General features: G+C 33.9%; 10 protein-coding genes, 1 long non-coding RNA gene, 1 other non-coding gene and 2 pseudogenes across 18 annotated transcripts; 11 read left to right on the forward strand and 3 right to left on the reverse strand.

Moving 5' to 3' along the window:
- Window positions 1-722: 722 nt before the first annotated feature.
- LOC105771360 (protein CHLOROPLAST IMPORT APPARATUS 2) lies at window positions 723-2,491 on the forward strand. Its single transcript, XM_012592798.2, has 3 exons — window positions 723-1,229; window positions 1,498-1,650; window positions 1,749-2,491. Exons 1-3 carry the CDS (start codon window positions 768-770, stop codon window positions 1,773-1,775), a joined length of 642 nt encoding a protein of 213 aa, XP_012448252.1. The 5' UTR covers window positions 723-767; the 3' UTR covers window positions 1,776-2,491.
- Window positions 2,492-7,299: 4,808 nt separating this feature from the next.
- On the forward strand, window positions 7,300-9,631 carry LOC105769012 (UDP-glycosyltransferase 87A1). Its single transcript, XM_012589354.2, has 2 exons — window positions 7,300-7,960; window positions 8,615-9,631. The coding sequence occupies exons 1-2, from the start codon at window positions 7,447-7,449 to the stop codon at window positions 9,508-9,510; spliced, it is 1,410 nt and encodes a 469-aa protein (XP_012444808.1). The 5' UTR covers window positions 7,300-7,446; the 3' UTR covers window positions 9,511-9,631.
- A 127-nt stretch (window positions 9,632-9,758) lies between these two features.
- Window positions 9,759-12,523, forward strand: LOC105769013 (uncharacterized). The gene is made up of 2 exons (XM_012589355.2): window positions 9,759-11,285; window positions 11,945-12,523. The coding sequence occupies exons 1-2, from the start codon at window positions 10,506-10,508 to the stop codon at window positions 12,158-12,160; spliced, it is 996 nt and encodes a 331-aa protein (XP_012444809.1). The 5' UTR covers window positions 9,759-10,505; the 3' UTR covers window positions 12,161-12,523.
- Window positions 12,524-12,747: 224 nt separating this feature from the next.
- On the reverse strand, window positions 12,748-15,226 carry LOC105769014 (probable protein phosphatase 2C 26). Of its 6 annotated transcripts, none has more exons than XM_012589358.2 (11): window positions 15,031-15,226; window positions 14,888-14,939; window positions 14,718-14,797; window positions 14,366-14,447; window positions 14,128-14,198; window positions 13,954-14,033; window positions 13,792-13,889; window positions 13,528-13,651; window positions 13,354-13,432; window positions 13,161-13,209; window positions 12,748-13,067 (listed from the first exon to the last, which is right to left on the reverse strand). In XM_012589358.2, exons 1-10 carry the CDS (start codon window positions 15,168-15,170, stop codon window positions 13,203-13,205), a joined length of 813 nt encoding a protein of 270 aa, XP_012444812.1. In that variant the 5' UTR covers window positions 15,171-15,226; the 3' UTR covers window positions 12,748-13,067; window positions 13,161-13,202. The 6 variants fall into 6 exon arrangements, 5 of the variants coding, with proteins under 5 accessions (XP_012444812.1, XP_012444814.1, XP_012444810.1 ...); XM_012589360.2 differs by having other exon boundaries at window positions 13,354-13,399; window positions 15,031-15,225; XM_012589356.2 differs by having other exon boundaries at window positions 13,317-13,432; window positions 15,031-15,225.
- An 87-nt stretch (window positions 15,227-15,313) lies between these two features.
- TRNAG-GCC (transfer RNA glycine (anticodon GCC)) lies at window positions 15,314-15,384 on the forward strand. The gene has a single exon. It is a non-coding gene; the product is annotated as a tRNA-Gly (tRNA).
- Window positions 15,385-17,169: 1,785 nt separating this feature from the next.
- Window positions 17,170-22,467, forward strand: LOC105768360 (cation/H(+) antiporter 24-like; annotated as a pseudogene).
- On the forward strand, window positions 21,304-22,158 carry LOC128041348 (40S ribosomal protein S6-like). Its single transcript, XM_052631583.1, has 3 exons — window positions 21,304-21,321; window positions 21,729-21,858; window positions 21,920-22,158. Exons 1-3 carry the CDS (start codon window positions 21,304-21,306, stop codon window positions 22,156-22,158), a joined length of 387 nt encoding a protein of 128 aa, XP_052487543.1.
- A 1,085-nt stretch (window positions 22,468-23,552) lies between the features above and the next one.
- LOC105768359 (N-terminal acetyltransferase B complex auxiliary subunit NAA25) lies at window positions 23,553-33,054 on the reverse strand. 2 transcript variants are annotated; one of them, XM_012588250.2, is made up of 20 exons: window positions 32,779-33,054; window positions 32,456-32,667; window positions 32,203-32,359; window positions 31,962-32,080; window positions 31,759-31,833; window positions 30,613-30,706; window positions 30,399-30,517; window positions 30,139-30,209; window positions 29,851-29,992; window positions 29,565-29,740; window positions 28,956-29,158; window positions 28,688-28,818; window positions 27,016-27,092; window positions 26,715-26,789; window positions 26,377-26,569; window positions 25,732-25,851; window positions 25,504-25,642; window positions 25,321-25,361; window positions 24,956-25,210; window positions 23,553-24,507 (listed from the first exon to the last, which is right to left on the reverse strand). In XM_012588250.2, the coding sequence occupies exons 2-20, from the start codon at window positions 32,600-32,602 to the stop codon at window positions 23,815-23,817; spliced, it is 3,027 nt and encodes a 1,008-aa protein (XP_012443704.1). In that variant the 5' UTR covers window positions 32,603-32,667; window positions 32,779-33,054; the 3' UTR covers window positions 23,553-23,814. The 2 variants fall into 2 exon arrangements, with proteins under 2 accessions (XP_012443704.1, XP_012443707.1); XM_012588253.2 differs by lacking the exons at window positions 32,203-32,359; window positions 32,456-32,667; window positions 32,779-33,054 and having other exon boundaries at window positions 31,759-31,829.
- LOC105768361 (sorting nexin 2A-like) lies at window positions 33,054-35,216 on the forward strand (annotated as a pseudogene).
- Window positions 35,217-42,561: 7,345 nt separating this feature from the next.
- LOC105767596 (uncharacterized) lies at window positions 42,562-43,323 on the forward strand. Its single transcript, XM_012587169.2, has one exon. The coding sequence runs from the start codon at window positions 42,635-42,637 to the stop codon at window positions 43,079-43,081; it is 447 nt and encodes a 148-aa protein (XP_012442623.1). The 5' UTR covers window positions 42,562-42,634; the 3' UTR covers window positions 43,082-43,323.
- Window positions 43,324-47,626: 4,303 nt separating this feature from the next.
- On the forward strand, window positions 47,627-49,149 carry LOC105770952 (short-chain dehydrogenase reductase 2a). The gene is made up of 2 exons (XM_012592330.2): window positions 47,627-48,045; window positions 48,212-49,149. The coding sequence occupies exons 1-2, from the start codon at window positions 47,957-47,959 to the stop codon at window positions 49,020-49,022; spliced, it is 900 nt and encodes a 299-aa protein (XP_012447784.1). The 5' UTR covers window positions 47,627-47,956; the 3' UTR covers window positions 49,023-49,149.
- Window positions 49,150-53,993: 4,844 nt separating this feature from the next.
- LOC105770951 (protein NUCLEAR FUSION DEFECTIVE 4) lies at window positions 53,994-55,994 on the forward strand. Its single transcript, XM_012592329.2, has 2 exons — window positions 53,994-55,335; window positions 55,499-55,994. The coding sequence occupies exons 1-2, from the start codon at window positions 54,101-54,103 to the stop codon at window positions 55,941-55,943; spliced, it is 1,680 nt and encodes a 559-aa protein (XP_012447783.1). The 5' UTR covers window positions 53,994-54,100; the 3' UTR covers window positions 55,944-55,994.
- Window positions 55,995-67,193: 11,199 nt separating this feature from the next.
- On the reverse strand, window positions 67,194-68,169 carry LOC128040978 (uncharacterized). The gene is made up of 2 exons (XR_008195772.1): window positions 67,885-68,169; window positions 67,194-67,568 (listed from the first exon to the last, which is right to left on the reverse strand). It is a non-coding gene; the product is annotated as an uncharacterized LOC128040978 (long non-coding RNA).
- Window positions 68,170-100,199: 32,030 nt separating this feature from the next.
- Window positions 100,200-102,845, forward strand: LOC105770855 (phenylalanine N-monooxygenase CYP79D16). The gene is made up of 2 exons (XM_012592209.2): window positions 100,200-101,226; window positions 101,822-102,845. Exons 1-2 carry the CDS (start codon window positions 100,219-100,221, stop codon window positions 102,464-102,466), a joined length of 1,653 nt encoding a protein of 550 aa, XP_012447663.1. The 5' UTR covers window positions 100,200-100,218; the 3' UTR covers window positions 102,467-102,845.
- The last annotated feature ends 6,213 nt before the right edge of the window (window positions 102,846-109,058 follow it).

Below are 109,058 nucleotides of genomic sequence, written 5' to 3' on the forward strand. Positions count from 1 at the left end.
TAAACTATATTTTAAATATTTAAATATAACCATTATATATTTAAAAATAGTATTTTAAAAAATATTTTTTATTTTTAATTAATGATTTTAACACATTTGTAATTAAGCACCATGAAAAAAAAAGAAAGTACTATGTTATTGGAGGGTTGAAAAAGTAATTAAGCACCAAAAATATTTTTAGGAGAGAAAAAAACTAAAATTTTTAGCTTCTCTTTTGCTTTTGAAAAACATTCTGAAAAGCTAAAAATTTCAGCCAAAAGTAGCTTGTTCTGCACAGTTTTTTTTTAGAATACTTTTGGAGTCAGAAATACTTTTTTTAAGTAATGAAGAACTGACTTTAATCTAACTCAATATAATTATTGTATATAAAATATTTCAGAACAAAAATAAGTAGCATGGAATGGAAATAAACTTTCTTTTAATCACGTGCTTCTTGATATGATGAACATAAATATTTTCCTTCTTTTTCCATTGGAGAGAGAGAGACAAGTTGATTAGTTGATATTTCAATTTTCAATTTCCAACAATTAAAAGAAAAGTGGTCCCGATATGAAGCAAAAAGGTTCAAAAGGCCCCATTGTCTTATTCCAAGCTGGAACCCAACAGCCAATGGGGAAAATGTATAGGGGGAATGGACCAATAGAAAGAGGATAAGGTGGCACGTCGGATAAAAAGAGAAAGGAATAGTAGATGTTAAGTTGAAACAGGGGTGCACAATAAATAAAAAGGGCGTAAAAGTAGAGTAGAGGGACAAGAGCAAAACTAAGATGGGGTACAATTCAATGTTAAAGACCCCCAAGAAGGAAGAACAACAAGTTCCAGATGCGAGTACCGCTTCTGAATTCGACGATACCAAAGGAAGCTATGCACATGGAGAGATTGATATTATTGAAGAACTGGAAGGTATTTTGGGGGTTGAAAATGAAGATTTGTCAGGGGATAAGGTACATGCTCATCTCACTTGGGACTTCATGGACTGGGAAACAGGGTTCCAGAATGCGGAAGAAGAAGAAGGTGAAGAAGAGGAGGGAGACCGGAAATACTTTGAAGAGTATAACCAGGCTGTAAAGACGGAGCATCTTGGTTTCTGGGAAGTAGATGATGAGAAAAGGGTTTCTTTGAACTTGAACTTGAATTATCAAGATGTCTTGGATGCATGGTCCGATCGTGGTCCTCTATGGGCAGATGATTATTCCATTTCAACCGCCACCAATGGCAATGCCTACTATGTTAGTATACCCCTTTTCTCTGCTAATTCTTGTACGTTTCTGTTGAATATGTCTCTCTCTCTTTTCTTTTCTTTTTTTCCTTCTCAATGTTGAATATGTATTTAGGAAGGGAAAAACAGAGGATTCTGCATTCTAGGCTTAGATTTCTGTCAGAGGGCTTCCTTTAATTTTGGATTTTGATGGATAAGAAATGGTAGAATAATTATGAGTAATCTAAGTGTTGATAATGATATATATAATTGAGTTTAACAATTACAAGTGTGTGTAGATGGGAGAAGTGCCAATGATGGAATTCGAAGAAAGAACAAGAAGGGAAGCTAGTGTTCTAAGATACAAAGAGAAGCGTCAGTCTAGACTGTTCTGCAAGAAGATAAGGTATCAAGTCCGCAAACTCAATGCAGATAAAAGACCCAGGCTCAAGGTTTGTCCTCTTTCTCTATTATAAATTATAATTACAAAATACATGCAATGCATTCGAATTTGGATATTAAGAATGCCGCTACTTTTTGGTTGCTACAGGGCCGGTTCGTGAAGAGAGTTTCCTAAAGAGAAGATGACCCAAACGTTGTTTCAAATATCTGATAAAATATCTTTTACTCTGTGGACTTTTTCATGCATAATCTGCCTTTTTTTTGTTTGTCTCAATGAAAAAAGAAAATATCTTTTCCGAGTCTCGCCCAAAAAATATAAATGTGATTCACCAAATATCTTTTCATCCCAAGCTTTGTGGGCACTTCCTAATGGGGTGGCTTTCTGTAGTGGACCAAACCTCCATTATGCACATAAATTGACCCTGCCATTCAGTATCATAAATCATAATCACGCCCAAAGAAGAAGGATGGTGTATTTGTGGCATTTTGTGATGGGCTGCATCTGCGACTGCATGGCATCATCAACAACAATGCACAAAGCCTAGGAAAAAGGTTTTCATTGTATATTAGAAAACAAAAGGTCAAATGTCAGTGAATTACTATAAATCAAGTTCCTGTGGATACTAGGCCAGTGGTCCTTTTGTATGCTCATGGTTGATGGGTTTTATCTCGGGTCTTCCCTCTTTATGGATCCCCCCCCCCCCTTTTTTTTATGTCTGTCTACTGTCGTTTTCTGATAAGAGAGAGGCCTGGAAGGAGACTGCCAATGCCATTGATTATTGATATAATTGGAGTAAAATCCACAAATATTGTGCTGTTTTAACTTTGTCAAAAACTAGCGAGTGTGCTTGTTTGTTAAACTGCAGACTATCATTTGCCGATTCAAGATTACGTATCTTAGCAAGCATTTATCCTTGTAATTAACCACAGAAGATTCATATAAATATTATATTCTTCCCATCTTCTTTCCTACTTTCAATTCCAGAAAAGGAAAAAAAAAAAAAAAACGAAATCTGAAACTCATTATCTAGTTAGTGTAATTTTGATTCGTTAAAGAACATTGATCTCTGATGGCAATTTGCAAAATAATTAAAATTAGACGGTTTCAACCACCAATTATGAGATCCGTTGGAGGCAAAATAATTAAAACAATTTGCACAATGTCCTTTCCTTTTTTTTTTGGAGGACATTGGATTAGATATTTCCTAGCATGATATCCGTCGTCATTTATCAGCTTCATAAAAATATTATTTTAGTATTTAGATTTTAAATTTGTGTTATTTGTTAAATCATCTCAAAATTTAATTTTGCTAAATTAACAATTAATTAATTTTTTAAAATTTAAAAAAAAAATTAATTTTTTTAATTTTACAAAATTAATTAATTACTTATGCGGCATCTACGTGGTGATCTCTGTGTATATCACGTTAGCAAAGTTAAGAGAAATTAATTTTTCCACCCATAGTTGTACTTGGTAGAAATGATGAAAAATAGAAAAAAAAATTCTTTCTATCAGTTACTTGATAGAATTGAAAAATTAAATAAATAAAAATAAAACATTTAAAATATATATAATTTTAAACCAATATTCATTTCTCTTATTTTCTCTCCTCTCATCTTTTATGAAGTATTTATTTTTATAGAATTGGAGTACAAAATAATGCCTTATGGTTTCCCTAATTTGGAGTGGTCCTCGCTCAAGGATAAAGAATGAGGCGACTGTCAGCCCATTTTCTTCTCTTTTAGTCCCCATTCTTGTCCACGATGCATCTCACTAGTACTCAAAATTATATAGGTCTAATAGCTAATTTAGATTGTAAATTATAGTTAACATATTAATTCGATAGTTTTGTAATTTATTTAAGGGTAAAGTAATTATTTAACTATTAAAAATTTCTTTTTTGGTGATTAAATAATGAAAATTTATAAAAGGATTATCCAATTATTTGATTTTTTAGTCACTAAATTATAAATGGGAAGATGATATTTAACCTTTAATATTTACACATTGTGTCAATTTAATTTTAATTTTAAAATTTAACTTTTAATACTACACATTACTTAATTTTATCCTATATTTTACATGGAAACATAGTACGTAAGTTAAAATAAAAACAAAATTATATATTTTTAAAAATTCGTTATTATTAAACTAGACAATTCTCAAATATATCGCTTTCTAAGAACTTGATATCTTTTAATGATAATTAATTATTTTTTATTAGCTTGAACTAATCACCATTGATGAAGCAAATCAAAGCTTACTCTTTTTTTTAACCTGTTAAACTTACAATAGGTTGAATTAATGAGGTGAGTATTTTTTAAGCAATTGAATTGACCATTTCTTAAATTTAGGTTATTTTGCTTCTTGTTGTTATTCATTTTCCATCGTATCAAACGTATAAATGTCGAAAGGGTCTTAAAAAAGAAACAAAACTACAAAAGAATCAAATTATATGATTTGTAAATATTGATGATTCAATTTTTAAATTAATACTAAATTAGTACAATGTATAAATGATGAGGGTTAAAGTTATTAGTATGTCGGTTCTAAAAGTTATCACATAAAGTTTCTATTAATCATTTAACCGTATAAAAGAAAAAAAAAAAAAGGATAATCATTTATAATTATTTTATATTCTTAAAATTCCAAAAGAAGAAGTGAAATTTTCATAGATTTCTAAAATAATTCTTAAATTTTATGAAAAAGGGAGTAAGGTGAAATGATGATAGTCTAAAACCCAAATCAACAGATTTTTCCCTAGAAAAGATGGATAACAATTAGATACATGTTTAAATGAAATGCAATTGTGTTATTTTAAAAGATAATTTTATAATAAATTACATATAGAAACTATTTCTTTACAACACAACTTATTCTATTTTTCACTATGCTAAAGAAGATGTCGAAATCAGAAAATCATTCTTTCTGGGGTAATTTTGAGTGACGATCTGAACTAAGAGAAAGATGATGAGATGTGGTGGGGGGTTAATTTCCTTATGATCTTTAATTATCGAGAAAGGATTAGACATTTCCAAGTATGATATAGATAGTCATTAATATTTGCCGACAAACTAATGTAAGGACGGCAAGCTGAGGATGTAACTGAGTTAAAATTGCCACTCAACCACCACATTATTCCTAACAGTGACAGATTAACAGAACATTTTTAGGCATCATTATTCACAAAGTTATCCCTAGGTGAATTGGATTGGATGATCGCATCTCACTACAATTCAGGCGGATAAGATTACCATGATTCTATTGAACAAAACCTATGACATGTCCGAAATTTTGGTGAAACGATGCTTATATTTTGTGAAGGGATTAGATGAGTAATCCTCCTAAATTGAAGTGGTCCTCGCTTAAGGACAAGAAATGGTGTATCTGACGGTGAACCCATTTCCTTCTCTTTCAGCCCATCATTCTTCATTATTGCCCACTAGTAGTGTTAACTTCCAATGGTCTTTCTTCTTCTTTTTTTAAATGCAATTTTTTATTAGAAAAGACAACAAAGGATAAGAGTATCAATTACACCGCAGGCTTTTATGGCCACAAAAGTTATGACTACATAATTATATGCATTACCAATAAATTACATCATGCAATTTTATGCTTTTAAATCTTTTTAAATGATACAACATCATTTGACTTATTAATCTTATATATTCCCTCAAAAAAATATACATTAATTCATCACAGGGAAAATCTATAATATATTCATAACAGCTTAATTAGGTTAAAAAAAACACAACTCAAAACTTTATTAAATCCATATTTGAATGAGTCAATCATCAAAAAGAGTATTCAAACTTTTAAGGTTTGATTACGAAATTCACTTAATCTTTAGAGTTTGAAAAACACACAATTATCTGATGAGATTTGATAAAAAGTAAAAAGTATGTTTTAGGCCGAAGATGGGAGTTAGTAAGTTTTACCCAAAAGAAAAAAACCAAGTTATCAATCAATGAAGTCGACCCCATGAATAAATGGAAGGCAGTAGTAAGTTAGCCGTCGTTTATGGCATTCGTCCTTGGATACTGCCAGGTTGTATGGCCGGTGCGAAACACACCATATAACAGTGTCGAATTTCAGTTTCCGTTATAATTAAAGTCTACTCCTGGTTCCAATCCATGTAATATTATAATTTACCCTAGATTGTTGAAGTCATATCATAGGAGATGAATCACGCTTCTCGTGATGAACCTCTGCAAGTCAATCCTCTTCGAAAACAGGGTACAGCATCCTAGTAATCTTTGTTGTGACCGAGGAGTGGTTTAGCTTCATAGAATCGGAGCCATCATATATATTGGCATGGGCACCTCATCTCCCAGCAAACTATACTTCCCTGACTTCTTCGAACAAGTTTTGAGGAAGATGGGGGCTCCACTGGAGCAGCTTATAGATGGGCTTGAAATCCACATGCTTGTATGGGTTTCAGTATAGGAGCTAGAATCTCGAAGCAAATTAATATTCCCACTCCCATTCCCTACTTCAAAGGAAGACAAGTTCTGGGTAAATCCAAGCAATGATTGTTACTTCCAATGGCTAGCTCCAACTTCAGCCTTGTATGTTTCGCATGCAAGTTTGGATTCTGCTACGAGTGCCCAATTGGATGGGAGAGCTTGCGCATTAGCGGTGTTAGGTACTTTTGGTTTGCACGCAAGAACACACTCCTCGTTTCAAAGATGAACGTGGTGAGATGGGTCTAAAATGCCTTGATGTGACCAATTGAGAGTGTTGGTGTTGGTGGGTGGAATTCCACCATTTTTGCTGTTTTCCCATTTATCCAAATAGCACAAGATTGGAAGATTGGGGGAGGGTGAAGAATAAGTTGGAAGGAGATAGTTTGGTGGCAAGATTATGGATTTGGAAAGCGAGCAAGGGAAAGAGATGAGGCGAAGAGCAAAGAAACTGAGCGAAATCTGTTGACAAACAGTTGGAAAAGGAGGATCATCCGATACTCATCTTCAAGCCTTTGTTCATCACATTTCAAAGTGCTACTAACATAATTCACTTAATGGAAATGGAATGGAAACCTTTCCAAATATTTTGTACCATTTCATCATTACATCCCTTATAATCAACACGAGTAGTGCTAGTCAATGAACTGTTTAAAAAAAGTAGTGGCATTCCATGCGCATGTGTTGTTTTGCGTCTCAAATACGGCATAATTTGAACTAAGTGGCATATACTTTCTTTTTTTTCTTTTGGATTTATATTTTCAAGTATCCTATCCTTTTTAATTGATAGCACGAATATGGAGAAGCAATGCCGTATACGACTGTTATCAAGTCCAGTAATTAACAAAGAGATGCATGTTTAATTTTCATATCATGAGATTGGCATGTATTGTTTGTTATTTCAATTTCTTCTCTTTCCGTCACTCTTTCTCGTAGTGGGAACATCACATTATGATAAGCCTTTTTTGGGGATGTGGTAAAAAAAAAGTTAAAAATATCAGAGATATTGGGTTTGGTATTTGGCAATGATAATAAAAGTAATCAATAATATGAATATTAATTTTCGGTTAATTATAAAAATGAAATTCTATCTTGAAACCAATCTATCATGCGACGCTTAACAAACACTTTATTTTTATAAGTAATTAATTTTTATAAAAAAAGAGTAAAATACTCAATAAACAAAAAAAAAATTGTTTTTCCAACATTCACCTCTCCTTTCACAGTTACCGAAGCAAAAGTACAGTTGCTAACTAGATTCAAAATTGAATTTGTGGCTAATTTCGTAATTAAACATTGTTTCTACTGACATAAATGAAGCGGAAAGTCTCCGGGGATGGCACCAGCTACGGTTGTCGAGAAGTTTTCAATCTCCTTAATAGATGTCACTCAACCAACCAGAAAAATTGCAGGCAATGGAATCACCGAGAAGCATATGTCACGTTGTGGCCGTACCTTATCCTGGTAGGGGCCATGTCAATCCGATGATGAACCTCTGCAAGCTACTTTGCTCTAAAACCCCCAACATTGTCATATCATTTGTAGTCACCGAAGAGTGGTTGGGTTTCATCTCTTCCGACGACAAGCCCGTCAACGTCCGATTTAGGACGATCCCCAACGTAATCCCATCTGAACTTGATAGAGCTAACAACTTCCCTGCTTTCATAGCAGCTGTGCTCACCAAGATGGAAGCTCCATTTGAGGATCTCCTTGATCGGCTTGAACTCCCAGTCGCCGCCATTGTAGCTGACACGTATGTGGCTTGGACGGTACGAGTGGGGCAACGAAGGAATATTCCGGTGGCTTCCCTTTGGACCATGTCCGCATCCGTGTTCTCCATTTTTCACCATTTCAACCTCCTCGTGCAAAACCACCATTTCCCAGCTGATTTATCAGGTTTGTCTTGTCTTTTTTTACTTACTATTGTTTACGCCAGTTTTCTGTTCATTAACTTTTAAGTAAAACTCGTTCTTTAACAACTTTTAGTATCTGTAATTGGGAAATATTAACCAATTTAGTTGTTAAAGTGATATGTAAAAGTAAAATTTATATACTATTAAATGTAAAAAGCTTTTTTAAATAAATAATATTTAATCAGTGCTTAAGATAACCCATTTTTTAATTTACGCCAGATTCCAGGCTTTATGTTGGCTCATGTTCCTAATAGATTTGTCTTGAGATTCGCACACTGTCAAGCAATTTAAAATTGAATTATGTCTTAAAGAACAAAAAGAAAAAAAAAAACTGGTTGAAGTTTGAAGCCTTGGAAAAACTTTAGTCTGTGAGAAGATAAGGGAAAACTAGCACTGCATCGTATCCTTTGAAATTTGAATCACCTGACATTTTCCTTTATCTGATTATGTTCTCATGGGCATCTCCGCAGGATGACATTTTGGATGATGTTTAGATGAGAATGATAATTTAAATTAATATAAAATCATAAGGTAGATAACTAGATTCATGTTTGCCTGAGGTTCTGCGTCTTTCAGTTTAAAGTTTAAACTCTGGATATGGTAATGGGTGTAGTTTGATGTTTCTTGTGCATAGCAGAGCAAGGAAATGACCGTGTGGATTACATCCCTGGACTTACTCCCATATGTTTAGCTGATTTGCCAACAATTTTATATGGGAGTGACCGCCAAGTCTTGCACATTGCTCTGGATTGTGTTTCATCAGTGCCTAAAGCACAGTATCTTCTCTTCACCACTGTCTACGAACTTGAATTCCAAGTCATTGATGTTCTTAAAGCAAACTTACCTTTTCCTGTCTACGCAATCGGCCCCAGCATACCTTACCTTGACCTCAAACAACCTTGTTCAACGACTACTCTTAATGGTCCTGACTACCTCCAATGGCTGGATTTGCAGCCTAGAGGTTCAGTATTGTATGTATCATTGGGAAGTTTTCTATCAGTTTCAGCTGCCCAAATGGATGAAATCGTTGCTGGGGTGCAGGATAGTGGTGTTCGCTACTTGTGGGTGTCCCGCGGGGACTCTTCAAGATTCAAAGACTGCTGTGGCAGTCAGGGAGTCGTGGTTCCTTGGTGTGATCAGCTGAGGGTGCTATGCCATTCTTCTGTTGGAGGGTTTTGGACGCATTGTGGGTTTAATTCCACTCTGGAGGCCGTGTATGCTGGTGTTCCGATGCTGACTTTTCCTATATTTATGGATCAAAATCCAAACAGTAAGCAAATAGTTGAAGATTGGAAGGTTGGATGGAGAGTGAAGAAGAACAAGGTAGGTGAAGGTGAACATTTGGTGAGCAGAGAAGAAATTGCAGAGCTAGTGCGCAGGTTTTTGGATTTTGAGAGCATGGAGCAGATGGAAATGAGACAAAGGGCTTGGAAAGTTGGAGAAACATGTCAAACAGCAATTGCAAAAGGCGGATCCACAGATATTAACCTAGATGCTTTCATCAAGGACATCTCCGAAAGACACCATCATTAGCTTGTCTTAGTTGTTTACTTATTTGTAGTTCCAATTATGTCAACTGCATCCGGATTCAATTTGTTGCCAATAAAACATTGAATTGAGCAAGCATGGAATTGCTCTATTTTTTCTGGCGTGACGAACTGATCTTAATTTTGGGTCCGCAAAAAGTGAAGTGAATGCAGTGAAACCAATGCAATAACTAAATGATGGTTTAACATTCAATGAAAATCTGGATCCATTTGTAATATTTATCGGAGAGATCGGCTTGAGATAAAATTAGTAGGGTAGGCACCTCTATAAGGATATTTTTTTGCGCATCCTCTAAGTGGATTAATCTTCCCTTGAAAGTGCATTGATACATCTTTGAAGATGTCCGTAAACAAAAGCCGACGCCATTCTTTGAAGATGATTATGACCCAACCCACGAAAAGATGTAAAATTGCAAGGCCCGAGAAGAGAAGTAAAGAACAAACGGAACATTGTTAAACAAAACCCATTTATGAGACAATGGGTTCCGACTTCCAATCCAAAGCTTCCGACATTGGTCCATAGCAAGTTGTCCGTCCGGTCGAACTTATTACACGACATTGAAGATCTGATTGATTGCAACGGCTTCCAACTTCCAAATTTACAATCCTCCCCCAAAACAAATCAAAGAGGAAGAACGATTCTTTGTTGAAAAGAAAAAGTAGTCCCTGATTCTTGGAACCCTAATCTTGATGTAATCTATGCAACTTCATCTCTGACTTTTCAAAATCTATTACCAGCAAAGCAAGCAAAAGTGGCAGCAGAGAAAAGCACGAATAGGAATAACAATAAACTGACGAAAACCATTCCTTTTCGATTCTCTTCTATCTTCAAATATGCAATTCGGTCTTAATCTTCCTGTTTTCAAGAATATAACTTCGTTTGTATGGCAGTAACTCCACCGCGAATACCTTTACCAAGCCCTCATTGTACGAATTCCTTGTTCCAACAAAAAAACCCATCTCCCCAATTCTTTATTCTTCATGGCAACAGAAGCTACCACGACCAAGTTCCACAATTCAGACTTCCGAGCGGTTCCGCCGCCACCGGATTACCTCCCGGAAATAACGGTGGCTCCCCACGACGGGCTTCACTTTTGGCAGTTCATGATTGCTGGCTCAGTCGCCGGCTGCGTTGAGCATATGGCAATGTTCCCTGTTGATACTGTCAAGACCCATATGCAAGCCCTAGGCTCTTGCCCCATCAAATCGGTGGGTGTACGCCACGCGCTCCGTTCCGTCCTCAAATCCGAAGGACTCCCGGGCTTATACCGGGGAATCGGGGCCATGGGACTGGGGGCTGGTCCGGCCCATGCCGTCTACTTCTCTGTTTACGAAGTTTGCAAGAAGTACTTTTCGGGTGGGGATCCGAATAACTCGGCGGTCCATGCGGTTTCCGGTGTTTTCGCGACGGTAGCAAGCGACGCCGTTTTTACGCCTATGGATATGGTGAAGCAGAGGTTACAGTTGGGCAATGGTACTGCTTATAGAGGGGTATTGGATTGTGTTAAGAAAGTTCTCAAAGAGGAAGGTTTTGGGGCGTTTTATGCTTCCTACAGGACGACGGTGCTCATGAATGCACCGTTTACGGCTGTTCATTTTGCAACTTATGAGGCAGCGAAAAGGGGTTTGATTGAGATTTCACCTGAGAGTGCCAGTGATGAGCGGGTGATGGTCCATGCTACGGCTGGTGCTCTTGCTGGAGCATCTGCTGCTGTCGTCACTACACCGCTTGATGTAGTTAAAACTCAGTTGCAGTGCCAGGTAAAAGCATTCATTGCCTCTTTTCTTGTTTGTTGGATGAATTTTGCTATATTAGGAAATTTTGTCAGTGGCATGTCGTGATTGAAAACTTCCATGCACTCATAGTAAATTAAGGGACCCTCATATCCTATTCTTTTCCATGTTGAAACCAACATCTTGAATATACTGTTTTGAGTCAGTAGATACAGCATCCAACCTTTAATTCCAATGCCTTGAGATCAACAACATGTTGATAATAAATCTGTTTCATCCGTATTTGCTTTCTTGCCTTTATAATCTAGTTTCTGTCTGTTGCAAGTGTTTTTTTGTTATTTTCTCTTGTTACAGCTACTCCATAACACTACCCCGGATAGTTGAAATCGTCCTTTTCTCTTCAACTGAGTGTTTGCCTTTTTTACTAAGCAAGTTTTAATAATCAACGGCACGGCATACTTCCCTTTATATGATCATAATCTTTTTGTATTCAAGTGATTAAGTCCTTGCTCATACTCTATTTCTTGGTTCAATGTACTTTGGTTTTTTATTTCACATTGTTGGTTTTGACAATAACTGGTATGACGTATAGTCGTGTCCATAAAGACTTACTTTTGTATAATTGGGTTAATTATGTATCTAGCTTCTCTGATTAATTATTTTTGCTGTTAAAAATTGCATCACAGGGTGTGTGTGGATGTGATAGATTTAAGAGTACTGCTATTAGGGATGTGGCTAAAACAATAGTGCAAAAAGATGGGTACAAGGGCCTCATGAGGGGATGGATTCCTCGGATACTCTTCCATGCTCCTGCTGCTGCAATCTGCTGGTCCACCTATGAAGCTGCAAAATCTTTCTTCCAAGAACTCAATGCCTGCACTGAAAGTGGCACTATCACCTGAAGTACCATAAGGAATTGTGCCAATGTATACAGCCGCTGCAAAACTGACACCTCAAGTGATGGTGGAAAGCTTTGCTTCACACAATGGAATGGTAAGCAAGACATGTACTTGCAGGCAACAGCATATCTATGGTCTATTTTAACTGATATCCATAGAGTGTATATGGTGCTATTTAATATTATCAAATAAATATGAAGTCATTTCTTGCCAGGAACCGATACGGTTTTTGTATTTGGTTTCATGAAGAAGTAAGGGAAAGTCGCATAAAAAAGTTGGGAGTTTTTACCCCAAAAGATTGAAGTGCTGAAAATGTTATTTCCTTGACGCATTGTTGATATGTGCAACTATTTGACTATCTTTTTCCTTAATTGTTAGTTATTGTTTGGATTGATGGGTAACAAGTTTAGAGTAGTTTCCTGGCTATATCTCATGCAATGACTTTTAGTTGTAGTCATTACGTGCACGGTTCTGTTGTGATTTTTCTTCTCTTAGCTGTGTTTGACGATGTGGTGAGCTTGACGGACAAGGTTTTAGTGTTTTCTGTGGGTCTGTTTTGAAAACCATTAGGGATATTTTAGATTAATGCATCCTTCAATGTAGTTCTTTCTTATATTAAGTGCAATATGTTCAACGTATAAGATTTTTGTACAAAAACAATCATGGGCAGGAAAAGAGGAAGCAGAGTGATTTCCCAATAATATATAACCATAATCCAATAATGGGAGGCAGGAAGGTAAGGTTTGTGGAAGTAAATTGTGTCCTCTAGTCTCTACTCGGAAGTAAACCCCCTGTGGAGTTACCTGACCCGGCCTCCTCCTCCATCTGAACCTCGTTCAAGTTGGCTGTGGACTGGCAGCTGAGCTTACAACCTGACCCACAATCACGGTGATATCATCAAGCTTTCCACCTGCTCCCAAAAAAATAAATAAAGGTCAAAAGACAATTGTGGACGAACGCAAATGGAATCATTGTCACAGGAAAAAACAAAAGAAACCCACACCTGTTAGCTTCATCCCCAGAATTTTCTTCCAAAAAGGAACATCTAAACCCTGTGTGTAAGCGAATACCAATAAGACTAGTTAAATAAATTCATTACGGGTTTTAACATCAAAATATTCTGACAAATAGGTGGGGTTTTTTTTTTTTCTTTTTAAACCTTGGATCTGGCCTCTATTGTGTAGGGAGAGTCGAACCTTGAATCCAGGGAGTGATTGCTTGCCAGCTTAGCCAATGCCTTCGCTACCATTACATATTGATCATGCAATTTAGCCACTGCTACTCTTTACTCTCGAGTCCGAGGGGTGATACTATACTATAATACACTAGTCCTTTAACAGACACAAGGGTAAGTAGAAAGAAACACATACCAGCCTCCACAACATCACTATGAGCCGCCAACGTAGAAACGATCTCTCCATCAAAAACATTGTCAAACAACCCATCCGAGCCCATTACTATGGTGTCTCCTTCCACTAATTCCACACTGCTAACCTGTTTTTACAGGCAATATAAATAACAAGCAAGGCGTTCAAGTTCCTAGCAAATTGGAATTGTTTTGACATGGTTAGTCGATTTTGGTTGGTTCTAAACAGCAGTGACTGATAGGATAACTGATAAACATATGGCATTACCACAGCATCAAGATACGTTTGGCCAACTAACTCCGAGCTCAATTGATATGGGCAGTCGAAGTAATGTTCTTGTGGGGTCGTTGAAAATATTATCTGCCCTGTTGTAAACTTGATAACATCAATCAACAAACAAACAAACAAACACAAAATTTGACATTTTACCTTTGCGGATAACTCGTAATCCACAATCACCTACACTGGCAACCTTCATGGTTCCATTCCTCTCTAGCATGGCAACGATACTACAGTATCGATTGAAAAATGAAGGTTAATGACAGTGTAGAAATGGAAAATGTTGGCAGAGAAGACTTCTTCTTCAGAATATTATGGACTTACGCAGTAGCCGAACCTTTAGAGCAAGTGGCGGCATGTGCTTTTCTTATCAGGATCTGGGGATCGTAATTAACCTGGTAAAAGATGAATTCAGATATAGCCCCAAAAAGAAAAAACAAAACAAAAACCACCCTAATAGACGCGTAAAAACAACCTTTGTTAATTTGGAAGATTAACGAACACTCAAATTTTATATTTTAAGCAATCATTCAAAAAAAAAGAAAAGAAAAGAAATTACTACCTCCAAATTCCCTACAAGAGATGAAGCATTAGCCATTATCTCCTTAGAAAATAATGAAGGATCCACATTTTGTTCAGCCCAACTGGCAAACAATAGGCAAATAAAATTGTCAAAAACGTCAGGGGAGAAAACCTAGTTCCACAGCATGCATAATGATTTTTCTGTTCACACAATGGCACAGTTTACCTACTTGTTTAAGAAACCAAAGGCATGCTTTAATTTTATTTAAACTAGTCCACTTCATTTATAGGCAAATAAAAATATCAAGGACTGTCAAATAGATTAATAGAGAAAGTGTTGAAACTTGTTAATTTAGAAAAACAGATGGCGGATTCATTAGACAGTAGTATACCCAGAAACACCGTCAGCAACAGCAATAACTCCCCCCTTGAAGTTGCTAACAAAGAAAGCATCTTCTCCTCCTCTCTCCACCTAGTAGAATCAGAAAATCAAACTTGTATTAGTATCGGATAAAAATTGAAATCAAACATGTGAGGTACAAAATTTTAAAGCTTGGAATACCTTGTTTGGATGAGGAATGAGGTGAGTTCCAATACAAAAACTCACTTCTGACCTAAAACCAAACCAAAAGTACATCACCACACTGGTGCTCAAGAATAAAAATAAATGAAGAGAAGATGAAAAGGTGATGTTAATGTGCTAACCGAGCAGGGTTGAGTTGTGATGAAGCAAAACAGAGCAAGTTAGTCTTCTTGGGAACACAATGTTTATTCGATAAACAAGGTTGAAAAAGCAGCTGAGAATAAGATTGAAGAATCGAAGCTCTGTAGATAGAATTCGCCATTTCCCGCTTCAATCCTCTCCCTCCTGCAGTCACACTCCCACATTACTAAGCTGCTAAGATCCTTCTTGAATGTGTGGTTCAAGTCTCCCGACCAATGATATGATACATACTATTAAAACAATTTTAGTTTCTAAAAAGAATTAGCACCAGTGGTCTAGTGGTAGAATAGTACCCTGCCACGGTACAGACCCGGGTTCGATTCCCGGCTGGTGCAATTGTTATTTCAGTTTTACGATATTTTGTCAATGAAACTCTCTTACAGTTTCTGACATGGATTTTGTTTTATCAAATGCTGGCTCTTGTTTTCCTGATCCGATTCCGTAGATTTTATACCATACTGCATTTTCGCTAGCATTTATTTTATCCCCCTTCACCTTTGGGTTTTTCACGTTATTGAGTTTGACATTAGAGTTGATATTGGGCCGGGCTGGGTTGGGTCGGGTCTAAGTAAAAGTTTAGGTCAATTTGTTAAGTTTAGTCTAAAAAATGAGCTTAAAAATTTGTTCAAGTCCGACTCAGATAAAAATGCTAAAATTTCGGCTTGACTCGACCCGCTCATATTAATTTTTTCAAATTAGAAAATGTCTCTAAACTAATAATAAAATTAACAATAAAACCAATGTTATACAATATCCAAAAAATAACAACAAAATAGTAGCAACATAATAGTGAAATTGTAGCAAAATCAAGATAAAACAACAAGAAAATATCATTAAAATAACAAAAAAAAATAACAGATTTTTTTTATCATTTAGTGAATTCGGGCCGAGCTCAAGCTAAAAATGTCTTACCAAAGGCTTGGCCCGTTTTTAAAACGGGCCTTATTTTTTTTGTCCAAACCCATTTTCGAGCCTATCTTTTTATTCAAACTCTTTCACTTTTCGGGTGGGCCTTTGGGCTAGGTGGCCCGGCGCAAGACTATTTGACATGTACTTTTAATATTTTGCATTTCATAGTTTTTTAATCCTTTCTTGGTGAATTTCTTTCACTTATGATAACTTTCTTATGTTTTTTCTCGGTTACTTTAACCATTATATCTTGGGGTAAGAATTTATGCAATACATTTGCCAAGTACAGGTAGTTGATATATATTGTTAATATATTATAAGTTTTTGTGAAAGATAAAACTAGGATTAATCAATTGCAACTATATAGTAGCGAAGTAATTAATGAATAATGATGGGAAGATGATTTGTTTATATTAATTTGGCATGCATTAGACAAAAGAGATTCAGGACTTTCCTTACATTTTGCAGCTCATATTCATCTCCAGGAAAAAGTCCAGTGTAGGTAGCTATAGTCACAGGAAAAAGACCCGACCCATCCCCTGCTGCCGCACACCGCACATCCATTAATATTTATTCCATTGCATTATTAACGCAAGGTAAAGATGGAGGTATGCCATTTTCTTCTTCTTAATTCGGGCATTGCGCTCTCTCTCTCTCTCTCTCTCTCTCTCTCTCTCTCTATATATATATATATATATATATATATACACGTTGAAGACTATGGTGGATAATAATTAATCCTGTTAATTGACAAAACAGCATAACAGACGCCTTATTACTAGCTGCTCTGCTTTACTGCCTTTAATTTCTCAATTCCAAGTGAGAGGCAAGGCCCAACTGTCTCAGTTCTCATTGCTTCCTCTTGTCTTGTGGTATCCACAGCATAGCACCCCCACCCCATCCTCCACAAAGTTGCCAAAAATATCACTTCTCTCTCAGAATTTATAATTAGTATAATATATTTGTACTATTTTACGTACATTTTCTTTTGTAACATTAATTATGCCAAAGAAAACAAATTTTGCTTTATTCATAGCAAACAGAAGAAGCTCATGTCATGCATGCAGGAATTAATATATAGGAAAATCCTGTATGTAGTACAAATTCTGTGAAACTAAATAAAACAAAGACACAGAAAAGTTAAGACTTGCTTGTTTTATTTTGGACAGAAGATACAAAATAGAATAGAAAATAGAAGAAGAAGAAAGTAGTAAAAGAACATTTGCATGGTTAGGTACCTGCAGTGCAGAAAAAGGGGAGCATATACCACCGGCAGTCATGGGATTTAAAGGAGGGACAAAGTTCCGCACCTCCCACCGTGGAACTGCAGCATATCAACTGGGATTTAAAGGAGGCACAAAGTTCCGCACCTCCCACCGTGGAACTGCAGCATATCAACTGGTGTGTTTTAGATCACAAATATCTAATCCCGTAGGCCTTGTCTATAGAGAAAACCCAATCATGTTATCTTTCAATGTCATCCTTTTTGCTTTAATCTTGAACATTTTGCTCTCTCGGACCATTCAATTACTTCTCAAGCCTCTCAGACAGCCTAGGTTGGTGTGTCAGTTAATTGTGAGTATCTTTATTTATTTATTTATTTATTTATATCCGAGTGTGATTGGTGATGATTAAAATGGTTTCTTCAAGGGCGGCGTCATGATGGGACCCTCTCTCCTGGCGCGGCACAAGAGCTTTACCAGTCTGGTGTTTCCCTTTACTTCTGATTTCGTTCTGGAAAACCTGGGAAGAATGGGGCTCACGTTATTTCTTTTTGTAATAGGAGTGAAAATGGATTTAGGGTTGCTAAAGCGATCAGGAAAAAAACACTTGTATATTGCCTTGGCCAGCGTCTTCGGACCTCTCTTAATAGTGAGCATTGTAGCAGTTCTAACCAGAGAATCAATGGACGAAGAGCTTGCCAGAGTTTCTTCAATCGGAGAAATTGCCTTGTCATTGTCGGTCACAACATTTCCGGTTCACTATACCATACTCGAAGAATTAAACCTGCTTTGCTCCGAGGTTGGGAATATGGCATTGTCCATAGCTTTAATTAGTGATGCAATTGGGATAAATTTCATGGTGGTTTTTGAGGCAATGAAACAAGGGGACGGTTCGGCTCAAAGTATAATTTGGTATTCAATTTCCTGTGTGGTGATGGCAGCATTCACGCCTGTCATCCGACGAGCAATGGTGTGGATTATCGAACAAACCCAAGAGGGAGAAGCAGTAGATCAGTTCTACGTGATTGCCATCTTGTTGGGATCGTTTGTGGCAGCGTTTGTGACGGACATGTTCGGTTTAGGCATCGCTAACGGCTCATTCTGGCTAGGACTGATGATGCCAGACGGCCGGCCGCTAGGGTCAACCTTGGTGCAGAAAAGCGAGACAATTATAACGGAAGTATTTATGCCTTGTTCATTTGTCTTTATGGGACTCTACACCGACTTTTATGCGATGAAGGAAGCTGGGTGGTCTGCTTTGCGCCCGCTATTTAGCTTGGTTATTTCTGGTTACTTGTCGAAATTCTTCTGCACTATGCTGGCTGCCAAGGTGGTAGGTGTGTCATGGAGAGATAGCCTTGCTATCAGCCTTATTTTGAGCTTGAGGGGTTACGTGGAGCTTGTTCTATACGTCCATTGGGTGGACAGAAATGTGCGTTGCTTGCTTGCTGCTTTGCTTTCATTTATTTATTACTAATGTAATTAGTTTCTTTCATTCGATCTTCTCCCTTTAGTTAGTTTACTTTTCTTGTTGTTTACAAGCACAGGTAATAGGTTTACCAGGTTACTCTTTGATGATATTGGGAACGATAGTTGTAGTGGGGATTCTGACACCTTTGATCAGCATTTTGTACGACCCCTCAAAGCCTTACATGCTAAAGCAGAGGAGGACCATTCAACATACCGCTCAGGGTGACCGCCTTAGGATACTAGTGTGCATCAGGGGCAAAACCAATTTGCCATCCCTTGTTAACCTGCTTCAACTCTTTCATCCTACTGTTCAGAACCCTTTCTCCCTTCACGCTTTTTACCTTGTGGAGCTCATCGGCCCTGCCAACCCTGTGTTCGTAGAGCACCAAAACCAGGAGCTTGAAGACCTCTCCGGTAGGTTCCCTGACTTGGAAATCATCCACCATGCTCTAAAGCAGTATCAAGAAGGGAGAGAAGAATGCGTAGAGCTCCATCTTTTCTCTGCCGCTACCGTTAAACCAACCATGTATCAGGATGTGTGCAAGCTTGCTTTGATAAGCAAGGCTGTTTTCATCATTTTGCCTTTGGAGAAGAAACTGGACGGCTAGATGGAGACAACGGAACAGTGGGGTGGTGAGTCTGGCTCGATTGTCACCCAAATCTTGGACAATGCACCTTGCTCCGTTGGACTTCTGGTTGAAAAGGCGGAGCGATGGCAGCTCCCCCAGATTGCTTCCTACAACTTTATTGTGCTATTCCTAGGAGGACCAGATTCTCGAGAGGCTTTGGCCTTTTCAGATAGGCTGAGTGGGAACCCCTGTGTGTCCCTAACAGTAGTAAGGTTTCTTGCTTCAAATGCAGAAGGAGATGATGAAATGCAACGGAAGCTGGACGATGGGGTGGTGACTTCCTTCTGGGTCAAGAACGAAGCAAACGAGAGGGTGAATTACAGAGAGGTGGTGATAAGAAATGGAGCAGATACAGCTTCAGCAATAGTGGGAATGGCGGCGGAGAAATATTATCATATGTGGATCGTGGGAAGGAAACAAGGGATAAATCCCAGTCTGTTGGAGGGGTTGTCAACCTGGTCTGACCACAAAGAAGATATGGGGATTCTTGGGGATTATCTCTCCTTTTCTGAAAGTGTTAACTCCGATTCGGTGTTGGTGGTGCAGAAGCAAGTTTTGACAGGCAAAGGCCCCAACTTTTTTACTCCTCCTGGTTCTATAGTGAGTTTTATGCGGCGGGGGCGCTTGTTTTGGTGACCACACCTACATACATTTATTTCTTTGCCTTTTAGTTGCTTATTGTTAACCTCCCAACACGAGCCTTCCTCCTTGTGGAAACAAGCCTTGAAACTTCACATTCAAGTTTCATCGCCTGTGATTTTTTATTTATGTTGGAATAAAATTTATTTTGATATACTCATGCTTTTTTAGTAGTAGTAGTTGACTCATCGTTCACTCTCCCACAACAAAGTCATAGCATGCATCAGTAATCTAATCTTGTAACACAAGAAAGGAACATGGATCGGAGGAGGTGCAGCGTTTGTTCATTTACTTCCTAAATATCTAGGTAACAAGTCAGGAGACCAACCTAGTGGCTAGATGTTGACGAGTATACGGCCATGCTCATGATTATCACATGAATTCTATTTCAAATAACAGGTAGCTAGTGGGTTTTGTTTTTATTGCAATTTTGTGGTGTTTTGGCTCCGTATTTTAGTATTATCTGAAAATCAATTGAAGAGGAAGTATTCTTTTTCTCGGATAATATGTGGTAGAATCACACATCTTACATTTTTCTTCTCTGATGGAAAATTAAGTCTTCATTAGCTTAGTCTCTTGAATTCCCTCACCAAGATTTCTAGCCTGATAAATTGCTTAACCTTTATTGCATCTTTGTTCTTTATTATTATTAGTGTTCTTTTTTTTGGCAGCATCATTATGAGATGTCTCTTGAGAAACTGATGCCATCTAGTTTATGTTCTGGATTGGAGTATAGATTTAAACTGTTATTGTTTGCGCTTCTAGGCTCTCTTCCCCCCCCTTCCCATTCAAAGTTTGCATTATGGAGAAGGCATATGATTCTCTAGTTGTAATGGTAAAGGATGATTGTTTCTTTAAATAATGATATAACGAATCATGGTTCCTTCCTGATAACTTTCTGTTGCTGAACTTGTGTTGTAATTCTTTCAGAATTAGTGTTCCTTTTTTCTGTTATGCCTCTTTTGCTTTACTGATTTGCTCTGCTTTGTGCCTCTGCTGCTTTGCTCTGCTTTGCTTTAGCGATTGCTAGAGTTTGAAGCTGTTGATTTAAGCTGGTATTTCTTGAGACAAATGATTTCAACTATGGCTTCTTTTCTTGTTTCAATCTTCCTTTCTTGCTTTCTTGTTTCAATCTTCCTTTCTCTCCTTGTCTTATTTTGCTCTCATTCTATTTGTTGATGAGATCCGAAGTGATCATTTCTTCTTGTATTTGGACTGGGCTTGAAAATGTTTGTTTTGTTCTTGAATTTGTTAGTATGGGATGGATTAGTTCATTCATGTAGTAGATATTTGATACAATGGTTAACACAATTGAATCAATGCACTTCACAAGATATTGATTAAAATTTTAAACCCCATTTTAATGGTAAAATATCATGGTGTCATGGAGTTGCAAATGCTGGTCCTCATCCATTGTTCAAAGTTCATAAGTTAGAAACGTCTAATGTAAATTTCTTGACCAATCAGTTCCATTGGCTAGATGGTTAGACCCATATTATTAGATCTGTTTGTTTTTAGCCTATTGTTTGTAATGTCTGTTAATGAGTTTCTTCTTATAAACTTCTTTTGATTCTTAGGCTTAGATGTGAACGACTAAAACATTTGCTTCTCCCATTTTCTTTTTCGTTTTATATGATTATTTTTAACACTTAACTTAGGTTGGAAACTTCTCTTATCACGTTACTTGTTAAGGCTAGAGGCCAAAGTTTACTTCTTGCTAATATCAACAATCTTTTACAATAAGATTTTGATGTGCTGCAACAATCTGTTAACCAATATTTTCATGATTGGCTTTTGCAAACACTGCAGCTTGTACACTGCAACAATCTGTTTACTTCTATTCCTGGAAACATGTTTTGCTTTACCATTTACTCATGCGTGGTGTATGCTGGAAGTAGGATATTGGATTTTGGGTTTCAGCTAGAATCATACAGGCTTGGTGAAAATGATGATTTCTTGATTGTAACTATTACTTGCTGATAACTTTTCTGGTTTTGCAGGCAAGAAGGTCAGTAAAGCTCCAAAAATCCAGAGGTTGGCAACTCCATTGACACTCCAGAGGAAGCTAACTAGAATTGCAGAGAAGAAGAAAAGAATTACAAAGGCCAAGGCTGAGGCAGCTGAGTACCAGAAATTGCTTGCCATGAGGTTGAAGGAGCAGAGGGAGCGCGGTTGTGAGAGTTTAGCAAAGAGGAGGTCTAAGCTCTCTGCTGCTTCTAAGCCTTCTGTTGTGGCTTAGACTGCTTTTTAAGTTTTGGTAAACAGGTTTTGCCTAGTATTAGATATTTTGAATAGTGAAGACCCAGAGTTAGCTTAGGCTTTTTTGTGAATGCTGAGTTTGGTATCCTATCTATTATGTTATTTTATGTGGTCTACACTTACTGCCTTGTGGATGTGCTCCTTTGGCATGGCAGACCTGTTTATTGTGTTTAAATTGTAGCCTTATAGTATAAATATATGTTATTATGCGTCGCACGCATGTCGTCCCCAATATTGAGTTTTCCCTCATCAAAACTCTACTCCTGATACTTGAGTGATTCTTTTTGTCCATTATTTGAGTACTTTCACTTCTGACCTCTTTTTGAGTAGGGCGAGAAAAGATAAATGATTTTTTAATCTCCTGATTGCTTCAGAGTACACAGGTTCCAGGTGGCAAAAAGCTCCTAATGTCCAGCCTTGTTAGAGTTGAATGCAACCAAAACTACTTATGTGAGGAGTGATGTGAGGAAAAACTGAATTGGAAGCTGTGAACATATCATTTAACAAGTATCCTAGCTAAGACCAATCCTGCAGTCATTGCAGCTCCAAATAAAGCATGCAACCTCACACAATAATATTTTGCCATGAAGATCATCCTTTTGTCAAGTAAGAAAGAATTTCAATCAGAATTTTCGGTTGGTTAATGTTTTATATTTGGTATATAAATATTATCCTTTTTTAAAACTTTAATTCAAATATATGTAATATTTTAATTTGTTAGGTTTATATTTTCTATGTTATGTTAATATATAATATGAGTTATATATTCAAATACATTTTAAAATAAAATAATACAAATGTTTTAAAAGCATTAATTAAAAATAAAAATAATTTTATAATAATACAATTGTGCCAATATCTAATTACAAATATTTAATTTTATATATTCTAATTAAATTTAATAAATAATTAATATTAATTACTCAAAATATTTAAAATTAATATTATATAGTAAAATATTAACAATAAGTTATAATAAATTATTTTTTATATTTTACTAAAATATCATAATATTAACTAATTTAAACGTTATTTAAATACATATTTGTTACTTTATCATATCATGTCTAAAATGAACATTTTATTTTTCAAAAGTATTTTTTGACAGAAATACCAAACACCCAAATTTTTCAAAAACACTTTTCCATAGCACTTCTTAAAAGCAATGAAGAACTTGCCTTAAATTATACACATCACATTCATGTCTAAGTAGAAAATCAAAGCCAAATAATATCTGTTGTGAATTTTGTCAAATATCACGGGAGATGAGATCATCCAGCTCGTTGTTTGCCTGAATTAGACGTAGACACGATACCAGCTATCATGTGCGTGTGCGTTAATACAAAACACTACCTTACACTCTCTAACACCGAATTGCAAAACTGTGGAAAAGGCAACTTATATTTAATATTATACGTCAATCACAAACTAAGATTCATAGGACCATCAAAACCTGCTGATGAAAAGAAAATAAAAAATAATAACAATTCAAGAACAACAGACAGGCAAACAGGAATCAAATGTCGAAACCTCGATTCCTTCAACCTCTACTCCTCCAGTAGGATCTCTCCTAACAATCCCAAGGATTTTAAAAAGAAAAAATTTAAAGAAAAAAGTTGGCTTTATCCCTCCCTCTTCACACCTGAGCTATCTGCTGCTTCAATGTTTTCAGTGACTTTATTTTTGATTCACAAATACGCCGAAATTCAGACAGTACCCTACACTGTCCGGTTACTATTTTTCTTCCCACATCAACTGGACTCCAAGACCTTAAAGCCTGGGATATTCGATCCCCAAGCTCTGTCTCATTTGGGGAAGATGCCAAAGTTTCCAAAATATTGAAAACCTTTCCAGCTCCTCCATTTCTCTTAAGAGACGACACCAAAAGGTCTATCTTATTGTCCTCTGGGATCTTAATTTGATCTTGTGACCATTTTGCAACCTCTTCTAATACGCTGCATAAACCCTGTATAGCATCCCTAACTGCATTAGATAACAATGAGATCGACTGATCTGTAGATCCACTCTTCTTCTTCTTCTTTCCCGATGGCAGGAACGTCCGGACACAAGCCTGAATTACAAGGCCATGCCACGCCAATGGTTCTGTAACCAGTTTGACCAATATAGGTAAATCACCCTGTGGAGACTGAATCAGAGGACCTATGGATCTCAACTTCCCCAAAATGTAGTTTTCCAGCAGAGAATTCACAACATGCCAACTACCAGGAGTACGTTCACCTCCTTGCTGTCCAGAATCATGAGAATTCAAGCTCCATGCATTAAAGAATACGGCAAAATTCAACCAGTCAATCACATCTGAACCAAAAACCTGTATAACTCCAAATTAATTTTGCTCAAGGTAATTAACATTATATGATACTTAAGCAGCATAGGCATCAATATATACTAGCAAATCTAGGAAAGCTGCAAACAACAACCTTTTGGTAACATCAATAAAGGCAGATAAGCATCTGCTGTACGGGTAAGAGAAAATGTTGACCATAATGTGCCCCAGATTGTGATACTTCAAGCAACATGCAAACTAGAGACAATGTAAATAAAAATTTTAAATTACCTAACATTACCTACTTCCTAAAATGTATAGACTTCAGTGGAAGAATATCTACATCTTTACATCTGTAAGACTGAAGCATTGCTTGACAAGCACAAGAATATTCACTACATGATCTCATCAATAATTAAACATATGACCCTATCAATAATTAGAATGCATGAGCATATATTAACTGAGGATACGCATACGGTCAAACAGATACCTCATAAGGCTTTAGCCCACGGGAAACTCCCACAACTACATCTATCGCATCATTTAAGGAAAATCCCATCATTTTTGCATAGCGTTCAAGCAAAGCCTTCAGTTCTGTTGAGATTTTGGGATCAGCTAGAGAACCGTTTATTTCACTGTTATCCTTGTATAAGACTGATGCACTTTGAATGGACAAATATATCATCCGAGGAAGAAGAGACTTCCTCTCAATGAATCCCCGTACATTTTCTTCCCTTTCCTTTGTCTAAATGTGATCAACAAAAAGGACACTAAAGATTAGATAACCAATCAGAAAGGCAGAAGAAGCAAGGCATAAAGCTAGGAGTTGAGGGAATTGCAGGCAGAGTTCAGTACCAAATTTTCTTTAGGACAGTAGGAAATTCCTTCAAATGGACCTGCAGCAAAAGTTTCAAAATGATTCAAGGAATATAACTGGAGGAATAGTTCCGGGGTTAAAAGGGAAGACCCAAAAAATATCAACAAGATAATGGACAATAAACCAATCAGGTATTACCATGCGGCATTGCATATACAGACCTAAAAGATAGTTTTTCTCTGTAGTTGGTGTCCACCAAGGTCGTGACTGGAAATCTTCATTGAAGGTCAGCGATTTCGACCCAATCTCATTAGAAAGCTCTATGAAGTCAGCCCCGCATTTCAAGCTCTCAAGAATGCTCTAGAAGAAGAAATCTTAATGTCATATGCATACTCCAATACAGCAAAACCTCTTACATGTTTACCACTCAAGAATTTCAGATACACTACCTCTTCTTGTTCAATGTTGTCAGCACTCTGCTTTAGTTGCAGAATTGGTGCTTCAACCCTCGCCACCAAATATTGATTGGAATGTTGCAACCGCTCTTTGAACTGAACAAATTCTATTACCTGGAGTAAAAGGATAAATATTCCCTCAGCTATATTTCCTACAAAATGTAGTAAAAGAGAAATTTTTGTCTATACTCATTGTGTAAAAGTTCATTAACTAGTTTGCAGGCATGAAGGTAGCTACAGAAGGACTTGATCAGCAGATTAAAAAGCTGAGCAGAAAGTTAGATTTACACAGAATATGTACAGAACCTGATGTTTTCTTTTAGAGAACGGAAGTAAATTGAATTTTCTACATCCTGCAGGCATAAAGTTTTTCTTTATTTTACCATGTTACTTGGCAACAGACATGTTAAATTTTTTTGTATGTCCTTTTTCCTCTGTTTATCATTTTAAATATAAAATCAATTATTAATATTTAGTATTTGCACAAGAAAAACACAAGCAAACAATTAGCATCAACTTGAACTATTCTCAGTGAGATTATTGAAAACCGAAACATTTCTATTTCCGTTTTTTGGTGGATAAAAGTCAAGGGGAAAAATGTAGATTTGAAAGCAGTACCAAAGAAGGCAAAATACATACTTTAGAGTAATTTCTATGGCGATAAGCAAGAAATGTAAGATCTGCAGATTCTCTGAAGTGATCATCCATAAACTTGAGATAATCTTTCAGCAGATTGCTTAAGTCTGCCCACAGAGGTGATGCCAACATCTGGGGCAAAATGTGATGTGAAGCAGTTTCCATCAAGATATTCTTCACATCCAATGATTTATACCTAAAAAGGAGAGAAAGGAGTAAATTTAATTACCTAGAGAAGAGGATGAGGTGCATATAGAGCATCTAGAAACATGTTAATAAATTGAATAGGTTGTTAATTACCAAGACAAAGTAATGTTTTCAGAAATAATCACACAATTTACCTTTCATATGCCAAGGGAAGAGCACCAAAGTATGAATACAAGTGCAACAATAAGATTTTGTACTGAAATGTGTATCTGCCAAAAAGAGCAGACTGAGGTTATCTCCAAGAGTCAGAACCTCTGTAGTGAAAAATTCTAGCCAAAAGTTATTTTAATATTATTAACACCCACCACAGAACATCGTCATCTCACTAACCAAGAACCAATCGGTCAAATTAAACAAACAACCAGTGATATACAATTCAAAGTAATTATTCAATAGATTCTGCAATGCCAAGGAAGAATATAAACATTTCCTGACCTTCTGATGGTTAACCCAAACTCCAAAACCATAATCGCCTCAATGAAGTAGCCAAGGTCTCTCGTGCGCCAAAATAACTAAATCCAAAATTAAATGTCTTATGTGAATATCGACCTTAGAGATATAATAACAGGAAACATTCACCCACAAAATAACGTACTTCCTTGTATCAATTCAGATGATAGCAAGAAGATGAAACATAAAAGGGAAGATATACATCTTGCTTTCTGATTAGCTTTGATACTGAGGTAATTCTAAATCTGAGAGAATATACCTCTTCAGCCTTTGAGAAATGATGTAACCATGATAATATTCTGGTACTGGGGATATAAATTAACATAGCTGAGCAGAACTGAGCTGAGCTTAGTTTTGTCTTGCTCAAGTTCAGTCGGTTAAATTTTAACAAACTCGAGTAATTATCAAGCTTTTGTTGTCAAAACTTGTACCGAAACTCAACTAGGCCAAGTTAACCGAGTTCCAAGCTGAACACGAACTTTGTTTAAGCTTCAAACACGAGTGTTGAAAATGGACCAAAAAGCAACCTTTAAAAGCCAAAAACCTCTTACATGCCAATGGAAAAGAGGCCACACCATAGCTCAAATCCCACATTGGCATAGGTTCTGCAAGGGTAAGCCAGACAAAGCTATTTATACGGAAATTTTCCTCCTAGCCTTTAGTGTCCAAATTTCTTTAACTTGTTTACCGTCAGTTTCTTCAATTCGTTTACCATCAGTTTTTTAAGCACAAAAGAAGTACAGCTAAAACAATAGTTTCTCAAACATTATGAAAGAACCCCGAGTTGTGGCCTATTGGCCAGGCGTTGACCTTCCCCGGGAATAGTTTGGGTTTGAATCACAGTTGTACCAAACAAAATTATGAAAAATCTTCAGTTGTTAAATCTACTTTCAATGATTTTAAATTTAATTGTGATTAAAATCTTGTTAATAGTCATCTTCAAAGGAATAAACAAACACTAAATGAGCTTGTTAGTGAATAAAGACAACTTAAAACACATCTGTCCACATTCATCTAGTTTAACAAATGAGCCTCACACTCATTTCTTTAACTTACTAAACAAACATACAGAGGAAACCCAGCCTATTCATGAACAGCTCTCTAAAAGGCCCAAACTAAAATTGAGCTCCACCTCAAAGACCCATGAATTTCAAGAACAGACACTTATACCTCTCTCTTTGAAGAATGAAACCATTACCACGAGATGAGACATTATTCTCCACACCTTACATCTTACATAATATGTAAGTTTTAAATTCAGAACCCTATTTATTTTAACTTTCACGGTAAACATATCAAAACATATTTCAATTATTTGTTTAACTCCACATTGTAATGTAGATCAAATGAGTTAAAACTGCACACTGGAACAAATCTGATAACAAGCAACCAAATAGTCTTTTCCTGCTCCATTAAAACATGTCCTAACATAACCTACACAATGCACTTCTAATCACTCAGATTTTTCTTTGGTGGAAAATATGGATGCACCACAAGAAGAACCAAAAGAAGAACAATTGACTGCCTACATAAGGAAAAACACAAATAGTACAAACAAAAATGGAATGAATACAAACTGTAATCTAGCAAAACAGTTTGAAAAAGAAAAGCAACAGATTGAATGGTGAGAAAAAGAGGGGGGGGGGAATCAGTGCACCTGAACCAACACATTGCAGACAATAGATAACAACTCTTCACCATGCATACTTTCTTGTGGATCCAAATCCTTGGACAGTGGAAGGTTTTTACAGTACAACTCAGCCATTTGTACAGCAGAGCCTTCAAGTTCTGCGAATGAAGAGCTGAGTTATATAATAGATCTATAATTGAATACAATCCAATAGTAGAACAAACTACAGATAAAGCAATGTAATACACCATTGCAAAATCCTCATAGAAGCTAGTAAATTAGTGATTGAACTCACCAGCCACCGGAAGGTTGAACATGCTTCCAATCAGTTCTTGTGTTTTCAAGAGTGTTATTGACTGCCCCAGGGCTCTAGTTGGCACTACTGAAAGGGAATTAGAGTTTTTCATTAACTTATCCAGAAACTCCATCTTCTTTTCAGGTGGTAACACTTGAAGAAAGGCCTCAACATCAGAAGTGAAGCAAGCAAGGTGACCAAACCTGTATCCAGTAAACAAAGGCTCTGTATAATATTAATAAAAAGTTATCATGTGTATTTACGTTACTAAGAACTGAAGGTGCAAATAACATGGAATTCACAGCATCATTATTGCAGATAATTTTTGCAACATCTAAATTCACCAAATAAACATCAGGAATAGAAAGGCACCAAAAGAGGAGCATTATCAGGTGAGCAAATCTGCAACTCTATCAAAATTGATAAACATTAAAAACCAATTAATAGAAAACCATCAGCTGGAAAAATGTCACATTAACAGACCACAATAGGATAAAGCCAAAGTTCAGGTAAAGAATTCACCAGGTACGTAAAAGACATAAAAGACCAGCAAGTACACAATAATTAGGGAAGAAGTTCAGTGAGTAATAATTGAAGGCCAAGGCATACCTTGAATAATATTGCAAAAGAGCTTCTACAAGATTATCATCATTGTTCTTTCTAAACAGGCATTTCCTCCTCTCAATTTCAAGATGTGACAAGTATGGATTTCTTAAAGAATCATTACTAGCTTCTGCTTGTAACTTTTGTACAAATGCTGATGCATTTTCCACACAAGAATCGAACTGCAGATTGACCAGATTGAATTTTAAATAAATTACTGTTGTGTAAAATTACATGAGATCTACCAAGGTATAAAATCTAGCAAGTAATATTCAAAAGTTTATTAATATACCACTTCATCTGTCAAGTGTGTAAGCTTGCATTCCACATATTTCGGGGGATTAATTGGCGTATTGATGGTTTCACTGGCCCAACTGCTCTCGTCCTCAAATAAACAGCCTAGATAATGTAGGAAAGCCTCCCAATCATCCCCACTGTCAGTTCACAACAAAAAGAAAGAAAAACCAGACCGTTAAAGATGGTATGTTCAGGATTAAAATTCAATTTGGAACCCAACTGCATGCTAGTAAACTGCCATAGTTACACATGCAAAGTTTTTCTGTAACATCCATAAGCATACCATAGTTCTAAGATTTTCTGATATACATTGGCAGCAGCAGCATAGTCACCTGCCCGAGCAAGAAGCTTCCCCTGTCAACTTAAAGTCAAAGAACATAATTTGATAAGAAAAGAAAAGCAGAAAGACAACTCATGAAAATAATGTTCAATATTACACATCAGAATGAATTTTGTATAGACGACATCCATGTGCAAAAGATATTTCCAATATCAACATTTATATACTCTTAACAAGTGAGGAATATAAGCTTCAGAAAATACCTGTATCCGTAGCTTATCAACTTCAATCATCAGGAGGGATCCTAGTTTCCCCCCAAGAATATCCAAAGCATCACCATATTTAGCTTGTTGCTCCAATATTGAAAAGTAGACTATAAGAGCTGCATAGATGTAGGATAGGATATATGTAAATGAGAATCAATGAGTGAATCTGTGGGTTGCCTACAAAGGCAAAGAGATAGAATCAAAATTGTACCTTCAGGCTCGTGCAAACCATGGGAAGCAACATGCTTCTTGAGCAAACCCTCAGCTAAGAGTAACAACTTCTCTCCACCATTGCCACAAAGGACCTGACAGAAGTTCAGACCCCAAAAAGTAAGCAGGTAAAGTAGACATATTCTACATTATAATTAGCACTGAAGCATCTATATCACTCTTGTAGAGAGCATCCCAGCATAAGGTTCCATGGAACAATCAAGTGTACTATAAATTCCATCTAAAACGAGGATAAACCAAGCAAGTCTTATTGCAGTTTGACACCTATTAGCCATGCACATGTCTGGCTTTCTTTTTATGAATGATAAAAGAAAATTAATATCTTACAATCTTCATATTTCTTTGGAATAAATGTTAATCAATAGTCTTCCATTGTTCTACAAACAAGTGGAACAAAAACATAGATCTTTTTTGATGCACCAAAACAACCTTATCAAACTGATTTGGAATTTGAATTGAAACTGAAGAAATAGAATTTCGTAAAGCTTTTGAAAACATATAAATAAAATCAGTAGCACCTTGATGCTCAACACCAACTTAGAACTTTCAGCACATATTTATATTTCCCAAAAGCCCGGACAAAGCTATGTATTTTGTAGCAATTGGCAACTCGAGAGGTAAATTCATTGCCATAAACTGACATCATTCTTAAAACCTCTTTACAGAAAGGCTGCAGCATTTTCAAACCTGAAACCAGATCGGACTGTTGAGCCAGTGCAACCATCAACAGGTTCGATCCGATCTTGGGTATGGTGACAGCAAGTTTTTGGAGTAACCCAACTGCATATAAAATATTCTTTCAAGATGGTTTTTGAATTGAATAGATTATTTTTCAGTATTTTAATTTTTCACACTGTTCAGTCATGGCCACCTCTAGCAAAAACACAGAAAATCTTCAGTCAAGACCAACCGAGAAGAGATGGCAGTTTGTATTCAATTCTAAACATGGAAAATGTTCATATTCCGTGGTAGATTGTTAGTTCCGAAGCGCCTGCTTGTTACAACCTTTTTGTTCTATTTATGAAAATTGCACTTTTTTTTTTTTTTTTGCTATAACCAATACCAATTGGTAACATGTTTGACAAATTAGAGGGGAAAAATAAGCAGCTAAGGGAACGAGCATAACCTGCAACTGGATGCTACAAACAGCCCAGAGCAAAAACCTTTCTTCACCAACGAGCTTGTACATTTTGATGGCTGTCTGGCAGAAAATAAAACCGGAATAAGTAACACCAGTAATAGTTCATCGTTCATAACGAGAAATGTCCGTCAAAAATCCCTACAGTTATTTTCTTTTATAGAAAAGAAGGGGGGAGGGGGGGCACGAACCTGTTGCTGCTTTACAAACGAATATTCCCGAACATAACAGTTGAAAAGCCCCATCATCAGCTCTAAATTGTTTGGGAATTTCCCGCAAGCATGCTCGTAACAGCTAGTAGCCAACTCCACTGATAATTATAAGAAATATCATAAGACAAGATACCTATCGACAATTAAAAAACTACGGAGAAAAGGGAAAATAATGAATCAATCAGCTTAGTAAAAAAAAAGAAAGAAAAGAGAAACTAACGGTGGTCGAGTCGTTGAAAAACAATTTGCAGAGTACTAAGAGTAAGATCATCCATTAACAAGGACTCATTCTTATATAAAAGCTCTTTCGCATTTAAACAAACAGATAATGCTTCGTCGGGTTTTCCCATCCTTTCCAAAATCAAAGCCTTGAGAGCCTGCAAATAACCAAATCCGAAAAACAAGAATGGTCATATAAGCATAAAAAATATCGTACTTGGAAAGAAAATGCTTAAGTCGAAAAAAGGACATACAAGAGCGTACGGAGAATGGGGATGTTTGGAAAGGAGAGTGGTGGTGAGTTTGAGAGCATTTTTGAACTGTCGAGAATCTATGGCGTCCCAAATGGGTCGAACCCGACGCTCCGGAATTCCACCAGCTAAACCTAACTTGGAAGCCATTTTCTGCTTAATTTCTGGTTTGGAGTCTCAGGATTGCAACCAAATATTGGATACCTGGCTTTGTACTGTTGCCAGCAAGCAAGCAACCATATAACGAAGGATATTGAAGTGAGAATGTAAGATATGGAAACCTAATCAGCGTGTTTGGATGCAAGTTTAACAGGTTTGGTTTTTACCTTTTACCAGATCTGATCGACTCAAGTCTCTTAGTCTTTGCCTTTTTGGAGTTTGGACTCCGCATTTTACGTTTCTTTTAGCCGTCTAGGCTCAGAGTTAAACCCAGTAGCCCCACTCATACCTAACCCAACCCGACCCAAAACAGTTTTACCTTTTTTGGGCCACATGTACCCGTTCTCTCTATCTTCTCCCCGCGCCGAGAAGGAGCCTCCCACCACCGCAAGAATAACTTCCACCCCAGCTATCAGAGGGCCACCTCATCAATCTCCGGTAAGCCGCACCACCCGTTGTCCCTGTCGACTCGGATCCTTTACTCTTCCGTCCACTCAATTGTAACCCTAACGCATCTGATAACAACTACATCGATTGCGTTGATGTCATCTTCACTCCCTTCAATGGGAACTCTGTCAACGACATCAATGGCCTTGATACGCCTTCTCAGAATCCAGAATCTTCATTGACATTCTGGACATCTCCATCGTCCGGCTCAGATTACATCAAAATCACGGTTTCCCACCCCACAAGTGAGCAAGAGACCGCGCATACACTCGTGCCTGGAGGTAAAACTTATTACACTTATTTAATTACGGCGAGAACGGATATATCCAGAATTCGGTTCCTCTGAATTTAGTGTCAGAAGAAGGTTTAGGGATGTAGTTTCGTTATCCGATTGGTTAGTGTGGATATTTTATTCCTCCAAGGCCGGATAATAATGTGGTGGAATCTCGGGTGATGCAGAAGCAACAATTCGTGGAGCAAAGAAGGGTTGCATTGGGAAAATATTTTAGGTTTCTGGCGGAGCATCCGGTGATTAGATTAAGCAATTGTTGGTGGAAGGGAAGCTTCCAATTCCAACGATCACTGATGTGGCTTCACGTTTGCTTGATGGTGCTGTCAAATTATTGAAGCAGTTAATTGGCGAAAGTATCTCACTGGTGACGCCACACTAGGTGGTGCAGGCTGCAAAAGGCGGGAGGGATTTGATGAGTTTGTTTAAGGAATTGAGACAGTGTGTTGAAAATGATTGAGGTGGTTCCGAAACGCATGAAGTGGAGCAGGACAAGCTGTTTATGGAGAAGAAAGAGTGGATTCATGATCTTGAGCTGCAACTCAACAGGTAATCTTATTGGTGCTCAGGAGTTTTGACATGTACATCTGAATCTTGTATGATAAGTTTTTGATGATTGTGATGTTAATTTTCCTATAGGCCGAGGCACAGGAAGACAATGGGAGAATTAGGATCTGCAGGGGAGGAGGCTACATTCAATTCTCAACAAGTACGAGCTGCTGACTTGAAGCCAAAACCAGCCGATTTTATAGAGAATTAAATGCACAGACCGTTGAGCAATTGGTAATGTCACCTCATTTTACTCTTTAAACTTAAGGCATGGGATATTCATTTGTTGGCAGTTTATTTTAAACGAAAATATCTCTGATTAACTTGTTTTGGGGTACTGCTGCAGTGCCTATCCATTTGTGAACTTGTTTGATTGAAATGCCAAATATCCTATCCCTGAAAACTTATTTGGTAAAACTTTCTGTGTGAAACCTTCATCACTTGCTGGACTTAACTAATCAGCCCTGTTTTGTCTTCGCATTAAAAACCAACGTAGATGTATTTGTTTTCAGTTTCATGGCCGTACTTACTTTTGGTTAACATACGCCATAAGTCACTGTACTCTTAGAAAATTAGGAATTTAGTCCCTATACTTTTATTTCTATTTCTATGAATTTTCAAATTTCAAAATAAAAAAATTAAGGTTAAGATTATTTTGTTGGTTAAATTTTGAGGATGGTCCTTGTACTTATTGATTTGTGCGGATTTAGTCCCTTTACTTTTATGTGCTCAAAATTGGTCCCTCTACTTTTCAATTTGCTCATTTTTAGTCCCTCCATTTACTTCCTCCAATAACTCTGTTAAAAAATTAGGTACAGTCTCAAATTTAGCCCCTCAACCTTTACAACTTTTGTCAATTTGACCCCTACTTTAATTATTTTTGTTTTAATTATTAAAATTTTAAAAATTTATAGAAAATTAAAAGAAAACGCTGAAACTTAATATTAATCATCACTAGATTAGAGATCATTATTTAATTAATTATGAGTTTATTCTTATGCAATTGAAAAACTAATTTTCTTAATAATAAATTTTGAAAAAAAAATTCTCTTTCAACTTTTCCTACTTTCTTTTTTCATATTCCCTCAACTCTCATGGCTTTCCCTAGTAATTGAAACTATCAAACAAAACATTCACTCTCTTTTTCTTTTTCTTTTTTTAAATCGAGACCCCGGAAGAAGAAAGGAAAGAAAGTCTTCATGTCTCTTTTTTGCATGGTTTTCGTTGATTTTCCAGATACCTACAACCTTCTTTGGTGCGAGGGTCTTGAAACCTGACAAAGCACCACTTTCATTGAAGATTGTTCTCCAATTTTTGTGAAAAATGGTTTTTTTTAATTATTGTTTCTGATTTTTGAAAAAAAATTCAAGAAATTTGCTACAAATATTTTTTTATGCTCAATGAAATATCGACATACAAACCAAAAGGGGGGAATGTATTAATTGTTTGTCTCGCTCCTCTTTCATAAACCAGTTTCAAAATCTGTTTTAAAATCAAAATTCTCATCCAAATCTAAATCATACTTCAATTTTGACTTCTGATTTTTTTTTTCATTTTTGTTTATTTTTTCTTATTTTTTGTGATTTATCTTGCTATTTTATTTTAAAATATGTAAAATAATCACCTAAGTGATATCCTATTAATTTTAAAATAAACCCTAATTTAATATTAATCTAACATTAATTTCTAATGTTAATCTAATATTTATCCTAATATTGTTGTCGACACTAAGAAAAAAACAAGATAAAAAAACAAAAATCTATCTTGTCGCCTAATCAAACTTTAAAAATAAACCTAAAATATATATTTCAAATTTCAATTAGGTATTAATTTGTTTTCATGTTAAAAACACGCTAAGTAAGAATGTGGATTCAGATATTTCACTAAAATAATTTAATAGTGTTATTGTAAGTGACTCAAGTTGTTAATAATTACTGTTCAATGATGTTATTTTATTAAATTAAATGTTTATGATCTATATGAAAGTTGAGATTAAGTTCAATGATTTATAATGTAAATTATCTAATGTGCCACCTTATATCCAACCTAATTAGAGGATTTGAATGTCACATTTAAATGTTGAAACAACCTTTCGGTAGCATTTTTGCTTATTTTACATAAAACGCATTGCAAAATTTATATTTCACAATATATCGATATTCAAATCATCTGTTAAATCAATTCCCAACACTTTGATATTCAAACATACCGCAAACTAAACATATTACATTAAAACCATTTAATTAACTAATAATATTATAATTACAGCAGCCAAAAGTTATTTTATTTTATGTCACAAATATATATCTATAGTCAAATGAATTTACTAAAACCAAGTACATGCCAACTTGAAACAAAACAAAATATACGAATTTTGTTGAGTCTAGGATTTGTTAGTTGGATACTAACAACTCTAAGTACAAAATCTCAAAATACACCTAGCCTGCATATAAAAACAAGATCATTCAATGAGTATTAATTTCAGATGGTATTTCTATAACTTATTCAATATAGCATGAAATTTAAATAATTGGACATTTGGACTCGGTTGATTTGTTTTTTCCTTAGACCAATTTAAGTATATTTTATAGCAAAGTTTACCCAATACATTAATATACACATGTATCCCAAACAAACCAAATGTGATGTTTTAACTAACCAATCTATTTTAACGAACTTATTAACCCTTTATGCTAACGGTGTATGCAACCTTATTCGATTTTGTCTCATTTTGTCATATTGCTTTACATTACCAATTTGAATCAAACCATTCTTCCTATTCAATATTGATCTCAACAACAACTCTTCTGTTGGATGCGATTTTATATAAGACATGGCATGATTCATCTCATGTTCGAGCCAAATGCTCAATTTTACTAAATTATACTATTTCAAATTTTTATACAAGTTAACTCTCTATCACTTTAACCTATTTTGTTAGATGGATACCAAGTGAGTTTTTTTTTTATAATTTCAAAATGTCACACCAACGAATTTAATAAAAAAAATTAACAATGTTAACGGTTTGACCTGAATTTTGATATCTGAAAAGTGAATAGATTAAATTACTAGAAATAAAATTACAAGGACTAAATTACAAAGTTTCTATGAGTATAGGGACTTATGACATATTTTAATCATTACATTTCAATAAAAGATGGTTTCGTATCTCTGTATGATCACTTAATTTATGACGGGGCTATCTTCCTTCCCATCTTGCAAGAAGTCGTATTGGAGTGTTAACTCTTTATTCTTTTCTCAACAAAATGTAATGTAAACTGTTTTAATTTTCAACTCAGAATTTCACAGCTTATTTACCAACCGTTCGTATTTAGCCCCTGCATTAGTGAGATCGAAAGACATTATCTTGAAACATAACAACTCATCTTCAGTTATGGAAGTCATCTGCTCTTTATCCCCCTCTACCAAAGATATATGGTTATAGCCTAAAAAGGCGTCCATGAAGCTCATATATTGGTGCCTTACGGAGGCGTCTACCAATCAATCTATAGATGGGAGCAAGAAGTTATCTTTTGGGCATGCTTTATTCAGGTTGGTATTGGCCACATATTGCCGGACTTGGGTACCAGGACTACATCATAGACCCAATCCGGATATGTGACCTCCCGAATGAAACCTGCAGCTAGGAGCTTTTTCACCTCTTTTTGAGTAGTTACGACCATCTCATCAAAAAAAATAATCTCTTCTTCTGCTTCACTAATCTAGTACTATGATCCACGTCTAAAGAGTGTTGAATGACTCATGGATGAATTCTTGGCATATTTGTCGTCATCCAAGCAAAAATTTCCCTACATTCTATCAACTGGGACTTTAAGCTTTCCTTTTCCTCAATGGGAAGGATCGAGACTATTTGGGTGACCTTTTCAGGCTCCTCCTGGTACAACTGGACCAAATTCGATACTTCTGTTGGTTGGGCTTTGGGGAGTTAGGTCTCTAGTATGGTTTCAAGACTAGAGGGGGAGACAAAGGGTTTGATTTTTCCCAGAAAGCTGTAGGGAGACTATATGGCATTCTCGACCTGTCTTCTGGTTGGCTTTCATGTATAACCTCACTTGTAAGAGTGAGAAATTTCGCTATTATACAGATGGTGGCAACCACCATCTTCATCATCCTCATGATTAGCCTCTCGAAAATGGTGTTGTAGACCGTCAAATGGTCAACCACTAGGAAATCCACCATTTTTATGGTGGTGCGCTCACTATTTCACAATACCAACGAGAGGACAATAGACCCCTTGACCACAATGGGTTGGTTGGCAAAGCCATGCATTGGCTTGCAAGTTTGAGCTATGCATCCTTGAGCCATGTCTGGTAGAAAGCCTTGGTCGTTAGTATACCCACAAAGTTGCTTGTATCTACAAAGATCCTTCTAACATGGACGGAAGATATATTAACCGAGACCACCAGAAGATCTTCACCTTCCGCGTCCAAGACATCTTTTTCATCTCGCTCTGAAAACCGAAAGTTCCACGGAGAAGGCTTAGGTTTTTTTACTATGGCTGAAAATGACAGAACACTTCCTATATGAGCCTTCCACTTAAATTTGACGAAACCCACTCCGCACGCTTGCCTCCTACAAGAACATCAATAATTCCCCTAAACGGTTGCTTCCCCCTGTTGTTGCCTGCGATCTTAACTTGATGGCCATGCTTCTTTGTCTTGGGCCCTATTTGATTGGTGGTGCGCCTTCCAATTTGTTGTTTCAATAACATTTTTCAGATGTGCGCATTGTTCAGTTCGGTGGCCCCGAATGTCATGATGCTTGCAGTGATTATTGGAGTTGTTGCGGAGCTCACTGGGAGAGAGGTATGGGGCACTTCCAAGATTCCTTGGTTTTCTACTTGATCGAACACTTGGGTTGGGGAGCAATTAAGTTCATGGTAGGTTCTGAAATGGTTGTATGGGGCTCTGGGTCGTTGGTCTTGGCCTCCCCTATAATTGCGGATGGGTCCTTGTTGATCCTGGCATAAACATTGTTCACTTGCCAGTTACTTCTCTGGTTTGACAGATCATAATGTCCATGTCCACGTCCATCTACCCCTGAATCGGTCCTTGGCTGCTGATAGCCTTGAAATCTTCTAGGAGGCAATCTTTGCGGATGGTTGCTTTGGCAGGATGCTGGTGCAGTGGAATTAGCACGAACCTTTCCCACCTCATCTCTTTTTGAAAACTTGTGCACCATTTCGCAGAGGTGGGACAACTTGGTTGGAGTATTCTTGATGATGCTGTATTTGAGATGTTGGTGTGAGGTCCTGGTGATGAAGGCTTGGATTGTCTACTCATCAGTGACTCCCTTTGTGACCATGGTGACAGCACTAAATCTTTTAAAATAATCGTGCGTACTTTGAACTGATAGCTCTCTCTTACTCAGCTTGAACCATCTATTTCAAATGTAGTTATTATTATTTGTTGTTAATTTTGGTTCTAAATTTGAGAAAGGTTGGATGTGACATGATTGCCAAACTTGCTTTAGATTTCAATTACAAGTTGTTAAATATCCTGCAAACTTGCATAATAATGATAATCAAGCATGTCCGAGTAAGAGGCATCAGCTAAAGTAGGCTGGAGGTAGAGCAACAACAATGTCACAAATGTATTTAATAAATTGAAATGATTCCTGGCCCAGATACGAGGTGGCCCTTTAGCACAACATGGAGTTGGGGGAAGCACTCCTAAATATAATCCAACCTAACAAACAAACATTTTATTTGTTTAAGGGTTTTAATTTTAAAGCCCAGAAAGTGGAAAGTAACTTAAAAAAAGGAGTGAGTCGGGAGCTTATGATTAGGTAATTACAATACAACTCCCTCAAAACCCAAAGAACCAACACATCAACTACTCAGATTTGGTGGGTTTCAATGTTTTGTTTTAGTTTTTAAACATGCTTTTGAGTTTGTAAGTACGTGCAACATGCAGAAGCATTACATATATGTAGAATATCTCAACCACTTGGTGATTCTGATCTCTCCACTGAAGATTTCACAAAAGATAAGCAGAATCTTAACAAGCTCAGCGTCTATTGTTGTTATTCGGAATCGGAGCTGGGGTTAATTGAACTTGGACACCCAAACTGTGGGATTTGCGCTTGCCATCCTATGATATCTTATGTTTTACCTACCATCACTTGACTTTCTTAATATCTATCTCTCATTCTGTCTTTTTAAAAAAACTCCCCTCCTTCAATCCTATTCATGGTAAGAAAGAAACTCTTTTGTACAGCATTTAATTTCTATTCACGTAAAACAATAACTATTGGAAATTGAAACCATGCATGAAATATTTTTATATATTCTTTAGAAGATGAAGCTGTACATATAGATTATTAAACCCAATTTTAAATTTTGATTAAGTAAACGACATATTATTGCCAGCTAGCAGCACAAAATCATGGTTGGAGATGATGAAGCTTTGGATATATCTGAACCTAGCCACAGACAACAGCACAAATTAATTAAACTATGGCTTCCATGGAAAGGGAAAAAAAAAAAAAAGTACGTCCTATGTGATCATTAATCAAATGATCTATGATTATATCCCTCGAACTTACAATAAATTATTGGGGTTTGTGTGAAGACAAACTTGACTCACGTTCTTCAATAATGATATATTTTAGTTTTTAGTTTTTGTCCTCTTCCATTCAGGGATTAATGTTTTGACAGTCCGCGTACTTAGCTTTTAAGTTAATTTGAGTTAACCATTAATTAATGCTGTGAGTTAGATACGTTGATTCATAAATCATAGTTAATTAAGCTATGAATTGATGGCCGGTGCGGTGCCCCAAACCATGCACCGCTGATGAAGCTTCCTTCGGTTCTATTGCATGTACTCAATATTTAATGTCAAAACGAATCATTCCCATTAATTCCTAATAATTTTGGGGGTGACAATGAAATAGTTAATATCCTTGCAGATTAAAATATTTCTAAACAGAAAGAAAATTCCTAATTACCAAAAAACTTCTAATAACATATATTAATGCTAAATTAAGCTTTGTTGAGAATGATATTACTATTTGCAATGGAATAATATACATATAACAAAAAAGATAATAATAAATAGCTTAGCAATGTTAGCCCTTCCACCCATCGCTTCTCTTATCTATAAGTACAACCGTGGTCCTTAAGTACAAGCAGCAATAACAAATTTTAAAACAATTTTGTACAACTTTCATATTCGATCCTTTTATGGCATGGCGTTAGTATGCATGTGCCGTACCTTGAGTTATAGATTAATACCATATAGTTTTTACCGATATATGATTCCAACTTTAATTTTCTTTTTCTTGTGTGCATAAATGTAGTTTTGAAATTTCATTTCATTCCTAATAATCATTTTAATTACTCGCTTCAGCTTTAATTCATTCTCTAAAGCCAAATACATTAATTATTTTATGAAAAATAGACTATTGATTCTGTGTTTTTTCCCCAAACCAATGCCTATTTTCTCTATAGATCGCAATGAAATAGCTCATATTGTTATAGGAGTTTGAACCGAAATTTCTCATTAATATTATTATAATCAAAGTATTCCCCAAGGTTTAATATTGTTTGATTATTTAAAACATAATCAACACTCCCACAATCTACTTATGTAGGTTTTATCTCGATCCTTTTAAATTGATCCGATTTTATTTGATTCTTCATACGTTGTATTAATTAAATTATACATATATTTATCTATAACTATAAAGTATTTATAATAGTGAAATTTTCTTTAAACTTTTATAATATAGCATAACCTTTTTGTAAAAAGTTAAATTTGAAGGGGTTTGTTTTTTGAAGTTAGCTTTTAATCATTTTTTTTAATTATAAGAAGAGAGTTAAGTCCTAACAGCAACATGACACTTGAAGCGATGGACACCCTAATCATCAGGCCAACACATGAGATTTTTAACCAGTTTTTTAATTTATAAAGATTTAGGCAATCAAATAAAATCAATTTAGGCACGTTTATAGAGATTAGGAAATATTCATAATTAATGTATTCCTCTATTCATTGTTTTTACTATGGGGCTGGCGTCTCATATATAAACAATAAAACATTAATGTAGTATATAGATGCTATTATTTGTTTATAAACTAAAACACTAGTTTCAATGACATAAGAGTTAGATCTGTTTGAGTAAAAAATCCACATATATAATATTAAAATATCCGCTAATCAAATCACATATTTCTTTAACTTATTTCAGCTACCATCAACTCATTTGTCTTTTAAAATAAATAAAACTTTTACTTTTAATGGAAAATTAAGCCCAACTGATCATTTTAGTAACTTGGATTTGAGAAAAGCCGTCTAAGCTAAGCAACATATCTGAAAGTACTGGTGGATCTCTTTGCCCTAATTTCTTAATTAGTGATTTACATTTACATGTGCAAGGCCACGAGTTTAATGGGCGCGCAGCCCTAGTATGGTCAATTTAGCCTCAAACATTATCTTAATTATTAATTATTAAAACCTAGTCATATCTACTTTGGAGTCTCTGTAAGAGTAAGGGTAGGAGGAGGACAGTTTTGTAATTTTCAATACACAATATACATATTTCAAACTTTAGTCTATAAATATAAATGATGGTAGGGTGGTTGCTGTATAACATTATCCTCTGTTTGTCACAATCCATTCCAAGAGAGAAGGAAAAAAAAAAAAGGAAGGGAGGAGTTGGAAAGCTGAAGAGAAATTTAAGTAGAAAATAGGGGGTTGCCGAAATCAAGAACAAGAATGGGGAATAGTATAAGGTGTTGTTTGGGTTGTGTACTTCCATGCGGAGCCCTAGACTTGATCCGTATCGTGCATTTGAATGGGTACGTTGAGGAAATAACACATCCGGTCACCGCAGGCGATATCCTCAAGGCCAACCCTAATCATGTGCTAAGCAAACCATGCTCCCATGGTCAAGCTGTTGTACGCGAAATTGTGATCCTTTCTCCAGAATCTAAGCTTAGAAGAGGCTGCATTTACTTTCTGATCCCACAGAAGAAAAAGAGCGCCATCCACCATAACAATGTCGGAAACTGCAACAATAATGATGTTTCCGATTGTCATCCTTCTAACCTACCAAATGTTGATATTTCAAAAAAGAAACATTCATCGCGTAAGGATCGCCGCCACCTGCACAGTCACATTGGAGTATGGCGGCCTCATCTGGCCATCATCTCCGAAGACTAACAATTTCTTCTTCTTCTTCTTCTTTTTTGTTTATGAATCTGCAAACACTTATGGTAGTAGATTCGAAATTCCACCATTGTAAATTTGGTTTATGATGAAAATTAACTTCTCTATCGTCACCGGGTACAGAAATATTTGTACTAATTAACGCTAATCTGTATTTACGCCCTCAAACCTCAAGCCAATATCTGTGTAAGCTTTCATTTTTTGTTTCATTCCATTTTTGTCTGTTTATTTTCTCATATCAAGATTTTTTGTTGCTTCATTTGCTTGTTCAAGCTTTATTAATATAAATATGGTATATATGTAAAGCATAGTAAAATATCATATTATATACAGATTAATATATTTTAGTCTGTAAGTACTTCCCTTTATGGCGACAAGCTTAAAATTAGTCATACCTTAATTTGACTATGAGCTTAATTAATTTCTTTTCTGGGCTACAATGAGCTTAATTAATTAATTAGTCAGCCAACTGGAAGAATATCAAATTGCTTGATTAATGGTAGTTATCATATATTAAGAATTTATGATCATTATTTTATCATTGCAAACTCATTGATTAATTGAATGAAGAACCATAATTGCACGTTGTACATTTTTTAATTAATGCTCAATAATATTATAAAAATAGGCTGCAATTGGTGGATCATTAAGAAATGCTGATAATTAATCAATCAGCATATAACACGGCTTGTTAACGAATTGTTCTCTCTTCAAAAAGAGTTTCATTTATAGCATCTATTTTTAACAATTTCATTGCATTTAAAAAAAAATAATTTGAAGAACTCCATATGATAGCCTAATGGTCAAAGGTGTTCATGATCTCAAGTGTAGTTTGGGTTCGAGTTGCGTTTGTTGTTCGAGTTTTGCCTTGTTGTTATAATTCACCAAAAGTGAATTTGAAGTTTTTTTTTTATACATTAATTTCATTATAGGTTTTTATCATATTTAGTTTTTTTTAACACTTAGAACTATTCATAACATTTTTCCAACCTTTAAATAGGAATATAATACATTTTAACGCATTTGAACCCACGTCCTCTTGTACTGGCAACAATGCCGATGCCAGTCGAGCTAAAATTTTGCAACTACATCACCAATTACCATTAGAATTAATTATTACCAATAAGTGTTGGTTATAATGATAAGTCACATTACACTGTTAAAAAAATACATATTTAAACTTTAAAGTTGACACTATTGAAAAGAACAATCATAAATCATGATTATAAACCGTAAAATGGACGTGAATGATATAAAAAGAAATATTACAATCACTGAATAGAAGAATTAACTCAAAAATTATTACATTCACTTAATTGAATAATTAACTCACTCACAAATAGATAATTTATATCATACAGTGATACCGAGATTAAAATTTAATATATTTTAGTACAACATATTTCATAAAATTAAATTGATGTAAATATTTTTAATTTTATATTATTATAAAAAATTTAGACATTAAATATGGAATATATAAATGGAGATATAGTTTAAGTCCTAGTCTTAGTACATAGTTATGGTTATGTGTGAAATGTAATAATTAGTACACTGAAATTGTTAAACATTATTATTACCATAATAATTTAGCTTTTACATTTCAAAAGCAGTGTGGCTTATAATTTTAGAATCATTTTTTATATATGAGAAACCAAATTTTATAGGGCTTTAATTATGAATATAAAACTAAGTTATTGGAGGGTTAGGATAAGCTTGTTAAAGGAGTGAATTAGCTTTGGTTGATGTATGTGCAAATCATTATCATCCCAGCATTCATGCCTGATGTCGCAACTCATTTTGGTTGCTTTCCGATTTTGTTTATTTAGACTTTTTAGGTTTGTGCTTGTCATTATACTCGCGCATTTTGAGATACACTAAACCATATTCATTAAAAAAAAAAAAAACATAAAGCCAAGCAAGGATGAAAAAGGGTTCATCTAAGGTATAAACCTAAAAAGAAGATACTTTAATATTAAAGACAAAACGGAGAAAACACGATAAAAAAAAGTCACTGATGCTTTCATTTCTGAATTGAGATTCAAACAATTTCTAGAACTTAGTTGAATCTAATTTTACATGGAAAGCTTCGTTTATATGTAATGGAGCCTAATTCCTTTCCTCAAACTGAAAAACAGAGGATTAAAATTTGAATTTGGCCCAGTTGAGCCTGACACTAACTGAAGCCTTACGTGTTTGGGCTTATATTTAGGGGGGTGGGGGGAACTTTAAACACACGACTTTACTCTTACCTATTAACAAAATATTCATAACACATGGACACAAACAAACCGAAAAAGAAAAAAGAGTTAAATCACTAACCTGATCTACCAGCCATTTGGTCATTTGGCCCACAAATAATTATTTAAATTATATGAATTACTACAATAATTTGAGTTCTATATTTCAAATATGAGCTAAATATCTATTAAGTTTACATAAAATATTTAATTTAAAATTTAAGAATTTAATCAATTTTTGAATCAAGTCAAATTTTACTCACCGACCATAATTTATTTATTATTCATGAGACATTATTTTCTTTTTGTTTCTTAGCTTACCATTACTTTTTACACACCAAATTGTTATTAAGAAAGAGCATCTCTCTTTTTTTGGGATATTTTAATGTTTGATTTATTATTCATGTTTAGAATTGTGATTACTCTTCTCAATAATGTCATTTTCAAAGTTCAAATTTCATTATTTTCTTAAAAATACAATGTATTTTTATCACTTGTCGGTAACATATATCTTTTCATTCAAACGTAATTATATAAATATATAGTTTGTAAGTTATATAAGCGTATTAGTTGTAATTAAAACGATAACTATACCTTTAAAAAATCTAAGTCGACTTTTTGCAACATGTTTCCTATAATCATTTTATTTATTATTACCTGATTGTTTAAACCCACTTGGATGCCTTTAATTTCCACTAAGATTAAGATGTATAGCTGATTATAAAAGAAGATTGGATCTTCCTTTATTGACAGCGAGGCATACTAATATAGGTGTCTTTGTTTTCCATTATAAAAAATTTAAATTTCATTTTGGTTTTTAATTACGCATAAATTTAAAATTTAATTCATATATTTTAATTTCGTTCGATATTTTTATTATATTGTGTTTATTATTACATTTCCAAATGTTATGCCGAATGATAATAAATAAAATTTAAATTTGTATTTTATAATTAATACAAACAAAAAACTAATATAGTTAGCAGCCTTTAAACAAGTGAGGAACATAATGGTACCCTGAATGGAAACCAGAAGGGCAAGACTGCCGACACAACAATTAGGCGTAATAAAAGAAATGAAAAGAAATCAAAGGCATAATAATGAGTATAGATGCATTTACACTTTACATTTTTCGTGCGTTTCATTTTACTACTACTTTGGACCAGCGGATGGCTGATTCACCAATTACTAATTTTCAACAATTGTATTTCATGATAGTGCAAGGGCCCGATTAATTATTATAAATTACACTACCATATCATCATTACATTAATGTACCTTATTTAGTCTGCATTGCCAAAGTCTAATGCTTTTTTCTTAGATTATAGTTTTAAAATAAGAAAATATTTGAAATCAAATTTATTTCATATTTACTTGGAAATTAAGGAATAAATTAAACATGAGAATAAGACAAAAGGCTATAGTACAGTATATAGTCCTACTTAGTGAGAGATTATGGGTGGTGTGTATGTAATTGGACAAAGTTGGAATTAACTGAGTACTCTCATCTTTTTTTGACAAGTTTGGATTTACGTGAATCATGATATATATACACTATATATATAAGATTATATAAGACACTGATGTTCATAATTCCTAGGTAAATCTTAGGTTGCAATTACCAATACCTAGTGTGAGCCGCAACTTTGATTAATGAAAAGTAGCGTGGATTTTGTTGCTTGGTATTATCCCCTTGCCATTGGAATTGCATGCATGCGCATGTATAACGTACGGATACTTGGATTCAATAAATTATGAAGATGAAACAGAATCAGCAAAACTGCATCGCAAATGCCAGCAAGAAAATGAGTCACCTACAAAGCGCAGTAAAGTTGCAGAACAGTTAATAATTTCTTCTCCTACTCGGTTTGAAGGAACTGACGACTATCTCAACATTAAAAGCAATTGATTACACCTGCTCCTGTATCTGCATGTTCAAAGGGGCAGCCTCCAAATCATGTTCTTAATGCCTCTTCTTCATCAGTTAATTACCATTAACCTCTAATTAATTTATATTGATGATAACTGGAGTAGTTTGTACTGCTTTATCCAATAAAGTAAACAAAAAAAAATTGGAAAGAAAGAATGAAAGTGTCCTTTCTCTACACGGATATCCTTCTTAGTTAGGAGTAGGATAAACGAAACTTAAACGCTTACCGCAGTTCATGCCGTATACTCTATGATTTTCCATGCGTCAAATCCATGACCATAAAACCTGTCTTTCTTCTTTAGGATTACCAATACAATGTCCGAGTCATGTATATGAATAGATTTACTACTATTTAATCCCTTCATTCCCAACTACCTACCTTCAAAAATATCCATCTAATTCAATATCCATTCCCTTCGCTCAAACCATCTAAATAAAGGAGGGTTATTGTTGTCAAATTACTATCCTTTTTCTTTGTCTTTCTTTCCTTAATTTTTTACAAAGAAAAATTGGGTACTATAGAAAGGGCTGGAATTAGAATTTGCAAGGCACTCCAGGAGGCCTTACTGATAAAGTAAGCTACATACTAGCTTTATTTCTGTATATATATCATATAGAGTATCCCTTCTTTTCATCTTTGCCTCTCTCTTCATATCATCCCTTCCATCCCTCTTTTGTTTGCTCTATGTTGTATCAACAATGCCTGCTCAAGTTACACCTCAGAAAATGATTCAGGGAGTTGATCTTGTAGATAAAAATACCACCACTCAGTTACTCTCACTAAGAAGGTATCACCTTCGATGCTTCATTTTCTCAATCATATACTATTTATCGACTTTTGTCTGTTTTAGACATTGAATGTACTGGAGAAACATATGTTGAAATATTTTGGACAAGCAGGAGTCATTCATTTCTAGAATTCAGTAGCTTACCCAAAGTTTGCTGCATTTTCAGGCTTGAGGAAAAAGTAGCGATCATAACAGGCGGCGCCAGAGGGATTGGCGAAGCCACGGTTAGAGTTTTCGTGAAGCACGGAGCCAAAGCTGTGATTGCTGATATTGCGGATGCAGCTGGCATTGCCTTAGCAAACTCATTGGCACCTTCAGCAGTTTATGTACATTGTGATGTAAGCTCAGAAGAGGACGTAGAAATGTTGATAAATAGAACAATTTCATTATATGGGAAACTGGACATTCTGGTCAACAACGCTGGAGTTCTTGGGAACCAATCCAAGAGGAAAAGCATCATTGATTTTGATGCTGGTGAGTTTGACCGAGTAATGCAAGTGAATGTGAGAGGAGTGGCACTTGGAATGAAGCACGCAGCAAAAGTGATGATGCCAAGAAGAAGTGGTTGCATAATTTCCATGGCAAGTGTAGCAGGTTGCATGGGAGGGCTTGGACCTCATGCTTACACGGCCTCAAAACATGCCATTATAGGGCTTACGAAGAACACTGCTTGCGAGTTAGGGCAGTATGGCATCAGGGTGAACTGCATATCTCCCTTTGGGGTGGCCACATCCATGCTCATCAATGCATGGAGAAGTAGTGATCAAGTGGATCATGAGGAGTGCACGGATTTGGAAGCGGAGGAGATGGAGGAATTTGTGAGAGGATTAGCCAATCTAAAGGGTGTGACTCTCAAAGCCAAAGACGTGGCTGAGGCTGCTCTTTATATGGCTAGTGAAGAATCCAGGTACATAAGTGGTCATAACCTTGTGGTCGATGGTGGCTTCACCAGCTTCAAAAATTGTGTAGCCTTGTAGAATTGGTAGTCTATTTTCATTTCTTTACTAATTAATTTGTGTGTTGAGGAGCAGAGCATTGTAACAACATATATTAGTAATGATTTGTTTCAGTGTCACGATGAATTTAATCTATCCATGTTTACTATTACTGCCTAAGGTCTGAATATGCTTGGATCTTTCTCTTATATTATGGACCCGTAGGATATCTAGACTATATAGCTTTTTGCTTCAAGTAGATTATATTATGGGGCTTTAGATTTACGTAGTGGGTAGTTTTTTTTGTATTGCAGGCCAGAGGTAAGTAGGTTCACTCACCCATCTTGCTTTTCAATCTTTTCTCTTTTGGGCAATTTTTTTATACTTTCTGGTGTTACGTTTGGATGAGGCTATCATTTTATACTTTCGGCCCACTCCTCCTAGGTCGCGCCAGTGTATTTCTAAAATTTTACTATATTATTTTTATTTGTGAACAGGATGTCTGTTAAACCAAATAAACACAAATAATTCAATTTATTCCGTTAATTATCAGTTTTGAATTTTGAAACCAAATAATGTATAAAACCCACCTTCAAATACACAATATTCATATATAAATAGGGTTTAGCGCTACTCGACAACTATGGCGGAGCTATGGGTATACTAGCTAGGTTTCAAATTACATGAAGTCTTAACATGAAGAATGTGATCCTTAAGACAGATAGTAAAGAAGCTATTCAATAAATTCAAGTAACTAGAGAGAAGCAGGACTACAATCTAGTCTACTTCAACAAGATTAGACGATACGATTAACACTTGTTCAAATAGGGTAATTGAGTGGCAGATGGTTTGGCTAAGATGAAATTTCAACACTTTTCAAATAAAAATATATTCAAACAACCACTGGATGAAATCTTTCAAGTACTACATGAAGACCTTCCTAGTGTAGTATAATCTTCTATAGATTTACATAGATTTAATCTCTCTTTTGTAAAAAAATAAAATCTCATTACAATTAAATTTACTTAATTAATTAACCAAATATTAAATAACCATCCAATCAATCAATTTAAATTCTAAATATAAAACAACCTAATTAATTTAATCTAAAAAAAACTAAAACCTAAAATCATCACTCTCACCGGTGACACCCTTTTTTATTTTACATTTTCCATCAAAGATTAGAATTAGGCAGGGCACAAAATACAACTGTAGAATTTCACGACAAAGAAAATAAAACAAGTCAGATACTCAGATCCATATCCTGGTAAAAGAATTGGTGTTCAAATAACTATAGTATGGCATTGATGAAAATGGTGTATATATGATTTTAATCAACCACAATAATATGTATATTATTTCCTATGGCTGCTTCATTAGTGATGCCAACTTGTATAATCTGCTTTAAGGGTAAACAAACAAATTCATAAGCAATGATAATGGCGTAGTTCAAGCTGAAGCGCTTAAGGCTCCAAGGGGAACGAGTGAGATTGAAACTATTAATGTACGGGTACTGATAAATTATTTTTATATAAACCATTGCCAACTCTCATAATTATCCAGTTGACAGACGCTGTAAGGTGACTCCTTTCATCTCCTCATTCAATGCTGCACCATGATAATGGAAGCAAGACTTGGTCAGCAGTTATCCCACCTTGACATTGAGTAGCAGCATGCGAGCCCAATCCCAAAACTTGCCCTGCTGCTTTATAGAATTTCATTTCATATACATGCCTCCCTTTTATGAACAATGACATAATAAAGTTGTTCATTTCAAAACGCCCAACTAACTGGATATTTATGATTAATAATTAAAAGGGTGGTTAAGATTTTGTTGCAAAACCATGCTTGTCTGACAAATTGACTCATGGGACCAATTCAAACAGATTTCCAACTCTAGAGTCCTTGCTTTCATGAATTATGATTACAAACCTTTTCATACGTACAATTTTCAATAGGTGACAAGTTGTTACCAAGCTTTATTTGCTTGTGGCTAAGCCAACAAAATTGCTGCAAACGGCTGCAGTGCAATTATGAAATTAAGCAAACACTTGGACCAATATTAGCCTCACAAGAAAGGACGAAGTTGTCAACTTTCATTAAGCTGCCTGCAGATGAAAATGCCATTCTAAACTTCCAACCTCATCAATGCAGGTACAGATGAAGCATTTCTGAATAAAACCATGGCGATGCTTTAGGTGTTATAGAATCTACAAAAGGTAGCAGAAGAAATTAGGAATTTCAGAGGGTGGCACATTAATTAGTCGAAGAGTATAATTGGTTCTAATAAAAGAAATTGCAAATTAATCGTAAAAGCTCATCAATTTATTCAGAGGTGGATTACAGCAAGTCTCGTTGTGCCCTTGTTACCAAGTAAATTAAGCATTACTTTTTCAAATGTGTTTTTGGGTCAAAAGCATTTTTGAAGTTAGAAATCTAAAAGCAAAAACAGATTTTTTTTACTTTTGCTATTGCTTTTGGGCCAAATGACAGTTTTAATATTTATACTATATTTTATATAATATTTATATTTTTTATGTAATTATTTTCTTATTAAAATTTATTTTAAATATATAATATCATATATTTAAATTTTTATTGGTTATATTTTATTATTTAAAATATAATTTATATATTTGAATTAAATTTTATGAATAATTAATATTAATTGTTTAAAAATATTTAAAATTTATTTTATATATTAAAAATTACTTTTTATATTCCTACTAAGATATCATAATATTAATTAATTTAAATATTATTTAAATGTATATTTATTACTTTATAACATTATATCTAAAATAGATATTTTATTTCTCAAAAATATTTGTTAACAGTAATACTAAACACTTAAATCTTAAATTAAATTTTTCAAAAATATATCCCAAAATCACTTTTCAAAATCAGTTTACTCCTCAAAAATAACGCTAAACTAACCTAACAGCGAGCAAATATGGGGAGAACAAAGATAATAAGTGGGCGCAAGCATGATTTAAGTGCTGATTTCATCACTCATCACCTTGAGGCTAAGGTTTGACCAGATCAGCTTGCTTTCTCTCTTACGAGTCACATCTTTCAGCCCCTCAATGTTATATTATTCCAAGAAAAGATCTAGATGATGCTGAAATGATCGCAACTATTGTTTGCTGGTATCAAAGGGCTCCAATGGTGTCTTTTCCTATATGAACATGAAGAAAAAGTTCAAACCTCCCATTACACTACATTTTTACTCACTAAACTGTTTAATTAAAAGAAGTTATAATTTAATTACTAATATTTCTGGAATTATATCTTATCACTCAATTGTTAAATGACACTTTTTAATTGATAAACTAATAATTTTAATTTTCAATTTTAAATTTTTTTGTCAATTTGACCTTGGGTATATATAAAATGATAAATGAATTGAAGTTCCTTATTAAAATTTAGAAAATTCTAAAATTAAAATTATATAAAATAGATAAAATTTTCAAAAATAAATAATGTGCGAGAAAATGAAAGAAATTGTTTTAAACCCTCCAATTTTTCTCTCTATATTATCTATATAGAAATACGATACTCATTCTTTAAAATATTTAAAAATTAAAAAAAACATTAAGCAATTTTATTCGTTCTTCGTGTTTTACCTCTTTGTCTCTTGGCATAGCTTGTTTGTTAAAAGAAAAGAAAAGAAAAGAAAATTAGAATATAATTAGTTTTTATAATTTGAGTTTTGAAAAATATTCTAAATGAATTGAAAATTTGAATTGAGCCTGGAAAATGAATTTTTGTGGTGTATTTTGTATTCTTTTGATTAAAAAAGACATCAAAGTCGATTTTACAAGTCTATCTAATATAAATTCTAAATATTCTTCAAAGGCATGAAACTTGACTTGAAAATATTACTAATTTAATTTTGAGAAACATTAAGGAAACGTGTAATGATTTCACTTTTTTTTTCAGTTTATATTAGTTCTTCAACATTAGCATATTCGAGAATTTATTTTTTAGAATTTTTATGTAGAATTTTATATTTTTAAATAGTTTTGAGTTTTTTAAACATTTTTTATATAAAATCAATGTGAAATATATAAGTTAGAGAAGTAAAAGTGTTATTATAATATCTAAAAGAGCACCATTTAACAAATTGTAATTTTTTAAGTAGATAACTAAAACAAAAATATATCCATAATTTAGTGAATAATTGCTTAGTTTACCTTCATAACTATTTACTCCTGGGTTTCAAACTAGAAACAGGTTCAGCAGAAAAAGTGGGATCAGCCGAACCAATAATGTTCATTTTTTACTACTAATTTGTGCTGTGGCCCCAACAAAAACGTTTAATCTGACTCACATCTCATCTCCCATGCATACTGCCCCATTTTCTTAGGTAAAGTAATCCCAACTCAACATGTTTTATTTGATCAAAGTTTTATCGTCAGCCTACCAAAATATCTATCTATTTATTTTATAATTAATTTCACGTATTTTCATTAGAATCTTTTAAACATTTATAACGTTTAACTATTTTGTATATTTTAATTTTTATAAGATTTTATAGTATGTATATTATTTAATATTACAAAAACTATTATAATGTAAAATTATTTTTACTTTTTTCTTTTAATGTTGGGCTGGGATATTAAAATTTTAAATGAAATCGAATTGGAGAAAATAAAAATAAAAACGGGATTAGAATCGAAACCAAAAAAATCGTCCCACCATCACTACCCTTAATTTATACGGACTGTGACGTACAAAAGAGGAGGATCAACAACATGAATAAGAATATTGCATCAAGCTCTGCCATGTATGAAATCAGAAAAGGCTTATGATCTAAATATAAATATTTAGGCTTAGCCCATATATATGTGTATGTAAACATAAGCGGGGATGATGTTTCCTTCCAACACACACCAACAATAAGGTAATAATGATGAAATTGAATAAAGAACTATAAGATGTGTGGTAGCGATGCTAAAGCATCTTAGTCTTTGTTGAAAAAGCCACCTCTTCTGTCATTCTCCATTGCCAAACACACTTATTCCATCTCTCTCTCCCAATTCCTTTAAATTCGCCATTAGTGCCCAACTCATATTTCAGTTTTACATCTCCTTTTGCATTTGGCCTTGGCTTTGGTCATGCCTCGAATTTTTCTCCAATGGCTTAGTCTAGTTGCGATCATTTGGCTTCAATCCATAAATGGAACCAACTCAAATTTCCCAGCTTATTCATCCCAACTCAAGCATCTCCTTTCCATTTCACAAATTCAGCTTAACAACCTTGCCTTTGCCTCTGATGCCGGTAAGCTGTTTGGGTGGCTTTCAGGCAGCGCTGCCAACTACTTGCCCATGTGGTTGGTCCTTATCCTCGGTTCATCTCTCGGGTTGATCGGTTATGGAGTGCAATATCTCTTCCTCATAGGTCGTGTCTCCAACTTGTCATATGGTGCCATTTTCTTCCTCGCTATGCTTGCAGGAAATAGCATTTGTTGGATCAACACAGTTTGCTACCTCGTTATTATTAGAAACTTTCCCCTCGACAGTCAACTCGCCGTAGGATTAACAGGTAGCTACCAGGGATTGAGTGCAAAAATCTATACAGATATTGTGGATGTCGTCTACCCTTGTTCAAACGTGGAGAGAGCCAGAGCCTATCTTTTCCTTAGCTCTGTCTTACCCCTCACTGTTAGTGTCATAGTCGCACCGGTAGTTAGAGTTATTAATACTGTGAAGTCAAAGAGGGAGGAAGTTGCATTCATATTGATTCTTATCATAACAACAGTCACAGGAGCTTTTGCTATCATGGGCAGTATGGGATCAGCATCAAGCTTGTTATCACCATTTACTGGTGCAGTTGGAATGGTAGCGTTGCTATTAGCCCCACTTCCAATCCCCCTAGGTTTGGGACTAAGACATCAAATCGGGAAACTTTCAGGGGAAAAAATTCATATCGAAGAGACTAATAGTGTTTCTATGGATAAAACGGAGAGTGGGGTGACATTAGATATCAGTGACATAATAAGTGAGAGCCCAAGTGAAAGTTTCGAGTTAAGTTTTAGTTCTACTAGTGAAAAAATGAATGGAGATCAGCAAAGCGAAAGCAGTACTAGCGGAGATGATAAGATAAGTGAAACAAACGAGACAAATAGTGTGATGGAGGAGATCGGTGTGAAAGTGATGCTAAGGAGATTGAACTTTTGGTTGTATTTCTTTGTTTATCTTTTCGCTGTTACATTGGGCTTGGTATTCTTCAACAACTTGGGACAAATAGCTGAATCTCGAGGGCGTTCAGCTTCTTCTCTTGTTTCATTATCTTCATCCTTTGGTTTCTTTGGCCGTCTCATACCATCAATCGTGGATTACTTTGTCTCCAGGTAAGAATAAATATTTAACTTTTTTTTGGAAGAAGTACTATCTATCTACTATCTTCAGTTATTGATCATATTACATAAAAGGCAATATGGGGTCAGTTTTTTATAGGTTGATCAATGCATGGAAGTAGCGTATTTAATTATATTATAAATGGTGAAATTTCAGGAGAAAATACATGATATCGAGACCAGCATTTGTGGTAGCATTAATGGTCCCAACAGGAGCAGCCTTCTTCCTATTACTAGTCAAGGACAACACCGCCCTATGGCTTTATATCAGCACCGCCACTATAGGAGTGTGTACGGGAGCAATTGCTTCTATATCTGTATCTTTAACGACGGAACTGTTCGGGACGAAAAATTTTGGTGTCAACCATAACGTTTTGGTGATCAACATTCCCATCGGATCCTTCCTCTTCGGTTACCTGGCAGCCATTGTTTATCGCAAGAAAGTAAATGCAAAGGGGAAATGCTTTGGCATGGAATGCTACAGAAACACCTTTATTTTGTGGGGTACCCTTTGTTTTATTGGGACCTTCCTCGCCTTAATCCTTTATGCTCGTACCCGAAAGTTTTACAACTCACAAAGATCACAGGGTAATAGAAGTTAATTATAATTTATTATTTGATATACATACATGAAAAGCGATCTAGCCTTGTAATTTCTTTTAGTGCTAATATTGATCAAGGAACAACAGCCGACTTGATTGCTTTGATTAAAAAGAGTTTTGCACGCCACTTGTTCTTTAACTTATGTGATGTTTTGTTTCACATCAATATACATTGAAATGACGTTTTTTTGTTTATTTGTTATGTACTATGCTGGTATCTATAGTCTTGTTTTGGGACGGTAATGGTTGCTTAAGACAAGTAAGCTGGATATAAATATTGTGTTGGAAAACAGCAGGTTGGGCCGTTTGTCAAGATGTCTTGTGCCTAGTTCCCCATTTATTAGGATGCTAATGGCCATTGGATCGCGACCAGCGAAAAACCAAAAAGGACCATCAAAAACAAGAATAGAAAACTTAAAAATTCAAATCCTAAAAAGGTCCGATGTCCTAACTCAATTTTGTTCGGTTATGTTCTTTTCCCTTCTATATTTATATTATATAAATTAAAATAGGTCATAATACTATTTTTAAAATTGAAATTTAGTCCCTCACTTTTATTTCAATTTTAAAATTCTTAAATATTAAATTGTCATCCAAACACGGCTGTAGCATTGAGTAATAAAAGGCTCAAAACCTGATGCACTAATGGTGGTTTTGGAACCAAGGATAATTGCTAACACCATTAGCGTTGACCGGTGATTACTTTACCTAATTCAAGGGGACAGTATTCGTCCATAGAAGCAATGCGAGGAAAAAGAAGTGGGAAGTTGACGGAAAGGTCGGCATTTTGAAACAATGCGATATAATGATGGGTATACCAAAGGAATATTAACAAACGGAAAGAAAAATGTAAGTTCCTTTCAAAATGATATGAGTAGTCAAGTTTTCCTGTTTTTAGTACATGACATCCACACTTGACGGAAGATGGTATTTCTTTTTATAATTAGAAGAAAAGAATTAAGACTAGTTGAAATCGAATTTACCTCTTGCTACAAAATCAAGAGGCTCCGACATAATGAATTATTAGGAAAATCAAAGGATTTTAAAATTTATTTTGTTATATTAAAATATTTGAAAATGTCAAAACAAATAGAATGGATGTAAACTTCTTTTTTATAATTATTATTCAATATACATGTATTCAAGGATAAAATCAATGTTGGAACCTTAGTGCATTTGGCTAAATAGTTTAGTTATACTTTTAGCTCATCTCAAACTAAAATTATTCATTTGGGCATTCTAGAATAATATATCATGCTAAGACGTATTAGTATTTGTGGGAATTAATTCAAGTGATGAAACGAGTAATTTTGTCTCTGTATAGACAACAACAAAAATAAATAAATTGACTCACCCTTGCCCCAAATAAAAGGGCATTTTGGCATTCGCATGGTAGGGTTGCTGCTTTGATTTTGGGTTTGTCAAACACACAACCGTTGCAAAATAAACATTGACAGAGTTAGGGTGGGTTTGGATGGGCAATTGGGTGCGGTGCGGTGCGTTTAGCTTACTTTTTGTCTCACGCTACAGTATCGCTACAGTATCTAATCTCACCGCCACCGCTGTATTTACACTAACCGCAGGTAAACGCACCGCCCATCCAAACTCACCCTTAGTTAGCTTGTGGTAAGGATTTTATTAGGTAGAAATCCAGAAATGGAGGTCCAAATTTATTTGGAAGCCACAGCCAAAACAAACAACAAAATTAAGAAAGGGAAGGGAGCCATATGCTATAATATTCGTATTTATATAAATTTTATTTCACTCGATTCTTAAGTCTTAACTATAGTATATTATAGAGTTGACAAAACATATTCGAGTTCAAAAGTTTCTCCGTGCCAATCCGAGTATGAGAAAGTCCGAACCCTAGGTCGGTCTAGCCCAATTCCAAGATAAATCCAACACAAATCCCGAATTTATAATTGAACAACCATAATAGACATTAATAATAAATATATATAAACGATAAATTTTTATTTTTTAAAAATGTGTTCATAAACATTACATATTTACATTAAAATTTTAGTAATAGGAAAAGTAATTAATAATAACTTTTATGTTAAATTATAAAGTAAATAAATTTTAAAACATTAATTTAATATAAAATATTTTCAATACTATAATTATATATGTATAATAAATATATAAAATTAATAATTATTAAAATCTATAAAATTAAACTTTAATAATAAGATAATAATATATTATATAACTATTACCAAAACCAATTACCTAACTCGATGATGTCGATGAAACCAACTAAAAATCTAACTAAGGTAAGTGCACCTATCAATTAATAGTATAGCTAAGATGAGTAAAGATATCATTTCCATGAAGAATAAAAGTATTAGTAATTCATGTCTTTCTATTATTTAACCGATAAATTCGAGTGATTGATTAAAATTAAAATTAACTAAATTATTAACAAACTAACGCGACAAAGAATAAATCAAGAAAATAATCGATTAATAATCAAGAAGCAAAACAATATCCAAGAAAGAATTCACTTAGACTTCATCTGTCACTATCAATCTAAATTACGCAATTTATTTATTTATTATCTTGATCCATATAAATCCTAAATTATGCTAATATCTCTATTTAACAATAAGAGCAACTGACTCTAGGTTGATTAATTTAAATTTCTTTCTAATTAAAACCCCTATTATCGCATTAACTCGATCTATGAATTTCCCTATTAGATTTGACTCTCATCCGGTAGATTTATGTTGTCCTATTTCTAGGGTTGCATACAACTCCACTCAACTACGCTAGATCTATTATTAAACAATGTTTATTTCTCCTCTGATTTAAGCACATCTAACATGGATTATAGTCTAGAAATATTAAATCAAGAATTAAGCACACATAATTGAGAGGAAGGTCTAAGTATTTATTGCATAAAATAGAAATCAAATGACAAAATTCATCATAGGGTTCATCTCACTAGCTAGGTATTTAGAAAATTAGTTCATGCTTACAAATAAAAATATTTAAAATACAATATAACCACAAAAAATAAATAAACTCATAATAAACTCCAAAGAAATTAAAAGAGAATCTTCAATCTTGATAGAAATCTGCTTTAGAATTGGCTTCAATGGTGTTTTTCAAATTATTTTCTTTAGTATTCTATGACGACTCACTCCTATCTTCTTATTTTTGACATATATACGTATTAAAATACCTGAAAAACTTAAAAATCATGTTTTTTCACAAGTTTAGAGTGCAAACCGCGAAATTGACACGGCCTTTCACATGGTCATGTGGCTTACATGGCCGTGTGGCCAAGCCGTGAGGAATGGTGCAGCCCGTGTGGATCCTATAACTAGCTTTGATTTTTCAGTTTTCGCTCGTTTTTCACTCATTTTGCTCTCAAATGCTCTTCTAAGTATAAAAATATGAATTTAAAGGATTATGATCATAAGATTCACAATTAACATCGAATAATCACCAAAAAATACATTAAAAATGGGATTAAAACGTGTTACTTTTAGCACCTATCACCTAATCATAAACCGATATACTAAATTCAAATATTACTAATACATAAAATAGTAATATAATATATATGTAACCATTACTACAAATATTAATACATGTATAATTATTATTATAATATGGATTATAATAAAAGATATAGTATTACATGATATTGTAATGTTTAATCATTGATGCATATATATGTATATAATCTATTAATATATTATATGATACGATATAGTATTATATGGTATACTAGAAGTTCTAACTTTCAAATATACAAAAGTATAAGGACTTAGAGCATATTTCAATTATTATAATAATAAATAATAATATGTAACGTAGAATGTGCTACTATTATTTATAATTATTATTATATTATAGATTATAATAAAATATATGGTATTACATGATATTATAATATTTGATCATTGATGCATATATATATTATTAATATTTTATATACCATATAATATGATATAACATTACATAATATAGTAGGAGGACTATGTTTCAAATGTACGAAAAGTATAGGGACTTAGGGTCTCTTTGGCTGGGTAGTGCGTTTACCTGCGTTTAGTATAAAAATAGTAGTGACAGTGAGATTAAATACCGTAGCGTGAGACAAAAAAAAAAGCTAAACACATCACATTGAAAATAAACTCTATCCAAAGGGGCCCTTAAAGCATATTTCAACCAGTATAATAATTAATATACAATGTACCACTATTATATATAACTATTATTATATTATAGATTATAATAAAAAATAGTATTACATGATATTATAATATTTTAATCATTAATGCATATATATGTAAACTATTGATACATTATATACTCTATGATATACATTATATAATGTAGTAGGAGGGCTAACTTTCTAATGTAGGAAAAATATAGGGACTTAGAGCATATTTCAACCAAGATAATAATAATTAATATATATTATAATAATTAATATATTATGTACTACTCTACTATTATAGTATGTGATCTAGTATTATATAATGAAATAATATGCTGAGCAAAAAAAATGATGAAATAATATATTTTATAAGGACTATTTTACTTATAAAGGCCCATTTCCAACTTTTTTTACGAAAATGGGCCAATTTTTTCATTATTTACCGAAAAGGGCCGAAAATGACAAAACGCGTCCACGTAGGAGCGTTTTTGTAACAGCTCATTTTTAGTGAAATCAGAACAGTGGTTTCAGGACCATAAATTTGAGTTCGAAAAAAATATTTTAATATTATTTCATGGTCTGAATTATGATAGGAAAATCTTATGAAAATTTCGTTAAGAAAATTTTACCGATTTGATGCTTAATTAGATGAAAAGGACCAAATTGCATGAAATGCAAAAGTTGAGTTCTAGTAGCTATATATATCAAATAGCTATGAAATTCTAAGTTTTGGGTCCTTATATGGAAAATAGACCATTAAGATAAGTTAGTAGATAAGGATGATGATTCATCTATGGAAATTTAATTAAAGAAAATGATGAAATTGGAAAGAAAAGATGAAAAGATGATAAATAATTAAATAACTAAAAATATCATCATTTATCATCATCTTTCCCAATTGTTTTTTATGGAAACCCGAGCTAAGAGAAAAGAGCTCAAGCAAGCTTTCTTGGCTTAATTAGGTATGAATTCTTGTCCCGTTTTTAGTACTTTTTATGTTTCTGAGACCGTAATAGCTTAATTAAGCTATTTTGGGGATTAATTTGCAAAGTTATCAAAGTTCTAGGATTTTTCCATGGATGAATATAGTTGAATTGTGAAGTTTTATGGTAAAAAATGAAAAGTTGTTGATAGATAAACATCTTTTGTTAAGGGAATTTTGATGAAAACATGATTTAGGGACTAAATTGATAGGTTGTAAAATTCATGAAAAAATTTTGATTTTTGAGAAATTTATGTACTGTTATTGTTATATGTAAAAATTGGCTAGGCTTGGAATAAGGACTAAATTGAATGAATTTTATTTTTCCGAGCCTAGAGACGAAATCGTCATTAATTAAAAGTAATTTTGCCTAAGACTTGAAATGGATTGAATTTGAAACACCCCTTACCCGAGATCGTTTCCGGAGTCGAGCATGAGGCGTTACTTGACTTAACTTAAAAGTTCGGGGCATAAAAATTTACTTTCAAAATTAATTTTACTATTCACAATAAAGCTGTCCACCTGCGCATCAGTTACTAAATTAATTATAACTCGAGTTACGAAACTCAAAATTTAGATCCGTAAATTTTCTATAAAACTAGATTCATATATCTTCTCAGCATAAAATTTTCAGAATTTTTGGTTTATCCAATTAGTACAATTTATTCTTTAAAGTTTCCCCTATTACACTGTTTGACAGCTCTGACCCCTCTTCACTAAAAATTAATTATCTCAATATACAGATTCTGGATAACATTCTTGTTTGTTTCTATTGAAAATAGACTCATTAAGGATTCTAAACATATAAATTATAGCTCCAAATTATTTTTTACAATTTTAATGATTTTTCAAAGTAAGAATAGGGATTTCAAAAGCTATTCTGACCCTATCTCACTAAAGTTTAAATATCTAAAATATACAACGCTTTTACTTACTATATTTCTTTCATGTGAAAATAGACTCATTCAGATTTAATTTCATATCTCATTCAGCTTCAAATTCAATTTATACTATTTTTATTATTTTTCAAAGTTACATCAATGATGCTGTCCAAAATGGTTCTATTACATTATTTTTAAAGAAAAATTCAATATAACCCTTTATAATTATTTAACCTTCCTTGCAAATTTCAAATCACAGCCAATTTCGGTATTGCAACTAATTCATTTAGATACTAATAAAGTTCAACCAATCAACCATTGCAAGCTAAACATGTATATTTCAATGTCTAACACAACCATCACATTCATATTTACTTTACATACTTAATTATTCATACTAGTACTTTTTACTTCATTTCCCTATACATGCCATATAAATCAAAAAGTTATTTAACAAAATCTACCGGAGTAAATCTGGATAGTGTGATCGTTGGTGTAGATCCGATCCTCCAAATATATATATATGTCAATCTACAAGAAATAGCAAACACACACAAATAAGCTTACAGAAAGCTTAGTAAGTTCATAGGCTCATAATAAAATCTTACCAAAATTTCACTAGCAATATTAATAAACAAATAATAATTTAACATTTCTTGCCAACCACAATCTCAAACAATGAATTTATTCAATCGAGCTCAACATCAGATGTCAACTTATATTCCAACATTAAGCTTCAATTGCATTTTTAAATACTTGTCAAATTAAGGATCATCTTACGAGTTTGAGTACATCATTTGCCAGGTGCCACGATTTTCTTGAATCTTATACAATGCTATAACTCAGTATGGTTTCCTCCATTTAAATACCATACCTACTTTTCATAACTCAGTATGGTTTTCTTTATCGAAATACCATACCTACTTTTCACAACTCAGTATGATTTTCTTCACTCAAACACCATACCTACTTTTCACAACTCAGTATGGTTTTCTTCACTGAAACACCATACCTTCTTTTCACAATTTGCCATGGATTCACCATGGACTTATTCATCAATTCATCATTGATTACCGAACATATGTACTCAATCTTGCGTATCATTAATTTGAACTAACAATCTCATTTTCTTCTCATTTTTACTATAATCATAATTCAACAACAATATACAAGTTGTTACATTATATCATTCCCACATTAACAATTAATTATAAAATTTCAGTCGTACGAACTTACCTGGGCCGATTTGTAAGTGTTGTAAAAGTTCAGAGACTAGTTTGATACTTTCTCTTTTCTGCGTTTATCATCGGATTCCCGATATGGTATAAAAATATGAAAAACCAGCTTGTTTCAGACCTCCTATGGCGTTTTTGCTGATAAATTATGAAGAGATCTCTAGATTTTTCACTTTTATCTTTGTTTTATATATTTAATTTGTAAAATTTCCAATTTTGCCCTTATTTCTCCTTACTTTCTGCTGATTTTTCTTGCCCAACTGTCCAGCCCATATAATTTGGGCCTAATTGCCTTTTAACTCCCTCCTTATTAGTCACTTAAGCTATTTAATCACAATTTAACAAATTTTGCACTATTTTCGATTTAGTCCTTTTTAATTAATTGACTATCCAAACGTTAAAATTTTCTAACGAAACTTTTATACTAACTCAATGACACTCCATAAATATTTATAAAAATATTTATGGCTTGACTTATGAAATCGAGGTCTCAATACCTCGTTTTAGACCTAATTTACCTATTAAATTCTTTTTAAATCACAAAATTCACTAATTCAAAAATTCTTCTAAATTCACACTTGACCCATAATTATTAATTTATTAAATTTTAAGACTCACTTGTCGGATTTAGTGATCTCGAATCACTGTTTCCGACACCACTGAAAATTAGGCTGTTACAGAATTGATTATGATTGTATTAAATTAAGTTAAATTTACTCATATAGATCCGGAAAGACAAAATACGAAATTGGATCGAGGAGAGCAAAAAGTATTGAATTAGTAGATTACGATTCACAAACATTTGTCAAGGTCAGTTCGTGTAACTTAATTGTGTAATTTATAAGTTTGAATTGATTTGAATGATTTGTATGTGAATTGTGTATTGGCCGTGTATATGAAATCTAATCACATATCCGGAAAACGTTCGATAAATGTTAAATCCCGTTTAAATGAACGAAATTCAATTGGATACAGGGTTCTGTTTTTGAAAATGGTAGTGGTCTTGCATATGTTGCGGACATACCGTAGCTCGAAAGAGCGTCCCGCTACAAGTCCTTTCAAGCTTCTCGTTATATGGTTCTTGCGAGCTTCCCATTAATAGCTCTTATGAGCATCCCGATCGGTCGTGACCCTACATGTGTTGTGGGCACACCACAACTCTTATGAGCGTCCCGTATATGGCTCTTTGTGAGCTTCTCAATTATAGGCTTTTTGTGAGCTTCCCGTTATTGTTCGCTTGAACTTCCTGTTATATGGCTATCCGATGCTTCCTGATTAAGTGCTCTTCGGAGCTACCCGTTAAGTGCTCTTTGGAGCTACTCGTTATATGCTCGCATAAGCATTTTGAATATGGCTCTTATGAGCTTCCCGTTATTAGGCCCAGATAAGCTTCCCGTTACATGCTCACATGAGCATCTCGTTATATAGGCTTGAGAGAGAGATTTCTATTTATGTGCTTGTAAAAGCACTCCCGAATATGAATTGATGGATTTATAGTATTGTACATTTCGTGTGTACTACCCAAGTATCCATCGAGATTTCAAACGATTCAACGGGTGAAATTCTAACATGAGAACATATGAAATCAAAATGAAATCATTATATGTATATACATGAAATACTTGGAAACCCGATATTTGATGAGTTTATCCTTGTTATTGATATTTACATGAAATACATGACTAACATGTTTGTTGAGGTTATGTGTGTTAGGCTAATGGTCAAATTGCTTTGGATGTATTCTTGTATGTTTACTATAAATGTAAATGAATGGTAAGTAAATTTTTCATTATACGGACTTACTAAGCACTAAGTGCTTATTCAATTGTATTTCCTCTGTTTTATAGTTCTCGGAGGCTCATTGGGTTAGAAGCTTGGCGGAGATCACTCACACTATCCACCGGCCCATTTTCGATACAAGTATGAAATTAATTTTGGTTATAATGACATATATAGGTTAATTTGGCCATTGATGGCATATACATATTTTGGTTGTAAATAGCCATTTAAAGGGCTATGTTTGGTATGTTTTGATGAGTAAATAGTCTTAATATACTTGAAGTGTGTTTGAAATGGTCAAATGATGGTAAGTACATGGATGAATGGATCAAGATAGCATATTTGGTAAAAGATGCTTATATGTGAATTTGATCAATTAGGTAAGATAGAGTTTATGAATACATGTAATGAAAATATCATGTATATGACTTGATTTTGGCTTTATTTAAATGTCTTCTATTGGATTGGGAATATGTTTAAGTATTGATGTAGGTGGAAGACAAGATTGGGTAATAAATAGGGCTTAGAAATGACCTTATTTTGTCCACACGGGCGTGTGTCTCAGCCGTGTGTGACACGGCCTAGCACATGGGCATGTGTTCTGGACGTCTGTCCCCTGCATCTTAAAATTTTGAAACAGAATGCTCAGAATTGATCACACGGCCTGCGTGTGGCTTGGTTGTGTGACCCTTGCACTTAAAAATATTGCAAGTTAGAGAGTTACACAGGCTGGGGACACGACCATGTGCCATACTTCACATACCACACGGCATAAGACACGGGTGTGTCACTTGGCCGTGTGAACCACACGGCCTAACCACACGGGCGTGTGACCCCTGCACCTTGGAAAATTTTAAAATTTCGTGAAAAATTCTCTGAGTTTTTGATTTAGTCCCGATTTGATTCTAAAGTGAAATTTGAGCCTCGAGGGCTGTCATAAGGGACTTTATGAATATTATCCGACATGAATGTTAAATAATAATATGAAATGACTGTATTTAATCTATTTATTTCGATAATACTCCATAACCCTATTCTGACGACAGATACAAGATAAGGGTGTTACAATTTTTGGGTGAAATTTCAGCAGAACGTACCCCTGAGGGAGCGATTTTGCCATGTCAGCACAAAACTCACTAACATAAAGCATTTTACCCCGTGTCAACAAAAATGCGCTGATGTAGGCGCACTTTTGGCTGTTCTCAAATTAAATTTTCAAAAAAGGTCATTTTTAAAAAAAATTATAAAAATAGATCAAATTTTTTTTTGAAAATTTATGATAATAAGCCTTTATAAAGACCCAAAGTGGCAACACTATTTTTTTTTTATTTTAAGGTGTCACCAATTAATATGAAAATAAAACTTACAAAGCAGATCTTTATATAGACTCAAAGTCTCCTTTCTCTTTTTTTCTTAAGCAATGTGGGATATGAGACATGTGTATATATAGAATTATGAATAGGTTTGCAGCTTGTTCCTAAACAATGCGGAATTCCTTCATCTTTTAACTAACAACATAAGATTAAATGCTACATTATATTTTATATATTTTTACTTATAAAGTTTAAATTTTTTTACAAAAAGTTAACATTTGTTACATTATAAATAAAACTTTTAAACTCTATAAGTAAAAAATTATAAAATATAAAATGAATATGGTAAAATATTAAAAAATAAATATTAAAAAATTACTAATAGTTAAGTGATCATTTTGTAAGTTTTATAATTCGATAGCCAAAAAGCATAGTTAAGTGACTACTAATGTAATTTAATCTAGATATAAAATATGAAAATAATTATTATATTTTATGTATATTATATATTTCTATAAAAAACTTATTTAACATAATTATATACTATGTTTAAATAGATTATCTATCTAGTCAAAATACATCTGAAATAAATTTATCAACATTAATTAGGTGATGAAAATTAAATTAAAATTAGGATTAAAAATTAATGAGTATAGTAAAATCTTAAAATTAATAAATATTTAAAAAGATATATTTATTTTTATAATTACAAAAAATACTATTTGAGTACCAAATACTCACAATTTATTTATTAATCAAACATTCATAATATACAATAAAATAAATAATAAAAATTAAAATATAACTTCTAAATTTAAATAATATAAAATTATTTTAAAATTATAATTGCATGGATATTAACTTCAAACATTTAAAATTGAATAGAAGATTATTGCATGTACAAGTTTCATATGTGCAATTTATTCTTTTTTTTAATAGTCTTTTTGTATATGCTAACAATTCTAAAATGCAACAAGATTAAAGATCTCAAAAGATAACTGTACAGGCCTATTTTTCCGGCACGCTGGAAAATATAAAAATAAGCTAAAAAGGGTCCAGTTCATTTACAACAGGCCCGAAGGGCCCAAACCCAAATCAACCATGGCCTAAACTTAAAACAATTTCAGTAAAAAACCTAACCCTAGCCCTTGCCTCGCGCCGCTGCTCCCATGTGCGCCTTCAGCGCACACCACGCCCGAGGCCTGCCATCGCCAGTCGGCCTTACACCAAAATGGCAAGCCATGCCTCTGCCTTCGCCAAATACCTGCAAGCAACATGAAAGAAGAAACAAACAGCAGCAAATATTTTTCTTTTATAAAACCCAAACAAATGTAATATCAATGGGGGGGCCTCAACTGTAATGGTTTTTTTCTTTATGTTTTCTTCTTTTCTTTCGGCAAAAGCCGAATACGTTGTAAAAAAGGGGGCTTTTGACAAACATTAAGAAAATAAAAGAAACAGAAACACGTTTCTAAAAGTTTTTTTTTCAGATTTACATCATTTTTTTCGTCTTTTATTTTTTATTTTTTTGTTTATTTTATACATTAAAATAAAATCAAAAAGGAGGAAGGGATACTCACCGGAGTCATCCCGTGATCGCGTCGTCGGAGGGTGACTCTCCGTCTTCGGCACCAGATCTGAGGGGAACGAAGGTTTCCTCATCCTTTTCTTAAGTTTAGAGAGTGTTTTTGGTATTTTGGGGCTCGGATCGGGGTTCAGGAGATCATTTTAGGCCGGAAAGGCCCATTTTTGGAACTCCGACCACCGTGCACGGTGGCCGACGGACGGTGGCCCGATGATCAGAGGCGGCCGAACTTTGGCAGGCCTTGGGGGCCTGAGAGAGAGAAAGCTCTTTGTTTTTTAGAAAAATGATGAAAATGAAATTTTTGGGCCTTTTTTTTATATTTATATTAATTATAAAACGGCGCCGTTTTGGTGGGGGTGGATCCGCGCGTCGACCCGACCCATTACTAGGAGGATCCGCGTGTTTTCCATTTTGGGGATATTTACGCAGATGGTCCTCCCCTTTTTGTAGCGCGTTCAAATCAATTTTTTTTATTTCTAATTTTCGCCCTTTAATTTGATGTCCGCTTCATTTGGGTCCTCACCATAACGCTGCGTTTTGGAGGGTGGGAAATATTACCCTTTTAGTCCCCCATGTCATTCGCGCTTTTTAATTCGGGCCTTTCCTTTTATTTATTTTAGATTATTTCCTTTAATTTCAGCTTTGGTGTCAATTTGATCCTCTGTTTCATTATTATTACTAATTTTGTTTAGTTTATTATCTTTACTATTGTTATCATTAGTTTTATTATTTATATGTTTATTTATCTATGTACACGTATTATAATTCTATTATTTATATTATTACTTTGAGTATTATTATATCAATGGTTAATTTCATCACGTATTTTTAATGTAGTATTATTTTATATAATAAATAAAATAGTATTAACACTTTGGGTTTATTATACATTCGTTTTAAAATTATTATGTATTATTGTTTAATCTTCATCATGTATACGTGCACATATATTTATATATATATATATATATATATTATTTAATGTGTTGTGACTTATTCTTTATATAATATTTACTTTAAAACCTATTTGGTCACTATTATTCTATGTAGTATTTATTTTTAACCATATTTTAATTCCTTTCAAATATTCATTTATATATTATTTATCTAAAATATAAATATAATTTCATTTTATATATTTTTAGTTATTTCAAAACTCATACATTTGGTCCGTATTTGCCTTAAGTGACTTGTTTTCTTTTAGTTTTTGAATGTAGATAGTGATATTAGCATAATGTACAATAGAGATTATTGTTGCTATGTTTGTTAGTATTAATTCATTATTTGTTCATTATTCTTTGATATGCGTTTGAACTATATATTATCTTTTACGTCATACATCACTTTTCAATCATGTCATATTTGTAAAAATCGTGTTTTATCAATGTACTACAATCACCCTATTTCATAATTTTCAAAAAAAAGCCTCGTTCTCATAGTTCTCGAGAATTGTGCCCTCACTTACTGGGCTTCAAATTTTCCGATGAACTTAGATAATCGAGCATCCTTTTTAATCAAAACCCATAAGTAAAAAGCTCATTCTCGGGAATTCGACACGTTGTATCCTAACGCATTGGATATGACATGTTATTTTCTCGAGACGAATATTTTAAAAATAAAGGCAATGCTCGATATTTAGAAATTTTGTGAAATCGAACCCTAACTTACTGGGTTTTGATTTTCTCATTTGACTCAGATAATCGGATATCCTCCTTAAAATGCATAGGTTTTAAAAGACGAAGAATAAGCTTAATTTTGAGGATTTGAAATGTTGCACTCTAACTTACTCAATGTAACAATTTATTTCTTTAAAATAAATGAGCTTTATCTTCCAATTCATTTTATTCAAAAAGAAAGGATCGTATTTAAAATTTCGACATTAAGACATTAAGTAATCAACTAGGTACCAATTTTGGACGTATCGAGGGTGCTAATCCTTCCTCATGCGTAACCGACTCCCGAACCCATTTTTCTGAATTTCGTGGACCAAACTTGTTGTTTTAATAAAATTAAATCGTTTATTAAAAACAACCACTTTTCGAGGTGACCCGATCACACCTCCTCTAAAAAGATCGGTGGCGACTCCCGTTTTTTTTGTTTTCGTCAAAACCCAAGTCGACCCCGTTTTTATCCAAAAAATGGTGTCAACAATAACTTTATAATATGAGAAAATGTTAACAAAATATAAAAAAATTGAAATTGTTTTGTAAAAAAATTATAAAATATAGTGTAGCATTTAATCTTATGTTGTTAGTTAAAAGAGGAAGGAATCCCACATTGTTTAGGAATAAGCTGCAAACATATTCATGAGTCTATATATATACATGTCTCATATCCTACATTATTAAAAAAACAAAGGAAACGAGACTTTGGGTCTATATAAAGATCTGCTTTGTAAGTTTTATTTCCATATTAATTAGTGACACCTTAAAATTAAAAAAAATGGTGTTGCCACTTTAAGTCTTTATAAAAGCTTATTCTCGTAAATTTTCAAAAAAAATTGGTCTATTTTTATAATTTTTTTTAAAAAGTCATCTTTTGAAAATTTAATTTGAGAATGGGCAAAACTGCGCCCATGTTAGCGCGTTTTTACTAACACGGGGTAAAATGCTTCCATGTCAGTGCGTCTTGTACTGACAACAAATCGCTCCCCCAGGGGTGCGTTTTACTGAAATTTCACCCAAAAACGCTCTTACGTGTACGCGTTTTGTCATCTTTGGTCCTTTTCGGTAAATAAAAAATTGGCCCATTTCTGTAAATAAAGTTGGAAATGGGCCTTTATAGTTAAAATAGTCTTTTATATGTATTGATATATAACTATTATTATATTATAAATTATAATAATAGATTCACCAATAGTTTTGTGTAATTTAATATATTAAAATACATGTTTATAATTGTAATTAGTGATACATAAAATATTATTAAACTTTTAATATATTAATAAAATATTATTTTATTAAATTAGATTTTGAATTGGGCTTTAACTTTTACAAATTATATATGAGTATTGGTTTAATTTCTTTTTATAGATTTGGGCTATATATCATTAATTTATTTTGAGTTTGGGTAATAATAAATATATCATCTGGGTTTAGGTTTAGTATTATATATTTGAGTTTTGGAATAAATATTTTAGAATATGAGTATAATAATAAACAATAAAATTTAATTTTTGAAATCATATTATCATACAATAAAAAATATACATACAATAAGGATTTTAATTATTTTATATAAAATAATTTTATTAAATATATGTATAATTTTTTAAAATATTTATTACTTATACAATTCAAAATTATCTTAATCTGTTAGATTTCATCCGATTCAATTCGAGCCCGAATCTGAAAAATTCGAACTTAAAAAAATCTAAGTCCAAAAAAACTCAAACATGAAAAAAATTCAAACACGTAACAAATCTGAACCCGAAAAAACCTAAATCCAGATTATCTTGAACTCAAAAAAATACGAATTCGAAATAAACTTAATCTCAACCCACGCGTTTGCAGACCCTAAGTATATATAGTTTGCTCCCGTTTTCATTCAGATTTTGGTCAAGTATGTAGGCAGTGATCATGTAAGAATGATAACTAGGATTTGTTGTTCTTACACATCTCGAACGCATAATGCTCCATTTCTTCAAAATTTTCTAGTGATCTTATGTTTTTCTTTTAATGATCAATTACTACTGACACCTACCAAATGTTAGGCGCACCTGGAAATTAATTGCCAAACAAACATTTCTATACATTACGTTATGTGTATATATCATTGATATGTTGGTAGTTATTATACTATATATATATATATATATATATGGTGTTTTATACTCAAATTGTTTGATACATATATCTTTACGTTGATTTTTCTTTCCTCAGGTATGATTATATAAATTAAAATTTTAATCTAATCTTTCAAAGTTTTACACTATATATCAACCTATTTCAATAGATTCGATTCTTTAAGTCTTTGTTAACAATTTTAAATCATAACCTCAAACATAAATAAGTATAATCTGTAAAAGTTAAATGAATTTATTTATGTATTTTCTAAAAACATATGCGTGAGTATTTAATATACTATAATATATTGACAATATTTTTTAATTTTACAAGTAGTCTTAAAAATTGATATAAATATATTTTTAAAATATTCTACTATATTTTTATAAAATACTTATCAATTCTTTATCCTATTTGTGAAGTTTAAATATTTTGTGCTCCAAATATAATTTATTGAAGTGCATTTCAACTTAATATAACTTTAAAAGACTTATTTCAATATTTATTTCTCTCTACCGTAAAAATATTAATTATTTCATTAAGGATAAACAGACAAAATGTATCGTAATCTAATTTTTATAAAATTTAATAAAATCTGCAATATAAACATTTTCATTACATAGATTTATTAATTTATTATTACATACATCCATTTTAATCACTCAATTTTAATAAAATTTTATTTTGACATTTTAGAAATAATTTTATTAAAAAAGTTAAATTTTACATAGAATTAACTTATTCAATTGAATCTCAGGATGAAAATATAGTATCTGGTAATAAAGTGCTACATGTCCTCCATATTCTACCCTTTCATTTTCACCTTTTAATTCATTAAATTTATGATATTAGTGATTGTTGAAGTTAAATCCTGTTCTTAATAATTAAAATGAATGCAGTTGCAGGCCCCAAAGAAAGGCAGGGAACGGAGGAGATTGATCCGTGCGTGACTTGGTATTACGCCACATGATGAAAATGATAAAATCAATCTAGACAGACAGGGACCACCACCCAATTCAAGATATTCCCATCACTCTTGTATGCCTGAAAACAATGCCACATAATTACTTCTATTTTTTGGACTTTACCTAATTACTTTCTTATTCTTAGGCATTCAATTCTCAGTCCATTTCACTTTTTCCCCTCGAATCGCATTCACATGAGGGAATGCATAGATGTGCGCCAACTTCACAGAAGACAGATTACTACGCCCTGGGCCTCCTTAAAATTGTAAAATTATACTTCTAGTCCCTTAAAAGTAATCAAATTATAAACTAATATGGGATCAATTACACTTTGACCTTCTCAAACTTTTCATTATTTAATCCCTCCAAAAATAATGAAATCATAAATTAATAAATAATAAAATTTATATTTTAATACCTTAAAATTTTATATTTAATTTTCAACCCTAAAAGAAATTCACCCCTGCTTTCTCAGACTTTCATCTCCCCCAGTCCCAGTGCTAACGTTCGTCGAAGTTGTTATGACATCTTAAATCTCTCTTTTTTCGTTTGATGCATCATCACCCTTTTTATATATGACATCAAAACACTGCAGTCATGTAAAGTACGACTCTCTCGCTCCAAATAGTGGTAAAGGAGAAGTGAAATGAAATAAGGATGAAGTACTATTTAGTCGATAATATTTTTCAGCTTAATTTCTGACTTCTTTTATTGACATTAATTTTAAAGTTTAGTATTTTTTTAATTTATATTTAAATTTAGATTTTGTTAAAATGTGATGGTGTGACATTTTAATATTATAATATTTTATTTTTTTAAATTTTAAAAATATATAAAATCTAAAATGCAAAAAATTTAAAGAAAATTTTATCCCATAATGTACTTTAATGCAATCCAAATTCAAGGACAAAATTGAAAAAATTGTCAAGTTTTAAATAATATGAACCAAAAAATTCGAATATCAAATATGAGAAAAATTATAGAATTTAGGGACTAAATACTACTTTATCTTGTGAAATAAAGAAAAAAATAACATTTCAAAATATTCTTCCTAAATGTAATAAATCGATAACATTAGTAATTGTATTGTAATTTTTTAAAATTTGGCGAGCAAAACGTAATTTAAACCATAAATAAGTGACTAAATTTGTAATTTACCCTGTTTTCTAAACTGGAAACACATAATACTGTTTATTGTTCAAACAGAACAATAACTCACGTGCTTTGGGTGTAGGGACTAGGGGAACAAATGAGAAAAAGACATCCTACCAGCTTCACCAAACTTCATTGGGTGTTGCATTAGTGATTTGTGACATCCACAAAAAAGTTTGTAATTAATAATGTCACAAAATGTTGAACTGATATTTACAGACTAATCGCAACCCTTGTCAAAGAGATCTCAATAATAGCGTAAAGTGCACTAAGATCTAGAATACCGTTCAATTGGTCATAGTTAATGATTATTCTATGTATTTATGCATGTTTCGCTTTGGACTTTTATTATCTCTTATTCGTGCAGAATACATAAATTCCAACTGTAACAACCTGCATTATTGTTGGAACTAAAAAAAGATATATAAATTTAAGAAAGAAAAAATGATTATCGATAAATGGCACCACCTTTTATCAAAGAGGTTTCAATAATAGCATAACGCCTAACTAGAATCACGTAAGCTTTTTTTTCCAACGTAAGAATATCTCACGCGTTTTGTGTGCAGAGATTATGGGAACAAATAAAGGACATCTTACTAGATTCGCCAAACTCCATTGGGTGTTGCATCAATGACTGATCACACCCACAAAAAGTTCGTAATTAATGAAATCCGCAAAAGGTTGTATTTATGCATGTTTTGCGTTGGACTTTTATTATCTCTTGTTCGTACAGAATACACAAATTCCAACTGTAACAACTTGCATTATTGCTGGAACTAAAAAAGATATATAAATTTAAGGAAGAAAAAAAATTATTATTGACAAATGGCACCACCTCTTACCAAAGAGGTTTTAATAATAGCGTAACGCCCAACTAGAATCACGTAAGCTTTTTTATTCAACGTAAGAATATCTCACGTGCTTTGTGTGCAGAGACTATGAGAACAAATAAATGATATCTTACTAGATTCGCCGAACTCCATTGGGTGTTGCATTAGTGACTGATGACATCTACAAAAAGTTCGTAATTAATGAAATCTATAAAAGGTTGTATTTATGCATGTTTTGCTTTAGACTTTTATTATCTTTTGTTCGTACAGAATACAAAAATTCCAACTGTAACAACATGCATTACTGTTGGAACTAAAAAAAAAGATATATAAATTTAAGGAAGAAAAAATGATTATCAACAAATGGCACCACATCTTACCAAAGAGGTTTCAATAATAGCGTAACGCTCAACTAGATTCACGTAAGCTTTTTTTTTCCAACGTAAGAATATCTCACGTGCTTCGTGTGCAGAGACTATGGAAACAAATAAGGGACATCTTACTAGATTCACCAAACTCCATTGGGTGTTGCATCAATGGCTGATGACATATACAAAAAGTTCGTAATTAATGATATCCGTAAAAGGTTGTATTTATGCATGTTTTGATTTGGACTTTTATTATCTTTTGTTCGTACAGAATACACAAATTCCAACTGTAACAACTTGCATTATTGTTGGAACTAAAAAAAGATATATAAATTTAAGGAAGAAAAGATGATTATCGACAAATGGCACCACCTTTTCCCAAAGAGGTTTCAATAATAGTGTAACACTCAACTAGAATCACGTAAACTTTTTTTGCCAACGTAAGAATATCTCACATGCTTCGTGTGCAGAGACTATGAAAACAAATAAATGACATCATACTTGTAAAACCCCTTACCCGAGACCGTTTCCGGAGTCGAGCACGAGGCATTACTTAGCTTATCTACCAATTCGGAGCATAAAAACTAGGTTTGAAAATTTATTTCACTATTTACAGCAAATCTATCCAATCGCGCAGCAGTTACTAAATTAATTATAACTTGAGCTACAAAACTCGAAATTTAATTCCGTAAATTTTCCCTGGAACTAGACTCATATATATACTCACCATAAAATTTTTAGAATTTTTGGTTCAGCCAATTAGTACAGTTTATTAGTTAAAGTCTCCCCTGTTTCACCACCTGACTGCCCTGACCTCTAGTCACTAAAAATAAGTTTTCTCACTGTAGGATTTTCATATGAAGTTCTTACTTGTTTCTACAGAAAATAAACTCAATGAGAAATCTATACATATAAAATATAACTCATAACCATTTTTGTACAATTTTTAATGATTTTCTAAACTCAAAACAGGGGACACCAAAAACTGTTCTGACTCTATCTCACGAAAATTCACATATCTTAAAATATAAAATTCCTTTCGCTACACCGTTATTTTTCCATGAAAATAGACTCAACAAGCTTTAATTCCATATATCATTCACCCTCTAATTCATTTTATACTATCTTGGGTGATTTTTCAAAGTCACGTTACTGTTGCTGCCTGAATTCTGTTTCTTTGCAAAATTTCATCCTTTCATGATTTCCATACATAATTTATCACCTAGACTCTTATAACAACAAATACCTTCATACTTAACCATTTTAATAACCATACATCATCAAATACTTACACACCATTCTTTAGCAAAATCATAATCACAAACATACAAAATAACTAAATCCCTATACATGCCATAACTCAAACGTGATTCGATATAAAATACCGAAGCGGTTGTGGTTGATAGTGTGGATGATCTCCGACTTCTTTAGGATCCTTGAAGTAGCTTTGCAATACTATAAGAGAAAGAGAAATAAAAGAAGTAAGCATAAAGCTTAGTAAGTTTACTAGCAAATAAATAACAATATTTAACTTAAATAATTAAACTCAAATGTCTATATCTCTAGTTTACTCTTTAGTTAATCTCATACTAGTTCTCTTGCTTGTTTACTTAGAATACTTGTGTACATAACTTACTCAACTCTTGCTGCATCGTTGAACATCAATTGATAGTATAATAAGTTCTTAACTCTTATAACTTACCTGAGCTTGCCATTTATGCTTTAAACTGAACTTTCATGAACATAATTCGTTTACAAGCCCGTTGAGCTACATTGGAATAATAAGGATACTCGGGTCTCTTCTGATAATAACATGCCAAAGCCATGTACCAGACATGGTCTTACATGGGATGCTCTCATATCGGTGCCCATGCCATGTCCCAGACATGGTCTTACGGGGGACCTCTCATCTCGGTGCCAATGCCATGTCCCAGACATGGTCTTACATGGGACCTCTCATCTCGGTGCCAATGCCATGTCCCAGACATGGTCTTACATGGGACCTCTTTACCCAAATGTCATGACATTCGTATCCAGTACCATCCTTATGTATCAACGGGACTTTTTAATTTTAATTCTCTATCATTTCATGCTTAGATCATCATCAAATAAATTCATAAAATAAATTCATAGTTGCTGGAAAATAACAGCATTGATAATAAATATTGAAATATTGCATTTATGTAAATAAACTTACCTCGGTACCAATTATAGCCAAATTCACCAACTTAGTCTTCAACTTTATTCTTCCCTTTGTCTAACCTCGAGTTTCGTTCTTCTTGATCTAAAATAGCAAATTTAACTTATTTAATACTCACATTCAACAAAACAGCCCTTGACTCTAACTTTTTCAAAATTACAATTTTGCCCCTAAACTTTTACATAATTACATTTTTGACCCAAGGCTCGGAAATTAAACTTCATCCCTTATTCTTATGTTTTATGACATGATGAACATTTTTCTCTTCTATGCCAACATCAAATTCCCACTCTAACATGTACTTATGAACATTATGTATTTTTACCGATTATGTCGTTTTACTCGTTTTTGCTTAAAATCGGCTAACAAAAGTTGTTTAACATAATTTCTAGCTTCATATTCTATCATAAAACATCAAAATAAACACTTTTCACCTATGGGTATTTTTCCAAATATAAACCCTAGGTTAAATTATTGCTAGAATAAGCTAAATTAAGCTACCGGGACTCCAAAAACGTAAAAAACATTAAAAACGGGACTTGGGATCACTTACTATGGAGCTTGGAAGCTTGAAAACCCTAACTATGGCTTCCCCTTGCTGATTTCGTCCTAATGAAGAAGATGATGATTTTGCCATCTTTTTCCTTTTAATTCATTTTAATTACTAGATTACCAAATTGCCCCTAACTTAAAAATTTTCTATTTCACTTATCTCATGTCCATTTTTTGTCTACCAAGTTACCAATGGTATAATTACCATATAAGGACCTCCAATTTAAAGTTTCATAACAATTGGACACCTCTAACATGTAGAACTCAACTTTTGCACTTTTTACAATTTAGTCCTTTTGACTAAATTGAGTGCCCAAACGTCGAAATTTTCGAACGAAATTTTCACGAAATCATTTTGTGAAAATGTAGACCATAAAAATATGAGAAAAATAAAATTTTTCTCATCGGATTTGTGGTCCCGAAACCACTGTTCTGATAACCTCAAATTTGGGCCATTACAACTCTCCCCCCCTTTTTAAGGATTTTCGTCCTCGAAAATCTTACCAGTAAAGAGGTTTGGGTATTGTTTCCTCATTGCCTCTTCCGGTTCCCATGTTGCTTCTTCAATCCCGTGCTTTTTCCATAACACTTTCACCAAATTTATCTTTTTGTTTCTAAGTTCCTTTGTTTCTCGTGCTAATATCTTGACCGATTCTTCACTATAAGTCATATCAGGTTGAATCTCCACTTCCGTCGGAGTAATAACATGTGAAGGATCTGACCGATATCGTCGTAGCATAGATACATGAAAAACATTATGGATTCTATCGAGTTCTGGTGGTAAAGCCGATCGATAAGCAACCGGTCCAATTCTTTCTATGATTTCATATGGTCCGATAAATCTTGGACTCAATTTACCCTTTCGACCGAACTGGAGAACTTTCTTCCAAGGAGACACTTTTAAGAATACTTTATCACCCATCTGAAATTCAATCTCCCTTCGTTTAAGATCGGCATATGACTTCTGTCGATCGGAAGCTGCTTTTAGACTATCTCGAATCAGCTTGACTTTTTCTTCTGTTTCTCGGATTAAATCAACCCCGTGTATTTTCTTTTCACTGAGCTCTGTCCAATATAACGGTGTTCTACATTTTCTACCATACAAAGCTTCATACGGAGCCATTTTAATACTAGACTGATAACTGTTATTGTAAGCAAATTCAATCAAAGGTAGATACCTTTCCCAATTACCTTGCAACTCTAATACGCAACATCGGAGCATATCTTCCAATACCTCAATTACATGCTCAGATTGGCCATCTGTCTGAGGATGAAATGCAGTACTGAAATACAACTGAGTACCCAAAGCTTCTTGTAATTTGTTCCAGAAACGAGGCGTAAATCGGGATCTCATGCGATATAATGGAGACAGGCACTCCATGTAGTCTAACAATCTCAGATATATACAATTCAGCCAATTTATCTAAAGAATAATCCATACATCTTGGGGATAAAGTGCGCGGACTTTGTCAATCGGTCGACAATTACCCAAATGGCATCTTTCTTCCTCGGAGATAACGGTAACCCAGATACAAAATCCATAGTGATTCTTTCCCATTTCCATTCCGGTATAGTGATTGGCTGAAGCAACCCCGAAGGTACCTGATGTTCAGCTTTAACCTGCTGACATACTAAACATCTTGATACAAACTCAGAGATATCACGTTTCATACCCGGCCACCAATACATCTTTTTCAAGTCATTATACATTTTATTACCTCCCGGATGTACGGACATAATACCACTGTGTGCTTCGTGTAAAATCTTACAGACAAGTTCGAATTCTTGGTACACATACTCGCCTCAATAATAAACAACCATCGGTTCAATCAAATTCGAATCATTACGACTCACAATGCACCCGTTTAGCTTTGTAATTTCTCATCATTCCTCCGAGCTTCACATATTTGTTGACGAAATGTCGATTTAGCTCTCAATTCAGCTATGATTGAACCATCATTAGACAGTGACAACCGGGTATTCATAGCTCGTAAAGCAAATAGAGATTTTCGGCTCAAAGCATCGGCTACCACGTTAGCCTTACCGGATGGTAATCAATAACCAAATCATAATCCTTTATCAATTCAAGCCACTGCGTTGTCTCAATTCAAATCTTTCGTGTCATCAAATATTTCAAGCTTTTGTGATCGGTATAAATATGACACTTTTCACCATACAAATAATGCCGCCATATTTTCAATGCAAATACAATAGCATTAACTCGAGATCATGTACGGGTAGTTTCTTTCATGTGGCTTAAGTTGTCTTGAAGCATAGGCTATTACTTTATCTTCTTGCATCAAGACACAACCCAAACCATTTAATGATGCATCACTATAAATAATAAATTCCTTACCCGATTCTGGCTGTACCAACACAGGTGCTTCCGTCAACAATTTCTTCAATCGGTCAAAACTTTGCCGGCATTTTTCTGTCCATTCAAATTTAACATCTTTCTATAATAAACGAGTCATTGGAGAAGCTATCATAGAAAACCCCTGTACAAATCTCCGATAATATCCAGCTAATCCCAAGAAACTTCTAACTTCAGATACATTTTTCGGTGGACTCCAATTGACAATAGCTGAGATTTTACTTGGATCTACCCTGATGCCTTTTGCAGATACAATATGTCCGAGAAAACCCACCTCTTGAAGCCAACATTCACATTTACTGAATTTAGCATAAAGCTTCTTTTCGCGCAAAATTTGCAACACTATTCTCAAATGTTCTGCATGCTCATTTTCATCTCTAGAATAGACTAAAATATCATCAATGAAAACTACTACAAACCTGTCCAGATACGGTCTGAATATCCGGTTCATCAAATCCATGAATACTGTAGGTGCATTAGTCAGCCCAAACGGCATAACCAAAAACTCATAATGCCCATACCTGGTTCTGAAAGCTGTCTTTGGCACATCTGGCTCTTTTACCCGTAACTGGTAATAACCCGATCGGAGATCAATCTTCGAGAATACTGTGACACCTTTCAGCTGATCAAACAAGTCATCAATTCGAGGCAACGGGTACTTATTCTTTATAGTTACCTTATTGAGCTGCCGATAGTCGATACACAATCTCAAAACCCGTCTTTCTTTTTCACAAAGCAATGGAGCACCCCAAGGTGAATGACTCGGACGAACAAAACCTCTGTCAACAAGTTCCTGTAACTGTACCTTTAACTCTTTTAACTCTGTCGGAGCCATACGATACGGAGCTATAGAAATTGGGGTAGTTCCCGGAATCAGATCTATAGAAAATTCCACTTCTCTTTCTGGTGGCAACCCTGGTAACTCCTCTGGAAATACATCAGAAAATTCACATACAACTGGCACTGCCTGTATCTTTGACTCAGATACCTTAGTATCCAACACATACGCCAAATAAACATCATACCCTTTTCTAACACACCTCTGAGCTGTCATAACTGAAATTATATCGGATAATCCCTCTGTCTGATTAGATTTAACCCAAAGTAATTCTCCATTCTGGCATTTCAACACAACATAATTTTGTCTACAGTTTACTACTGCATCATGCTGAGTTAACCAATCCATGCCCAATATCACATCAAACTCATCAAAAGGCAATAACATCAAGTCAACCGGAAAACAAATACCTTTTACCATTAGTGGACAATTTTTACAAACTTTATCCACTATCACAAACTGGCCCAGAGGGTTCGAGACTTTAACCATAAATTCAGTAGGTTCAACAGACAAATTTTTAACAAATGCTAATTTTGTGCATATATATGAATGTGTAGAGCCAGGATCAATTAATGCAATAACAGTAGTATCATAGAGAGAAAATGTACCCGCAATTACATCAGGAGAGGACGCCTCTTCACGAGCTCGAATAGCATATGATCTTGCAGGTGCTCTAACATCTGATCTAACCGCTGAATCTCTGGATGCACCCCTATTACTCGCCCCCACTCCTGGGTTTCTCTGCGGTCTACCTCTGGTAGGAGCATTACCTAATCTCGTACTCGTTATTTCTTCTCTTTTAGTTGTTTCAGGACAATCCCGAATAAAGTGATCGGATGCTCCACATCTAAAACAAACATTTTCACCTGCTCTACACTCTCCGGGGTGGCGTCTCCTACATTGAGAACATTCAGGCCTAGGAGGTCGAGTACTGCCTGTACTTGCAACTGTAGTGGTTTGAGCTCTAAAACCCTCGAATCTTCTACTTCTGCTTCGGCCAGAATATATATGTGGAAAATGTGATCCGCTAGAGAGCTCCCTAGGCCTCTTAGATGTAGACTGAAATGATTTACTCATTTGCCTCTTCTTTGTATCCTGCGCTCCAGCTTCAGCTTTGCTCTTCTCTTTTTCTTTTAACAAGTCTTCTACTTTACAAGCTCTTTCTACCAGAACAACAAACTCTCTGATTTCCAATACACCCACTGATAGTCGGATGTCATCATTAAGCCCATCTTCAAATCTCTTGCACATGTTAGCTTCAGTGGATACAAATTCCCGAGCATACTTACTAAGTCTAACAAATTCGCGTTCATATTCAGTCACGGACATCTTACCTTGTTTTAGCTCAAGAAACTCCTTCCTTTTCTGATCTATAAATCTCTGGCTGATGTACTTCTTTCGAAACTCCTCCTGAAAGAAATCCCAAGTAACCCTCTCACTCGGTACTATAGACACGAGAGTCTTCCACCAATGATAAGTGAATCTCGAGAAGTGAGACCACACACTTCATACATTCTTCCGTGTACAAGATAATTCTTCAAAACCACGATGGTATTCTCAAGCCGAGTGCGCTTTTCGCATCATCATCTTTGGTAGCCCAAATTCTTCACCCCTGCTTCCTAATCTTATCAACAGTGGTCTCTCCGATAAATATACTGCAGTGGGGAAGCTACATGGGGAACCTGTGAATCTTGAGGGGTGGAGGTCTTCTGACAGGATTCGTGCGAACGAACTCGGCAAACCAATCATTCATGGCTTGGAAGAAGGCTTCTCTAGCTCCTCCTCCCTGTCTAACTGATGCAGGCCTTTCACTAACATTAACATCTAGTGGCGCCGTCCCTTCTGCGGAAGCAGGCGCATTACTTTCTACTTCATCTATACCAGCTCGTTCAGGATCCATAACTATAAAAGAAAACATTTTAAAATCGTCAGGAGTCGTCACACTATCAAAATATATAAGTATGACATGTATAGGTAGACTCTTATTCTTACTGACTATTTCCGAGAACCGACTAAACCTGCTCTGATACCAATAAAATGTAACACCCCTTACCCGAGACCGTTTCCGGAGTCGAGCACGAGGCATTACTTAGCTTATCTTACCAATTCGGAGCATAAAAACTAGGTTTGAAAATTTATTTCACTATTTACAGCAAATCTGTCCAATCACGCAGCAGTTACTAAATTAATTATAACTTGAGATAAAAAACTCGAAATTTAATTCCGTAAATTTTCCCTGAAACTAGACTCATATATATACTCACCATAAAATTTTTAGAATTTTTGGTTCAGCCAATTAGTACAGTTTATTAGTTAAAGTCTCCCCTGTTTCACCACCTGACTGCCCTGACCTCTAGTCACTAAAAATAAGTTTTCTCACTGTAGGATTTTCATATGAAGTTCTTACTTGTTTCTACAGAAAATAAACTCAATTAGAAATCTATACATATAAACTATAACTCATAACCATTTTGTACAATTTTAATGATTTTCTAAACTCAAAACAGGGACACCAAAACTGTTCTGACCCTGTCTCACGAAAATTCACATATCTTAAAATATAAAATTCCTTTCGCTACACCGTTATTTTTCCATGAAAATAGACTCAACAAGCTTTAATTCCATATATCATTCGCCCTCTAATTCATTTTATACTATCTTGGGTGATTTTTCAAATTCACGTCACTGTTGCTGCCTGAATTCTGTTTCTTTGCAAAATTTCATCCTTTCATGATTTCCATACATAATTTATCACCTAGACTCTTACAACAACAAATACCTTCATACTTAACCATTTTAATAACCATACATCATCAAATACTTACACACCATTCTTTAGCAAAATCATAATCACAAACATACAAAATAACTAAATCCCTATACATGCCATAACTCAAACGTGATTCGATATAAAATACCGAGCAGTTGTGGTTGATAGTGTGGACGATCTTCGACTTCTTTAGGATCCTTGAAGTAGCTTTGCAATACTATAAGAGAAAGAGAAATAAAAGAAGTAAGCATAAAGCTTAGTAAGTTTACTAGCAAATAAATAACAATATTTAACTTAAATAATTAAACTCAAATGTCTATATCTCTAGTTTACTCTTTAGTTAATCTCATACTAGTTCTCTTGCTTGTTTACTTAGAATACTTGTGTACATAACTTACTCAACTCTTGCTGCATCGTTGAACATCAATTGATAGTATAATAAGTTCTTAACTCTTATAACTTACCTGAGCTTGCCATTTATGCTTTAAACTGAACTTTCATGAACATAATTCGTTTACAAGCCCGTTGAGCTACATTGGAATAATAAGGATACTCGGGTCTCTTCTGATAATAACATGCCAAAGCCATGTCCCAGACATGGTCTTACATGGGATGCTCTCATATCGGTGCCCATGCCATGTCCCAGACATGGTCTTACGGAGGACCTCTCATCTCGGTGCCAACGCCATGTCCCAGACATGGTCTTACATGGGACCTCTCATCTCGGTGCCAATGCCATGTCCCAGACATGGTCTTACATGGGACCTCTCATCTCGGTGCCAATGCCATGTCCCAGACATGGTCTTACATGGGACCTCTTTACCCAAATGTCATGACATTCGTATCCAGTACCATCCTTATGTATCAACGGGACTTTTTAATTTTAATTCTCTATCATTTCATGCTTAGATCATCATCAAATAAATTCATAAAATAAATTCATAGTTGCTGGAAAATAACAGCATTGATAATAAATATTGAAATATTGCATTTATGTAAATAAATTTACCTCGGTACCAATTATAGCCAAATTCACCAACTTAGTCTTCAACTTTATTCTTCCCTTTGTCTAACCTCGAGTTTCGTTCTTCTTGATCTAAAATAGCAAATTTAACTTATTTAATACTCACATTCAACAAAACAGCCCTTGACTCTAACTTTTTCAAAATTACAATTTTGCCCCTAAACTTTTACATAATTACATTTTTGACCCAAGGCTCGGAAATTAAACTTCATCCCTTATTCTTATGTTTTATGACATGATGAACATTTTTCTCTTCTATGCCAACATCAAATTCCCACTCTAACATGTACTTATGAACATTATGTATTTTTACCGATTATGTCGTTTTACTCGTTTTTGCTTAAAATCGGCTAACAAAAGTTGTTTAACATAATTTCTAGCTTCATATTCTATCATAAAACATCAAAATAAACACTTTTCACCTATGGGTATTTTTCCAAATATAAACCCTAGGTTAAATTATTGCTAGAATAAGCTAAATTAAGCTACCGGACTCCAAAAGCGTAAAAACATTAAAAGCGGGACTTGGGATCACTTACTATGGAGCTTGGAAGCTTGGAAACCCTAAATATGGCTTCCCCCCTTGCTGATTTCGTCCTAATGAAGAAGATGATGATTTTTGCCATCTTTTTCCCTTTTAATTCATTTTAATTACTAGATTACGAAATTGCCCCTAACTTAAAAATTTTCTATTTCACTTATCTCATGTCCATTTTTTGTCTACCAAGTTACCAATGGTATAATTACCATATAAGGACCTCCAATTTAAAGTTTCATAACAATTGGACACCTCTAACATGTTGAACTCAACTTTTGCACTTTTTACAATTTAGTCCTTTTGACTAAATTGAGTGCCCAAACGTCGAAATTTTCGAACGAAATTTTCACGAAATCATTTTGTGAAATTGTAGACCATAAAAATATAAGAAAAATAAAATTTTTCTCATCGGATTTGTGGTCCCGAAACCACTGTTCCGATAACCTCAAATTTGGGCCATTACAATACTAAATTCACCAAACTACATTGGGTGTTGCATCAGTGACTGGTGACATCTACAAAAAGTTTGTAATTAATAAAATTCGCAAAATGTTACAAAATATTGAAGTGATATCTATTAACCAATGACGACCCTTGCAAATGAGATCTGAATAATAACATAAAGGGCAACAATATCTAGAATATTTTTTAGTCAATCATAATTGTTGATTATTCTATGTTCCACTTTTGGCTTTCAACAATAAATACTACTTTTATCTCGTGAAATAAAAAAAAAACATTTCAAAATATTCTTCCTAAATCCCTTAATACGGGATCTCTGTCACCCCAATGATATTCTTGCCTCACCTCTCACTAGGATCCAGGAATAATATGATTAGTGGAGCTATTATTGTTGAAGGAGCAATTGACATGCAACTTCTCTGCAACAAAAGATTCATATGGACAACTAAAATTCAGGCTAGATTATTACTACTAGGATCCATTATTGTGATTCTTAAATTTCTCAACATCTTTTCTTGCAAAGTACTCAAAACAAGCCGCAAATGGGACAACATTAACCTGGGCCACTCCAAAGTGGGGTGGAAACTTTTTCCAACCCTTGATGACATCCACCTCCTCCTCCAATTCGTCTCCTTCTGCCAAGATGTAACTGATTTTCAGAGGCTCAGAGGTATGAGCTTTGTGCGTTCCTAAATTTTACATTAGTTTCTCTTCACCTTAACTTCTCTTTTTCTTGAATTGTACCAAAAATAAAATAAGGCAGTTGAGAAATATTATTAATATATTACAAATTAATTGGTATTTTAAGGGGGAGAAAAAACAGCAAAAGAATTACTACCAACCACAACTCACAATATACAAACGTATATAACTCGCAACTTTTATTTTCGACCACTTCTTGAGAGAAGGAAAAAAAAACAGTTCAATGAACTTCCAACCTCTCCCTTTCACAGTCTCATTCTTTGTAATTAAGTTGTATCTTAATTCAATTCATTATTTTCATTTTTAATCCTTTTTTTTTATTCTTATTTTTTTTGTGAATTATAAGAGGAGGACAAAGCCTTAATAGCAACACGATTAATGTGACTCAAACTTAAGTCACAATTGAGCTGATAGACCAAAGCACAAGATTATTTTCACTCTTTTATTTAAGTTGCTGCCCACGTGCATATACTTTTTTTTAAGTTGATTCTCACATCAGATTATTTTCACTTTTTTATTTAAGTTGCTACCCACTTACATATACTTTCTTCAAGTTGATTCTCATACGAAATTATTTTCACTCTTTTATTTAAGTTGCTACCTACGTACATATACTTTCTTCGAATTGATTCTCACACGAGATTATTTTTACTATTTTATTAAAGTTGCTACCCATGTACATTTCTTCAAGTTGATTCTCAAACTTTAAAAAAATTGTCGAATGAATAATTAAATAGGTATTTTTATGTAATTGTCTTAATAAAACCTTTTAGCCTTGACTTTACCCTGAAATTTGAATCAGTGTTTCATACTGACGCTTAAATTTCATGATTTGATGTTGAAATTTGATACTAAATTATAGATTCTTGCATCTTAGGCCTATTATTATAATTTGTCTTCAAAATTTTGAATTTTGAATTCAACATTTTTGATTTAAGGGTTATATAATTCTTTAAATTTCGACTAAAAAATTAATTAAATCATTCCATAAAAAATACATTTAATTAATTCTTCAAACTCTTAAATTGTATCAATTAAGTGATTTGATAAACTACATACAGCCTGATTTATTGTGCCCAGCCTTATACTTCTGCTATATCCTGCACACCCATTTGGCAACTACCTACAGCACCGTCGGTATCAATTTTGATCCTCCCCTGTTGAGGAGCTTCCCACCCTATCTGCCTCACAACTCGCATATGCCTCTTTTTATCCTCTTGCAAACTTTTTTCAACACTTTTAGCAATATCCTCAGTAAAATGATTGCCATTATCAAAAATCACAATATTCCACTGCTTCCATAAGTTTTCACAAGTATCCCAAATAAATATAGTCTCCCATTCAATATCCATGAGACAAATACCAAGTTCATTTCTAATATTAGACAACAACCAACCATTAAGGTGAGATTAAAAACCAGACATAAGTTGTATTGGGAACGATTCTGATGTCGCGCGTGCCACCCATACAGTCTCGAAGCACATGCAAGCAAGCAGGGGTCTTGCCCCCTTGGATAAAAGAACTATATTCCAATTTTAGACCCCTTAAAAAACTATTAATTCAATTTAACCCTTTTACCATAAAATCTTTAAGTTTTGCCCAAACCAAAAATTTCTGTCTTTGCCCCCTGCAAGCAAGCCTCCTCGCAGTGGCCACATAATTTGCATGCTGCAGAATTCGCCATATTTCGACAACAGCACTCACGATCAGTCAGCAACTTTCCTTTGAGAACACCCATAAAAACTGCTTTCTCCTCGCAGGACCTTTATACTTTCAAATACGTGACTATGCCACATGCCCACATCTCGTGGATCCAAGGTTCTTATAGTCAACATTTTATAGGCCTTCTTGATCGACCGCCGCCACATGCAAACATCGGGCCCAGCTAGTTGGTGGAATGCTTAAAACAATAGAGTGAGCTAATTTGTCCGTGGACTTGGCCCAACGCCATTTGCCATGTTTATCCACCATATATAGGACTAATACAATGTTTCTTGTGAGCCCCCCATTCTGAAATCCAAGTATCAGTGTAGCAGTTGGCTGGTTCTTGAGCCGTCACCATACACCAACAATGCACACTGTAGGCCCATACCCTAAGCCTCTGACAAAAACCTCCAAACATAAGAGATATGACATCAACACAAACACTGCCCCACCATGTTCTAAACCTAAAATTGTCATCATTTTAATAACACCCAACAAGAATTAGAATATCTTTTAGTTACTTATAATTGTTTATTATTTTATGTATTTATGCGTGTTTCACTTTAATCTTTTATTATCCTTTGCTCATATAAAAAAAACTAAAAATAATATATTTCAAATATAACAAGATGCATTGATATCATAAGTAGGAGAAAAAGAAAGAAAGAAATGTTTATCAACAAATGGGACCTCTTACCAAAAGAGTTTACCAACAAATTGCAACAGATCAAGTACCAACATGGGAGAATGTGTTAGGGTCAAGGACCAAATTTGTATTTAAGCCAAAGAATATAAAGGAAAAAATTATCAAAATTCTCAAAAAACCATAGAAACTACTTGTATAACTTGACCTAAATTTTCATCTAAAATTATGATAACGTGCCACATTAGTTTGTCATTACACCGTTAATGGAAGTTAATGGCTCAGTAACCTAAATGTAATAAATCGATAACATAAGTAATTGTATTGTAATTTTTTAAAATTTGGCAAGCAAAACGTAATTTAAACCATAAATAAGTGCTAAATTTGTAATTTACCTTGTTTTCTACACTGGAAACACAGAATCTGGTTTATTGTTCAAACAGAACAATAACTCACATGCTTTTGGTGTAGGGACTACGGGAACAAATGAGAAAAAGTCAACCTACCAGCTTCACCAAACTTTATTGGGCGTTGCATTAATGATTTGTGACATCCACAAAAAAGTTCGTTATTAATGACGTCCACAGAATGTCACAAAATATTGAAGTGATATTTACAGACCAATCGCAACCCTTGTCAAAGATATCTCAATAATAGCATAAAGTGCACGAAGATCTAGAATACTGTTCACTTGGTCATAGTTGATGATCATTCTATGTATTTATGCATGTGTTGCTTTGGACTTTTACTATCTCATATTCATACAGAATACATAAATTCCAACTGTAACAACCTGCATTATTGTTGGAACTAAAAAAAGATATATAAATTTAAGAAAGAAAAAATGATTATCGACAAATGGCACCACCTCTTACCAAAGAGGTTTCAATAATAGCGTAACGCCCAACTAGAATCACGTAAGCTTTTTTTTTCAAACGTAAGAATATCTCACGTGTTTTGTGTGCAGAGATTATGAGAACAAATAAAGGATATCTTACTAGATTCGCCAAACTCCATTGGGTGTTGCATCAGTGACTGATCACACCTACAAAAAGTTTGTAATTAATGAAATCAGCAAAATGTTGTATTTATGCATGTTTTGCTTTGGACTTTTATTATCTCTTGTTCGCACAGAATACACAAATTCCAACTGTAACAACCTGCACTATTGTTGGAACTAAAAAAAATATATAAATTTAAGGAAGAAAAAATGATTATCGACAAATTGGACCACCTCTTACCAAAGAGGTTTCAATAATAGCGTAACGCTCAACTAGAATCACGTAAGCTTTTTTTCCAACGTAAGAATATCTCACGTGCTTCGTGTGAAGAGACTATGAGAACAAATAAAGGACATCTTATTAGAATATTCACCAATCTCCATTCAGTGTTGCATCAGTGACTGATGACATCTACAAAAAGATCGCCATTAATGACATCCGGAAAAGGTGACAAAATAATGCAGTGATATCTACTAACCAATGGCAACCCTTGCAAATGAGATCTCCATAATAGCATAAAGTACAACAATATCTAGAATATCTTTTAATCGGTCATAATTGTTGACTATTCTACGTATGTTCCACTTTAGGCTTTTTACTGTCTCTTGTTCGTACAAAAAAAAGACACATATTTCAGGGTAACAACCTACATTGATGCCAAAACTATAAAAAAATAAAGAAATTATAGAAGAAAAAATAAAGAAATTCTTATTGACAAATGGTACCACACATTGCCAAACAAATTTGAATAACGCCCAACAAGAATTAGAATATCGTTTAGTTACTTAGAATTTTTTTTTATTTTATGTATTTATGCGCATTTCATTTTAATCTTTTATTATCCTTTGCTCATACAAAAAAACTAAAAATAATATATTTTAAATATAACAACGTGCATTGATGTCAGTAGTAAAAAAGATATATAAAATCGAGGAGAAAAAGAAAGAAAGAAAGAAAGAATTGTTTATCAACAAATGGCACCTCTTACCAAAAGTGTTTACCAACAAATTACAACAGATCAAGTACCAACATGGGAGAATGTGTCAGGGTCAGGGACCAAATGTGTATTTTAGCCAAAGAAAATAAAGGAACAAGGATTAAAATTCTCAAAAAACCATAGAAACTATTTGTGTAACTTGACCTAAATTTTCATCTAAAATTATGATAACGTGTCACATTAGTTTGTCATTACACCGTTAATGGAAGTTAATGGCTCAGTAACCTAAATGTAATAAATCGATAACATAAGTAATTGTATTGTAATTTTTTAAAATTTGGCAAGCAAAACGTAATTTAAACCATAAATAAGTGCCAAATTTGTAATTTACCCTGTTTTCTAAACTGGAAACACATAATCTGGTTTATTGTTCAAACAGAACAATAACTCACGTGCTTTTGGTGTAGGGACTACGGGAACAAATTAGAAAAAGTCAACCTACCAGCTTCACCAAACTTTATTGGGCGTTGCATTAATGATTTGTGAGATCCACAAAAGAGTTCGTTATTAATAACGTCCACAGAATGTCACAAAATATTGAAGTGATATTTACAGACCAATCGCAACCCTTGTCAAAGATATCTCATTAATAGCATAAAGTGCACGAAGATCTAGAATACCGTTCACTTGGTCATAGTTGATGATCATTCCATGTATTTATGCATGTGTCGCTTTGGACTTTTACTATCTCTTATTCGTACAGAATACATAAATTTCAACTGTAACAACCTGCATTATTTTTAGAACTAAAAAAAGATATATAAATTTAAGAAAGAAAAATGATTATCGACAAATGACACCACCTTTTACCAAAGAGGTTTTAATAATAGCGTAACGCCCAACTAGAATCACGTAAGCTTTTTTTTCAAACGTAAGAATATCTCACGTGTTTTGTGTGCAGAGATTATGAGAACAAATAAAGGACATCTTACTAGATTCGCCAAACTCCATTGGGTGTTGCATCAGTGACTGATCACACCTACAAAAAGTTTGTAATTAATGAAATCAGCAAAAGGTTGTATTTATGCATGTTTTGATTTGGACTTTTCTTATCTCTTGTTCGCACAGAATACACAAATTCCAACTGTAACAACCTGCATTATTGTTGAAGATAAAAAAGATATATAAATTTAAGGAAGAAAAAATGATTATCGACAAATGGCACCTTCCTATTACCAAAGAGGTTTCAATAATAGCGTAATGCCCAACTAAAATCATATAAGCATTTATTTCCAACCTAATAATATCTCACGTGCTTTGTGTGTAGAGACTATGATAACAAATAAAGGACATCTTACTAGATTCACCAAACTTCATTGGTGTTGCATTAGTGACTGATGACATCTACAAAAAGTTCGTAATTAATGAAATCCGCAAAAGGTTGTATTTATGCATGTTTTGCTTTGGACTTTTATTATTTCTTATTCGTACAGAATACACAAATTTCGACTGTAACAACCTGCATTATTGTTGGACCTAAAAAAAGATATATAAACTTGAGGAAGAAAAAATGATTATCGACAAATGGGACCACCTCTTACCAAAGATGTTTCAATGATTGTGTAACGCTCAACTAAAATCACGTAAGGTTTTTTTTCAACGTAAGAATATCTCACGTGCTTCGTGTGAGAGACTATGAGAACAAATAAATGACATCTTACTAGAATATTCATCAATCTCCATTCAGTGTTGCATCAGTGACTGATGACATCTACAAAAAGATCGTCATTAATGACATCCGGAAAAGGTTACAAATAATGCAGTGATATCTACTAACCAATGGCAACCCTTGTAAATGAGATCTCCATAATAGCATAAAGTACAACAATATCTAGAATATCTTTTAATCGGTCATAATTGTTGACTATTCTACGTATGTTCCACTTTAGGCTTTTTACTGTCTCTTGTTTGTACAAAAAAAAAGACACATATTTCAGGGTAACAACCTACATTGATGCCAAAACTATAAAAAATAAAGAAATTGTAAAAGAAAAAATAAAGAAATTCTTATTGACAAATGGTACCACATATTGCCAAACAAATTTGAATAACGCCCAACAAGAATTAGAATATCATTTAGTTACTTAGAATTTTTTTTTATTTTATGTATTTATGCGCATTTCATTTTAATCTTTTATTATCCTTTGCTCATACAAAAAAAAACTAAAAATAATATATTTTAAATATAACAACTTGCATTGATGTCAGTAGTAAAAAAGATAAATAAAATCAAGGAGAAAAAGAAAGAAAGAAAGAAAGAAAGAAATGTTTATCAACAAATGGCACCTCTTACCAAAAGTGTTTACCAACAAATTGCATCAGATCAAGTACCAACATGGGAGAATGTGTCAGGGTCAGGGACCAAATGTGTATTTTAGCCAAAGAAAATAAATGAACACAGATTAAAATTCTCAAAAAAACCATAGAAACTACTTGTGTAACTTGACCTAAATTTTCATCTAAAATTATGATAACGTGCCAAATTAGTTTATCATTACACTGTTAATGGAAGTTAATGGCTCAGTAACCTAAATGTAATAAATCGATAACATAAGTAATTGTATTGTAATTTTTTAAAATTTGGCAAGAAAAACGTAATTTAAACCATAAATAAGTGCTAAATTTGTAATTTACCTGTTTTCTAAATTGGAAACACATAATCTGGTTTATTGTTCAAACAGAACAATAACTCACGTGCTTTTGGTGTAGGGACTACGGGAACTAATTAGAAAAAGTCAACCTACCAGCTTCACCAAACTTTATTGGGCGTTGCATTAATGATTTGTGAGATCCACAAAAAAGTTCGTTATTAATGACGTCCACAGAATGTCACAAAATATTGAAGTGATATTTTCAGACCAATCGCCACCCTTGTCAAAGATATCTCAATAATAGCATAAAGTGCACGAAGATCTAGAATACCGTTCACTTGGTCATAGTTGATGATCATTCTATGTATTTATGCATGTGTCGCTTTGGACTTTTATTATCTCTTATTCGTAAAGAATACATAAATTCCAACTGTAACAACCTGCATTATTGTTGGAACTAAAAAAAGATATATAAATTTAAGAAATAAAAAATGATTATTGACAAATGGCACCACCTCTAAGAGGTTTCAATAATAGCGTAACGCCCAACTAGAATCACGTAAGCTTTTTTTTTTCAAACGTAATAATATCTCACGTGTTTTGTGTACAGAGATTATGAGAACAAATAAAGGACATCTTACTAGATTCGCCAAACTCCATTGGGTGTTGCATCAGTGACTGATCACATCTACAAAAAGTTTGTAATTAATGAAATCAGCAAAAGGTTGTATTTATGCATGTTTTGCTTTGGACTTTTATTATCTCTTGTTCTCACAGAATACACAAATTCTAACTGTAACAACCTGCATTATTGTTGAAGATAAAAAAGATATATAAATTTAAGGAAGAAAAAATGATTATCGACAAATGGCACATTCCTATTACCAAAGAGGTTTCAATAATAGCATAATGTCCAACTAAAATCACATAAGCATTTATTTCCAACCTAATAATATCTCACGTGCTTTGTGTGCAGAGACTATGATAACAAATAAAGGACATCTTATTAGATTCACCAAACTCCATTAGGTGTTGCATTAGTGACTGATGACATCTACAAAAAGTTCGTAATTAATAAAATCCGCAAAAGGTTGTATTTATGCATGTTTTGCTTTGGACTTTTATTATTTCTTATTCGTACAGAATACACAAATTCTAACTATAACAACCTGCATTATTATTGGACCTAAAAAAAGATATATAAACTTGAGGAAGAAAAAATGATTATCGACAAATGAGACCACTTCTTACCAAAGATGTTTCAATGATTGCGTAATGCTCAACTAAAATCACGTAAGCTTTTTTTCCAACGTAAGAATATCTCATGTGCTTCATGTGCAGAGACTATGAGAACAAATTAAGGACATCTTACTAGAATATTCATCAATCTCCATTCAGTGTTGCATCAGTGACTGATAACATCTACAAAAAGATCGTCATTAATGACATACGCAAAAGGTTACAAAATATTGAAGTGATATCTACTAACCAATGGCAACCCTTTCAAATGAGATCTCCATAATAGCATAAAGTACAACAATATCTAGAATATCTTTTAATCGGTCATAATTGTTGATTATTCTACGTATGTTCCACAAAAGTGGCTTTTTACTGTCTCTTGTTCGTTCAAAAAAAAAGACAAATATTTTAGGGTAACAACCTACATTGATGCCAAAACTATAAAAAAAATAAAGAAATTATAGAAGAAAAAAATAAAGAAATTCTTATTGACAAATGGTACCACATATTGCCAAACAAATTTTAATAACGCCCAACAAGAATTAGAATATCGTTTAGTTACTTAGAATTTTTTTTATTTTATGTATTTATGCACATTTCATTTTAATCTTTTATTATCCTTTGCTCATGCAAAAAAAACTAAAAATAATATATTTTAAATATAACAACGTGCATTGATGTCAGTAGTAAAAAAGATATATAAAATCAAGGAGAAAAAGAAAGAAAGAAAGAAAGAAATGTTTATCAACAAATGACACCTCTTACCAAAAGTGTTTATCAACGAATTGCAACAGATCAAGTACCAACATGGGATAATGTGTCAGGGTCAGGGACCAAATGTGTATTTTAGCCAAAGAAAATAAAGGAAAAAGGATTAAAATTCTCAAAAAACCATAGAAATTACTTGTGTAACTTGACCTAAATTTTCATCTAAAATTATGATAACGTGCCACATTTGTTTGTCATTACACCGTTAATGGAAGTTAATGGCTCAGTAACCTAAATGTAATAAATCGATAACATAAGTAATTGTATTGTAATTTTTTAAAATTTGGCAAGCAAAACATAATTTAAACCATAAATAAGTGGCTAAATTTGTAATTTACCCTGTTTTCTGAACTGGAAACACATAATTTGGTTTATTGTTCAAGCAGAACAATAACTGACGTGCTTTTGGTGTAGGGACTACGGGAACAAATGAGAAAAAGTCAACCTACCAGCTTCCCCAAACTTTATTGGGCGTTGCATTAATGATTTGTGACATCCACAAAAGAGTTCGTTATTAATGATGTCCACAGAATGTCACAAAATATTGAAGTGATATTTACAGACCAATCGCAGCCCTTGTCAAAGATATCTCAATAATAGCATAAAGTGCACTAAGATCTAGAATACCGTTCACTTGGTCATAGTTGATGATTATTCTATGTATTTATGCATGTGTCGCTTTGGACTTTTATTATCTCTTATTCGTACAAAATACATAAATTCCAACTGTAACAACCTGCATTATTGTTGGAACTAAAAAAAAGATATATAAATTTAAGAAAGAAAAAATGATTATCGACAAATGACACCACCTCTTACCAAAAAGGTTTCAATAATAGCGTAACGCCCAACTAGAATCACGTAAGATTTTTTTTCAAACGTAAGAATATCTCACATGTTTTGTGTGCAGAGATTATGAGAACAAATAAAGGACATCTTACTAGATTCGCCAAACTCCATTGGGTGTTGCATCAGTGACTGGTCACACCGACAAAAAGTTTGTAATTAATGAAATCAGCAAAAGGTTGTATTTATGCATGTTTTGCTTTGGACTTTTATTATCTCTTGTTTGTACAGAATACACAAATTCCAACTGTAACAACCTGCATTATTGTTGGAGATAAAAAAGATATATAAATTTAAGGAAGAAAAAATGATTATCAACAAATGGCACCTTCCTATTACCAAAGAGATTTCAATAATAGTGTAATGCCCAACTAGAATGAGGTAAGCTTTTTTTTCCAACATAAGAATATCTCACGTGCTTTGTGTGCAGAGACTATGAGAACAAATAAAGGACATCTTACTAGATTCACCAAACTTCATTAGGTGTTACATTAGTGACTGATGACATCTACAAAAAGTTCGTAATTATTGAAATCCGCAAAAGGTTGTATTTATGCATGTTTTGCTTTGGACTTTTATTATCTCTTGCTCGTACAGAATACACAAATTCTAACTGTAACAACCTGCATTATTGTTGGAACTAAAAAAAGATATATAAATTTAAGGAAGAAAAAATGATTATTGACAAATGGCACCACCTCTTCGCAAAGAGGTTTCAATAATAGCGTAACGCCCAACTAGAATCACGTAAGTTTTTATTTCCAACGTAAGAATATCTCACGTGCTTTGTGTGCAGAGACTATGAGAACAAATAAAGAACATCTTACTAGATTCACCAAACTTCATTGGTGTTGCATTAGTGACTGATGACATATACAAAAAGTTCGTAATTAATGAAATTCGCAAAATGTTATAAAATATTGAAGTGATATCTAGTAACGGATGACGATCCTTGCAAATGAGATCTTAATAATAGCATAAAGTAGAACAATATCTAGAATATTTTTTAGTGGGTCATAATTGTTGATTATTCTATGTATGTTCCACTTTAGGCTTTTAACTATCTCTTGTCCGTACAAAAAAAACACATATTTTAGGGTAACAACTGCAGATGCCAAAACTAAAATAAATAAATCAATTACAGAAAAAAATAAAAAATTATTATCGACAAATGGTACTACATCTTATCAAAGAAAATTTAATAACCCCAACAAGAGTTAGAATATCTTTTAGTTATTTATAATTGTTTATTATTTTATGCATTGATGTGAGTAAAAGAGATTTATAAATTCAAAGAGAAAAGAAAGAAAGGAAGAAATGTTTATCAACAAATTACACCTCTTACCAAAAGTGTTTTATAGTAGCATAACGTCCAACAAGATCTAAAATATGCTTCGATTGCGACAAGCTCTATAGTATCCTTTAGTTGGCTGTACTTATTGATTATTATGAGTGTTGATATATGTTGCACTTTTGTCTTTTATTATTTGTTGTTGGTATAAAAATTATATAATACTATTGATTGAGTGCTAACTCAATTAATATGAGTATTATTGTCAATATAGGAGGACGTAGATTTGAGTTTGTTGAAACGCATTATTCTCATATTTATGGGTTGAATGGAGATTATGGATAATTATAGACATTATGTCAAAAAAGTAGATATAATCGAACCTATAATGAAAATGTTTTAAAAAAGCACGATAACTTATATTGACGATAGAAATGATAAACATATATAAATTTAACGAGATAATTAAAAAGAAAAAGAGTATTGAGCATGTATAAATAAAAATTATAAAGAAATCAGCTAATGAGCATGTATAAATAATAATTCAATTTATAAAGAAAAATATTTTACATGGATTAATTATGGATAGAATTGTCTTTTTTATTGAGATGTGTTTTCTTAAAGAAAAATCACGAGAATAATATTTATTTCTCTTCAACAATATGTCATAACATCAATAATATTCATTGCTATTGTGCTTAAAAAAATTTTGCTTTCCACTTAATGGCTTAAAAAAATCGTAAAATCTCAACATTGAACCTATGGGGATAAAGGGTGTCTCCTCATCTTCGACACATGTGTAGTAATATAGTGCGTGCATGTGTAATGTGTAGGATGAGATGGATGGCTAAATTGCGCGACAAAGTCCTCATTACAAGCATATTCCTTAAGATGCCAAAAACAGCAATTGAACGTTACGTATTACTCCAGTTCTTTTTGTTGTCTCAAAAATGCCCCAGACCAAATATACAAAAAAAGAAAGAAAGAAAGAAAGTTTATGCGCAGGAAAATAGGAAACAGAAGAGAGAAGAAAAGTCGAGTTGGTAAAATCAATAAGAAAATTCTAGAGAAAAATAAATAAGATTTTTATTTGCTGCATTGTTAATGAATAAATGTATCTACTAATAATGAATTATATTAGAATAATTAAGCAAATTATTTCCCAATATTACTAAAAGTAAATGTAATAATTTTTAAGTAAATACGATTCATTCATATACATTGATAATCTCAAAACGTATATTTACTTGCTGTCAACTAAAACTATTTTAAGTTATAAAAAAGGGATATTAATACATTTTAACTCACTCAGAAGTATACAAATTAAAGGCAGGTAAGGTGATAATATGAAAATTAATTTCTACAGCTTGGCTTGGCAGAAGTTAGTAAGGAATTAATTATGATTTTTTCTTCGTCCAAGAATTAGTTATGAATATCTGAATAGGTAATAATTAATAAATAGACTAGTATGAACGCAAGGAAACACAAAAACTGATGAGGCTGTATTACCTGTATATATTTATGTATTTATACCATTACCATATATATTTCTACATTCAATGTATCAATTGGATTTCAACTCAACTGTGAAATTACTAAATACGCATTTCTTTAGAAAATAAAAATATATTACAATGGAGATTATTTTTGTTTTTTCATATGTTTATATTAATTATATAAAATCTAGCTAGACATAATGAGATTTTAATCTAAGATAATACGATTTTAATATCTCAATTCCACCATTTTAACTAAAGCTTAAAGCTTTGTTTTTTTAATAAATATATTATTACATAGATTTTTAACTCACATCTAAGTTGATATTACGAGTCAACTCCACACACATTCAATTAGTAAAATTATTTGAACTTTTTTTTAAGAAAGTAATAAAATGTTTAAATCAAACAACTAAAATCAAATATTTAAGAATTAAAACTTAGGATTGGTGAGAGTTTAATCATTTGTATCTTACCATTCTACTTATAATTTAATTGTAATATTCAAATTTCTTTTAACCATAATATATATATATATATATATATATATATATATAAAGGTAATAAATAGAAAGTGTGAAAACATGGAAACACTACCTTTCCAAAAGAAAAAGAAAGAAAACAAGGAAACACACAAAAATAAACATATATATTTGAAGGACTACCATATATATATATATATATATATATATATATATATAATGCATCTTTAAAAAATACAACGCAAGGTTTTTTGTTTTTTACGTTTTAAAATGAAATATTAATTGAGTTCTATTTTAATTGGTATTATGATAATTGTAACTATTAAAAGAATATGAACTCAAATATGTATTTTTTTAAATTTTAAATTGTGATGTATTAGTTAAGTGTTTGTTTTCTCAAAAAATAATTTTAGTGAATTTTTGCTATACAAGAAAAAATATTTTCTTTTACTAAAAATCTTAGAAAAATTTATGGTTAGTAATAAAATACATAAAATATGTTTCAAATTTTCGAGTAATGAACCTGCAAGAGTTTGTATGGGGCGTTACTAATGGCATCCAGTAATGTATTTTGTTCTGGAGTGACAAAACGCTTTTCATCACTCCAACTCTTGATTCCTTTTATGCCAATATTTCCCTATAAATATCGACACTCACCATCTCAATTCACCACAAGAAAAACAATAGAGAAATTCCCTTCTTAAGTTAGCCATGGATAACGCAGCTAGTGCATTGTTCACCTCTTCCTTGAGTCGTTTCATCACTGTGTCCTCAATTTCTTTCGCCACTTTTCTGAGCATCTGCTCCACCTTTGCTGTCATGGCATTCGCTTTCTATTTCCTCTTCAAGTTCCTGTCTGGAGGTAACGGGAAAACAAAGCAAGCCCCTCTCCCACCCCTCCTCCTGAAACCTTGGCCTATTGTGGGAAATCTCCCTGAGATGCTTATAAACAAGCCCACATTTAGGTGGATACATGAACTGATGAAGGGTATTACTACGGGCATTGCATGCATCCGCTTTGGAAATGTGCATGTAATTGTCATCACTTGTCCTGAAATCAGTTGTCAATTCCTGAAAAACCAGGACGCTGTTTTTGCATCGAGGCCAGTTAGCATGTCCACTGATGTCACCACTAAAGGCTACTTAACAACAGCTCTGGTGCCCTTTGGAGACCAATGGAAAAAGATGAAGAAAGTGCTGATGGGCGAATTGCTTTCCACAACCCGCCACCGGTGGCTGCATGAAAAAAGGGTTGAAGAAGCTGATAACCTTGTGCGTTACGTGTATAACCTGTGCACGTCTGCAGGCGGCCTGGTAAACGTGAGGGTGGCATCACAACAGTATTGCGGCAATGTACCAAGAAAAATGCTGTTCAACAGGAGGTACTTTGGGGAGGGTAAGGAGGATGGAGGACCTGGGTTTGAAGAAGAAGAGCATATCAGTGCTGTTTTCACCATCCTTGCGTATCTTTACTCGTTTTGCGTATCTGATTATCTTCCACGCTTGAGAGGCCTTGATCTGGATGGCCATGAGAAAGTTATGGCTGGCGCTCTTGCAGTTATGCAAAAATATCACGATCCAATAATCGATGAGAGGATTCAACAGTGGCGCAATGGTGAGAAGGAGGACGTCGACGACTTGCTTGATGTCATGATTAGTATGAAAGATGCACATGATGACCCCATTCTTACCCCGGATGAGATCAAGGCTCAAATTACTGTAAGCTAGCTTATCCCTCCTTCACATGCACCTAATTTTTTTCATTTTTTAAACTTTTTATTATTATTTTAAGCTTAGTGAGTCAAATAAAACTTTATTTCATAATAAGTTCAAACTGGGCTGCACCACTCTGAACAAGTATGCAAATTGAAACAAGAACCCAACTGATATTACAAGACCTTAGTTATTATTACCACAAACAAAAATAAAAACACCTTAAAACCAGGCATGCACCAGTTTCAGGTAGTATAAGCCACACTAAGCAAGAACGCAAGCTAGAAACAGGAACCCAGCTGATGTCACAAAAGCACAAAGACAGAAAGAAAAAAGAACCCTTGCAACTAAGCATAGATAAGTTGGACGTTTCACTCCCATCTTTTCTAGGGTGTTGACAAAAATGAAACTTTTCTTGGTCGGTGGGGTTTGCAGTTTCGATACCTTTTCGTTTTTCGATGTATGTTTTGCTTTCTGTTGTTTCGTTTTGTACTGACCTGGAAATAAATTAGGATGCATGCAAGTGGAGTAAGTAGTAGAGAAGAGATGATATATTTTTCACCCAAAATGAATTTAAGGTTGATTTGGATTACTTTTGAAGGAAATTATGATCGCAACGGTAGACAATCCGTCGAATGCGGTAGAATGGGCACTAGCTGAGATGCTGAACCAGCCGGAGATAATGGAGAAAGCTGCGGAGGAAATAGATAGGGTTGTTGGAAGGGAGAGGCTGGTCCAAGAGACTGATTTCACTAACCTCAACTATGTCAAGGCATGCGCCAGAGAAGCCTTCAGGCTCCATCCAATTGCACCCTTCAATGTCCCGCATGTCTCTGTGGCTGATACAACTGTTGCCAATTACTTCATCCCGAAAGGGAGTCATGTGCTTCTTAGCCGCACTGGTCTGGGTCGCAACCCTAAATTCTGGGATGATCCACTCAAGTTCAAGCCAGAGCGGCACCTCAAGGGGGATGGGGTCTCACTGGCTCTAACTGAGTCAGAACTGCGCTTCATCTCCTTCAGCACCGGAATGCGTGGGTGCAAGGGCGTCCTGCTGGGGACTTCCATGACTGTCATGCTATTTGCAAGGCTGCTGCAGTGTTTCACTTGGACCATCCCACCAACTAGTCAGAAACCCATCGATCTGAGTGAGGCCAAGTACAATCTGTTTCTTGCCAATCCGCTCGTTGCTGTTGCCAAGCCCAGGCTTCCCTCCCATGTTTATGCGTCGCTCTCCCTCAACTAGTTATAGCTATAATAATAAACACCAACGCATGCCTGTTGCAATGCCTTAGCATTGCATTGCATGCTACTAGTACTATGTTTTCTCTTTTCTTTTGTGTGTGTATTTGAAAGCAAGCTATGTTGCCTTGCATTGCAGTATATTGCATGCAACTATGTATTAGGAAGCAACTATGTTTTAGGAAACTACTAAGTTCAGGCTCTCCCCCTTCTCCTTAATGGTTAGGTGCTTCTCATCTAAACTTTAACAAGGTTAAGGTTAGAGAGAGCTGGTAAGCAGGAGAAACTAAGGAAACAACTATGTTTTCTCTTTGCTAATATATATCAATAAATATATATTAAGAAAAAAAGTTTGAGTTGGTGCCTTACTAAATGTATTAGAAATCCCGAAAAGAATTAAAATGAAATACAATTAAATATGAATATTTGATGCTTCACCAATAGCTACACATTATCCAAAAATTTAAAATTAAATTCACTTTTAATTTTATTTCTAATTATTTGAAATTAGCAGAGTGCATCAAATATTACCTTTTTTATTTAAAAAATTATTACACATGAAATTATTATATAATATCATTGAAAAAACTACTCATATATTACATTATTGAATAAAATTATTTAAACATATACTAGTTCTAAGGCACATTCACGTTGTGGATGAAAAATTTATGTAAAAGACATTTTTAAAAGTGTTAAATTAAAATTAAGTGAAGTCTTAATTGAAACAATTGAGGTAAATGCTTAAAATTCATATGCCTCAAGTTTAAATCTTATTATTAAAAACTTTAAAATAGTTCAAGAAAATCTAAAAATGTTTGACGAAAAAAAAGTAAATTATTAAAACCTCACAATATTACAAGATAGTCAAAGGGATCGTAAATTATTTAAAAACCTCAAAATGCTTTAGACAACCAAAAGATGGTAAATTATTAAAACTTTAAAATAAATTATTAAAAACCTCATATTATTCCAAAACAACCAAAGAGATAATAAATTATTAAAAATCTCACAATATTCTAAGAAAACCTTAAAATGTTTCAAGACAAACAAAGAGACAGTAAATTATTAAAAACCTCAAAATGTTTCAAGACAGATAAAGAGATAATAAATTATTTAGAACCTCAAAATATTTCAAGAAAACCTTAAAATGTTTCATGACAGACAAAGATATAGTAAATTATTTAAAACCTCAAAATATTTCAAAACAAAACAAAGAGATAGTAAAATATTATTCCAAGACAACCAAAGATATAGTAAATTATTAAAACCTCAAAATGTTTCAAGAGAGACAAAGACATAGTAAATTATTAAAAAACCTCAAATTATTTAAAATCTTAAAATGTTTCAAGACAAACAAATTAGAGAGAGTAAATTATTAAAACCTTAAAATGTCTCAAGACAATCAAAGAGACAGAGATAGTAAATTATTAAAAATCTTAGAATGTTTTAAGACAATAAAGAGATAATAAATTATTCTAGAATAACTAAAGAGATATTAAATTATTAAAAACCTCAAAATGCTTTTGAAAAGGACAGCGTCGTCGTCTTCTATACTTACGATAGTCGCAGCACCATTTGCCCATGCCTATATAATTTCTATTTCAAATGCGTTTCCATAGATGGTCAAAATTACCACCAAGCTGATTGGCCTTTTTAAGAAACCACAGCAATTAATTACAAGGTTAAAGCATCAACCATTTCAAAAACAATTAGAGAAAAAATTATAAAAGCAAAAGCCAAAGCCACAACCGAATCATCACAATGTTATTTTTAAGACAACAGCCAAAACAACCTATTCCCGCTTGACCTTTCTTCCTTGCAAATATTCCAATGCACTTGTAGTACTATAATTTCTTTTAAAGCATCGCAAACAGATACTGCGATTTGGAAAATTTTGTAATTATTTAAGTTTAATAAATCAAAAACTTTTGTATAAAATTTAATAATCAATTTAACCCTTAATCCAAAACAGCACCTAATTGAGCTTTTAATAGAATCATTTTAATACTTTTAAATATTTTTATAATTTTGAAATTTTTATTTTTATAAATTTTATAAAATTATAAAATTCTATTTTTATTAAATAATTTCTAGTATTTTTATTATTTTATTATATTTATAATTTTTTAAAAACCCTATGTTTTTAAATTCTAAAAAGATTATGATTTTAATTTCTTTTAGAATGCTTATGTTTTTTGGGAAATAATTTTGTCACTTGGCACAACATAAAGTTAACAACTGAAATTAATTTTGGAGAGCTTAATTAATTACTTATATTCAATTAATAACTCAATTAATTGTTGCTTTTGACTGAGGATTCAATTAATTATTAAAATATTTTACAATATTTTATATATTTAGCTAATTACTTCTTTAGACCGACTCTAATAACTTTTTTGTTTTGGGTACTGGATCAAGCTTTCATTAGTAAGGGAATACAAATGTAGATTTGATAGCTGAAGCCAACCTCGCCCATCTTAATACTTGTTTGGAGATATATTGTACCAACTCCCTCTCTTCATTGACAATCTTAAAATTACCAAGTCTCCCAATATCATTTATTAGTGGTGTGAACTTCCAGTTGATATCAGTATTCTAGTGTTGAAAGATTTAGGTGAAAAACTTTACATCATTCTTGAAAATGCTTAGAGTAAGAATTGAGGTTTCTCGGATCAGAAATATAAATGCTTGTTGCAGATCTTCAAGATCAAATTGTCCTGGTGAAGGAAAACAACACTTCCTTATTATTATTTTTTTTGGTAACAACTTCCTTATTTTGATCATCAATACGCAGTCTATACCTATTCCCGCTTGACCTTGCTTCCTTGCAAATATTCCAATGCACTTGTAGTCTATGCTATCATTGACAACTAATCTTGTTTCATTCCACACAATAAGATTATTCCTTGTGCCCATTTTGTGAGCATCTGGATTGAAAGCTTCTTGCCAATTGTTGCTTAGGACTCTAGCTCTTCCTTTGAAAACAACATTCATTTCTTTGTATCCCATATGCTCCAAAGAATGCTAATAAAATCATATTTATCAGTACTAGTGTTGTGTTCAGTTGGAAGAGGTTCCAATCTCCTTTCTGTTAAGTTCATGCTAAGAATAAAATGTCTAACATCATGATTACCAAGCTCATGTGTTTTTATGCTAAAAAAATAAATATTGATATATTATCATAATTTTTTATGAAAAATATTAGTTTGAAGATCCTTAACGAAAACACGTGTAGCGTGAAGATGAAATTAATTTTCCACAGCCAGGAAGGAGGAAAATAAAGTAACGCAGACACAGTAGTGTTGGATGCTCATAAGATAAAAATGGTCAAGTGAAATGACGGGGATTACAATTAGGGATTGGGAATGGTCCTGTGGGCTTATGTTATAAGCTGCATGCATTAAGTAAGTGAAGTAGAGACTAGTGTCACGGGCCGCAGTTCAAAGCCCGTGACCATCGCACCAAATACATCCAATGGAGGTCTACTGCTTAGATAGGGATCATTTGGCCTACGAGAACTGGCTCGATTCAAAGAGCTATTGGACAAGCCTGTCAGATTGAAGCCTGGTTGGCCCGATATGAAGAGATGGCAACTTAGGCTAATATGGTAACTAATCTTAGAAGATAGAGGGAATCGTATCTTGTAAAGATTAGATTAGATTTGATAAGGCTTATCTTGTAAATCCCTAAAATTAAGGGATATGGTTAAATCTTATCCGTCAATGTAAATGTATCTTGACCGTCGGTTTTGGGGGAGCTCAAATATAAATAGAGAGCCTCCCCCTCATTTGTACTCACTCCATTCATTGTTTCATTATTCTTTGTGAATAAGAGAAATAGAGAGCATTTACTCAAACACCTTGTGTGCATTCTTTTCTGTGGCTTTCTGTTGTTATTTGTTGTTCTTCTTTTGGCATAAATCACTTCCGCTCTTTATTTGGAGCCTTGGAGGAGTTCTAAAAGAATCCTCACTTGAGTTAAGGCTGACTTGGGCGAGTTTGGATGAACGGATCGCCTAAGGCTGCATGGATTGCGAGACGAAAGGTCTAGCCCCGTGACAAGTGGCATCCGAGAAAGGTTTGAACCAAGTAATATCCAAGTTGTTGGTTCAAAGGCACTGTTGAGATGTCGAGAGAAGAGTTCGAACAAAGGTGGGCGAGAAAGTCTTTGAGAGAGATGTTGTCGGCTGTTGAGGAACGCGTAGGTAAACTTGAGGAGCCCATGGAAGATACAAAAGAGTCGGGCAATGCGCTTGGGGAAAGCATTGATGACTTGAGGGAGCAGTCTAGGGACTTTGTGACCATGTGTCTCACTTCCTAAAGGGATAGCGTACAAGAGTTGCTAGATTTCCAAAGGAAGAAGCTGACGGAGAGAAACGATGCTCTCGTGGCCATGATGATGGCTTTGAAGGAGGAAACAATGGCCACGACGAGGGCTTTGAGCACAAGGATAGAGAAGCTCGATGGAGAGTTAGCCTTGTGTCGAGCAGCCGTGGGGAATGGAGTAGCAAATGCAGCACTCAGTAACGAGGATGTCCCGAAGCCGAAAGAGTTTGTGGGGACAAGGTCTGCATGCGATGTGGACAATTTCTTGTGGAGGATGGAAAACTACTTCCATGCCAAAGACATCATGGATGATGCAGTTAAGGTAAACACTGCTTCAACGTTTCTTACTGACATTGCGCTTTTATGGTGGCGAGGCAGGACCACAGATAAAAGGCAATGTGAGATTGAGACGTAGCAAGAGTTCCAATGCGAATTGAAGGGACAGTTTTACCCATAATTTGCCGAGGAAAAAGCTCAGACAAAGTTGCAAGAGATAACGCAACGGGGCACAGTGAGGGAGTATGTTCGAGAGTTCAATGAACTCATGCTCCAAGTTTCAGAGGTGACCGAAAGAGAGGCATTGCTTGCTTTTCAGAATGGATTGAAGCCGTGGGTTAGACAGGAGGTGGAACAAAGAGGTGTCCAAAAGTTGTCGGAAGCCATGACGGTAGTTGAGTCCGTGGTCAAGCTTGGTCTAGGGAAAGACAAGCTTGGGTCTTCCAAGTCCGAGGAAAGGGGCGTATGTGAAATGGATCACAAGGAAGATATTGTTGATGGCAATGGTAACGACGACAATGGTGGTAATGGAAAACCACGAGTTGGGAAGAAAAACCCCAAGAGGAAGAAGGACAAGTTGAAATGCTTTCTTTGCGACGATCCACACATGTTAAAGAAATGTTCAAAGAAATTTGAGCTTAAGGAGAAGCCGGTGGGTAAGGCCTTGGTACTTGGTTCGAGCGCAAGGGGTGTCGAAGCCAAGAATGCCAAAAGCGAGAAGAAGCAAGTGGAGTGCTTCTTGTGTCATGATCCGCATAGGTTGCAGAAGTGTCCGAGGAAGTCTGTCATCGAGGGGAACAATGGAGTAGACAAGGAGCCCAAAAAGCTTGGTTTGAGCAAGGGAAAAGCCGAAGCCAAGAGGACAAAGAGGAGCAAAAAGAAGCGAGTAAAGTGTTTCTTGTGCCGTGGTTTGCATGAGTTACAGAACTGTCCAAAGCAAACCAGAGTCAAAAGAAAGGCAACGTCTGAGCTTGGTGAGTCATTGGAGGGGCTTCTACCCAAGGAAGAGGTGAGTTTGTCACCGGACTTAGAGGAAAGAGTTGCGATGAAAACAGTAAAGCTGGAACTAATGAGACTCAAGTTGAGTGAAGCGTCGGAGTTGGCCGAGTCATCGACTAGGCTTCCACCTATGGGAGAGGTGAGTGGTGCATCAGACTTCAAAGAAAGAGAAGTGATGCATGTGGGACAGTTGACCAGAGTAAATGTGAAGGTACATTCCGAACACTGTGATAGTGTTTTGCATTCTAACTTGTTGACTTGGCGAGAACGTAGGGGCCCTTTCGAAGTTCTTGAGCAAAGAGGTCGAGAGACTGTGGGCAAAGCGAAGCCAAATGTGGTGAATCAAGAGGATTCTGTTCAAGCAAAGTTAGAATATGGACAAGAGAGTGACATAACTTCTTGTCATCGAGATGTGCAAACGAGTAGGACGGTTCGAGTGAAGAAGCGACATAAGCCGAAGCAAAAGTCTCGAAGGAAGGGAAAGGTTAAGGCATCGAGACGAGACCGAGGCGAATCAAGTTAGTGCCATTCGGAAGTCGCAACGAGGACGTTGCGAGAATGGGTGGGGGAGAATGTCACGGGCCGCAGTTTAAAGCCCGTGACCATCGCACCAATTGCATCCAATGGAGGTCTATTGCTTAGATGAGGATCATTTGGCCTATGAGAACTGGCCCAATTCAAAGAGCTATTGGACAAGCCTGTCAGATTGAAGCCTGGTTGGCCCGATAATAAAGAGATGGCAACTTAGGCTAATATGGTAACTAATATTAGAAGATAGAGGGAATCATATCTTGTAAAGATTAGATTTGATTTGATAATGCTTATCTTGTAAATCCCTAAAATTAAGGGATATGGTTAAATCTCATCCGTCGATGTAAATGTATCTTGACCGTCGGTTTTGGGGGAGCTCAACTATAAATAGAGAGCCTCCCCCTCATTTGTACTCACTCCATTCACTGTTTCATTATTCTTTGTGAATAAGAGAAATAGAGA

Source organism: Gossypium raimondii, chromosome 5, assembly GCF_025698545.1.
Source record: "Gossypium raimondii isolate GPD5lz chromosome 5, ASM2569854v1, whole genome shotgun sequence".
Taxonomy (NCBI): domain Eukaryota; kingdom Viridiplantae; phylum Streptophyta; class Magnoliopsida; order Malvales; family Malvaceae; genus Gossypium; species Gossypium raimondii.

What these genes read in the sequence shown, in the direction of transcription:
- LOC105769012 (XM_012589354.2), top strand. Translation starts at nt 7,447, where the DNA reads ATGTCACTCAACCAACCAGAAAAATTGCAGGCAATGGAATCACCGAGA. An exon ending in TTTCCCAGCTGATTTATCAG is followed by an intron (nt 7,961 to 8,614) that starts GTTTGTCTTGTC and finishes TGTGCATAGCAG; the next exon opens with AGCAAGGAAATGACCGTGTG.
- LOC105770952 (XM_012592330.2), top strand. Translation starts at nt 47,957, where the DNA reads ATGCCTGCTCAAGTTACACCTCAGAAAATGATTCAGGGAGTTGATCTT. An exon ending in CAGTTACTCTCACTAAGAAG is followed by an intron (nt 48,046 to 48,211) that starts GTATCACCTTCG and finishes CTGCATTTTCAG; the next exon opens with GCTTGAGGAAAAAGTAGCGA.
- LOC105770951 (XM_012592329.2), top strand. Translation starts at nt 54,101, where the DNA reads ATGCCTCGAATTTTTCTCCAATGGCTTAGTCTAGTTGCGATCATTTGG. An exon ending in GTGGATTACTTTGTCTCCAG is followed by an intron (nt 55,336 to 55,498) that starts GTAAGAATAAAT and finishes GTGAAATTTCAG; the next exon opens with GAGAAAATACATGATATCGA.
- LOC105769013 (XM_012589355.2), top strand. Translation starts at nt 10,506, where the DNA reads ATGGCAACAGAAGCTACCACGACCAAGTTCCACAATTCAGACTTCCGA. An exon ending in AAACTCAGTTGCAGTGCCAG is followed by an intron (nt 11,286 to 11,944) that starts GTAAAAGCATTC and finishes ATTGCATCACAG; the next exon opens with GGTGTGTGTGGATGTGATAG.
- LOC105768359 (XM_012588250.2), bottom strand. Translation starts at nt 32,602, where the DNA reads ATGGCTTCCAAGTTAGGTTTAGCTGGTGGAATTCCGGAGCGTCGGGTT. An exon ending in CCCATTCTCCGTACGCTCTT is followed by an intron (nt 32,360 to 32,455) that starts GTATGTCCTTTT and finishes GGTTATTTGCAG; the next exon opens with GCTCTCAAGGCTTTGATTTT. An exon ending in CAGAAAATCTTAGAACTATG is followed by an intron (nt 29,993 to 30,138) that starts GTATGCTTATGG and finishes GTGAACTGACAG; the next exon opens with TGGGGATGATTGGGAGGCTT.
- LOC128041348 (XM_052631583.1), top strand. An exon ending in GCTAGAATCATACAGGCTTG is followed by an intron (nt 21,859 to 21,919) that starts GTGAAAATGATG and finishes CTGGTTTTGCAG; the next exon opens with GCAAGAAGGTCAGTAAAGCT.
- LOC105769014 (XM_012589356.2), bottom strand. Translation starts at nt 15,170, where the DNA reads ATGGCGAATTCTATCTACAGAGCTTCGATTCTTCAATCTTATTCTCAG. An exon ending in TCATTCCTCATCCAAACAAG is followed by an intron (nt 14,798 to 14,887) that starts GTATTCCAAGCT and finishes TGATTCTACTAG; the next exon opens with GTGGAGAGAGGAGGAGAAGA. An exon ending in GTTGCTGACGGTGTTTCTGG is followed by an intron (nt 14,448 to 14,717) that starts GTATACTACTGT and finishes ATTGTTTGCCAG; the next exon opens with TTGGGCTGAACAAAATGTGG.
- LOC105771360 (XM_012592798.2), top strand. Translation starts at nt 768, where the DNA reads ATGGGGTACAATTCAATGTTAAAGACCCCCAAGAAGGAAGAACAACAA. An exon ending in CCAATGGCAATGCCTACTAT is followed by an intron (nt 1,230 to 1,497) that starts GTTAGTATACCC and finishes AAGTGTGTGTAG; the next exon opens with ATGGGAGAAGTGCCAATGAT. An exon ending in ATAAAAGACCCAGGCTCAAG is followed by an intron (nt 1,651 to 1,748) that starts GTTTGTCCTCTT and finishes TGGTTGCTACAG; the next exon opens with GGCCGGTTCGTGAAGAGAGT.
- LOC105767596 (XM_012587169.2), top strand. Translation starts at nt 42,635, where the DNA reads ATGGGGAATAGTATAAGGTGTTGTTTGGGTTGTGTACTTCCATGCGGA.
- LOC105770855 (XM_012592209.2), top strand. Translation starts at nt 100,219, where the DNA reads ATGGATAACGCAGCTAGTGCATTGTTCACCTCTTCCTTGAGTCGTTTC. An exon ending in AGATCAAGGCTCAAATTACT is followed by an intron (nt 101,227 to 101,821) that starts GTAAGCTAGCTT and finishes TTACTTTTGAAG; the next exon opens with GAAATTATGATCGCAACGGT.